The 123510-nt window shown below is 41.9% G+C and overlaps 2 protein-coding genes across 6 annotated transcripts; one reads left to right on the top strand and one right to left on the bottom strand.

Annotated features, from left to right (window-relative positions):
* CCDC15 (coiled-coil domain containing 15) lies at window positions 23008-74368 on the bottom strand. Of its 4 annotated transcripts, none has more exons than XM_013975865.2 (16): window positions 74090-74368; window positions 73535-73723; window positions 71192-71341; window positions 70443-70634; window positions 64708-64821; window positions 61121-61240; window positions 58939-59055; window positions 58168-58671; window positions 57121-57240; window positions 54226-54300; window positions 53205-53327; window positions 46528-46620; window positions 46269-46372; window positions 25858-26034; window positions 25207-25355; window positions 23008-23911 (listed from the first exon to the last, which is right to left on the bottom strand). In XM_013975865.2, exons 2-16 carry the CDS (start codon window positions 73712-73714, stop codon window positions 23790-23792), a joined length of 2340 nt encoding a protein of 779 aa, XP_013831319.1. In that variant the 5' UTR covers window positions 73715-73723; window positions 74090-74368; the 3' UTR covers window positions 23008-23789. The 4 variants fall into 4 exon arrangements, with proteins under 4 accessions (XP_013831319.1, XP_013831317.1, XP_013831320.1 ...); XM_013975863.2 differs by having other exon boundaries at window positions 57121-57243; window positions 74090-74367; XM_013975866.2 differs by lacking the exon at window positions 53205-53327 and having other exon boundaries at window positions 57121-57243; window positions 74090-74367.
* On the top strand, window positions 94066-112852 carry HEPACAM (hepatic and glial cell adhesion molecule). Of its 2 annotated transcripts, none has more exons than XM_018043578.1 (7): window positions 94066-94526; window positions 105987-106328; window positions 107254-107535; window positions 107830-107929; window positions 109004-109077; window positions 109376-109446; window positions 110643-112852. In XM_018043578.1, the coding sequence occupies exons 1-7, from the start codon at window positions 94442-94444 to the stop codon at window positions 110943-110945; spliced, it is 1257 nt and encodes a 418-aa protein (XP_017899067.1). In that variant the 5' UTR covers window positions 94066-94441; the 3' UTR covers window positions 110946-112852. The 2 variants fall into 2 exon arrangements, with proteins under 2 accessions (XP_017899067.1, XP_017899066.1); XM_018043577.1 differs by having other exon boundaries at window positions 109004-109233.

The raw sequence follows: 123510 nt of genomic DNA, 5'->3' as shown, positions 1-123510 counted from the left end.
TTGGGGGCAGGAGGAGAAGGGGATGACAGAGGATGAGATGGCTGGATGGCATCACAGACTCGATGGACGTGTGAGTGAACTCCGGGAGATGGTGATGGACAGGGAGGCCTGGTGTGCTGCGATTCATGGGGTCGCAAAGAGTTGGACACGACTGAGCTACTGAACTGAACTGATTTCCTTTAGGATTGACTGCTTTGGTCTCCTTGCTGTCTAAGGGACTCTCAAGAGTCTCCTCCAACACCATAGTTTGAAAACATCAATTCTTCAGTGCTCGGTCTTCTTTAGGGTCCTACTCTCACATCCGTACATGACTACTGGAAAAACCACAGCTTTGACTATACAGACCTTCATTGGCAAAGTAACGTCTCTGCTTTTTTAACATACTGTCTACCTTTGTCATAGCTTTTCTCCCAAGGAACAAGGGTCTTTTAATTTCATGGCTGTAATCACCATCTGCAGTGATTTTGAAGACCAAGAAAATAAAGTTTGTCACTGTTACCACTTTTTCTGCATTTATTTGCCATAAAGTGATTGGACCAGATATTATGATCTCAGTTTTTTGAATGCTGACTTTTAAGCCAGCTTTTTCACTCTCCTCTTTCACTTTCATCAAGAAGCTCTTTAGTTCCTCTTTGCTTTCTGCCATCTAGGGTGGCGTCATCTGTATATCTAAGGTTATTGATATTTCTCCTGGCAATCTTGATTCCAGCTTGTGATTCATCCAGCCTGACATTTCACATGACGTACTCTGCACAGAAATTAAATAAGCAGGGTGACAATATACAGCCTTGACATACTCCTTTCCCAATTTTGAACCACTCCATTGTTCCATGTATGGTTACAATTGTTGTTTCTTGACCTGCATACAGATTTCTCAGAAGGCAGGTAAGGTGATCTGGTATTCCCATCTCTTTTAAGAATTTCCCACAATTTGTTGTGATCCACACAAAGGCTTTGGCATAGTCAATGAAGCAGATGTTTTTCTAGAACTCTCTTGTTTTTTCTATGATCCAACAGATGTTAGCAATTTGACCTCTGGTGTCTCTGCCTTTTCTTAATCTAACTTGTACATCTAGCAGTTCTCAGTTCATGTACTGTTGAAGCGTAGCTTGAAGGGTTTTGAGTATTGCCTTGCTAGCATATGAAATGAGGGCAACTGTGCAATAGTCTGAACATCCTTTGACATTGTCCTTCTTAGGGACTGAAACAAAAACTGACCTTTTCCATTCCTGTGACCAACCACTGCTGAGTTTTCCAAATTTGCTTTCATATTGAGTACAGCACTTTAACAGCATCATCTTTTAGGATCTGAAATAACTCAGCTGGAATTCCCTCACCTCCATTAGCTTTGTTTGTAGTGATGCTTCATATTCCAAGATATCTGGCTCTAGGTGAGAGATCACACCATCGTGGTTATCCAGGTCATTAAGATGTCTTTTGCTTTGTTCATAGTGATGCTTCCTAAAGCCCACTTTGCACTTCAGGATGTCTGGCTCTAGGTGAGTGATCACACCATCGTGGTTATCCAGGTCATTAAGATCTTTTTTGTATAGTTCAATCCCACTACTGGGCATATGCTCTGAGGAAACCATAAGTGAAAAAGACACATGCACCCCAATGTTCATTGTAGCACTATATTGCTAAGACATGGATGTCCATTGACAGATGAATGGATAAAGAAGTTGTGGTAATATACATAATGGAATATTACTCAGCCATAAAAAGGAACACATTGAGTCAGTTCTAATGGGGTAGATGAACCTAGAACCTGTTATACAGGGTGAAGTAAGTCAGAAAGAGATAAATATCATATATTAATGCATATATGAGCTTCCCAGGTGGCCCCAGTGGGGAAGAACCCACCTGCCAATTGCAAGAGATACAGACAGGTTTGATCCCTGGGTCAGGAAGATCCCCTAGAGAAGGGCATGGCAACCTAGTCCAAGATTCTTGCCTAGAGAATCCCAAGGACAGAGGAGCCTAGTGGGCTAGAGTCCATAGGGTCACAAAGAGTTGGACACAACTGAAGCAACTTAGCACACATGGAATCTAGAAAGACGGTACTGATGGAACGATCTGCAGGGCAGCAAGGGAGACACAGCCACAGAGCACACACTTGCAGACACGGTGGGGAAGTGGGACAAATTGAGAGAACAGCACCGAAACATCACATTACCATATATAAGATTAGATAGCCAGTGCGAATTTGCTGCATGACACAGGGAGCTCAAATCTGGTGCTCTATGACAACCTAGAGCGGTGGGAGGGAGGTTCAAGAGGGAGGGGACATACGCATACCTATGGCTGATTCATGTTGATATATGGCAGAAAGCAATGCAATATTATAAAGCAATTATTCCCCAATTAAAAATAAATTTACATTAAAAAATTAAAAGAAATAAATCCAAAACATTAACAAATAAAAGACAATAGTTTGGAAGCTCTTGGCAAAGAAAGCCCCAGCACTGATAAAACTGATCAAAGGGGGGGGGAAGCTTCAGTCTACTCAAGACTCAATGGCCTTAAGAATGGGCTTTTGAGACCACTAAGAGTCAAACAAGGGGGAAGCCCTGCTCTCAAACCATCAACCAGTGGCAGCAGATATATATAAGGAGACAGACTGCAGGAGGGAGGGAGCAGATTGGGGAAGTGGTTAAATTATTATGGTCTCCCAGGACTTCCCTGGTGGTCCAGCAGATAAGGATCTGCCTGCCAACTCAGGGAACACGGGTTCGATCCCTAGTCCCGGAAGATTCCACGTGCCTCGAATCAACTAAAGCTGTGTACCACGATTACTGAGCCCATGTTCTGGAGCCTGTGCTCCGCAACAAGAGACTCCAACACAATGAGAAGGCCGTGCACCATGACGAAAAGCAGCTTCCGTTTGATGCAGCTAGAGAAAGCCTGTGTGCAGCAATGAAGATCCTGCGCAGCAAAAAATAACTAACTAAATAAATTATTTAAAAAGTATCATGGTCTCCAAAATTCACTTTGTTCAAGGGAGAAAATAAAAAAGGAATATATAAAAGGCAGCCTCCCGTAGTCTGCTCACACAAGCTGAGGACAACTTTCAGTTGCTCTAGTATCTGAAAGGAACAATTCATCCCTTTATTCACTTAATCAACACTTTTTGAGCAGCAGGTATGCACCAGGCGTGGGGCCCTGTGCTGAGGATATACTGATGGGCAAGAGAGGCATGGCCCTAATCTCAAAGTCACAGTTGAATGGGACAGAGATGTGTAGAGATATAATTCCCCCTCAGAGTCCTAGGAGAAGTTGTTGTTTAGTTGCTAAGTTAAGTCCAACTTGTTTGCGACCCATGGACTGTAACCTGCCAGGCTCCTCTATCCATGGAAATGTCCAGGCAAGAATACTAGAGTGGGTTGCCATTTCCTCCTCCAGGAAATCTGCCCCACCCAGGGATGGAAGCCAGGTCTCCTGCGATGGCAGGCAGATTCTTTGCCACTGAGCCACGAGGGAAGCTCTAGGAGAAGAGCTACGGCTTATACAGGTATAATAAGGTGGCACTGACAAAGGATCAATAACTCTGGAAGAGCTGAGAGCGTTCACCGTACCTCGTATGAGAAGCAGATGTGAACTATAGCTGGGTGTGGGCCAAGTGGAGAACAAAAAAAACCTGGGACCTGCAGAGTGCCTGGACACCAGTGTGTGCAAAATGACAAAGCAGGAAAAAACGTGGTCTGGTCAAAAAATGGTGCATAAACAATTCTGTTAGCTGGAGAGCACGCCTGTACAGTGAGGTGTTCCAGAGGATACAACCACAGCCCCTTGTGGTGAAATAACCTTAAATGTCAGTGTTAAGGGGTTGGGATCTTGTTCTTTGGACAGCTGGATGTAAAGAAAAGGTTTTCGAAAAGGATTGAGAGGTGATCAGATTTATGTTCTTAGAGGAGAAATGGCCATTTTAAAGGCATGGGGGGCATCTGGTTTTTGGATCAGATGGAACAGACCCACTGCTCCTTATTCTACTTGGTGGTGGTGGTGGTTTAGTCACTAAGTCGTGTCAGACTCTTGCGACCCCATGGACTATAAGCCTGCCAGGCTCCTCTGTCCTTGGGATTCTCTAGGCAAGAATACTAGAGTGGGTTGCCATTTCTTTCTCCAGGGGATCTTCCCAACCCAGGAATCGAACCCAGGTCTCTTGCATTGCAGGCAGATTCTTTACAGACTGAACTACCAGGAGGAAGCCACGCCTATTGCTAAGTGCTAAAAACCCTGGGCATTAAACACACAGTACCATAAGAAAACTCCGAAAAAGTAGAGAGAAGGAAGATTAGCTAGGAACCTCAAGATCTGGGAGAAGACAGCAGTGATTTGTCCAGGTTTCCTTTTATCCTGGACTGGGTACTGGAGAAGGCTATAGTCCAGAAGCACAGCAGCACAGACAGAAAAGAGAAGGAAAGGAAAAAGCAAAAACACCAAGAAAAGCTGGCTATTTAAGTAAAGGATCAAGAAAAGGGTAGCCTATGCAAACCGAGTGAAAGTGGTAGTTGCTCAGTCGTGTCCAAGTCTTTGAGACCCTGTGGACTGTAGACCACCAGGCGCCTCTGTCCATGAAATTCTCCGGGCAAGAATACTGGAGTGGGTTGCCATTCCCTTCTCCAAGGGAACTTCCCCACCCAGAGACTGAACCCAGGTCTCCCGTATTAAAGGTGGATTCTTTACTGTCTGAACCACCAGGAAAGCCCCCACATACTGTATGGTTCCATTTAAATAACATTCTCGAAATGACAAAATTATAGAGATAGCGAGGAAATGAATTAGTGACCAGGGGTTAGGGATCGTGTAGTGGGGTAGGAAGGTGACTCTCTAGGAGTAACATGAGAGGGAGGTCTCTATGGTGATGGAAGAGTTTTGTGTCTTGACGATGGTGGTATTTACATGAATCAGCACATGTGGAAATGGCAACATAGAACCGTACCCACTGGGTTGGCCCAAAAGTTTGTTTGGGTTTATCTATATCATCTGACAATACATACTGTACTAATGCCAGGTTTCTGCTTTTGATATTGAGCTATAGTTATATTAAAAGGAACCATTGGGGGAAACTGGGTAAATTTCCTCCCTGAACTATTTTTGCAATTTCCTGTATATATACATGAAAGTGAAGGTTGCTCAGTCGTGTCCGACTCTTTGCAACCCCTTGGACTATAAAGTCCTTGGAATTCTCCAGGCCATAATACTGGAGTGGGGAGCCTTTCCCTTCTCCAGGGGATCTTCCCAACCCAGGAATCGAACCCAGGTCTCCAGCACTGCAGATGGATTCTTTACCAACCCCACAAGGGAAGTCCATATATAATTACTTTATAGAAAGTTTTGTAAAACATGAAAAAAAAGCAACTCTGTCAACTTTTAAATTCTTTCTAGTAGTCCTCAGTTTGCTAATTCTGGAAATGGGATGGTATGACTACCTTTTTAAAAAACTATATATATATGTATTTGGCTATGTTAGGTCTTAGTTGTAAGCACACAGGATCTTTAGTTGTAGCATGGGGGATCTCAGTTCCCTGGCCAGGGGTTGAACCTGGGCCCCCTGCACTGGGAGTGTGGAGTCTTAGCCACTGGATCACCAGGGAAGTCCCATGAATTTACCTTTTAATATAAATGTTTTCTTTTGAGAATATGCTGTGGAGTGTCAAGGTCAGCTGTCCATGCTAATTTAAGTTAACATTTAACTTTCCTTATTCATGATTTCAGCATTATTCCTTTGATTCCAAATGGTTCCAGCTCTGTTTTTATCTAACACTTTTGTCTGTACCACTTCACGGCTAGGAGATTATACCCCTCCCCATTCCAAAGACAAGAAAATTTAAGCTTATAGAAGGAAAAAAGCATGTACTGAATCACATGATGATGGTGGTGGCAAGAGAAGATATCAACTGTTCCCCAGGGCCACTCCGAATATATGGAGATCAGATTCCTTTGTTCTCAGCCCCTGGGGTGACTGTGGGATGCCTTCCTGCCTTCCGCCGCTACTCTCTTAAATCTATACTTGGGAATACAGTTTTACTGCATCGTTGTGAAACTAGAGGAATGAAACAGGGAGAACAGGTTGGACAAAGGAAAACTGGAAGTTGGATTTAGAAATCAGAAGCATGTGACTTCAAAGAACTATGATGCTTTTTGCAGACAAGAATTGGAAGGTCTTTTAGGGAAAAGTTTACTAGTAAGATTAAAGGAAGCCTGGATAAACAAACTAGTCTCATACAATAAGAACTGGAGATGTTCTTGCTACTCTTAGGTGCCCATGGCAGCAAAGGCAGGCCCCACATTTGGACAAACTCTCTTATATCTCCTTTGGCCCAGAAATACCTTCATCCTACAGTTTCCCCACAAAAGTCTTTCCTACGGGTGTCAGATCCCTAGTTCCTAGCACACGGTTGGCATTCCTTGTAAAATATGTAAAGGACAGGCAGGAATTGTGTTTGAGATTGAAATTCCTGGGACAGCCCTAATCCTCGTGCTTCTGAGAAGCTCTTAGGTTATTTTCATCTTTTGGCTGCACCTTGTGGCATGTGGAATCTTCTTGCTCCAGCCAGGGTTTGAATCCACAGCCTGTGTATTGGAATCTCGAAATCTTAAGCACTGGACCACCAGGGAAATCCCAGAGAAACTCTTATTTTAAACCCCAAAACTGGGTTTGATTCTTCCCCTTTTCAGAATCAAATATCATCTGAATGCTCACCATATGCTAAAATGTGCTCTAGCAGCTTCTATTGATTGAGCCCTGTTTCTAAACGTTTTCCCCCACTTTCCTACTAATGACTTTGTGTAGGTCTTTCTAGTTTAGAATGACAGAGCTTCAGCTGGTTGTAGGGGTGGGTATGCCCAGACATCTCTGGGAAAAAGAAAAAAGTAAAACAGACAATTCATCGGTTTCTTTCAAAGTCTTTGTGTTACCTTGTCAAGTCCATCAAGTCAGGCTTCTCTGGTGGCTCAGCTGATAAAAGTCACATGGGAAGCCCAAAAAGACGCACAGACACAGAAGCCTCAAAATTAAAAAGTACAATCAGGATGAAAACAGATGAACTATGAATGAATATTCAGTGTGGTTAATTAACAAAAATTTTAAAAAGTCAAATATGAAATTCCTTATAAAAACTACCAACAAAGCAATCTTAAGGATACCTGGATCATGAATTAACACTCTTACTGTACCTATATAAATAACTAGACATAATCCAATGAAACCAACTTTAGGTTATGATCAAGAATAGTCCTTCTTTAGGGCTATTTTTGATCAAAGCATAGGAGGCTGTAGAAAAAAATGTTATGCTTCAGTGGAAAATTATATATTGTTTAGAGGACTTCCAGGTTATCTGATTTTAGCCTACAGTTAATTTAATTTACAGTTCCGTAAATTTTAAATAACTATTTAGAAAGAAATCAGGTTTGTCTCCATTTGAAATTTCACAACATTCTTTTATTCATATAAATTTTTTTTTTTCATTTACTTTTTCTTGGAACTAGCTATAACATCTGCTTATTTCCCTTGGATTTTCAGTCTGTAACACATGCTCATTTTAATATCAACATGCTCATTTTATTATCTGTATAAGAGGCATAAGTTTACTTTTTCCTGAAAATTGCCTTTTAATGTATATAAACAATTACTATATAAGGCAGAACAATATGTCCTACATAAAATTACAGGTAGTATACTACGATTGGGCTTCCCAGGTGGTACCAGTGGTTAAGGACACGCTTCCTATGCAGGGGACGTAAGTGACATGGGTTCAATCCCTGGGTTGGGAAGATCCCCTGGAGGAGGGCATGGTAACCCACTCTAGTATTCTTGCCTGGAGAAACCCATGGAAAGAGGAGACTGGAAGGCTACAGTCCATAGGGCCGCAAAGAATAGGATACGACTGAAGTGACTTAGCAGGCACACATCCATAATTGGACAGGAGGAATATTTGCTTCTGATTATAGAGGAAAACAATAGAATGGGAAAGACTAGAGATCTCTTCAAGAAAATTAGAAATACCAAGGGAACATTTCATGCAAAGATGGGAACAATAAAGGACAGAAATAAAAGACCTAACAGAAACAGAAGAGATTAAGAAGAGGTGGCAAGAATACAGAGGAACTGTACAAAAGAGATCTTCACGACCCAGTAATCACGACGGTGTGATCACTCACCTAGAGCCAGACATCCTGTAATGTGAAGTCAAGTGGGCCTTAGGAAGCATCACTAAGAACAAAGCTAGTGCAGGTGATGGAAATTCCAGCTGAGCTATCTCAAATCCTAAAACATGATGCTGTTAATGTGTTGCACTTAATATGTCAGCAAATTTGGAAAACTCAGCAGTGGCCACAGGACTGGAAAAGGTCAGTTTTCATTCCAATCCCTAAGAAAGGCAATGCCAAAGAATGCTGAAACTACCACATAATTATAATCATCTGATACGCTAGCAAAGTAATGCTCAAAATTCTTCACGCCAGGCTTCAGCAGTACATGGACTGTGAACTTCCAGATCTTTAAGTTGGATTTAGAAAAGGTAGAGGAACCAGAGATCAAATTGCCAACATCTGCTGGATCATCAAAAAAGCAAGAGAGTTCCAGAAAAACATCTACTTCGGCTTTATTGACTATGCCAAACCCTTTGACTGTGTGGATCACAATAAACTGTGAAAAATTCTTAAAGAGATGGGAATACCAGTTCACCTGACCTGCCTCCTGAGAAATCTGTATGTAGATCAAGAAGCAACAGTTAAAACTGGACATGGAACAACAGACTGGTTCCAAATTGGGAAAGGAGTATGTCAAAGTTGTATATTGTCACCCTGCTTATTTAACTTATATGCAGAGTACATCATGAGAAATGCTGAACTGGATGAAGCGCAAGCTGGAATCAAGATTTCCTGGAGAAATATCAATAACCTCAGATATGCAGATGACACAACAATTATGTCAGAAAGCGAAGAAGAACTGAAGAGCCTCTTGAAGACAGCTAAAGAAGAGAGTGAAAAAGTTGGCTTAAATATTCAGAAAACTAAGATCATGGCATCTGGTCCCATCACTTCATGCAAATAGATGGGGAAACCATGGAAACAGTGACAGACTATTTTCTGGGGCTCCAAAATCACTGCAGATGGTGACTGCAGCCATGAAATTAAAAGGCGCTTGTTCCTTGAAAGGAAAGTTATGACCAACCTAGACAGCATATTAAAAAGCAGAGACATTACTTTGCCAACAAAGGTCCATCTAGTCAAATCTATGGTTTTTCCAGTAGTCATGTATGGATGTGAGAGTTGGGCTATAAAGAAAGCTGAGCACTGAAGAATTGATGCTTTTGAACTGTGGGGTTGGAGAAGACTCTTGAGAGTCCCTTGAACTGCAAGGAGATCCAACCAATCCATCCTAAAGGAAATCAATCCTGAGTGTTCATGGAAGGACTGATGCTGAAACTCTAATACTTTGGCCACCTGATGCGAAGAACTGACTCATTGGAAAAGACCCTGATGCTGGGAAAGATTGAAGGTGGGAGAAGGGGACTGCTGAGGATGAGATGGTTTCATGGCATCACTGACTCGATGGACATGAGTTTGAGCAAGCTCCAGGAGTTGGTGATGGACAGGGAAGCCTGGCATGCTGCAGTCCATGGGGTCACAAAGAGTCAGATACAACTGAGTGACTGAAATGAACTGAATTGAGAGAAAAGAGGTATGTCTTCATAGAGCAGGTGGTAGTAATAGGCTTCCCTGACGGCTCAGCAGGTAAAGAATCAACTGGCAATGCAGGAGACAGGGATTCAATCTCTGGGTAAGGAAGATCCCCTGGAGAAAGAAATGGCGACCCACTCCAGTATTCTTACCTGAACTATCCCATGGAAAGAGAAGCCTGGCAGGCTATAGTCCATTGGGTCTCAAAAAGTCGTATGAAATTAAGCATGCCCGTGGAGGTAATACTTGGCTTTAAGGGTGAGTAAAATTTTAAGACTGAGAACTGGAAGAATAAACAAAATGACTAGTAATCCTAAGGGACTCTCCTGACCCAAATGTTATGAGTCAGGACCCAGCACCCTTGTGTCCCAAGGAAAGGCCAGACTCAATCCTGTGAGATTCATGTAGGAGCAATTCCCAATTTGGAAACAATATCAGGGAATCTCCCTGTATATCTGACCTGGCAAGGCTTACAGTCCCACTGCTCAGCTGATGAAAGACTCCTGGCAAGACCAGGAGTGTGAGGCATGATGTAACTGGGATCCGTAGGCCAGGGATGTAGTTGTATGGATGGATCTAATTGCAGCTTACTCCTGGAGTCAAATTAGTTTCATTAATGACTTTTAACCCATACATTTCCGTTTTGACAATGGTAAAGAGGAAGAGGTAGGTAAGGAGTTCAGAAAATATAATAGGACTTAAGGTAAGTTTCAGTTCAGTTCAGTCGCTCAGTCATGTGCGACTCTTTGTGACCCTATGAATCACAGCACGCCAGGCCTCCCTGTCCATCACCAACTCCCAGAGTCCACCCAAACTCATGTCCATTGAGTCGGTGATGCCATCCAACCCTCATCCTCTGTCGTCCCCTTCTCCTCCTGCCTCCAATCCCTCCCAGCATCAGAGTCTTTTCCAGTGAGTCAACTCTTTGCATGAGGTGGCCAAAATATTGGAGTTTCACCTTTAGCATCATTCCTTCCAAAGAACACCCAGGACTGATCTCCTTTAGAATGGACTGGATGGATCTCCTTGCAGTCCAAGGGACTCTCAAGAGTCTTCTCCAACACCACAGTTCAAAAGCATCAATTCTTCAGTGCTCAGCCTTCTTTAGGAGCTTAATGCAGGCCAACTCCGATACTTCAGTCTCATGTCTCCTGCAGCAGGAGTGTTCTTTTCCACTAGCGCCACCTGGGAAGTCCCTAAATAGAGTACATCTGTCATTTAAATTTCTTTTGTTTTAGAAAATTTTTCTAGTTGTATTGCCATTGTTTTCTTCCTTTAAAAAATTTTTTTAATTTTATATTGGAGTATAGCCGATTAACAATGTTGTGATAGTTTCAGGTGGACAGCAAAGGGTCTCAGCCATACATATACACGTATCCATTCTCCCCCAAACTCCTTTCCCATGTTTTTTGTTTTTTTACAGAGCAGGGGTCACAGGCAGAAAGGCCCTTGTCTACCATCCCTGACCCAAGTTACTGGTATGAAAAGAACAAAGAGTTAACTTATGTGAAAAAAGACTCATGAGGCTGAATGCTTCAAGACTGAGCTGTGTGACAGTCAGGTTTTATGTGTAGGCTATAAAGTCTCAATACTGACAGGAAGAGATGTGTTGTTAGTCAGCTCATTGGCAATTGCTTTGAACTCCTTAGAGGAAACACACAATCCATCTGGGTAAACAGGGTAAGACATGTTCTTCTCCAGCTGAACTGCAACTCAGTGTTGCCAGTGTGATAAGGCGGCCAAATCCTGTGAGAGGAGGTACCTGCAGTTCTAAGCTAGGAAGGATTTCAAGGTAGGCATCATCTCATCTTGGGTTGAGCAATAAACAAGGCGTGCTAATTTACAACTTAAATGGCACACCCATCCATTTGGCAACTGGGCAAACTCTCTTCCCTTGATTCTCTACCTCAAAAAAAAAAAATTGGCTTCAGTGGTAAGCAGGCTCACAGGAGGATGGAATAATGAATACAATCAAATACCCAAAAGCTTCCCTGGTGGCTCAGCTGGTAGAGAATCCACCTGCAGTACAGGGGACTTGGGTTCCGTCCCTGGAGTGGGAAGAGCCCTTGGAGAAGGGAACAGCTACCTACTCCAGTATTCTGGCCTGGAGAATGCCATGGACTGTATATCCATGGGGTCGCGAAGAGTTGGACATGACTGAGCGACTTTCACTTCACTTCAAATGAAGGTAAATGTCATCACAACCATGGGACTTAGAAAATCTTTTCACTTAGGCATTAATATGAAAAGTCAAATGAAATGTCTGAACCATCCCATTGAATTCTCACAACTCTATGAAGTAAGTACTATTATTATTCCCATTTTGCAGGTGATGAAATGGAGGCCCAGACAACTCAAGTAACTTGCTTAAGGTCACACAGCTGATACGTGGTACCATAAGAATTGAACCTGTGACTGTGACCTTAACCACAGCCCAAACTATCCCATAGAAGTAGGGCCTATGAAGACAGAGCAAGAAAGATATCTGACTACAAAAAAACAGTGTGACAATCTCTAGCAGATCCTATCCAGAGGCAGGATAGAAATCTAAACGACTTGTCCCATCTCTGATTTACAGCACATAAATATTCTTAGTCCCATTTTACCCTAAGATTTCAAAGCTTCTTTTACTAAATTACCATTTTGTTCTTTTTGTTATTTATACCGTATTTCCTTTTGTAATTTTTAAAATTTCTACCCTATTTTCACTCGGCTGACAAAGGTCCGTCTAGTCAAAGCCATGGTTTTCCAAGTAGTCATGTAGAGACGTGACAGTTGGACCATAAAGAAGACTGAACACTGAAGAATTGATGCTTTTGAACTGTGGTGTTGGAGAAGGCTCTTGAGAATTCCTTGGACTGCAAGGAGATCCAACCAGTCCATCCTAAAGGAAATCAGTCCTGAATATTCATTGGAAGGACTGATGCTGAAGCTGAAACGCTAATACTTTGGTCACCTGATGTGAAGAGCTGATTCACTGGAAAAGACCCTAATGCTGGGAAAGATTGAGGGCAGAAGGAGAAGGGTTTCATCAGAGGATGAGATGGTTAGATAGCATCACTGACTCAATGGACATGAATTTGAGCAAATTCTGGGAGATGGTGGAGGACAGAGGAACCCGGAGTGCCACAGTCCACGGGGTCATAAAGAGTGAGACACGACTTATTGACTGAACAACAACTCTATTTTCCATGGTCTTACATCCCTGATTTTCCCAACTTTTATATGCCTGGGAATTTACCAAAAATAAAACCAAGTGACTGACTGCCCAGTCTTTCTTATAGAAAGACCACAAAATGGGAATTCCCTGGCAGTCCTGTGGTTAAGATTTTGCCTTCCAATCCAGGGGGTTCAATCCCTGGTCAGGAAGCTAAGATCCCACATATCTTGCGGCCAAGAAACCAAAACATAAAACAGAAGCACTATTGTAACAAATTTAATAGACTTAAAAATGGTCCACATCAAAAAAAGAAAAAAATCTTAAATAAAAGACCACAAAATGCTGCAGCCTCTAGGTTCTAATCACCACCTGAAAATAATGATCACGTCAGAAGTCACACAACTATAAAAATTAATTTTTAAAAAGTCACACAACTAAGGGATATTACTTCCCTACCTAAACTTCCTATTATTGGGGAGGGCCGTGGAAGGGGAAGGGGAAAGGGAAGGACATTTTATAAGGCTAAGAAGTTTATTTTAGTCTCAAGGTTTTTTTTAAATTATTTTAAAAATTATAAAAAAATAGAGTGAATAGCATAATAAAAACTCAATATACCTGCCCCTTAGATTCACTATTATCAAAGTGTTGCTGCACTTTATCTGTATCTTTTGTCCCATTTTGCTGAATTATTCCAAAGCAAATCTCAAACATAATTTTATTTCATCCCTGTATACTTCAGTATCCATTCCTGTATAGGTATTTTCTTATACTACTACTGTTATCTTAACAAAATGAATAGCTTAGACTATTCAAAATTGCTTCATACACACCTTTTTAAGACTCTTTTGTTTTGTTTTACATCAGGATCTAAGCAAGGTCCATACATTATATTTGAGGGTTGTACTCTCTATGAATCTGTCTTAATGTAGAGCTACCTTCCCATTTTTCAAATTCAAGCCATTAACTTGTTGAAGAAATTGGGTGAATTTTCCTAGAGTGGTCTCTCCTCTAGATATCCGCTTTCTCATGGTAGAATTCATTTCCCTCTCTCTCCCTATCTCCTATAAAGGGAATTCTCACTGTTTCCCTCTTTACGTATTCATCTAAACTAGAAAACACAGAAAATGATTTGCGACTGTTTTCTCAATTCTCCCAAGGAGGGTACACGGAGCGTGCCATTCTAAGTGTGTAACTAAAGTGAACTTGGGTCTTATTTGCCCACCAGGGAGCAGAGCCCATTCACTAACACCGGGGTGTCATGAAGGAAATGACAACATTTATTTGTAAGGTACCAAGCAAAGAGTGCAGGGTAGCTGGTACTCAAAAGACCTGAATTCCCCAGTGGATTTCAGGGAATGATTTTCAAGACAACCTTAGGGGCAGAGGTTGCAGGGAGCGTGATCAGCTCATGGACTTTCTTCTGATTGGTTGGTGATGAGGTGGTAACAGGGTGATGTTTCAGGAATCTTTATCATCAATCGTCTGGTTCCAACCAGTCTGGGGTCTGTGTGCTTATGTTCAGCATTTAGTTACCACCCTCCACCTGGGTGGGTGGGGGGTTCTAAGCCCCAGCAGAACAACTCAAAAATACATGTCAGGATTCCTGGAGGAGGAACTAGGACTCTGTTTTATTGCTGAACTGGTTGACTGCTTTTCCTTTGATTCTGCGCTCCCTCACTTCCCTAATTAGCAACTGATTGAGTCTGCTCATTAGAACTCAAGGAAGTTTTAGTAGATGAAAACCTTTTTCTACAAGAAAGGGGGGGACACAGAGGGACTTTTGTGCCTGGGAGGGCCCCACTGTCCACAGTTTCAATCCCCTTTTCTTTGATACTCTTCAGTTGTATCCAGTTCCCCTAGGGGACTAGAGGCAGGACAAGAAAGGGAATAACGTTTTAGATAAAGAGGTTAATCATAAACTCAGCCAGAGAACTCAGTTTGAGGGGCACTTTGTTTCAACTGAAGGATTCCCTGGTGGCTCAGCTGGTGAAGAATCCGTCTGCAGTGCAGGAGACCTGGGTTCGATCCCAGGGTTGGGAAGATTCCCTGGAGAAGGGAAAGGCTACCCACTCCAGTATTCTGGCCTAGAGAATTCCATGGACTGTATAGTCCATGGGGTCGCAAAGAGTTGGACACGACTGATCAACTTACACACACACTGGTGGCTCAGACGGTAAAGCATCTGCCTGCAATGTGGGAGACCCGGGTTCGATCCGTAGGTCGGGAAGATTCCCCTGGAGAAGGAAATGGCAACCCACTCCGTACCCCTGCCTGGAAAATCCCATGGACGGAGGAGCCTGGTAGGCTACAGTCCAAGAGGTCGCAAACAGTCAGACACAACTGAGCAATTTCACTTTTCCTAGAGAAGGGAATGGCTACCCATTCCAGTCTTCTTGCCTGAAGAATTCCATGAACAGAGCGAAGAGAAGTTAATTTATTATACATAGTGGATTCCTTAGGGCAGTAGAACTTAAATTTCAAAACCAAAATGAAAAAGGTTTAAAGTCTTGATTATATTGTTTCAACTATTTTTTTTTGGCAGAAATACTTTATTGAAGGCACTGAATGCTTCGTATTGAAGGTTATCAGGAGGTACAATGTCTATTCTCGCTTTTAGTGACAGAAAGATGAATTAATGGGTTCAGATGATGACAGTGAGTAATAGTTTCATCCATTAATGATTGCCATAGATATTTTGAGGGAGGGGGAGGAACCTAAGACAAGAATTGAGTGAAACATTTACCAAAGGTGATCTCATCTTAGGGCCTGGACAGGATGATGACTCATGCAGCATATACACCACCAAACTGTCTTCATCAATCTTAATCGAAAGAAATCAATTTGACTTCTCCCCATCAGCACACCCAATAACAGTGGTCAGTAATACTGAGAGACAAGACTAGACACAAACCATTCATTTATACCCCAAGAGAGCTTTAAAAATAAAAATCAACACATTCAAAGTCTTTTGCCCAGCAGAACAGGCACAGCCGGCCAGGAGAACATTTGCCTTTATCTTCCTCTATGGTATTTTCCAGGCTTCCCGGGTAGCTCAGCTGGTAACAAATCCACCTGCAATGAAGGAGACCCTGGTTCAATTCCTGGGTCAGGAAGTTCCCCTGGAGAAGGGATAGGCTACCCACTCCAGTATTCTTGGGCTTCCCTAATGGCTGACAGTAAAGAATCTGCTCGCAATGTGGGAGAACTAGGTTCAATCCCTGGGTTGGGGAGATCCCCTGGAGGAAGGCATGGCAACCCAGTACAGCATTCTTGCCTGAAGAATTCCATGGACAGAGGTGCCTGGCGGGCTACTGTCCAAAGAGGTCGCAAAGAGTCAGTCATGAGTGAGTGACTAAGCTCTGCACAGTATTTCCCTGGTGGCTCAGATGGTAAAGAATCCGCTTGCAATGTAGGAGACCCAGATTTGATCCCTGGGTGGGGAAGATCCGCTGGAGAAGGAAATGGCAACCCACTCCAGTACTCTTGCCTAGAGGATTCCATGGACAGAGGAGTCTGGCATACAAACAGTTGGACCCAACAGAGCGACTAACACGCGCGCGCGTGCGCGCGCACACACACACACACACGTGTGCTTTCCTGAGAAGCAGGGGAGAATGCCCAAGATGGGACACACAGTAGACTACGATCACTACACTTAAAGGGACACTAAAGGAAATATTTTGCTTCCAGAAACCAGAATCTAAGTAAGTTAACACAGAAAAGGCATACCTGCTAACTATCATACCGTAAATTGTTGGAAGATATGAAAGAAAGCAGCAGTTTCTAGCCTCTGCACTGAGTGGGTAGTCAATAAAATTGTTGACAATCTTATTCCTGCCCATCATAAAAGGGCTGAAAAAATAAGGGTAAGTGATACTGGACAACTTCCAGTAATACACTGGAGCAATGCCAGGGAGAGGACACAGCGTTCATTAAATCAGAGCAATTTGAGAAAGCTGTTTTAGGTTGAACTGCCTAGGAAAATATGTCACGCATCAGCTTTTTGATCATTATTGCATGAAAACGAGTACATGAATATCCTCTGCAACTACTATAATCCTGGAATTGCCTCTATCACATACATATTCCATCTCTTGGCCCAAATTCTCTAGTTGATACAGGTCTCTCTGGGGAACAGCACAGCTGAGCCTGGGGTACGGAACCCCCCCTGCCGGACACACCTATAGTGTCCTACACCCTCCTGTCCTAGTCCACTATGACCCTACTGAACATGTATTTACTCTGACAAGATTAATATCGGAGTCAGAGTTGAAGGGAGTGAACTTGTCTAACACTATCGTGCTATCTACAAATAAAATGTACGAGTTCACGACTCTTCATGAAGAGCAAATGAAATGGAGAGTCAGTGAGGTCAAAGGTGTAAAACATAATTAATGAATTTGTAGAATGTTAGAGCTACAGGGGAGATTGAAGTTCACTTAGTATAACCCTCTTTACAGAAAACTGTAGCCCAGAGAAATTCAATTACTTGCCCTGAATTAGTCTTAATTACAGAATGAAAAACAAAGTAACATGATGTCTGTAAGGACATCAAAAACATTAGGTAAGACTACTAATCATGCAGAAGCATTTGGAATTTAAAAAATTCAAGTCTGTGTATTTATTTAACATTTACTGAGAGCTTGTTACGTGCCAGATACAGCATTGAACAAAAATCCCTGTGTCCATGGAGTATACAATCTAGTTAAGAAACTAAACATTAAGTAAACCATACAGTATGCCACACAGCTGTGGAGGAGGAAGTGGCAACCCACTCCAGCATTCTTGCCTGGAGAATCCCATGGGCAGAGAAGCCTGGCTAGCTACAGCCCATGGGGTCACAAGAGTCGGATACAACTTAGTGACTAAACCATACAGCTGTAAATATCATGAAGAAAAATAAAGCAGGGGAAGGGGAGGGGGGACCTAAGGGGAGCAGGTGGATAGGAGGGTCACATTTTAAAACAAGTGGTCAGGGGCTGCCCAGGTGGCGCAGGGGTAAAGAATCTGCCTGCCAATGCAGGAGATGCAGGAGACACAGGTTCGATCCCTGGGTCAGGATGATCCTCTGGAGAAGAAAATGACAACCCACTCCAATATTCTTGCCTAGACAATTCCATGGACAGAGGAGCTTGGCAGGCTACAGTCCATGGACTCGTAAGAGTCAGACACAACTGGATGACTGAGCATACACACACACACAGACACACACACACAGAATGTCCTCTAATTAAAATATACTTGATAAGGTAATAAAGTGATCCAAAAATTATGAGAAGTGTCTCCAGACAGAGAAAGAGCTAATAAAGAAGACTTAAAGAAAGAGTCCCTGGAATGTCCATCCAAATACCAGGTCAACGAAGCTCAGCAGAACAAGCAAGGAGGAAAGCAGTGGGAGATAAATGTTTGAGAAGTTAAGTGGGACCAGATTTTGTCTGTGTGTGTGTTGTGTGTAGAGAGTGGGGATCATGAGATTTGGTTTTGGATGTGTTAAGCTTGGCTGCTGTATTTAGAAAGTACACAGACACAAATAGAGATTATTTTGTTGTTGTTTAGTTGTTAAGTCATGTTTGACTCTTTTGTAACCCTTTGGACTGTAACCCACCAGGCTCCTCTGTGCATAGGATTTTTCAGGCAAGTATACTGGAGTCGGTTGCCATTTCCTTCTCCAGGGGATCTTAACAGCCAGAGACTGAACTTGCATCTCTTTCATTGTAGGCAGATTTTTTTTACCACTGAGCCACCTGGGAAGAGATTACTTAGGAACTCTTAAGATAATCTATGAGATAGACGATGATGGTATGGACCAGGCATCTCACAGCAGAAGTAATGTGAACTGGAAATGTATTTTTCAGGTAAAGCTGACACAATTTGCTGATGAAGTGAAGGATGAAAGAGACAGAGTGGGGAAATTCAACGATTTCTTCAAGGTTCTTGGTCTCAATAACTAGACACATGGAATTGCTAATTAACCAATATGGGGAAGACTATAGGAAGAGCAAATTGAGGGGAACCAATTTGGAGAAGGCAATGGCACCCTACTCCAGTACTCTTGCCTGGAAAATCCCATGGACGGAGGAGCCTGGTAGGCTGAAGTCCATGAGGTCGCAAAGAGTCAGACACGGCTGAGCGACTCCACTTTGACTTTTCACTTTCATGCATTGGAGAAGGAAATGGCAACCCACTCCAGTATTCTTGCCTGGAAAATCCCAGGGATGGGGAAGCCTGATGAGCTGCTGTCTATGGAGTCACACAGAGTCGGACACGACTGAAGCGACTTAGCAATGATGAGGAAATGTTAAGTGGCAGTTAAGGTTAAAAATTTGGATTTTTAGAGAGAAATCTATGCCAGATATATAAATGTAGGAGTTATCAGTATATAGATAAGAGACCCATGAGACTAAAACAGATGACCAGAAGAGCAAGTGTAGACAGTAAAGGTGTCCAGGGACTGAGACCCGGGATACTCTTAAAAGCTTTGGGGTTGTGGAAGCCAGGTGTAAGATATTTCAATAAAAAATGGAGTGATCAATTGTGTTTAAGTCTGATGGCAGGTCAAGATAAACTTTAAGAATGACCATTGAATTTAGCAATGTGGAAGTCACTGATGGCTTTGAAAAGCCACTTCACCAGAGAGGTAAAGGCAGATAAGTCTTACTACAATGTATTCAAGAGATAATGTGATGAGAAGAACAGGAACAATAGACATTAAAAAATCAGTTCAGAAAGGTTACAAGATACAAGACTGAAAAATGAAAGTGAAAGTTCTCAGTCATGTCTGACTCTTTGTGACCCCATGAACTACAGATTCCATGGAATTCTCTAGGCCAGAATACTGGAGTGGGTAGCCTTTCCCTTCTCCAGGGGATCTTCCCAACCAACCCAGGGATCCAACCCAGGTCTCTGACAATGGAGGTGGATTCTTTACCAGCTTAGCCACAAGGGAAGCCCAAGAGTACTGGAGTGGGTAGCCTATTCCTTCTCCAGCAGATCTTCCCGACCAGGGATTAAAACGCTGTCTCCTGCACTGCAGGTGGATTCTTTACCAACTGAGCTATCATAATATACAAAATTCAACTGTATTTCTACACACTTATGATGCACAATGAGAAAATAAAATTAAGAAGACAGTTCCATTTAAAAAGTATCAAAAAGAACAAAATACTTTGAAATAAATTTAACAGAAAAGTACACATTGTATGCTCTGAAAATTATAAAACATTGTTCCAAGAAATGAATGGAAAGACATCCCACATTCATGAATCAGATGACAACTCCCAAACTGATTTATAGATTCAATGTGACCCTTATCAAAATCTCAACTAGCTTTTTTTGCAGGAAGGTGATCTTAAAATTTCATATAAAAATGCAAGGGACTCAGTATAGCAAAACAATCTTTAAAAAGAAGAACAAAGAAGCCTCATGCTTCTCAATTTCGTAACTTGCTACAGTAATTAAAACAGACTACTTTGGTTTAAGTATAAATACATAGATTAATGGAATAGAAAAGAGATTTCAGAAATAAACCCTAATATTAATGGTCCATTGATTTTTGACAACAGTGTCATATCAATTCAGTGGGGTGAATAATAGTTTTTTGAACAAATGATGCTGGGACAACTAGATATCCTCATACAAAAGAATGAGGTTGGATGCCTATCTAGCTCTATACATAAATATTAACTCAAACCAGATCATAGACCCCAGTGTAAGAGCTGAAACTAAAAAACTCTTAAAAGAACACACAGGAGTAAATCTTTGTGAACTTGGACTGTGTGCACACATGCTCAGTCACTTCAGTCGTGTCTGATTTTGCAGCCATATGGACTGTAGCTCGCCAGGCTCCTGTCCATGGGATACTCGAGGCAAGAATACTGGAGCGGGGTGTCAGTCCCTCCTCCAAGAGATCATCCTGACTCAGGGATTGAATCCATGTCTCCAGCACTGCAGGCAGCTTCTTTACCCACTGAGCTACTGGGGAAGCCCTGAACTTGGATTAGGTAATGACCAAAGCAACAAGAGAAAAAATAGATGAATTGGACTTCCTCAAAATTAAAAAATTCTGTCCTGCAAAGGAAACCATCAAAAAAGTGAAAAAAAAATCCCCAGAACAAGAAATATTTGCAAACCGTAAGTCTAATAAGGGACCTTATGCAGAATATATTAACAACTCTCAGAACTCAATAATCAAAAGATAAATAACCCAATTACAAAATGGCAAAGGATTTGAAAAGACAGTTCTCCAAAACAGATATACAAGGGGCTAATAAGCATGTGAAATGATGCTCACCATCGCTAGCCATCAGAAAAATAAAGATGCTCACCATTGTTAGTCATCAGGAAAATCAAAATCACCATGAGATACCACTTCATACGCTTTAGGATGACTATAATCAGAGAGATAGATAAGGATAAGAGTTGGAGGATGTGAAGAAAATCTGAACCCTTATACACAATTGGTGTGAATGTAAAATGATGCAGACGCTTTGTAGAAGTTTTCAGTTCCTTAAAATGTTCAACATTAGGCTACCATATGACCCAGCAAATCCCCTCCTGGGTATATAGCCAAGAGAAATAAAAACACAGCAAAGCTTGTAAACAAATGTTCATAGCAGCATTATTCACAGTAGCTAATTAATAGAAACAGCCCAAATGTTCATCAACTGGGTAAATAAAATAGAGTATATCCAGAGTGGAATATTATTCAGCAATAAAAAGCAATGAATTACTGATACAAGCTACAACATAGAGAAATCTTTAAAACATGATACCACATGAAAGACTCTAGGCACAAACGACTATTTCTTACATGACTCCATTTATATGGCAAATCCAAAATAGGCAGATCTATAGAGACAGAAAGCGGGCTGGTGATTGGCTGAGAGAATGAGAAACAACTGCTAGTGGGTATGGGATTTTTCTTTTCTATACTAAAAAAATTGGATTACTGTTAGAAAAAAACTATATAAAATTTACAGCTGTAACCAATCTTAAGTATACTTTTCAGTAGTGTATCTTAAGTGTATTTATATTCACACTGTTGAGAAAGAGACCTCTGGAACTTCTTCATCTTGCAAAACTGAAACTCTACTCATTACTCACTTCCCATTTCCTCCTGACCCCAGATCCTGGCAAGCACTACTCTGCTTTCCTTTTTTTAATTTTGGCCGTGCTGGGTCTTTATAGCAGCACACGGGCTTTTTCTCTAGTTGCGGATGGGATGCACACTTCTCTTGTTGCGGAGCACAGGTTCTAGAATGCGAGGGCTCAGCAGGTGCAGCCCACAGGCTTGGCTGCCCTACAGCATGTGGGATCTTAGTTTCCCAACCAGGGATCGAAGCCGTGTTTCAAGCATTGGAAGGTGGATTCCTATCCACTGGACCACCGAGGAAGTCTCCATCACTACTTTCTGTCTGCATGAATTTGATTATTCTAGGTTCCTAGTGTGAGTGGAATCACACAGTATTTGTCTTTTTGTTCCTAGCTTACTTCACTTAGCACAATGTCCTTAAGGCTAATACAGGTTACACTACATGACAGGATTTCTTTCCTTTTTAGGGCTGAAGAGTATTCCATTGTATGTATCCACCACATTTTGTTTAACACCCATCTGTTGATGGAAATTTAGGTTGCTTCCACCTCTTGCCACTATGAACATATCTGTTGAAGATTCTGCTTTCAATTATTTAGGATATATACCCACAGTGGGATTGCTGGATCACCTGGGCATCTCCTTAGAGTGACAAGTGTTCTAAACTTTGATAGTGGTAATAGTTGTACAACCATAGAGTATAATAAAAACCACTGAATTGTACATTTCAAGTCGGTGAATCAAATGATATATGAATTATATCTCAACAAAGGTGTTAAAAAACACAACTCAGAAAGGCTAAAGCAAGGATTTAGTTGCATAAGGATTTTGACTGAATTGGATAATTAATCTGATTAAATAACCAGTCAATCTTGTCACACAAGTAATTCTGACACTTATTTTCAATGACCTGGCTAGCTGTTTAGGTGTTTTCTGAGACATAACTTCAGTGCTTTTTCAACACTGACCATTAGAAGTAGGAAAAAGAAAATCTCAGTACCTCTCCTTAATTCACAATATTAAAACTTTTCATATTTTGTGTCAAGAAACACCGTAAAGAAATAACAAATTCATACTAACTATAGCAATTTTTATTTCACCTGCTCTGTAAGTATGGCATTCACCAGATTTTTTAGAGATAGAAAAATAAAGTAGGACTTTACTCTCTTTGACTTCAGATTCACTTTTTGAAATGTCACTCACAATTATTTCACATAAAACATGCTCAAAAGGCAGAGGGCTTATTTGCCTTTTTTTCTATAAAAATTATAAAATTAAAAAGTCCTGTGTTCATCATCACTGAATGGGGAAAGAGGTAATAAAAACACGAGCGAAAAAAATTTGAGGAAAAAACATACATCAAATTCAGATTGTTCTCATCTCTAACTGCTGTACACAACTAGAAAAGCTAACAGCAATACAGATGGCCACTGGTGCTCAGAAATTCATTTCTTCATCTTCTCTTCTTCATCCAAACATTTTCAATTTTGTAAGATTCAAGTGGTACAGTTATATAAAGATAATAAATCAGATAATCTCAAAGATTTCTAATAATATCTTCTGAGCAGAGCAGAGCAAAGTGAGAGAAACCTCACCAGCCTGAGTGATCATTTTTAAAACAATAGGTACCAGATGGTTTACAGTAATGAGACAAGTCTGGAAGCCAATTTTCAATCTTGGTCCCAAGCAGAGAGTGAAATAATGGTCATGATTTAATTAAAAAGACACCAATTGTGTGGGACAGTCTTTCCAAATTACACATCTTATACACTTGGACAGCTTTTCCTAAAATAATCTCTTGGGGTAGATTTTAAGTAGGTTGAAATACTAATGGTTGATTTCAGATTCTTATTACAGGTTTTTCAAAGTCCGTCTATGTGCAGAAGCAAAATTATGAATGGCAACTCGAAGATCTGAGTTCCCCTCAGGGATGTCACAGGAATTGATGACTGAATGTAGTGCCCGGGTATACGCTGCAAATAAAGATTAACATAGTGATGAATGAAGTAGGATTCTAAAAGTTCTCCCAACCTCTTCCTAATAGTACTGCTTCTCTGCCCAGTCTTATAGGCATTAACTTTAACAATCCATTGGATAAGTATTGAGCATTTACCACATGCCAAGTACTCTGTGATTACAGAAAAGATCATGAGGATGGACACAAAAATTAAATTACAGTGTACTATTTTCAAACCAGAGGCATATACAAAATGTCATCACAGCATGAAGTTCAAAATGAAAAAAAACTAGGAGAGGATGAAAAAGATTCCCAGAAGTGGCAACATTCCAAAAAAAAAAAGAATCGGTAACATTTAAGATGGTCTTGAAGGATTAATAGAAGTAAAGGAAAGAAGACCTTCTAGGCAAAGAAATGAGTGTGTGGGGGTACAAGGACATCTATATTTTTTAATGTGGTGTGTACCGACAACAGCAGGTTCGATATGGCCGGAGTATGGCCTGGAGCCAGAGGGAAACATGCCGGTTATACACTCTGTTTTGTATCGCAGTGGGAAGTCCTACAGGGTAAGTCCTACAGGGTAAGTCCTACAGGTCTGATGATAAGGGGACGGCACAACCAGATGTGTGTTTTTAAAACATAATTCACAGGACTGATAAGAAACTCCTATCATAGATGGAACATTAGGGATACAAACACCACCACCATATTCGGTGTTTGTATGAAGCCTCCATAATCTCTACACTATGTAAATCAGTACATTTAAGAATGGACAGGAAACAGAAATATGAGTGACAACAGGAAATGACTCCATTTCTTCTAGCTGGCATTCTTAACAGAGTTTACATTGGTCCTCATGTTTCTCAGTGACCCCTCGCAGAACTGGCAGTCTAATGTGGATATACACACATTATAAATAATATACAGATGATAAGTCTATGTTAGATAACATTTAAGAATTTGGATAACAGGGTATTCAACTGGACAGAGGCCTAACTTAGATAGCTATAAACCTCTAATCTTCTTCATTGATAGGAGGACCTGCAACCCTAGTCTCATTACTGTACAATGGGCTAGGACTATTTCCCTAGCATAAGTGAAGACAAGAAGATAACATATCTCAAAGAGAAATATAACTCATTATAGTTATTTTTATGCCTCAGAGTTGTTATATAAAGGGGGGGTGTAACAGTCTTTGATATATAATAAGCACTTAGTCAATAAATGCTAAATTTCTACCACAATCACTACTTTTACTCTTGTTATTTTTTATCTGCCACCAGGCCCCAACCATTCCTTGAAGACACTTACCTTTGTGGTTTTTATAGAAAATACAATTATTGGCACAGGTATCAGGATGAGCATCCCAAAAATCAGGACCACAGCAGCAGAGTGGAGGTAAAGTAATATTATATAGTTGCATTTTCTCCTGGATCTGGGCTCTTAAAGCTTCTACATATCTGTAAAAATACAGTATGACCAAGCAAAGTGAACCACTAGGAAGAGAATAAGCATGAGCCCTTACTTTACTCCTAGCTCAAACTATGAAACTATTTCGTATCACTGTGCTTCAGTCCTTCCTCTGTGTACAAAGAAGCAGTACAAGGGAAATGCAGTGCTATTCCAGAGAGGTATTAGGCAATCAAGAAATCTGTTCACCTTCGGAGGCACAGGGTGAGGGTTTGATCCCTGGTCGGCAAGCTAGGATCCCACATGCCTCATGGCCAAAAACAGCCAAAGAACATAAAACAGAAACAATATTGTAACAAATTCAATAATGACTTTAAAAAACAGTCCACATCAAAAAAAAAAAAAGTCTTAAAAAAAAAGAAACGTGATGAAGTTCTGTACCTCCTGAAGCATAAGAAGACACAGTCAATTCATTTTAGGGAAAATGAGAACACCGACTTCCTAACAGGTTTCCTCTAGGGCCAAAATTTCATGCAGAACTTTCCAAAGTACCTTTGGTATTCTTTTTCTTTCTGCTGTTGTTTTTCTCTGGCTCCTTTCATTTCCTCAAGCTGTAGTTGGGCTAACATCTCACTTATCTTCTCCCCTGAACATGGCTCTTCATGGGAGTTCATTCTTAATATTCTTTGTTCTTCAGCATAACGTTGCTGCTCTTTCTTTTTCTTAATTCTGAGAATAAAATCAACATGGTTAGGAATTTCATCAAGTCATTATTTAGAATTAGCTTTTAGATCCAAATACCTCAAGAAATTCCCAGAAAGAGGGGAGTCAGGAAATCAGTTTAACAACCCTAGAAAAGCCTCAAAACTCCCTGCTGGCTGATTTAAGTTTATCTCATTGCTCATGTGTACACATAGTCTCTTGAATGGAAATGACTAATAGTTACTACTAAAAGAGTGTTCCTGGAAGAATTCTAACACAAGAACTTTCTGAGGTTAAAATTACAAGTAGATAGGACTTCTCCTTTTAGCTAAAATGGATTACCGGGGACTGGATTTGCCCTACCACCTTAACCAACCAAATAAATAAAACAACAAATCAACCCAGAAACCACAAACAAACAAACAAAAACCAATGGTTTTCTAGACACTGGATATTCATCAATGAAAGACAGTGACCCTTGACAGATGGAAAACAAGTGAAGTGAGTCCTACAAGTGCCCAAGTTCACTGCCTTCAAAGTTTCCAGGCAGCAGCAGCACAGGGCAGGAGAGTTGAGGTGGAGCCTGACAGACTTTCTGAGTTGGGGAGAAGACACTCAAAGTACAGGGACACAAAAGCAACTAGAGTACTTAAGACAGGAAACCCAGGGGAGAGAGCTGCTCAGAGAGAACCCCAGAGACCTAGGGGGTCTCCTTGTAATACCCAGCAGTATGTGAGGACACAATCTGAGACCAAGGACAGGGCCATCCTAAAGAGTAACAGGGAACAGTGTCCTGCGCTCACACAGCACAGAATGGAGACTGTTCCCACCACGTAAGCCTTGAAACACTCATAATGTACGGGCACTGGGTAGAGTTTTCAGGAAGACTTTACCTCAGTAGTGGGGAATAACAATTGTTCCAGACACAGCCAACACTGTAAAAGCAAAGCCCCAAAGTAACTTAAATAAAAGTGCTAGTTGTTCAGTTGCGTCTGACTCTTTGTGACCCCAAGGACTGTAGCCCTCAAAGCTCCTCTGTCCATGGGATTTTCCCGGCAAGAATCCTGGAGTGGGTTACCATTTCCTTCTGCATCCCTAAACAAAGCTCAAAAAAATATTATAAAAATACAAAAATAACCAGTAACCAACCAATGAGGTAAATTCAACGTTGGACGTCTAATCAAAGATTACCAGGCATGCAGAGGCAGGCAAATACAATTCATAATGGAGAGAGTTATCAACCACCCAAAATCAACCTAGAATAGACAGTGATTAGAATTAGCATAGAAGGACATTAAAACAAGATAGTACAATTATTAATAGATCCTATATGTTCAAAAAGTTTAGACATAAAGAAGACTGAAATCAACTTATCAAGATGAAAACTACAATTTCTGAAATAAAAAATACATTGGAGAATAAGTCTATAAGTTAAAGAAATAGAATTAATAATTAGTAACCTTCCAAAACAGAAAGCACCAGACCCAGATGGGCTCACCAAACAATTAAGGAAGAAATTACACCAGATGTCTTCAATCTCTTTCAGTGGACAGAAACAGAAAGCACGCTTCTTAACTCATTCTGTGAGCATTACTCTAAAATCATTCTCAGCATTACTCTAAAATCAAATCCAGACAAAGATATCAGAAAGTATTACCAATATCTCTCATGAACAAGAGGCAAAAATCCTCAAAAATATTAGCAAGTCGAATCTAACAATGTACATATATATCACGATCAAAAGGAATTTAGGCCAAGAATGAAAGGCTGGTTCAACATGAAAAAAATCAATTAATGTAATAGAGCACTTCAAAAGCTATATAAGAAAAATCACAATTCTATAAAAAGATGTAGAGGAAGCATTTGACAAAATCAAACACCACACAATCCAGCAGTGCCCCTTGGTATTTACACAACTTACACCCACACAAAACCTGCGCATGGATGTTTGCAATAGTTTATTTGCCAAATGCTAGAAGAAACCACAATGTCCTTCAGTAGATGAACGGATAAATAAACTGTTGTACTTTCAAACAGCAAAATAATATTCAGTACTAAAAAGAAATGAGCTATCAAGCCATGAAGAGATGTTCGATGTAAATGCCTATTACTAAGTCAAAGAACCCAATCTCTAAAGGCTACATACTGTATGATTCCAACCGTATGACATCCTGGAAAGAGTAAAACAATGAAGACAGTGAAAGATCAGTGGTTGCCAGAAGCTGGGGTTGGAGAGAGGGAAAGGTGAACAGGCAGAGCATAAAGGAGTTCTAGAGTAGTAAAACTCTTCTATATGATACTTAATGATGGATACAAGTCATTACACATTTGCCCAAACCCATAAATGTGCAACACCAAGAGTGAACCCTAGTGCAAATTATAAACTTTGGTTGATAATGATGTACCAATATAGGCTTATCATGTGTTAACAGTTGTACCACACTGGTAGGGGATGTTGATAATGGAGGAGGCTCTGAATGTCAAGGGATAGTACATATGAACAATTGCTCTACCTTCCTCTCAATTTTGCCATGAACCTAAACTGCTCTACAAAAATAAATTCTTTATTTAAAAAAATACACTGGATGGGATTACTAGCACGTTAAACATTGCAAAACTAAATCTGAAAGCATAATAATAGAAATTATCCAAAATAAACCACAGGGAGAAAATCCAAAAATTTTAAAGGAACACAAAAAAGCAATGAATCCAATTAAAAATGGGTAAAGGACTGGAATAGATATTTCTCCAAAGATGATCTATAAATGACCAACAAACATAAGAAAAGCTGCTCAACATCATGAATCTCCATTCAAATACAAATCAAAATTTCAATGAGATTGTCACCTCATACTATATTCACAACAATATAGGTATGTTTATTTGTTTATTAACATTACTGAACTGTACACTTACACATGGTTACAATGGTAAATTATACATTATATGTTTTTTACCATCAAAAGAAAAAAACCATGTCACATAAATAAATGAATAAATGAAGGGAAAAAAATGAAATCAAGTTGTTTTTAGATGTACAAAACCTGAAAGAATTCATCCCCAGTATGGGCATAATCCAGAGACAGTATAGGCTTGGTTCTAGACCACTGTAATAAAGGGAAGATTGAGATAAAGCAAGTCACATAAAGTTTTTGGTTTCCCAGTGCATATAAAATTCTGTTTACACTGTAGTCTTTTAAGTGTGCGATAACACAGTGTACATGCCTTAATTTAAAACTAATTGGCATCAGCAGACTAGCTCAACACAAGGTTGCCACATACCTTTAATTTGTAAAAAAATGCAGTATCTACAAAGTACAATGAGGCGCAGCACAGTAAAACAAGGTATGCCTGTACACCACAATTGCAGGAAATGTTAAACGTTATCTTTCAGACAAGAACAAAATTATATTTTCGATAATATATATGAGATTCTTATTAGTTAAATCTCTTTTAAATAATAACAGACTTCTTTAACAAAAATAACAGTGTATTTTATATGTAAAAGTAAAATGTATAACAATAGTATAAAGGTTGGATGAGAGAAATGGAAGTACACTACTCTAAGATTCTATTAAAATTTTTATATTATATGTGAAGTAGTATAATATCATTTAAAGGTTGAGTGTGAAAAGTTAAGAAATATACAACTATAAATCCTGCGTGTGCATGTGCAGTCTCTTCAGTTGTGTCCAGCTCTTTGCAACCCCATGGGTTACAGCCTGCCAGGCTCCTCTATCCATGCAATTTCCCAGGCAAGATGGAGTGAGTTGCCGCTTCCTACTCCATGGGATTGACTCTGCGTCTCATGCACTAGCAGGTGGATTCTTTACCACTGAGCCACGTGGGAAGCCCTATAAATCCTAGAACAACCAATAAAATAACAAAAATGTCATAGCTTACAGGCCAACAAAGGAGATGCACTAGAATCATAAAGATATAAAAGTAATTCAAAACAAGTATAAAAAGAGAAAAAAGAGAACTAAGAAGAAATGCAACAAACAGCAAGATAATATATCAAACCCTACCAATAATCATGTTAAAAGTAAATAGTGTAAATACCCAATTAAAAGGAAGAGATTGTCAGATTTGATAAAAATTGTAGGATTTGACTCAAGTACACACTGCTGACAAGAAATTCACTTTAAATGCAAAGAAACATTAAAAATGCAAGAAATGCAGAATATATGCTGCTGCTGCTAAGTCGCTTCAGTTGTGTCCGACTCTGTGCGACCCCATGGACTGCAGCCTACCAGGTTCCTCCGTCCATGGGATTTTCCAGGCAAGAGTACTGGAGTGGGGTGCCATTGTAGCACTAGTTAAAAGAAGGTTGGAATAGCTATATTATTATCAGAAAATGTAGATTTCAGAGCAAATAAACTATCAGAGATAAAGGTCATTTCATAATTACAGAGTCAATTAACTGAGAAGACGTAACAATCCCAAACATGTATGTATCTAATAAAAGAGCTTCAAAACACATGAAGCAAAGGCATACGGAACTGCAAAGAAGATACAATAAATCCACAGTTAAGGCAGAGTTTTTTTTTTTTGTAAGTACTAGTTATTTTATTATGGCATAAAGGTCTATTTGTATACATTAACTCAGTTTTACAGTAAAAACACTTTATGTACAACTGTAAAGAAACTGCTGCACAGATAGTTCCAACATAAAAACTGGTTGCTTTTTAAAAGGTCATTGAGTTGTCTGATATATAAGTTGGAAAATACTTTCTCTGTAGAAAATGGTAAAAATGGTATTATTTCCCAGGCTAGCTCAACAAGCCCATTTAAACCGTACAGTAGTTGAATTATATATTTATAAATATGGTTTGAATTCTGGGATCCAGGAGAAAGTTTAGCTTCATTTACTGAGTCATGTTGTCCTAAGCGGTGTAAAATGAAATTCCCATTCATCTTCTCCCTTACACTCCTGAGTATTTCCTCCTAAAGGACAAGTACATTGTCCTACTTGATAAACCAACCCATTCCTATCCAAACTTAAATGTTTGGGTTGTTATTTAAGTATGTCCAGTATCTCAGCAAAAGCAGAGTTTAATAAAACGTGATCCACAAGGCAGGAGTAGTTGGTCATCAACTACCTAACTTCCTCTGGTTTGAATGGGAAACCACGAGGAGGTCAAGTGATAAAACTGACAAGTGGCTCAAAGAAGAAAAGCCAAGAGAATGTGAGAGCAGAGACATCTAGTTAGGATTCAAAAACAGAGCTAAAATCTTAATAGAAAAAGAATGCTGTCTCAAGAACCAAGGAGTTTGAGTTGGTAATCTGAGGGTCCCTTACTGAAAATGTGACTGAGTAAGCAGCAGTTGGCTATAAAGACCCAGTCAGAGAAACCAGTGTCTAACAAGATTTCAATTGTTCAAAATAATTAAATGAAAGTAAGATAGGCCATGTGTTTGAATTCCTCATGTCATAGTTTATTTGCTGAAATTCCCAGTACAGAAATTAAAGCAAGAAGACAATGCTACTCTTAAACTCCTATACCATGTACAAAGTTTCTTAGAGAAATAACACTCGAGACCTCAGAGCAATACTGGCCAGGGGCTATTTTAGGTTCTTTGGTTCCCTCAAAGCAACTTAAAAATAACCATAGTTTGTTCTTAAAAAGAACTCTAGGTAGCTGCAACCTTTCAATGAGGTAGCAGTCTAATAGGAAGAGATCCTATACTGTGGCTATATCAGCTAGGCTTTAAGAAATGAAACTGGATCGTTGTACCTAAAATCCCCAGCTTGCCTGTTACTAGAAAGACTAACATCATTTAAAAAAAAGCTTTATCATGCACCTTCACTTGTTCTTCTCTTTGCTCTCAATATACATGTTTCCTTCTTGCTGTAGAAAATATTTTCAATGGTTTTTTTTGACTCTTCAGCAATGCAAGTCTCAAGGCAGAGATTTTTAATATCCTCTCTCAATTACTGATAGAAAAACCAGGCATAAACATGGCAAAGAAATAGACTTGATCAACATCCTCATGAAATTAAAAGATGCTTGCTCCTTTTAAGAAAAGCAATGACAAACCTAGACTGTTAAAAGGCAGAGACATTACTTTGCCTACAAAGATTCATATAGCCAACGCTATGGTTTTTCCAGTAGTCATGTATGGATGTAAGAGCTGGACAATAAAAAAAGCTCAGCACAGAAGAATTGATGCCTTCGAACTGTGTGCTGGAGAAGACTCTTGAGAGTCCCTTGGACAGCAAGGAGATCAAATCAATCAGTCCTGAAGGAAATCACCCTGAATATTCATTAGAAACACTGATGCTGTTGAGTGTATTTTCAAGTGCTTATTAGCCATTTATATATTATTTCCTTAGGAGAAACGTCTATTTAAATCCTTTGTCTACTTTTTAATTGGGTTATCTTTTTATTACTGAGTTATGAGTCCCTTTATATATTCTGACTACAAGTTTCTCATCAGATATATGATTTGCAAATAATTTCTCCCATCTTTAGTTGTTTTTTTCACCTTCTTTATAATTTTTAATTTTGATGAAGTCCAACTTATCAATCTTCTCTTTTACTATTCGTTGGACAATTGATTTCTGACAAATGCACCAAAGTATGCAGTGGAGAAAGAATAACTTCAGCAAGAGGATATCCTTATACAAAAAACCACTTCACACTACATGTGAAATGAACTCAAACTGGATCACAGACTTAAATGTAAAACCCACAATGAAAATCTTTCTAGAAGAAAACATCAACAAATTTTTGTGACCTTTAGTTAGGCAGTGATTTCTTAACCATGACACCAAAAGTACAATCTCTTTAGTCATTTAAGAAATGTAAACTAAAACCACAATGAGGTACCACTACATACCTATTCAAATGGCTAAAATGAAAAAGACTGATCACACTAAGCGTTGGCAATGATGTAAGGGAACTTGAACTCTCTTACACTGCTGGTGGCAACATAAAGTGGTACAACTACTTTAGAAAACCATACTGAAATATATACCTACCATGATGATCCAGTCCACTCTCAGGTATTCACCCAAGAGAAAAGGTAACAGATTTCCAAAGACTTGCTCATGAATGTTCACTGCAGCTTTATCTGTATTAGCCCCAAACTGGAAGCAACCCAAATGTCCATCAACCTTTGAAACAGATTGTGGTATATCCAAACAATGGAATACTATCTATAAGAAAAAGGAATAAACGCTTGATACCACCACAACAAAGACAAATCTTCAAAATAATTACTCTGAATAAAAGGAGGTAGGCCAGGACTTCCCTGGTGGTACAGTGGATAGGAGTCTGCCTGCCAATGCAGGGGACAGGGGTTCAATCCCTGGTCCAGGAAGAGTCCAACGGCAGCAGAGCAACTAAACCCATGAGGCTATGCTCTAGAGCCTGTGAGATGCAACTACTGAGCCCGTGTGCTGCAGCTACTGAGCCCTCGCACTGACAGCCTGCGCTCCACAGCAAGAGACGCCACTACAATGAGAAGTCCTCACACGGCAACTAGAGTAGTCCCCACTCTCTGCAACTAGAGAAAGCCCATGCACAGCAACGATGACCCAGTGCAACCTCCACAAAGTAAAATTAATTAATTTTTTAAAAAAGGAACTGGGCCAATCCCACTCCTAGGTATATATCCAGAGACAATCACAATTTGAAAGGATGCATGTACTCTTGATGTTTATTGCAGCACTATTTAAAATAGTCAGGACATGGAAGCAATCCAGATGTCCATTGACAGAGGAATGGATAAAGAAGATGTGATATATATATATACAATGAAATATTACTCAATCATAAAAGGAACAGAATAGTGCCATTTGCAGAGATGTAGATGGATCTAGAGATTGTCATACAAAGTGAAGTCAGTCAGAAAGAAAAAAACAAATATTGCATAATATTGCTTATATGTGGAATCTAGAAAAATGACAGAGATGAACTTATGTGCAAAGCAGAAATACAGTCACAGATATAGAGAACAAACTCACGGCTACCAAGGGGGATGGGATGAATTGGGAGACTGGCACTGACACACATACACTACTAGGTGTAGGATAGATAACTAATGAGAACCTATCGTATAGCACAGGGAACTCTACTCAGTGCTCTGTGGCGACCTAAATGGGAAGGAAATCCATAAAAGAGGGGATATATGTATATGTATGACTGATTCACTTTGCTATACAGCAAGAAACACAACACTGTAAAGCAACTACACTCCAATAAAATTTATTTAAAATAAAAGGAGCTGGGTACAAGAGTACATGCTGCAGAACTCCAGAAAATGCAAACTAATCTACAGTGACACCAAGCAAACAAGTAGCTGCCTGAGGAAGAGGGGGCTGTGCAGGTAAGAGGTACTACCAAGGGCAGGAGGAAACTTTTGAGGATGACAGGTATGTTCACTGTCTTGACTATGATAGTCATTTCATGTGTGTGTCTATGTATGTGTGAAATTTTATATGTGTAGTTTACTGAACATCAATTATACTTCTTTTCAAAAAAAACACCTTCTAGTAGAGAGCAAAAAACACCTTCTAGTAGAGAGCAAAAAACACTTTCTAGTTGCACAATGAGAAAATTGTCAGAAAACCTAATGTAAGAGCTTTTGTTAAGAAATATAACTATTCGGGACTTCCCTCATGGTTCAGTGGTAAAGAATCCACCTTGCAATGCAGAGAACACAGATTCAACGCCTGGCTAGCAAACTAAGATCCCACATGCCACCAAGCAACTAAGCCTGTGCACTGCAACTACCGAGTGTGTGCCACAATGAGAGAACCTGTGCACCTCAACGAAAGACCCTGAATGCCACAACCATGGTCTGACATAGCCAAATAAGTAAATATTTTTTAAAAAGCAATATAATTCAAGACTAGAACTTACAGATGTATGCTGATAATGTCAGTTGCTAAAAATGACTTTGAAACAAATGAGCTGCTATTTTCTGAACAGTAGTATGAGGTCAATTCATACACCTCTTCAATAAAGCATGGTCTGCTGAAAATTCTGGGCTTCCATCCATTTGTAGCAGGCTGTTTACTCCAGGGGAATTCTGGGCTTCCTTTGTTAGATTAATACAGGTATATACTAAAAACCAGGAAGCTGTCCTACAAAGGCTCAAAGATCAGGCACTGGAAAAGTACAAGAAACTTGACGTGCGACTAAGTTCATCCAGATTCTGTCACCTCCAGTAGAGGTGACAAGTCCACTCTAAACAAGGATTTTCTTATAACTGTTCAGCACACTTGCCATTCTTTCTTGAGCTATAAGTCTACTACGAGTATTCCTCAAACAGTCTAGAACATAAAAATAGCTTTTATGGTATGTTGCTGTTGTTTAGTTGCTAAGTCATGTCTGACTCTTTGGGACCCCATGAACTGCAGCATGCCAGGCTCCCCTGTCCTTCACTGTCTCCCACTGAGTTGGTGATGCTATCTAACCACTTCATCCTCTGCCGTCCCCTTCTCCTCCTGCTCTCAATATTTCCCAGCATCGGGGTCTTTTCCAGTGAGTCAGCTTTGTGCATAAGGTGGTCAAAGTTTTGGAGCTTTAGCTTCAGCATCAGTCCTTCCAATGAATATTCAGGGTTGATTTCCTTTAGATGGACTTAGGTTTGGACTTTAGATTTGATCTCCTTGCTGTTCAATGGACACTACTCAAGAGTTTTCTTCACACCAGAGTTCAAAAGCATCAACTCTTCAGCGCTCAGCCTTCTTTATGGTCCAACTCTCACATCTGTACATGACTGCTGGAAAAAGCATAGTTTTGACTATACGGACCTTTGTTGACAAAGTGATATCTCTGCTTTTTAATACACTGCCTAAGTTTGTTGTAGCTTTCCTTTCAAAGAGCAAGTGCCTTTTAATTTCATGGCTTCAGTCACTGTCTGCAGTGATTTTGGAGCACAAGAAAATAAAATCTGTCACCGCTTCCACTTTTTCCCCATCTATCTGCCATAAAGTGATAGGACTGAATGTCATGTTAGGTTTTCAAATGATGCATGTTAAGCCAGCTTTTTGACTTTCCTCTTTCACCCTCATCAAGAAGCTCTAAAGAGCTTCCTTCACTGTCTGGAAAGAGGAAAGAAGTTTCTTGTCACTTTCTGCCATTAGAGTGGTATCATCTCTATATCTGATTGTTGATATTTCTCCTGGCAATCTGGATTCCAGCTTGTGATTCATCCAGCCTGGCATTTCACATGATGTACTCTGCACAGAAGTTAAATAAGCAGAGTGATGATATATAGTTTTGATATATATTCCTTTCTCAGTTTTGAACCAGTCAGTCGCTTCATGTCCAGTTCTAACTGCTACCTTTTGACTCACGTACAGGTTTCTCAGGAGACAGGTAAGGTGGTCTGGTATTCCCATCTCTTTAAGAATTTTCCACAGTATGTTGTGATCCACACAGTTAAAGGCTTTAGTGTAGCCTATAAAGCAACAGTACAAATTCCTCTGGAATTCTCTTGCCTTCTCCAACGAATGTTGGCAATTTGATCTCTGATTCCTCTGCTTTTTCTAAATCAGCTTATATCTGGAAGTTCTCAGTTCACCTATCGCTGAAGCCTAGCTTAAAGGATTTTGACCATAACCTTGCTAGCATGTAACATGACCACAATTGTACAGTAATTTGAACATTCTTTGGCACTGCCCTTCTTTGGGATTGGAATGAAAACTGATCTCTTCCAGTCCTGTGGCCACTAATGTGTTTTCCAAAGTTGCTGATATACTGAGTACAGCACTTTAACAGCATCATCGTCTAGGATTTTCCATAGCTCAGCTGGAATTCTATCACCTCCGCTAGCTTTGTTCATAGTAATGCTTCCTAAGGCCCACTTGACTTCACATTATAGGATGTCTGGCTCTAGGTGAGTGACTACACCATCATGGTTTTCAGGTCAATAAGACCTTTTTCGTACAGTTCTTCGTATAGTTCTTCTGTGTATTCTTGCCACCGCTTCTTAATCTCTTCTGCTTCTGTTAGGTTGCTTCTGTCCTCGCTATCGTGCCCATCCTTACATAAAGTTTTCTCCTGATACCTCCAATTTTCTGGAAGAGATCTCTAGTTTTTCCAATTCTATTGTTTTCTTCTATTTCTCTGCATTGTTTGTTTAAGGAGGACTTCTTATCTCTCCTTGCTCTTCTCTGGAATTCTGCATTCAGTTGGGTATATCTTTTCCTTTCTCCCCTGCCTTTCGTGTTCCTTCTTTCCTCGGCTATTTGTAAAGCCTCTTCAGACAACCGCTTTGTCTTCGTCCATTTCTTTTTTTTGGTAATGGTTTTGGTCACTGTCTCCTGTACAATGTTATGAACCTTCATCGATAGTTCCTCAGGCACTGTACCAGATCTTATCCCTAGAATCTATTCGATCCTCCACTGTACAATCATAAGGGATTGGTTTAGGTCATACCTGAATGGCCTTGTGGTTTTTCCTACTTTCTTCAATCTAAGCCTGAATTTTGCAATAAGAAACTGATGATCTGAGTCACAGTCTGCTCCAGGGCTTCTTTTTGCTAACTGTATAGAGTATCTCCATCTTCGGCTGCAAAGAATATAATCAATTTGATTTTGATATTGACAATCTGGGATAGCAACCCCTGGTGGCTCAGATGGTAAAGAATCTGCCTACAATGCAGGAGGCTCAGGTACGATCCCTAGGTTGGGAAGATTTCCCTGGAGAAGAGCATGGCAACCCACTCCAGTATTCTTGCCTGGACAATTCCATGGACGGAGGAACCTGGTGGGATACAGTCCATGGGGTCCCACAGAGTCAAACATGACTGCACGGAGACCATCTAGTGATGTCTATGTGCAGAGTCATCTCTTATGTTGTTGGAAAAGGGTGTTTGCTATGACCAGTGTGTTCTCTTGACAAAACTGTTAGGCTTTGTCCTGCTTCATTTTGTACTCCAAGGCCAAACTTGCCTGTTACTCCAGGTTTATCTCTTGACTTCTTACTTTTGCATTCCAATCTCCTATGATGAAAAGGACATCTTTGTTTGGTATTAGTTCTAGAAGGTGGTGTAGGTCTTCACAGAACCGGTCAACTAGCTTCTTTGGCATTAGTGGTTGGGGCATAGACTTGGACTACTGTGGTTACTGAATGGTTTACTCTAAATGAACCAAGGTCATTCTGGGGTTTTTGAGACTGCACTCAAGTCCTGCATTGCATACTCTTTTGTTGACTATGAGGGCCACTCCATTTCTTCTAATGGATTTTTGCCCACAGCGGTAGATATAATGGTCGTCTGAACTAAATTCGCCCTTTCCTCTCCATTTTAGTTAACTGATTCCCAAGATGTCGATGTTCACTCTTGCCATCTCCTGCTTGACTACGTCCACTTTACCTTGATTGATGGTCCTAACATGCCAGGTCCTTATGCAATACCATTCTTTACAACACTGGGTTTTACTGCCACCAACAAACACCTCTGCAAACTGAGCATTGTTTCTGCTTTGGCCCAGTGGCTCCATTCTTTCTGCAGCTATTAGTAATTGTCCTTGGCTCTTCTCCAGCAGCATACTGGACACCTTCTGGCCTTGGGGGGCTCATCTTCCAGTGTCATATCTTGTTGCCTTTTCATACTGTTCATGGGGTTCTTGCAGCAAGAATACTAGCCATTCCCTCCTCCAGTGGACCACATTTTGTCAGAACTCTTCACTATGACCCGTCTGTCTTGGGTGGCCTTGTATGGCATGGCTCATAGCTTCACTGTGTTACATAGCCCCTTCACCACGATAAGGCTGTGATCCATGAAGTGGATCACAATCAAACTCAAATGCAATATAAAGTTGGAACAAGGCAGAAGTAAGAAATCTCAATACTCCAACTTGTGTAGAGAGATGTTTTATTCCTAGCAAGGATCAAGATACAAAGGCACATCAGGCAGTGTACTAGGAACATGAGAAAGGTAATGTGGAGAAGAGCCACAGCACACATACTTATTCACACCTGAATTTTCTTCTTTTGGCCACGCTGGACAGCATGCAAGATCTTACTTCCCTGACCAGGGATTGAACCCATGCTCATTACAGTAGATGTGCAGAGTCCTACCCACTAGACTGCCAGGGAATTCCCCACAATTAACTTCAAAATATACATCAATTTGCTCTCTTAAAATATAATGCATGATATAAGTAAGAGAATAAAAGGAGGAGATTAAAAAAGTATAAAAGTTTAAATATGAGCCTAGGATCATAGATGCCCTTCACCAAGGATCTATTTACATAAAGATCTTTTCCCAAAGAGAGCCAGTTTTAAAAAGTAAATGTTTTGAGGACATTCATATTTGATTAGTTCAATAACTCCTGAGCTGGTGAAAAATGCAAATGTGAAAAGATTTTTTACAGATGAGAAATCGAACTGAGGTTTTCAATTATTGCTGTTGTTTAGTTGTGTCTGACTGTTTTACAACCCCATGGACTATAGCCCACCAGGCTCCTCTGTCCATGGGATTTCTCAGGCAAGAATACTGGAGTGGGTTGCCATCTCCTTCTCCAGGGCATCTTCCCCACCCAGGGATCAAATCCGCGTTTCCTGTATTGGCAGGCGAATTCTTAACCACTGAGCCACCAGGGAAGCCTCAGGTTTTCAACAGTGAAACTTAAATGGAGCCAAGTGAATAATAACAGAATGGTTTAGTTACTGGTATAATTCTCCATAGGCTTCCCAGGTGGCAGTAGTGGTAAAGAACCCGACTGCCAACGCAGGAGACATGAGATGCTGGTTCGATCCCTGGGTCAGGAAGATCCCTTAGAAGAGGGCATGGCAACCCACTCCAGTATTCTTGCCTGGAGAATCTCATGGACAGAGGAGCCTGGCGGGCTACAATCCATAGGGTCACAAAGAAATCAGACATGACTCAAGTGACTTAGCGCACACACACATAATTCTCTATACCATTTATTCTCTATACCTATAAACTAAGAGCTAAGGAAACATGTCAGCATTGCTTCTCAAACGTGGGTAACAGGAAAATTACTCGAAATTGTTGGTAACAGGACAATTACTAGCAGTGATGTAATCAGCCCTTTCCCCTTCTTCCCCCCTAGTCAGTCCTCTCCTCATAGTCAAATATCTTAAGAGTCTAGCTTTTTCCTCTCTGATCTCCTCTCCCCTCCAATATGGCTTTTAAGACCCATCAATCACTCCACAAAACAACTCTCTCTAAGGTCATTGGTGGCCTACAGGTTAATCCATCTGGCATTTACATTCTCAACAGGGGCGACATTATACCCACGGCAGCAAAAACTGATTCTAGGGAGCAAAATATCTTAGATGTTAAAATAGTTTGTGGCCCTTGAAAAGGTCATAATACATAAGCAGAAATATACCATGTCTATTTCTTCCTCTAGAAGAAGGCATTGTCCATTTCTTATTCTATGCCTTCTCCCTAGGTGACTTTCTGCATACCATCTGCTTCTGTGACCACCCCTATCATCTGTAACTCATTAAGCTCCTGCTCCGGCACAGACCATTCCTCTGAGATTTAAACCTATTTAACTGCCTGCCAGTTTGACATTCCACTTGAGTGTCTCAAAGGTATTTATCTGGGAAAAGGATCCACACCTTTGGTTAGATTCTCAAGTTAAGAACTACTGCCACACAGTAGTTTCAGAAAGGATCATAACAATAAAAAATGGCAAAACCAACTTAAAAAGTTGAGGAAAACAATTACTTTATAAACCTCTCAAATGTCTTTAAAGCTTCTTGCATAAATATACTTTTTAGTTGATACACAATAGAAATTTAACTAGGCTGGAAATCAAGATGTCAACACACAGGTTTTTACCAGGGCACTGACGTGAATACAATTACAGTGGTTCTCGGGTCATGCTAAACCCAATGTCAAACTTTCAGTAAAAGAGAGTAAGAATATAAAACTCTGCAAATTGATTTGTCAACTTGCTACACTGAGTGTGTGCACAACAAGGAGATGGCAATATTTACATTTGGAAAGAATCCTGAAGAGAAAGCGGTATCATAGGCAAAGTACGCTAAAAATACATTCTTATAACTACAACAACTCAAAAACTCTTGTTAGTCATCCTTCATATAAGGTCACGCCACTAATCCTTTACAAAGTTAAACTTTGTAATAGATAGAGATCTAGAACTAAAATTGAAGGCTTTTTGGCTCTGTGAATTCATACTTCTTGAGCAATAGCAGAAATCTGCCAACACTAACACTGTCAAATACAGGGAACTCTGCATTCAAGAATAAGAAGTAGCTTTATTTCAGGAGTATAAAGAGGTGTCTGCTAGAAAAATAACTTCTTAAGGAGATGAAAGAAATCTTCCTCTTCGGTACAACAGGATTAAGGTCTAATCTAGCACAGTCTAAATCTCTGCTTGCCAATCCTGTTTTCCTGTTCAACCTTTTTCTCTCATTCTTGATTCTGACAGTATTCTTCCTTAGTGATTTCTGAAATCATTACTAAAAATAACCTAATATTTCCTACTGGATGCTCTACTTGAATTTCCTTTAAGGCACTTCAAATCCAATTTTCCCCAAACTAAACTTATCTTCTCCACCTCTACCTCCTTGCTGGAAAATCTGTTTCAAAGCAGCTCATTAGGTAAAAGGGCTAAGGGTGGCCTAAGCCATAAACCTGGAACTTATCTTTGAATTCTCCTCTAGCAGTATCTTATCAATTCTATGTCTTCTGCTCTTAAAACTGCCTCCTCGTCACTGCCTCCCTGGCCCTGGCTTATAACTTATTGAAGTTACAGACTTCAAAGCAGTTAGGTGATGGAACTAAATAAATCTGGGATTGAATCCCAGTTCTGCCACTGTTAAGTACGATCTTTATCTTAGGCAACTTAGTTAATCTCTCTGGGGTTCATTTTCTCATCTGTAAAATAAAAAGAATAATAATCTCCTAACATCTAGTTTTAGCCATTTTACCCATTCCTCACAATGTATCTAAGTGGCTCCTGTTTTCAGGATAAAATCCAAATTCCTTCTTATACAAAATTCTTTATAATCTTTCCTCATTTTATAAAGCTTACTTCTTGCCATTCTATTAGCTCCGACCACATCCAGCTCAGAAGTGTCATATTCTTCGTGTTACTGCTTTTACAGTGTTAGTCTTTCTGCCTGGAATCCCTATCTACTCTTGGTCCACCCGGTTCCAGTTGTGTCTCATACACTTCTGACCCTTAATACCTCAGCCCAGGAAGTCTTCCCTGTACTGCTATATCAGGACCCCAATTTTGGGTTCAAAACAGTTTCTGTGCTCTCATACCTTCTTGTAATTTTTTCCTTCTACTGACATTAGAAGAAAGATTTTACTTTACTAATATTTTACTTGATATTTTTACATTTATGTTGATTAAAGAAATTAGTCTGTAATATTGCTATCTTTTAATATCCAAGACAGGTTGATTTTAAGGTTATACTGGCTTCTATAATTATTTGGCAAGTATTCCTGTTTCCCATTCTCCGGAATATTTTATGTAAAACTTAGTGCTATTTTTTCCCTTAAATATTTGGTAACCAACATTTATTGAGCATGTATCACATGCCAGATTCTACACTAAGTTCATTTGCCATGTTACCTCATTTAATCCTCACAGTAACTTTCTGAGGTGTATATTCCTCTTACACCTGTTTTATAGAGAAGAAACAAGGGCTAAAAGAAAGTAACTTTCCCAAAGTCAAGAAGCTGGTGGGCAGCAGAGCTAGGACTTGAACATGTATCTCCCCAGGTTCTTAATCACATGCTATACTGTCTTGTAATACTTAACATATCACACTATAATTATTCATTTATTTGCCTCCCCATTAGTCAGTGGAATCTATCTACTAAGATCCTTGAAGGATGGGATCATCCATATTTTATATGCTTTAAATCTAGCATCATGTCTACCAATTAATAGATGCTCAATAAATAGCTGCTAAATGAATAAATGAAGACATATCATTCGATTCTCATAACAACTGGGTGAGGTAAAGTGGTTACTATCAATTCCTATGTAGAAAGTAGGTATATGTTTATTTTAGAATGCTGCTAAAGTGGTTTTTGTCTTCAAGTTAAAACAAATAATCCCCATGCAAAGAAGGGCATACATTTCGCTTCTTCAACAAGTAAAAAGCAAAAAATAATTTTATATTATTTGCAAACTGTCATTGACAACAGATTTAATGTTCTGATACCATCTGTAAGACAGAGACCTTCATATTTCTTCTGGGGTCAAGAGTATAAATCCAAGAAGAAAAAGATTATCCAGTGAAAAATGGCAATAAAACAAAAGCCTTAAGCAGAAAAGCTTTCAAAGAAGGTCAGCAGAATAGTAAAGAAGAATTCCCCACTGACTACACCATGTGGTAGGCATGTCATAAGAAGATTTAAGGTAGACATAAAATACCCACAGCAGAGATGTCTTGGCTTCAATTAGATGAACTAAAATTTCTATTCTGTGTTTTGCCTGATGAGTCTGTAAAAATGCTTATATATGGGCACCACAGAATTCAGATTTTTTTATTTTTGATGGAGATCAGATCATAATTATGGCAAAAGAGAGCTAATGTCCTTAGATTCTGAAACTATTATCCAGGGAATTACATAATTACAGTCCCAAAGAACATTAAGAAGAGAAAATGTCCTTGAACTATTTAGACAGAATTCTGCCTAAAGGCTACCCTGGCTAACTTCACAAGGATTTTTCCAAGCCTCTCTCTTTTAATCCCAGTCCAAAACATACATACACATACACTTTTTTACTGCAGCAGTTTTTGCCAAGTCGCTTTTAGGAGAACAGTATTATAACATGTCTCAAAGGGGAAAAAAATGTGAGAGTAAAACCATACCAAAGGAACTACTAAACACCTCACAGGAAAACCATTCTCACCAGTGGACTGCCACATAAAAATTTCAGAAGTCATTGTAGTCTTTATAGCAAAAAAACAAGACATCAATCTAGAGGGCCCTTACTGCTTAGGCTCCCAGAGTCAAATATATAAACAATAAAAAATTGAAGTGCAGAAAGAATAGAAAAAAAATTATTTATTTCCCCCAGTGAAAGACAATTCTTAAACATCTTGGAATGCTTAATCATTGTGTTCATCATCATTGTTCTTGCAAAAAGCTCTGCTTCCATTGGGTCCATGGCTTGGGAGAAGTTCAGGGGTAGTTAAGAAGCTGTCCTGGGGAAGAAGGCAGACGCTTGGGCAGAAGCCCTAAGGTCAGGGGCTAATAGGTGAAGCAGTGCCCCTAATAGGCCACTAGGTCTTCTTATTTTAATTTCAAGTAAAATTTATATTCATGAGAGAAATTAAGTTTATAAATGTTGCTTTCTTACAAAGTCCTTGTCAGGTTGGTACTAAGATTATGCTGGCCTCTACAATTATTTGGAAAGTATTCACTATTTTCCATCCTCTAGAATAGCTTATATAAACCCTGGTGTTATTTTTTCCCTTAAATATTTGGGGTCCCCTAATGCAGACATCAACCTAGATAGCATATTAAAAAGCAGAGACATTACTTTGCCAACAAAGGTCCATCTAGTCAAGGCTATGGTTTTTCCAGTGGTCATGTATGGATGTGAGAGTTGGACTGTGAAGAAAGCTGAGCACTGAAGAATTGATGCTTTTGAACTGTGGTGTTGGAGAAGACTCTTCTTTTTTTTGGAGAAGACTCTTGAGAGTCCCTTGAACAGCAAGGACATCCAACTAGTCCATCCTAAAGGAGATCAGTCCTGGGTGTTCATTGGAAGGACTGATGCCAAAGCTGCAACTCCAATACTTCAGCCACCTCATGGGAAGAGTTGACTCATCAGAAAAGACCCTGATTCTGGGAGGGATTTGGGGCAGGAGGAGAAGGGGACAACAGAGGATGAGATGGCTGGATGGCATTACTGACTCGATGGACATGAGTTTGAGTTAACTCCCGGAGTTGGTGATGGAGAGGGAGGCCTGGTGTGCTATGATTCATGGGTTGAAAAGAGCTGGACGTGACTGAGCGACTAAACTGAACTGAACGCAGACATCTGAGCCTGTATCTAAATGTGAGTTTTTCTTTTTGGTAAGATTTTTTTCAAAAAGTGATTTAATTTGTTTACATTCCATACGTGATTTTTTTTGTTTGTGGGGTTAGTCAGATTTCTATTTCTTCTTGCATTCATTTTGTTCTTTTTACGAGTTTGTCTATCTCATCAAAGTGTTCAAATTTTCTGTCTTCTTATTAACAATTAATGTTTGTAGGCTCTGTAGTAATGGCTTCTTTTTCATTCCTAATATTGGTAAGTCATGCCTTCTTTCTTTTCAAGTAACAGTTTTAATTCTTCCTTTCTAATTTAATGTCTTTTATTTATTTCTCTTGCCTAACTTCTCAGGCTAGGATTTCCTATACTATGTTGAATAGAAGTGGCAAGAATAGGTATTCTTGTCTTGTTTCTGATACTAAAGGAAAAGCTTTCAGCTTTTCACCATGGAGTATGATGTCAGCTATGGACTTGTCACATATGGCCTTTATTATGTCAAGGTACATGTCCTCCATATTCACTTTGTTGAGAGCTTTTATCATGAATGAAAGCTGAATTTTGCCAAGTGCTTTTTCTCCATCTATTGAGACAATCACATGATCTTAATCATTCATTATGTTAATTTGGTGTATCATGTTGATTGATTTGTGGATCTGAACCACCCTTGCATCTCCAGAATAAATTCCACTTGATCCTGGTGTGCAGTAGTTTCTTAGAAAAATGAACATCCTCTTACCATATAATCTAGCAAATGTACTCCTCATTATTTACCTGAAGGAGCTGAAAATGTATGCCCACACAAAACCTACACATGGATATTTAAAGCAGCTTTATTATAACTGCCAAATCTTGGGGAAAAAAATAAGATATCCTTCAGGAAGTGAATGGACAAACAAACTGTAGTATTTCCAGATATTAGAGTATTATTTGCCCATATGTAAAATAGGATTATGGTGTGTCAATGTAGGTTTATGAGTGGTAACAAATTCACCACTATGGTACAGGATATTGACAGTGGAGGAGGCAGTCCATGTGCAGGGGTAAGAAGTAAATGGGAACTTTCTGGACTTTTTGTTTAATTGTGCTATGAATCTAAAACTATTTCAAAAAAATAAGTCTATTAAAAAAATATAACTCAACCATCTTTTAATATTGCAACCGAGATAAAAAATAGTTGTTTCTACTATGGATAAGAAGGTGAAACCACTGCCTGACTCTTTCTAAAATCTAGCTTCCAAAATAATCTTATAACTGGTAATTTACAGCTCACAATGAGGATCAAAGCACTTACTTTTCAATTTTCTTCTTATGTTCTTTTTGCCTTTGTTGTTCTTTCACTTGTTCTCTTTCAATATCCATGAAAAGTCGTCTATACCTCAGGTATTGCTTTTGACGCTAAAGAAAAGAAGTAAAAATTTTTAAGACTCTGCTCTCAGAGACTTTCCAAGAAAGGAAAATATCCTTAAACTACTAGCTCAGTATGTTAGGACACAACAAATTGCTTCCAATCTCACATATACTGATGTCCAAAAGCCATTACCACTACATACCTCTTTCTTGTCTTCCTCTTGACTTACTCCAGACTGAAGTGCCAGGGGAGTTTGAAATTCAGTGTTCAATCTTGACTGATACTGATCACCAACCTGTTAGGAAGTCCAGTCGTGCAAAGTGACAAAACTGCCAAAAGCTAGACCTATGCACGCTTTTGATAATTTTATCTACTAATTCTTTCCTCCTGCAATCTTGAGCTCAACTAGATTTTAAAAGTTAAAAAAAAAAAAAAATATATATATATATAAAAGAATAAAACTTTAAGAAAGAATAAAAGGAATTAATCAAACAAAAACAAAAGACTCAGGTCAAAGACATGGATGAATTCACGACAAATCAAAATGTTCAGAAGACTTCTAAAATGGTCACTTGAAATCATTCTATTATGACTGTGTGCTTGGGATCAAATATAGGATATAAAATTAGATCTCTTACTATCTCATATCTATAATAATTTTCAATTTGTACACATTCTTGATGGTGTGAATTTAGAGACTAAAAGCTTGAAAGAAAATATTATAGCAATCAGCTGTCATGGCAGGGAAGAAACTAGAACTTATTTTCTCCCAAAATACTAGGAAAGCCTGTTGACATAACTTAATATACTTATTTTGACATTACATGGCTCAAATTATGATCTCTAACTTTTAGAAATACAAGTTTTAAATTACTTTGATCTTTTTAACTTAAAAGTTATTTATCAAAAAGAAGTTATTTATCTGTCAGCAAAGTTGCAAGATACAAGATCAGTATGCAAAAATCAATTAAATTTTTATGTACTTGCAACGAACAATTTGAAAATGAAATGAAAGGTAAAATCCATATAATACACCATCAAAACACACCTTATGAATAAATTTAATAAAAGAAATATAAATTGCATACACTGAAACCTACAAAACCATGTTAAAAGAAATAAAAGATCTAATTGAGTGAAAAGACATCTCTTGTTCATGAATCAGAAGACTTAATACTGTTAAGATGGCAAATGAGTCAACAGATTTAATGCAGTCTGCATCAACATTTAAGTTGATGGGACTTCCCTGCTGGTCCAGTGGTTAAGACTCCACCTGCCAAAGCGGGGTACATGAATTTGATCCTTGGTCTAGGAATATTCCACATGCCACAGGCAACTAAGCCCATGCGCCACAACTACTCAGCCCATGCTCTAGAGCCTGTGTGCCACAACTACCAAAGCCTGCACTCCCTAGAGCTTGGGCTCTGCAACAAGAGAAGCCACGGCAATGAAAAGCCTGTACACCACAACTAGACAAAGCCTTCCTGCAGCACTGAAGATTCACCTTCCAATGCAGGAGATGGGGGTTCGGTCCCTGTTCAGGGAGCTAAGATCTCACAGGCCTTGCAGTACAAAAACAAAAGCATAAGACAGAAGCAATATTGAAAAAAAAACACAACTCAATAAGGACTTCAAAAATGGTCCACATAAAAAAAAAATTCAAAAAAAATTCAGTTTACTTCTCTGTAGAAGTTGACAAGGTAATCCTTAAATTCATATGAGTGAAAGTCACTCAGTCGTGTCCGACTCTTTGCAACTCTGTAGACTATACAGTCCATGGAATTCTCCAGGCCAGGATACTGGAGTGGGTAGCCTTTCCCTTCTCCAGGGGATCTTCCCAACCCAGAGATTGAACCCAGGTCTCCCGTATTGCAGGCAGATTCTTTACCAGCTGGGCTTTACCCAGAATAGCTGAGATGATCTTGAAACAAAGTTGGAAAACTCACTTTTTTCAATTCAAAACTTATTACAAAGCTACACTAATCAACACAGTATGGAACTAGCATAAGGACAGACTCATAGATCAGTAGAACAGAACTGGTAGTTCAGAAATAAACTCATATTTACAATCAACTGATTTTTGACAACAGTGATGAGAATTCAGTAAGAAGAGTCTTTTCAACAAATGATGTTGGGTCACCCTGGATACCCACATGCAGAAAAGAGTGAAACTGGACCCCTACCCAACACCATATATGAAGATTAATGCAAAGTGGATCACAGGCCTGAATGCAAGAGATACAAGATTCTTAGAGAAATATTAGGTGATGGTTTCTTAGATATCACATCAAAAGCACAGGCCACAAAAAAGTAGATAATATGGACTTCATCAAAATTAAAAATTTCTGTGCTGCAAAAGAAACCACTGACAAAGTGAAAAGACAACCCAAAGGATAGGAGAAAACATTTTCAAATCACAAAATAAATAAGGGTACTACGTGTAGAATATATTAAGAACTCACACAAGTTAATAATCAAAAGACAAATAATCCAATTAGAAATTGGGCAGAGGATTTAATAGTTTTCTAAAGAAAATACACATATGGCCAATAAGCACATGAAAAGATGCTCATCAAGAAAATGTAAACCAAAACCACAATGAGATATCACTGCACACCCATTAAGAGAGCTATAATTAAAAAGACAAAAGACAATAAATAACAAGTGTTCGTGAGGACGTGGAAAAACAGAAACCTCGTAATACTGCTGGTAAGAACGAACAGCACTGTGCCACTTTGGAAACCAGTTTGGCAGTTCCTCCCCAAAGGTTAAGCATATGGATGGATACCATAAGTCTCAGCAATTTCCTCCTACTTATACACCCAAGGAAAATGGAAACACATATCACAGAGAAACATATAAACAGATGTTCACAGCAGCACTATTCACTATTAATAGTCAAGAAGTAGAAACAATCCAAACGCCTATCAACTGATGAATGGATAAATAAAATATGCTACATGCATACAATGGAATATTATCCAATGAATAGGAATCAAGCATTGCTACATGCTACAAGGTCTATGAACTTGGAAAACATTATGCTAAGTTAAAGAACTCAGTGATAAAAGGCCATTCTATGATCCCTTTTATATAAAATGTCCAGAATAGGCAAATCTAGAGAGATTTAAAAGTAGACTAGTGGTTACCTAGGACTGGGGTTGGAGGTAAGGGGCAAAAGGGAATGAGTGGTTGCTAAAGGGTATATGACTTCCGGGCAGTGATTAAATATTCTAGAAGTGACTATGGCAAAGTCTGTACAACATTCTGAATATAGTAAAAACACTGAACTGTAAATTTTCAATGGGCTGTATACCTGTATGGTATACAAAGCAGCTAGGCTTCATTATTTGACTACTCCTTATTTGTGAATTTGCCTATTCACCAAGACGTATTTGTTATCGTAGAATTAATGCTTGCAGTGCTTGTGGTCACCTCCAGACGTGAGCAGTGCTGGGAAAAATGTGAGTCATCAGATGGACATGTTGTCAGCTAAGGTCAAACACTGTGATGCTCTGCCTTCTTGTTTCAGCCTTCATGCTGTAAACAAGTATCCTTTCAAATGTACATTGAGTCCAAAACTTTTTGCATTTTTGTGCTTTTTTTGTTGACTGTGCTATTTAAAACACCTCTCAAGCACAGTGCTCAAGAACTACCTAGTGTTTTTAGCATAAGAAGGTTGTGATGCGCCTTATGGAGAAAACACATCTATTAGATAAGCTTCATTCAGGTGTGAGCTATAGTGCCGTTGGCCCTGAGTCCAATGTTAATGAATCAACAATATATTTTAATAAGGTGTCTAAACAGAAATTCATGCAAAACAGTTAAGCAATGGTTCAGTATTGACTAAAATTCAGTTGCAGTATTTATGGCAAGTTTATAGAACATAACTATTATGAATAAAGAGAATTGACTATACACCTCAATAAAGTTTGTTTGTTACAGATAAAATCTAAAAACAATATGTAGCAAAAGGTTAATGGTGGCTATCTCTGTAATATGGGGTCTTTTTTCCTTTTTATTTGTATTTACTTTTTGCTGTAATAAAAATGAAATTATTTTTTCTGCTTTCATAAAAGTAAAAAAGGACTGCCCCAGTGGTCCAGTGGTTAAGAATCCGCCTGCCAATGCAGGAGACACAGGCTTGACCCCTGGTCCAGGAAGATTCCACACGCTATGGAGCAGCTAAGCCCGTGCATCTCAACCACTGAAGCCCACGCCCCTAGAGCCTGTGCGCCACAACAGAAGCCACCGTAATGAGAAGCCGGCAGGCCACAGCTCCAGGGAGCCTGCATGCAGCAATGAAGACCCAGTACAGCCAAAAGTAAGTACAGGAAAAAACACTGTTATAAAGTAAGAAAAATCGGACTTCCAGCACTGGCCAAGGAGTAAGCCCACTCCGAGCCTCTAGCTCTCTCTCACTGATTCTAAGTAAAAATTGTAGGAAATGTGGCTCTAAGTATCTGGAGAGTATATGGGTGTAGTACCCTGAAGAGGGGTGAGTATGGAATGCTACTCAACACTCCGTAATAACCTAAATGGGAAAAAGAATCCAAAAAAGAATGCAGATATGGGTATGCATGACTGAGTCACTTTGCTGTACACCTGAAACTAATACAACATTGTAAATCAACTATAATCCAATAAAAATTAATTTTAAAAAAAGAGCAGTGAGTTAGAAAAGTGGATTCCTTAATTCTGTGTATGAAATGGCATACACTCCAGAATCACCCCTGAGCTGTGCTGCCTGGGATGGACTTAACGGAGTATAAAGGCTCTGAGAACTGAAGTAACATTGGAGCTGCTGTTCACAGAAGATGAGAGAGAACTTGGAGCCTAAACTTAACCAGGTCAACTGCCTGCTAGAACAAAAAAAGGAACGTTCTTCAGAGGATTTTAACAAGAAGTCAGTCTCTCAATATAATGTTCAAAACTGGACCCAGAAGAAAACATGGAAAGTGAATCCAGAATATGGGTCCAAAGAAAAACAGCTCTGGGATGGGACATTCCTGGTGGAACAGTGGATAAGACTTCACACTCCCAATGCAGGGGGCCTGGGTTCGATACCTGGTCAGGGAAGTAAGATCTCATGTGCCATACAATCCAAAAGGAAAAAGGACAATTCTTCCTCTGAGATTAGTAGAAACAGGGAAGAATGGCAAAAGAGTAAATGGTCAAGGGAGTTATTGAATGATGGCCCCCTTTTTAATGAAAGTCAAAGAGTATAGGGTTGCAGAAAGAACTTTATGGAGTATTTAAGGTTTAGAATTATCAGTGTGGGCCATGTGTGAGGGAGCTAACAAGTAGCAACTAAGAAAAATGGTAAGCAGCACTGGGGATCTATTTGTGACTGTAAAACCCCAAGTATGGATGTGTATAATTATATCTATACCACTAAATAGGTGTTTTTTGTGTTTTTTTTACAATAAACCTGGATTGTCTGGGAGTCTGAAAGGTGAAAGGACTGATCTAGGGTTTTCAGGGCTGGTGTGACAGAAGGACAGGCAGAAGAGATTCTGACTATTAAAGTGGCACCCTGAATCAGACAGTCAGGACTAGGTGCCCCTCTTCTTGCTCAGTTAATGGCCTATCCATTCTCTACCACTAATTACGTTGCTTCATAATTACCGCTTATTTGTCAGTCTCTCTTCTTCAGAAAGTCTGAAACTTGAGTGCTAAGTCTTATTCACAGCTGTATCTTTAATATTTAAAACCTAAACAATGGCTAACATCAAACTGGTGCTCAATAAACATTTGATTGACTGACCAATTCTTTCTAAACAAATTTAGCAAGAGACAAGCAGGTACTAGGCACCATGCTAAAGGCTGTCCACACTCCACTAAACAAAACAGGTATGCTCTCTCTCTTCATAAAGCTTACAGACTACTGGAAAACATGGAAATAAGTAATTACCAACTGTCTTGTGTATGGAGAAGGAAACAAACAGAATGCAGGGACAGAGGAAAACCACAAAAGGGGAGGAGGCCTACTCTTGATAAGGTGGTCAGAGCAGAAGTTGAAGTTGAAATTCTAAAGGATGAGAAGAGACCAGCTTCGCAAAGAAAAAAAAAGAAGACTCTCAAAAAGAGGAAAAAATAGGCAAAGGACTGCAAGTAGAAAGGGCTTGCAGAATATAGAAATGGTGATGCAGAATAAAACACAACAGCCTTCCCTTAGACCAACCTTAGAGACCTAAACCAAAAATAATAAAGCTGCAGTTTAGTCTGAAAAGTTCAGCCCAAGTCCTTCTTTTTGCCTTTCTTCCTTTTTTTCTGCTCTTTTAAAAGGACCAAGGGAAAATTTCTCTTTATCTTTTTCATATATTCTAACAATGCTGGTTGCCTGAAGGCTCTGTTTCTAAAATAACAAAACACCACGAGTTAGAAATTATGCAGACAGTGTAAAATTCTGATGGGAATAAACTAGACTTCAGTCATAGGGAAATCTCAGTAGGCCAGAGTCCTGTGACATTTTCTTGGAAAACATAACCCTAACAAGTTCCAGCCTAAATGTCTTAGTGATCCTGCCTCATGCTCTACCAGGTTCCTGATGGGGATCTAGTCCTGGCTGTTGGGTGCAAGATCCTCCTGACACCGACCCTTCAGAAACCACTTCTTTCCTTCTCATAAAAGAAGAGACACCAAAAACACACCTTTTATAAGAGAATACACATGTAGAAAATACAATTTTTTCCAATAGGCAACAAGTGTTTCTGACAATACCCTAGCCTTCAGGGAGTAATCTTAGGTCAGGATAGGTTTCACACACCATGAAATAAACCAAGAATCTGCTTTTTGCTCAGCCTTACTGTTCCCAACTCAGTAGGTACCTATGACCCTATCTAAATCCCACTGCTCACACTCCACAGTCTGCTCTACCTGTTTTCTGCTGGAAGCCTCTCTCTGCTGCTTAGATGCAAGATGCTGATGCCCATCCAGAAGCAAATCTTCCTGCCATTTTTCAGCTGTTCCAACACATGGTTGCTGTATGGAGCATAAGCTCTAAAAGATACAAAAGTGTTCACCAAATGCATGAGCAGTGACATGATGTTGGTGAAAATACTTTAGGCTGCAGTGATAGCCCTGATGTAATCTAAACATGTCAGAAGAGTCTGATGCATTAGGGCATGAAAGTAGACACTACACTTCTTGCCACTACTATGGATTTTTAACTGTATCTGCGAAGCAATCCTAAGTTTCTCTATTGGTAAAACAAGGAATAATGGCATCGATCTCCCAGGGTTATTTCAAGAGTTTAATGAGACAATGGATACAAAGTTCTAGAACCATTGTGGCTATGGTAAATGTTTAATGAATTTAAGCTGTTATTCATAATGATACTAATAACATTACTAATACTGTTAATAAGAGATAACACTATCATCATTGCTTGCTGGCAGCATAGCTCTGGCAAGCCCGTATCAAACTCTCACTAATTGACTTTCTACTGCTTACTCCTCACTATACTAAGCTCTGCCTTCTCTCTGGCAGAGACTGGATCCTGGATTTCATGAATGACACATTCACAGTGCTCCAGAAATAGCTCCTCTCTCCATCTCTCATCTGTCACATTATGCGAGGCCTGCCCATAGTTCCTGTGCTAAAAGAAAAGAAACCTTGAACAACTGTCCAAGAAGTAGCATCAGGCCGGGGCCCTGGCGAAAGCTTCAGTGAAGAGGCCAGAACCAGTCTCAACAGGGCGGAACAGTCACAGAACAAGAGGACGTTATACCTTTGCCCATTGTTATTGACCTTAACACTAAACCCTTGAAGCAGTTATGACTTTGCCCTGCCAATCTGGAATTCAAACCTAAGGAATCTGTCGTCACTTACTCCCCACTATATTCTGTTCTACTTGCTCTCTGGGAAGGGCTAGGTCTTGAACACTGGTGAGACATACCAACCACACTCCAGAAGCAACTCCTCTTCCAAGCTCCGATTTCTTGAAACATGAGGGTTGCATAACACACTTGCTCTAAAGGAACAACAAAATACAAAACTAATTGAGCAAAAATAATAGGTTATTATTTAATAACCTATTAAATAATAATAGTAGTTTAATAATAGTACTGTACACTTCAGTGACAACCCACAATAATGATACTAGGGAAGGATAATTTAACAGGTGTGTGCATGTATGTATTTAATATAAAATTTCCAAACATACATCAAAGTAGGAAAAAAATAGTATAAGGAATCCAAAGATACCCATCACCCAGTGTCAGCAATTAGCAATATCATGTTTTTTCATATATCTTTTCTCCCACATTTTTCCTAGGGTATTTGAAAGCAAATCCTAGATTATTCTGTTTTTTTTCTTTTTCTTTTCTTGCATGGGTTAACTATTTATTCAACAACACATTTAGAATAAAATAAGGCAACAAGAAAATATCTTTACAAAGTTGCCAACATATTCTCAGGTAATGCCAGGAAACAAGCTTGTGTCACTTCCCTTAAGGACACCTACTCAGTGTCCCCGATAATTCTGTGCACAAACAACAGAAGTGGTGAAGTCTGGGAAGCTGTGAGTGGCAAACAGCTTGTTTTGTTCTTCATCATAATTGGTCTGTAAACTGGATGTCTGGCTTTGGTGTACTGCTTCAGCTGCCCAAGAGTAGAATTCCTTCACTGTATAGAAGACTAAATGTTCAAAGCCAAATTTACTGAAGGACTTGAGTTTACTAAGAACTATTTACTGACAACCAATCAATATTATACAAGTAAAATCTATCTCTTATTTGGCCCAAATGACAGACATAGGCTTCGTTACCTGGACTCTCTTTAGATTTGACACATTTTGAAATAACTGAAGACATCATACTCTTAGTCTAATGCCAGAAGCTTTAATTCTATGCAACCTACATACAAGCTAGCTTGACAAGCTCTAGCCCAAATCTTAAGTAATCTCAGTTCAGTTCAGTTCAGTCGCTCAGTCATGTCCGACTCTGCGACCCCATGGAATGCAACACACCAGGTCTCCTTGTCCATCGCCAACTCCCGGAGTTTATTCAAACTCATGTCCATTAAGTCAGTGATGCCATTCAACCATCTCATCCTCTATTGTCCCCTTCTCCTCCTGCCTTCAATCTTGCCCAGCATCAGGGTCTTTTCAAATGAGTCAGCTCTTCGAATCAGGTGGCCAAAGTACTGGAGTTTCAGCTTCAGCATCAGTTCTTCCAATGAATATTCAGTACTGATTTCCTTTAGGATTGACTGGTTGGATCTCCTTGCAGTCCAAGGGACTCTCAAGAGTCTTCTCCAACACCACAGTTCAAAAGCATCAATTCTTCAGTGCTCAGCTTTCTTTATAGTCCAACTCTCACATCCATACATGGCTACTGGAAAAACCATAGCTTTGACAAGACGGACCTTTGTTGGTAAAGTAATACGTCTGCTCTTTAATACGCTGTCCAGGTTGGTCATAACTTTCCTTCCAAGGAGCAAGCGTCTTTTGATTTCATGGCTGCAGTCACCACCTGCAGCGACTTTTTTAGAAAGTAGACAGCTTGCCCACTGTCTTCTGCTCTACCTGCCCTCTGCAGGGAGGGAGGTGGTCTTACATTTTAGGTTGAATGTACTGATGACACTCCAGAGTCAATTCATCTTTCCTCTCGCATTAGAGATGACAGTTGCTTCAGAAATACGTTTAAAAGAAACGACAAACACAGAAAACAAATCGTCTAACCAGGGCAACATGCTAACCTTAACACTCTGGGCTTCAGTGAGAACGCGAGGGAAATGGTACCACATGAGGGTATTCTGATACATTTTAGTTTGAACAGGGATGTTAAACTTTTAACCCAACTCTATAGATCTTACTTTTTAATCCCGAAACATTCACAGAACAGTCTGACAACCCCCTCAAATTTTAAGTAATTTAGAATCTGCTAATTCCCCTACACTGTTCATGTAAGAGCAGTATACCTGTGGGAATAATGCCTCACCAAAAGTTATAGCATAATGTTAATAAATTAAAATAGTCTGATTCCACAATAAGAATACAAGTGTGATTTATCAGCCTTCTGAATGACAGAACTGCTTTGACTGATACAGTTCACTAAACAAGGGTCTGATTCTATATTTCACATTACCAGTTGTTGGAAATGTATAAAATCCAGTTACTTTATTTTCCATCTATGTCTCTTCTTTTTTTGCAGGGTGGGGAGGAGGGGCACACCTCGGAGTATGTGAGATCTTAGTTCCCCAATCAAGGACTGAATTGCACCCCTGCAGTGGAAGTGCAGAGTCTTAACCACTGGAATAGTGTTGTCACTCAGTTGTGTCCGACTCTGCGACCTCATGGACTGTAGCCCGCCAGGCTCCTCTGTGCATGGGCTTCTCCAGGCAAGAATACTGGGGTGGGTTGCTATTTCCTCTGCCAGGGGATCTTCCCAAACCAGGGAAAGAACCCAGATCTCTCGCATTGCAGGCAGACTCTTTACAGTCTGAGCCACAACGGAAGCCCACTGGACCGCCAGGGAAGTCCCCCGTCTATATCTTTTTGATTGAGCTCTACCTGATCTCTGATGGAGGCCTGGTCCTGAAGTTTGCTGCTACTGCTAAGTCGCTTCAGTCGTGTCCGACTCTGTGCGACCCCACAGACAGCAGCCCACTAGGCTCCTCTGTCCCTGGGATTCTCCCGGCAAGAATGCTGGAGTGGGTTGCCATTTCTTTCTCCAATGCATGAAAGTCAAAAGTGAAAGTGAAGTCATTCAGTCGTGCCCAACTCTTAGTGACCCCATGGACTGGAGCCTACCAGGCTCCTTCGTCCATGGGATTTTTGACTGAGCTCTACCTGATCTCTGATGGAGGCCTGGTCCTGAAGTTTAGGAGGCAGATATGGATAACTTTCCAGAGAAAACTCTTTTCTTCCTTTCTCATTCATCATATCACAATATGTCTTCTTGAAGCATACCTTCTAAAAGACAAAAAAAAACATATATTGTCAATTGTTCAATGGGAGCAACATGAAATAATAGAAATAATAGTCCAGGCTTTACTAGGAACCTTACAATAATTTTTTCAACTCCAGATAATGTGAAACAATATGTAATAAAACACAAACCACACTTCTTGAAATCTATCTGAGAACAATCTTGAAAAGTTCCAAACTAAGCCCAAATAATGCAATTCCTCATGTTCTCTCCTTTTTCTGCTCTACCTTGCCACTGATGAAGGCCTCATCTTCACGCCTGTGTAAAAGATCCTGATGGATATCCACAGGAAACACCTCTCCCTGACTCCTACCTATCAACATTGATAATGCTGGCTTCAAATCTGCTCTCTAAAAAAGAACAAATATAAAATAGCAGTTGTTCAGTTAAGAAACACAAGGTAATCAATAATACTTTAGTTTGCAGTGAGAATTCAGAAGTTAACTGAGGCCATCATCTTAGAGAATAAGTTAATACACTATGCCACATAAGCCTAGCCACAGCCCTAAGTAATTTACTTCCTGTTGATCCCTTTCTTTTCCTCTTAGTCTAATCAATCTCTGCTGGAGGGCTGGCCTTGGGACCTGGGTTAAAAATACTGTTGGACACTAGCGGTCTACTTTTTTTTCCCATCTTTCAGCTCTCAAAACAGACGACAGCTGTGAGAAATATTTTACCTAACAAAGAAAGTTTTTTTAAAAAGTAAATTGTCCAGACAGGGGTAATATGCTGCTGCTAAGAATTTTAACATTAATAAGAATGCTGGACATGTGAGAAATCAATCAGGCAAGTTATCTTTTCCCCAACTATGACTCTCTAAATCAGCTGCAATAGTTCTTGCAAATCGCACTACAAGCCTTAACATGCTTATTTCTTTTTGTTGTTATCTTCTTTCCACTTTATTTTACCTGATTGCTGGGTAGAAAATCCTGGTCCTGACATTTGGGTTGAATATTCTGGTCTTTGGGGAGAACACATTGGTCTTCGGGTAAAACACACTCGTCTTTGGGTAGAAAATCCTGGTCCTGACATTTGGGTAGAACATTCTGGTCTTTGGGGAGAATGTGCTCATCTGTGGGTAGAAAAGTCTGATTTTGGAGTGGAAAATCTTGCACTTCCAAGGCAATATCCCCATCTTCTAGTCCAACAGTCGTGTCTTTCAGCATACCACTCTTAGTTTTTGTCTTAATGGCCTGGGCTTTGGGCTCAACAGTGTGGCCTTCCAGGTCGATACGCTGGGTACTGAGTCTCGGCTCACAGCGCTGGGCTTCCCACTCAACATCGAGGACACTTGTCAAATCCCCCTGGGCTTCTGGAAGATAATCCTGGGTTTCTGGCAAAACATCCTGATGTAATTGCTTTACTTCTTCCTCTTCCATCACATCAAATAGTGGGGTTTTGAATTGTACTTTCTAAAAGTGAACAGAAACATTGAATATAGAATGCCAAGTAGCAGTAACACTCAGGTTTTCTGTGAGATTCCTAAAATAATCTTTAAAGGATATGGTAGTCAAACCAAATCGAACATTACTAAGATAAAACACAAAATTACAGTCTTTGCTCAACTCAACAGAACCTGAATCTATAATCCCAAACCAGGCACAAGAATACCAACAGCTCAAGTCCAAATCATAATTACTTTCATTTCTATTATACCATCTCCCTTCCCTCTGCTTTACCTGAACTCTGCTGAAAGGCATATCTTTGTCTTCAGGAAAGAGAGTCTCCTGGTCCCCCCAAGACAAATGCTTTTTCCCTTTCTTATCTATCATAACAGATGAAGATTCCTCAGGTTCCTAAAGAACATACAAACAAAAATGGAAAAACAAACAAATGTTACAGGTAGAAACAAGAATGCATGTAAAAGAATTAAGTTAGAATTCTTCTTCACACTATATATAAAAAGAACTCCATATGGATTATAAGAGCTAAAACTATAAAATTCTTAGAAGAACACGTAGAATTAAGTGATGGTTTAATAGATACTACACCATAGCACAAGTAGCAAAAATTAGACGACACCAAACCTAAAAATTTTGCGCTAAAAAATGATAGCATTAAGAAAGTGAAATGAATATTTACATTGATGGCAATGTTGATGCAATTTCATTCTTATGTCGATGGAATGTCAGTCTTGTAAATACGGTTTTGGAAACAGAAATTTTTTATTGTTTTAAAAAGATTTGTATTTTGGTAATTTTCTTTTGATGAATTGGTGGAGAGTCATTTGAGGGCCTTTAAACTGCTTACAAAATGGTGGGATTTTTGTGTAGTGGATAAAATGAGTAATTGAAAATGTGTCCATAGAAATCAAAGGTAAGTGGGGTCTTTGTGAGTTGAGGAGTAGTTTTAATGTAGAAAGATATATTTACAAATGAGTCTAAAATTTCAAAAGAATTGGAGAAAAAAAAGCTATTATGAGAATAAAGCAGTGACATGGTTAATTTGGAACTTTTGTTCTTACACCAATAAAGGAAGGTACCCCAATAAAGAGGCTTCTCACACACATAAACACAAAAAAATGAAATAACAACCCAGAGAATGGGAGAAAATACCTGCAAATCATGTAACTTTAGGGATTTGCATTCAGAATATATAAAGAATTCTTGTTTTTGTTTATTCACTAAGTAGAGTCCAACTCTTTTTGCAACCCCCTGGACTGTAGCCCGCCAGGCTCCTCTGTCCATGGGATTTCCCAGGCAAGAATACTGGAGTGGGTTGCCATTTCCTTCTCCAGGGGATCTTCCCAACTCAGAGATCAAAGCTGTGTCTCCTGCACTGCAGGTGGATCCCTTATCGCCGAGCCACAGGGAAGCCCAAAGAATTCTTACAACTTGATAATAAAAAGACAACCCAACTTAAAAATGGCACTGCATCTGAACACAGATTTTTCTTCATGAGAGATAAATAAATGGGCAATAAGCAAATGAAAAGATACTCAAGATCACTAGTCATCAGGAAAATACAAATTGAAAGTATGGTGAGATACCACTCTAAACCTACTTAGGAGGCTATAAAAAGATGGGCAACAACAAGGATTGAAGAGGATATGGAGAAACTGGAAACCTCATATATTGCTAATGGAAAGCAGCTTGACAGTTCCTCAAAATAATAGGCATAGAGTTATCATGTGATCCAGAAATTCCATAACTAGATAAATGAATGTTCACACAAATACATCTAGCTGCTTATAGCACAATTATGCATAAAAGCTAAGTGGAAACAATCCAAATGTCTATTAACTGATGAATGGATATACCAAGTGTAATATACTGATGTACTGATACATGCTACAAGGTGGATAAACTCTGAATACATTAAGCAAAGTAAAAGAAGTCAGTCACAAAAGCCCCATTTTATACTATTCCATTTATATGAAACACACATTTACATGAAATGCCCAGAATATGCAAATCTACAGAGACAGAATGTAGTTTAGTGGTTGTTTAGTTCTAGGGATAGAAACAGGAAGGGACTACGGAGTGACAGTTAATGGGTACAGTGTTTCTTTTAGGGATAATGAGAATCTTCTAAATTAGATTGTGGTGATGGCTGCACATGGCACCCCATTCCAGTACTCTTGCCTGGAAAATCCCATGGACAGAGAAGCCTGTTAGGTTACAGTCCATGGGATCGCAAAGCATCAGACATGACGATGGTTGCACAATCCTGTGAATACACCAAAAAACACTGAAGGGTACACTTTAAAGTAGGTGACTTGTGTGGTATGTGAATTATAGCTCAATAAAACTGTTAGAAAAAAAAACTATTGGATATTATAATCCCAATACTTAAGTCCATCTTGTATGGTTAGTTCTAACAGGGCATCTTTTTTCCCCTCTACTCTTTATATTTACCTACCTGATCATCCATAAATTTCTGGTAATCTGCAGGAGTTAAAAGACCTTGATGGACATCCAAGGGCAGTTCTCTTACGCCTATATTTATCCTGGTAAATGATGGCTTCCTACAGAGTGCTTTCTGCAAAAAAGAAAAATACAAACGGTCTAGAGAAGCAATATGCTCATAACACTAAGTTGAGTTTTTGTGAACTATCTGATACAATCTTAGCAGTTTATGGTAATCTAATACAGAATCACAGAATCAGTTCAGTTCAGTTCAGTTGCTCAGTCGTGTTCGACTCTTTGCAACCCCATGAACTGCAGCATGCCAGGCCTCCCTGTCCATCACCAACTCCCGGAGTTCACTCAGACTCACATGCATCGACTCGGTGATGCCATCCAGCCATCTCATCCTCTGTTATCCCCTTTTCCTCCTGCCCCTAATCCCTCCCAGCATCAGAGTCTTTTCCAATGAGTCAACTCTTCACATGAGGTGGCCAAAGTACTGGAGCTTCAGCTTTAGCATCAGTCCTTCCAAAGAACACCCAGGGCTGATCTCCTTCAGAATGGAATGGCTGGATCTCCTTGCAGTCCAAGGGACTCTCAAGAGTCTTCTCCAACACCACAGTTCAAAAGCATCAATTCTTCAGCGCTCAGCTTTCTTCACAGTCTAACTCTCACATCCATACACGACCACAGGAAAAACCATAGCCTTGACTAGACGGACCTTTGTTGGCAAAGTAATATCTCTGCTTTTCAATATGCTATCTAGGTTGGTAACTAGATAACTTTCCTTCCAAAGAGTAAGCGTCTTTTAATTTCATGGCTGCAGTCACCATCTGCAGTGATTTTGGAGCCCCAAAAAATAAAGTCTGATACTGTTTCCACTGTTTCCCCATCTATTTCCCATGAAGTGATGGGACCAGATGCCATGATCTTTGTTTTCTGAATGTTGAGCTTTAAGCCAACTTTTTCACTCTCTTCTTTCACTTTCATCAGGAGGATTTTTAGCTCCTCTTCACTTTCTGCCATAAGGGTGGTGTCATCTACATATCTGAGGTTATTGATAATACAGAATAGAGAGTTCTATTTCAAGTATACAAACAAATAATTTACCTAACAAACATAAGGAGTGATATAACATAGTAGAATACTTTAACTTTCTTTGCAATTTGCCCCTATCCTAGCCAGTAACAACTTCAGAATGCTTATAATTTTGTCTTGGTGACCTAACAGCGGGCAAACAAACCTATCTTCTACGTGTATCTCTAAATCTAGAACAACAGTGACAACCAGACAGATTCTAATGTCAGTAAAAATAAGTCTAATAAGCAAATGAAACCAGAGCTCAACTGGGTTATAGGCTGTTCTTTCTGACCAGCAGATTTCTCCTGCTCACAACTGAGTGGGTAGAACTGTTCAGATTTAAAGCAAAGACTACATACTCGATAAGAAAAATTTCACTGTCAATTATATGGCATAGATTTGTTTGTGGTACTTTATCTGAAACAGCACATGCATTATTTGAAAGCAAGCAGCTAGACCAGTCATCATTATCATAATGAACTACACTTAAATGGCACCTTTGACGTATAAAACTGGTTTATACAAGGATGTTATATCAGACTTAACCTCCTCTCTTCTACTGGATAATTATTTCAGTCAGACCTAGGAACAGTACTCTTTCTGGAAAAACATCAAATGAAAGGTTGGAACATGTTCTGCACAATATAAAGTATCAGTCTCTAGGATCTGGTCATCCTTCTTTTTCTGGTTTAAATAAACTGGGTCCAACCATCTCCTTTTAGCAGTTCCGGGAAGTTAGTCTTACGGACCAAAACTACAGTACTGCCAAATCTGTGGAAGAGGTATGAAAATTGTCAAGAAACCAAGTCAAGAATTTAGTTATAAATGAAACTGTGTCTTGAGTCACAACAATGCAATCCTAGAGGTAACCACACTTAATGCATCTAAGATGGAATGCAATATTAGGCACACCCATGCCTACTTGCTTTTTATATTTAACTATGTGTGCCAGTCACTTAGCTGTGTCCAACTGTTTGCGACCACATGGACTGTAGCCCACCAGGCTCCTCTGTCCACGGGATTCTCCAGGCAAGAATACTGCAGTGGATTGCTACTTTCCTTCTCCAGGGATCTTCCTGATCCAGTGATCAAACCCAGGTATCTTGCATTACACGCAGATTCTTTACCATCTGAGCTACAGGGAAGTCCATATTTAACTACAAGTTTCTTAATTATCACTATAGAGGAAGTATTCTACTAACGACAAACATAGAGGTGTGTCTTTGATGGTTGCTGGTTGCACTGAGATACTTAAGGGAAAAATACAAAAATAAAATATAAACATATATGTAATCTAGGAAAATGTTAAAAAAAAAACTAATTAGATAGGAAAACTGAGAGAGAACTAAACAAGAGACAGCTGATAAAGGTACCAAAAAAAGAGTAAAAAAAGACTGATTAATAATCCATTTTATCGATGCTGCCTATCAAAACTTGAAACTAATGAGAAAATTAAGTAAACACAGGGAAATATACGGGTTTAGGACCCAAATCTGTGAACATGGAAATAAGGAGACACCAAAACAATGTAATTTTATAAGCATAGCTTTAAATATTCTTTTAAATCTAACTTAATATTTAGGTTCCAATTCGATCTAGCTTTACTCTACAGCTTTTCTCACTGCAATCCCAGTCTTTATTTTCACTTTGGTAAAATATATACCAGGGACGTCCACAAAGTTATTCTATATTTTGAAACAAAAGAATTTCTTTCTGGACTTCCCTGGTGGTCTAGTGGTTAAGACTCCATGCTTCTCCTGCAGAAGGCACAGGTTCAATTCCTGGTCAGCGACGTTCCTCATGCTGTTTGGTATGGCGAAAAAAAAAAAAAAATCCAAAAAACCCAAGAGAATTTCTTTCTTTTTAAAAAATGCCATTGACCTCTTCCTTCCTGATTAAAATTTAAAATATATACATTATGGAAGATTTCTATGATTAAAAAAAAGAAAAAAAAAATCACTTGTAATAACACTACCCAGAAATAATCAGCATGAACCTCTTGGGTCATTTCTTTTCAGGCCTTTGTCTATGCACATAGCGTTCTCTCCCCATCTCAATATTGTGCTTTACACTTATCATTGGAAATAATATTCTGTATTTACGTGCTTGTTTAAGAATATGCTTCCCTACTAGCACAGGAGCTCCTTGAGGATCTTTTTATCATTGTTAAGTTCTGCTTCTAGAACAATGCCTGGCAACTACAGATAGTCCATAAATATTTATTGGATGAATTTTTAAAATTGAGCTTATACTATATCTAATTTTATATCCTACTTTTTCCACTTACCTTTATATCACAAACACTTTCCCTAGGCTTCAAATATCCTTTGAAAGTATGATATTTTTGATAACAGCTATATACGGATATATCATGTTTGTAGACCACTCCCTACTATTGGAAAATTAAGGTCGTTTCACACCCAATTATTTTTCAGTTCTAAATAATGCTGAGGTATAAATTAATCTTTATCCAATTTTTTACCTGTATTTTTAGAAACAACTCATGAGAACTTAAGTTACCTCCTGGGTGGGAAAGCTTTTCTTTCTAGCATCTGGAAACTCTGGTGCATCTTTCTGATTCACAGTTTTAAACGATGCCAGCCGGTGACGTGCTTGTTTCATGCTTTGACTAAGCTGCCAAGGAAAAGGGGAAAAAAGAAAACAAAAACAGGCTAAAGTCTTAATACCAGATTCACTAAGTGTTCCAACAGGAAAACAGGCCCCTATTATTAAAAAATGCCAGACCTGAGACCAGAGGATTACCTGCAAAGACGACTTTCTGATGTGCTGATAAGCTTTTACAACACTGTTTTATTATTCTAAGAGACTGCATTTCATAACTTGATTTAAGTGCTGTTACTCAAAATCATTTTTTAATAATGAATGCTTTATATTAAGTAAGTTGGAGAAGGCAATGGCACCCCACTCCAGTACTCTTGCCTGGGAAATCCCATGGACGGAGGAGCCTGGTAGGCTGCAGTCCATGGGGTCGCGAAGAGTCGGACACGACTGAGCGACTTCACTTCTTTCACCTTTCACTTTCATGCACTGGAGAAGGAAATGGCAACTCACTCCAGTGTTCTTGCCTGGAGAATCCCAGTGATGGGGGAGCCTGATGGGCTGCCGTCTATGGGGTCACACAGAGTCGGACACGACCGAAGTGACTTAGCAGTATATTAAGTAAGTACACAAAAATATTAGAACCTAAAGATCTGAATTTGGAAATGATTCAGCAGATATATTCTTTACCTTTTATCTATCTTCTTAATAAAGAGTTATTTCTTCAACCGGTCCTTGCATGCCTGATCACTTTTATCATTCCTAGTTCCCTAAAATTGCTTTTTCTTACTTACATGGGTTCCTTCTTCACCTGTAACATTTGAAGACTGTACTTACTTGTCTTTTCTCAAATGTCTTCTTCCAGGAAGCCTTCCTACATTAATTTTAAACACAAATTCAAACATCTCAACAGAACCAATTTGTTTCAAGTACTCTAGACAACAATTAGTAATAAGTATTAATATCAAATATGTTAATTTTGTGCTTATTCCTTATTTCTACCTAGCAATTTCAGCAAGCACCTACTTTGATTTCTTTTTCAGAGAAGCACTGCCTATTTTATATTCACATATTTGCACAGAATGTTCCTTTAAGGAAAATCCAGCAAAGTGGATCCCTATACAATTCAGTAAAATTATGGCAATTTCAACCCATCCAGTGAAAGTTTAATGACATCATTTCTTCCTTAAAGGGAAATAATGATTATGGTTTACAGATATGAATAACAAATATTTTATGGTATTTACTAATAGTGACTAGAGATGAAAATTCTCTCTTGTTACCAGTCCAGTTTCCTTACAGCATATTACCTCTGTTTTGACCTTGCTTCTAAGAAGGTCTATATCTCTAGCCAGAGAAACCAGCTTGAAACATTATACTTTATTCTATTAAAAGGAGGACTTTTAAATTTAGTTAGAGTAGAGTAGCTGGGCTTCCCTGGTGGCTCAGACGGTAAAGCATCTGCCTGCAGTGCGGGAGACCAGGGTTCAATCCCCGGGTTGGGAAGATCCCCTGGAGAAGGAAATGGCAACCCACTGCAGTATTCTTGCCTGGAAAATTCCATGGACTGAGAAGCCTGGTGGGCTACAGTCCATGGGGTCTCAGAGTCAGACACGACTGAGCGACTTTACCATAGAGTAGCTAAATTTAGTTAGTAGAGTAGCTAAAGGGGTCAGTTCAGTTCAGTCGCTCAGTTGTGTCCGACTCTTTGTGACCCCATGAATTGCAGCACGCCAGGCCTCCTGTCCATCACCAACTCCCCAAGATAGAGTTAATTACAACGCCAAAAGACACAGTATATTTGCAGTTGAAGTTACGAAAAAGTACAGAGCCACAAACGCCTGCTTTAACTCATTGTCAGGTATGGCAGACATCACTGCCCTGTATAATGGGACCAAGGATGCAAAATATTTGGTGTGACAGATTTAAAATAAGAGTTACGTATTCTTCTTTTTCCATCAAGTCCAACCTCTATTAGAATTGCAGATTGCTTTTAGTCCCTTAAGCAGGATATTTCAACTGGTCCAGCAATTGCACTACACCTAACATTCAGTATCTCTGTCATTAAATCAACCCAAAAGCCCCTTCAATGACCTGCTATTAGGATGTAGTATGCTGAGTAACAGTCACCCAAAGATATCAAGGGGCTTCTCAGGTGGCATCAATGGTAAAGAACCCATCTGCTAATGCAGGATGTACAAGAGATGTAGGTTTGATTCCTCGATCAGGAAGACCCCCTGGAGAAGAGTGTGGCAACCCACCCAGTATTTTTGCCTGGAAAATCCCACAGACAGAGGAGCCTGGCAGGCTATAGTCCATGGTGTCCCAAAGAGTTGGACATAACTGAAGCAACTTAGCATGCACACAAAGGTATCAGGTCTTAATTCCTTAGACTTGTAATTGTTACTTTACAGGGAGAAAGGGCCTTTGCACATGTGATTAAGTTGAGGATCTTGAGAAGACATAATCTTGGATTATTTAGACCAGCACTAAAAGCCATCACAAGTGGTTTTTATAAAACAGATGGAGGAAAACCAGACATACAGAAAAGGTGATGTTTGAAGATGGAGCCAAAGATTGGTTTGATGTGGCCACAAGCTAAGGAATGCCAGCAGACACCAAAAGCTTGAAAAGTCAAAGAACAAATTTTCCCTAGAATCTGTAGAAAGGAGCATATCCCTGCAGACACTTTGATTTTGGCTCAGTGAAACTGATTTTGGACTTCTGGTGTCCACAACTGTGAGAGAAAAAGTTTTTGTCATTTTAAGCCACTAAGTTTGTGGGCTTACAAATCCTCCTATTTGTTAAATGTTCATTTTACATAATTTGTAAAAGTTTTGGAGCTGTGATGATGAGAATACCAGTTAGTAGTAGAAAAGTAAGTAAAGAAGCATGAACACATGTAGAGACAGGGTGACCAGCTGTCCCAGTTTGCCTGGAACTGTCCCAAAGGAGTTAGTGCTTTGGACACTGTCTCACTGTCTAGTTCTTAGTGACATCTAGTGGATAGAAAGTGCAACAGAAACAGTAAGATTTTAAAAAAAAAAAATTGAGCTTCTATTGTCACAGATTGAATAAGCAAAAGTTTATAGGCTTAGAGTAGTTTAAGTCACTGAATATTCCTCAGTAGCTCATCTTCTTTTAAGAAAAAAACAGGGTCGGGACTTCCCTGGTGGTCTAATGGTTAGGACTCCTTGCTTCTACAGCAAGCAGCATGGATTTGATCCCTGGTCGGGGAACAAGAAGACCCTACAAGCTCCAAGGTCCAGCACCCCCCCCACCCCAAAAAGCAGGGTATAAAAACTTTTATATTCTAGACTTTTTACTGTTCCTATCTTAAAATTCTTTTGAATTTACCAATTCAACTCAGTTTACCAGTTCAAAATATACAGCTCAATTCCACCTCCTCCAAGAATTCTTCCCCAACTATTTCTTTAGAATTAAAACATTTTTGAACTTCCACTGCACAAATTTATCACCAAATGCAGCATATATTTCCAAATTATTAACCAACAGATTAGGAGTCTGTTAGCTTTGTATCTCTACTTGGAAATGTAAACCCATGAAAGGTCCTATTTCACATATCATTAGTATCACTACAATGCTTAACAAACACAGTATATTCAAATATCTGTGGACTGATGTGTCCTGAAGGCTGAGTGCCGAAGAATTGATGCTTTTGAACTGTGGTGTTGGGAGAAGACTCTTGAGAGTTCCTTGGACTGCAAGGAGATCCAACCAGTCCATTCTGAAGGAGATCAGCCCTGGGATTTCTTTGGAAAGAATGATGCTAAAGCTGAAACTCCAGTACTTTGGCCACCTCATGTGAAAAGTTGACTCATTGGAAAAGACTTTGATGTTGGAAGGGATTGGGGGCAGGTGGAGAAGGGGACGACAGAGGATGAGATGGCTGGATGGCATCACTGACTCGATGGACGTGAGTCTGAGTGAACTCCGGGAGTTGGTGATGGACAGGGAGGCCTGGCGTGCTGTGATTCATGGGGTTGCAAACAGTCAGACATGACTGAGCAACTGAACTGAACTGAACTGAACTGAACAGATGAAGTACAAGCCTCACTCTAATGGGATTTATAGCTACAAGCACCATGAAAGCAAAGGCTGTGTCTGTCTTGGTCAATGCTTTATCCTTTGTACTTTATGCAGTGTCTGGCTCAAGAAATACTGGCTCGGTAAATTGTTCATAATGTTTAAAAGAAAATAAAAAATGATCACTATAAGCCAAACAATAACAAGAAAAAGTCATAGCCTGGGAAAGAGAAAAAAATCTTTTAAAAAAGTATTTCAACACACATGTACTTATAAAACTTTCTCTATTTATTCTAACAGCACAAAAAGATTTGCTTCATATTTATGACCAAGCTTGTTAGCATCACACAACTTTTATTTTCATATAATCGTAACTTTCCACATTTTTTTTCTCCTCTTACTAACCCTCTGGATTACATTTTAAAAGGATAAGATAGGAGAAGGAAATGCCAACCCACTCCAGTATTCTTGCCTGGAAAAGTCAGTGGACAGAGGAGTCTGGCGGGCTGCAGTCCATGGGGTTCCATGACTGAGCACACGCGTGAGGAGGGTGGAGGGAGATTAGTTGGTAGCAATAAACTTGTAGAACTAAATAAAATGAAATAAAATAAAATGATAAGACGAAGGATTATTCCCACAACCAAGCTGAAGAACGTGATCAACTGAACAGAAACCAAGGTACACTAAGCAGGGTGGGGGTGCTGATTAGATGGTGTCAAGTGACCTGAGTGGCTGGAGCTACGCATGGTGGTTAATTTTTAAATATTAGGTATTCAAAGTCAATCACTGAAAAGTTACATTAAAAATTTGTGAGTATGTCAATTTAGAGTTTACTTATTATTATTTGACTTACAGATCAATTCACTGTGATAATCAGACTGAGCGACAGAAAAAAGAAACAAAAACAGTCATGGGAATTCCCATATACGTACTGAACCTTTGTGGAATAGAGGTTAGGAATCACTTTTGTCCATATGCTATAAACTGAGAGTCAGTTACCCATAACAACTTAAGTATAATTGGAAAATCTACATTCTCTGACTTAAAGCTTTTCTCGTGAGTTTTGAACTCTAATACTTTAGTATCATAAGTGTCTAATCAATAAATATAAATTGTTGTTGCTATTGTTCAGTCACTAAGTCATGTCCAACTCTTTGCAACTCCACGGACTATAGCACACAGGCTTCCCTGTCCTTCACAATCTCCTGGAGTTTGCTCAAACTCATATCCATTGACTCAGTGATGCTATCCAACCATCTCATCCTCTGTCTCCCCCTTCTCTTCCTGTCCTCAACCTTTCTCAGCCATCAGGGTCTTTTCTAGTGAGTTGGCTCTTCACATCAGGTGGCCAAAGTAGTGGAGCTTCAGCTTCAGCTTCAGTCCTTCCACTGAATATTCAGGGTTGATTTCCTTTAGGATTGTCCGATTTGATCCTCTTGCTGTCCAAAGGACTCTCATATAATTTTAAATATATACTAAAAATAAACATCGTCCCATTAATCTTCACTTTACAAAGGTAAAAAAAGGGGGGGGAGGTGATAAAAATCGAAGTTGATGTGACTCCTAATCTCTTCATCATAGGCCAGGTATGTTATATATCTAAAAAGAAGAAAAAACCAGAAACATAAATAAAATGAATATGTACTTACAGCCTGGGCTTGTTGTTGGAACAGTTCATTCTGATTCTCTCTGTCTTCTATTCCACCCTCAAGCATGTGGGGAGGAGGCAATCTGGCCCTTCCAATAGCAGCATTCAAATTGCTTGGAAAAACGCTCGTTCTTTTAGGAGTTAAGTGTGCTAGATCTGAAGAGTACATGGCTATTGAGCCTTCTTTCTCTGCCTACATGAAGGAAGAAAGAGTGAGATTCCTCTTGTGAGAGTGATTCCCCCCAGCCCAGTATAATCAACTAATATCTATAAGCAGCCCGAAGTCTTAAAACCGGAGTTGGGGAGAGGGATGGGAAATTTTAGTTGGCAAAGAAACTAACACTTACCAGGCACCTACTGGGTGCTAATAATCTACATTATCTAATTTTCAAAACAACACTGTGAGACAAGTATTATATCCCCACTTCACAGATAAAGAAACCATAGCTGAGAGAATTTAAGCACTTGGCCCAAGGTCACATAGCTAGTAAGGAGCAAAGCCAGAATTCAAACCCCAACCCAAACTCTGACATTATTTATAACTATTTGGTGAAAGCAAAAGAGGTAGTCAGACAACACAGGAAAACAGAAACAACAGGTTCTCTGCCTACAAATCTACTGCCCTCACTAGTTAATCAGACTATACAAAGCCTGGGCTCAAAAAAGGTGATTCTGTTATTGCCTAACAGCATTTCCCATAACAAACATATGTTCCATCCAATCTTTATTCAGGCTCACTTTTGAACTTACAGCTTCATAAGACCGCTGAAGTTGTTGCTTTTTTCTCAGCCTAATTTGCTGATTTACTCGGCTTTTGACTTGTCTCTGAAAACGCTTCAGAGCTTCCTGCTTCTTTCTTAGCTGCTCCTTCAGTTCTTCTTCAATTATATATGCTGAAGTCTTTAAAGATGAAAAATAGAAAATAAATGTACTGTCCCACTAGTTGCCTACTGTAAACACAAAGTGGTCAGGATACAATCCCGAAAAAATACTTCAGTTCTATAATCCAAAATTCCCTGTACAGTAAAGAAGTCACAGTAGTTCAGAGCTGATAATCTAGACATAGCTGTGCTGCACTTAGTCGCTATGTCATGTCTGACTCTTTGCGAGCCCAGGGACTATAGCCCATCAAGGTCCTTTGTCCATGGGGATTCTCCAGGCAAGAACACTGGAGTGGGTTGTTATGCCCTCCTCCAGGGCATCTTCCCAAACCAGGGATTGAACCCAGATCTCCTGCATTGCAGGCGGATTCTTTACCATGTGAGTCACCAGGGAAGCTCAAGTGAGTACCAAGAACTTAAACCAAATCACAAACTAAAACTCAGAATCTGTTAGCACAAAAATCAAATCTTAATTTTTCATGTACTGAGAACTAAAAGTATCTTCATTAATTCTTAATGAACCAATTCAAACCTATCTTATGTTTCAGTTTCTAAAGTGAGTAAAATAGTCCACATATATCAGATTGCTCGACTTCCCTGGTGGCTCAGATGGTAAAGAATCCGCCTGCAATGCAGGAGACCTGGGTTCAATCCCTGGATAGGGAAGATTCCCTGAAGAAGTGAGTGGCTACCCACTCCAACATTCTTGCCTGGAGAATTCTATGGACAGAGCCTGGTGGGCTAACAGTCCATGGGGTCACAAAGAGTCTGGCACGACTGTGAAACTAACACCAACATATCAGATGGCTCACCACTCACCCACTATGTGCTATTATAAAATGAGTATTATGCTGCATTTTTAACCAAGCATGCCCTTCCTGTCATTTCTACCTAGAAAAGGCCTACTCAATCTTCAAGAACATCCAATACCCATCTCCTCTCATTCTTGGAGAAGGAAATGGCAACCCACTCCAAATCCCATAGACGGAGGAGCCTGGCAGGCTACAGTCCATGGGGTCCCAAGAGTCAGACACAACTGAGCGACTACACCACCACCACCACCCACCACCTCTCTTTCTTACTAACATTGAGTACAATAATTCTTAACTCCCTATTAGACTATGAATCCCTTGAGGGCAGGAAATGTATTTCATTCTCCTTTGTTTCCCCTACTGTAATGGAGCCCAGAATACAAAGGTACTCAATATTTATATAATGCTTAATTCCAAAACAATCTGGAACATTTTATTACATTTGAGTCCTTGATCATTGTTCACTTCCTCTCAGTGCTCTGAATAGCAAAGAATGAAAATAATAGTAGTCACCATGAGTAAAGATCTATTAGCATAAACACTTTAACTCATATCACTGAATCCTCAAAACTAGCTCCAATACTAGGTATTCTCATCTCTTACACGAAAGATAAGGAAACAGGCTCAGAGACATTCATCTTTAGTAGCAGCCAAAGATCCTACAGCTGGCAAGGAGCAAAGCTAGAATATTCTCTGACTTCAACACTTGTGTCCTATACTGTATTGCTCTTCTCTTGACTATGTCTCTCTTCCATAATGAATCTCCAAATTAAATAAACCCATCATACCTCCTGTCTATCCCTTCTTCTAACACGGTGATACCAAATTCTAATTCTGAGGGGTGCCTCAAATTATTTCACAGTCTCTAAATTCTCAAAATCAAGTGAAATTAAATTCTAATTAAAATTATGAGTTCCAAAAAATCTGTCCCATAAACTATTCCAGAACATATGTACCAGAGAGCAGAATGTACAAGTATCAATGAATAATTAGGTAACACAGTTCCAAAGGAGAGATATGTATATCAAGTCTGGACAAGTGACTCAGGTTAACTCAAGACCAGACAAACTGAAGCCACCGGTGCCTCTTTCCTTCACTCCCATTGTCTGTCTGCCCTCTTTTGCCCTCACCTTGAGATTACCAAACATTTTCCTGAAGTGCATGACTGGTTCCAAATTGCGGCTTTCAAGTGTAAACCAAAGATTAAGAGTGTACCACATTTTAGAAACAACTAAACATCTTTGTATGATAATTAACAACTACATATTTGTTCAATAACCCTAAAGCAAAAACATAACTATTTATGACGGAATACAAACGGCATCCCCAGACTGCTTTTTCGAGCACAAGGAATTAGGGAAAGAAAGATGCCACCACATTGGCATCAAACTGACACTCACAGCTGCCGGGACTTCTGAACTATCTGGTGGGGCAGGCTCCACCCAGGCCCCAACGGGTACTATAGCCTGGTTCCTCTCAGCCAGCACTGCCAACACGTCCTTGCTCTTCAAGGGGTTTAAAGCCAGGGGTAACTTCGTGGTATTTCGAGGCTTCTTGAGGGGGGCCATACTTCTTGGCATCTATGACTCCTGGTTAGGAGAGAGGAAAAGCTCAAAATCTTAAAACGACCACCTTAAAAACTCAATTCCCTAACACCTGTGCCACAGACTTCTGGAAATGAGTGAAGCCTTGCAGGAGGCCGTACTCTGACAAAGATTCTGGCGAAGGAAGGAAGGGGGAAAAGAAGGGAAAAGGGAAGATACAAAATAAGTGTTATAAAGGAAGGAAGTTTCAAGATAGCCCTCGAAAAGCAATACGGAGGAGAGCGGGGGTCAAACAAAAGAACCTGACTGAGAGGAGGAAACTGTGCCATTGGTGGCGCAGCGACATGGGAAAGGGAGGAAAGAGCGTAGCAGCGGGAGCGCGATGGGACTGGGAGGGTGCGGGGTGGGAACCTGGGTCTGAAGACGAAAGTTCAAATAATTGGTATCCGGTTATGGGGGCAACGCTGATCGCCAGGGAGTTCCGGACCAGAGAAAATCCTGTTTCTCAGGCCTCGGGGTGACACTCTGGCTGAGACTGCACCGGCCTAGTAGAATCGATCGCAGCCGGCCACAACTCAAGCTAACGTGGATACTAAGGTAACTACCGCCAGTAAACCGCCGCTTTGGGGAAGGCCGCGCAGCGATGCCCCACCCCGCTCCTCGGCGGCCTTGTACCCGCCTCTACCGGGCTTCCGTCATCTCTCGGGGACTGGGAAAGCGTGAGGGGCGGGGTTTAGCGCTCCCGATGTGCGTCACCTCCGCTTCGTCTCGCTGAGGGGGCGGGGCTTGTGAATGCTGGTGGAATGGGTGCGGCCTGGGTGGGTCCACACGGCGGCTGGGAAACCGGCCAGCAGAAATGTGGGTCTGCAGGCGGTGGCTCGAATATCCCAGCACCGGGGACGTCCGGCATCTTCAGGAAAAGGAGTATTTTGGGCTGAAAAGCTGGTTGACTGAACGTGTTGTTGCTAAGTCGTGTCTGACTCTTCTGCGATCTCACTGACTGTAGCCCGCTAGGCTCCTCTGTCTGTGGGATTTCCTAGGCAAGAGTCCTGGAGTGGGTTGACATTTCCTTCTCCAGGGAATCTTCCCAACAGGGGGGATCGGACCGGGTGTCCTTGGCAGGCGGCTTCTTTACCACTGAGCCATCAGAGAAGCCCATAACTGAGCTGGCCAGGGGCCTAATTGAAGGAAGCACAGGAAAAGGATGGGCGAAGGCGGGCCTGGCAGGGCTTCCTTCAGGAATGAACTAAGCCAGCAGCTCAGACCATGAAGAATCTGCCTGTAGTGCAAGAGACCAAGGTTCAGTCCCTTCGGGAAGATCCCCTGGAGAAGGAAATGGCACCCACTCCAGTATTCTTGCCTGGAAAGTCCCATGGACAGAGGAACCTGGCGGCCTACAGTCCATGAGGTCCTAAAGAGTTGGACAGGACTCAGCAACTAACACTTTTCAAGCCAGTTGTAAATCATGCTCATCCTTTATACACCTCCTTACATTAGTAGTGCTATTTCATACATGCTCTTATGAGTAAATATGGTAGCCTCCTGAGTGGTCTCCCTGTCTGCTCCAAGCTTTAGTATAACCCAGGGACACTTCATTATCCCTTTGAGATACCCATTCCTTCTTTCGTGTAACTTATCATAATTGAGAGATTTTTATATACCAGTACTGTTTTAGGCACTGGGAATGTACAGTAGTGAACAAAACAGATAAATATCCCTTGTTCATGGAAGTGATGATGAGAAATAACAACATAGACTCATGAATAAGTAAACCAATGTGTCTGGGTGATGAGTATTGTAGATTAAAAGTTGAGGATGAGGATAAAAAGTGTGTCAGAGGATAGGGGAGATGAAATTTTAGATAGGATGACCAGAGAAGGCTTCACTGAGGTAATTTTGAGCAAAGCCTCCAATGCAAATTTCCATGGACTAGCGGAACAAGCCGATTTTCACTGGAGAGCTTTCTAAAAGTTCCAAGCAAAGTGAACAGCAAGTACAATCGCTCCAGAGTGGGTGCCTGCCTGGCTGAGAACCTGAGCCCTGGGGCTTCCTCACATTAAACAGGCTGGGAAGAAGAGGGGAATGCAAAGAGATTGGAAGGATCAGCCAGTAAGCCTAGGAAGAAAACCAGGAGCGTGTAATACCTTGAAGAAAATGTTTTATTGAAGAGGAATTTAACCTGTGTTAAATTCTGATAGGTCAAATAAAATGATGACTGAAATTTAACTATTGGATTGAACCACATGGAGGTCATAGATAACTTTTATAAGAGCAGTGTTTTGGGGGTAGCTTGAGATCAAAAGGCTGTTGGGTAGACATAGAGAGGGAGGAAGAATTGGAGACAGCCATTTTAGACAACTCTTACTATGAGTTGAATTGTAAAGTGATGCACAGAAAATGTGTATCTGAAAGATAGGATCATGGGATTCTTTTCTTTAATGTTGCAGTCCACGTGCTCTGCTGATGCTAACTATCCAGTAAACAAAAGAAAACTGACAATGCAGGAGAGAGATGGGGGAATTTTTGTATCTGTGTCCTTAAGTGGGTAAGAGGAAACAGGAGGTAATGAACAAGAGGGAATGGATCTAGTGAACAGTTGGAGGGACTGGCCTTAGATAGCAGGAGAGAGAGTTCATTATACCACTAGCAGTGAAATAGAACATATACTGGTAATTGGCTAATATGGCAGTGGGAGCTTGTGGAAGTTCTTTTCTGATTGCTCTGTTTTCTCTGTAAAATAGTATTTTTGTTGGCTGACTTTAATGATCCCCGCCTCCTGGTATTCACACCCTGTGTAGTCCCCTTTCACACTGTACACACTGTGTTGAATTGTTCTGTGTGACCAACAGTATATGACATGTCACTAGAAATTAGGTTATTAAAAAAATGCTGTGTTTCTCTCTCTCCACCATGTACTCTCATTCTCTCCATCTCTCACTCTTGCTGTGATTCTCACTCGTTCCCAACGCTTGCTCTGGGGGAAGCCATTTATGTCATGAGAAGTCATACAAAAAGGACCACATGGCAGTGAACTGAAGGCTCTTGCCAACAGCCTGGTGAATGATCTTGGAAGTGGATCCTCCAGCCCCAGTCAAGTCTTCAGAGACTGCAGTCTTGGCCAACAACTTGACTGCAATCTCATAAAAGACCCCGAGCCAGAGTATCCAACCAGAAACTTTGTGAGATAATATTTGTTGTTTCAAGATGCTAGATACTGAGGTAACTGGCTACACAGAAAGACATAACTATTACCAATAGAAAGCAAATTAATCAATGAATAAAAAAGAAAAAAAGAGATGCTGGACCTTTGAAAAGGTATAAAATAGTTGTCCAGAAGAGAAGTATGAACTAGAAACATGTACAGTTGCCAGACAGCCTTAAGGACCCATGTGAGGTTCATGATTATGAATTTAAAGTAAGACTAGTCAGCATGTTTGAGGCTTTTCATTCAGTTGCGTGGTTACAGGCATAATCATAGGTGGAGGTTTTAACTATTACAAGCAAGAAAGGTGCAAGAGAGTTAAAGATGAGTGCAAGGGAGTGATTAATGACTGACCATGGAATTGAAACTTCCCTCGTGGCTCAGATGGTAAAGAATCCGCTTGCAATGCCGAAGACCTAGGTTCAATCCCTGGGTAGGGAAGATCCCCTGAAGGAGTGCAGGGTGAACCACTCCAGTATTCTTGCCTGAGAATCCCCATGGACAGAGGAGCCTAGAAGGCTACAGTCCATGGGACTGCAAAGAGTCGGACATGACTGAGTGATTAAAAATCATCTTACCTACTTGTCACCCTTTCCCATATCTGTTTGTGTGCTTAGTCACTCAGTCATGTCCGACTCTTTGCGATCCCATTGGCTGTAGCCCGTCAGGCTCCTCTGTCCATAGAATTCTCTAGGCAAGAATACTAGAGTGGATCGCCATTCCCTTCTCCAGGGGAATTTCCCAATCCAGAGTTCGAACTCGGGTCTCTTGCACTGCAAGAAAATTCTTTACCATATGAGCCACCAGGGAAGCTACTAAGTAGATAAGGGACCTCGTAAAGTTGGCAGGATCAAGACCTTGTAGGGTCCAGTTAGGGGGTCTAAGGTTTATTAGAGTGAGATGCACTGAAAAAATAAGAGGTGGTTGAGGGACTTCCTAGGTGGTCCAGTGGCTAAGATTCCCAGCTCCCAATGTAGGGGGCCCAGGTTCCATCCCTGATCAGGGAACTAGGTCCCACATGCCACAACTAAGAGTTCGTGGGTCTCAACTAAAGATCTCACATGCCACAACAAAGACCTGATGCAGCCAAATAAATAAATAAATACCTATTTTTAAAAATAGGTGGTGATCTCAAGATTCTTGAAACCGCAATATCGGTACTGTCAAAGTCTATGGTGTGACCAAGGGAGAGAGTGCTGAAGTAGAAGAACAAAATTGCTGCAGAAGAGGTCAGAGAAATGAGGGTAAGGGCACTGAATGGATTATCCCTGAGGTTATTGAAATCACCAAGATCCATGACCAGAATAGTGTTGGTGAGAGCCAGAAGCAAGTCTTCAGGGAATTCCAGGAAAAGACCTGGAGGCTGGTGAATGAGTGTAGCTAGCAAATTAGTTCATGGCATAGCCTATGAGTCAAAGCGAAGGGTGAAGCAGAGAAAAAGGAGCTCCCTTTTTATAAATAATAGAATTAAAAAACAAATGGTTTCTAGATAGCACTGAGCAATCAAGCAACAAGAAGGAAACCCAACATTGTAGGGCAATTATCCTCCAATTTTAAAAAGTAGTGTAAATTTTTTATAATTGATTTTAAAAAAAGAAAGTAAGGGGAAAAAAAGAAGAAAACACACCCCACATCCACCCAGGGTGGTGAGAAACAGAAAACAGCTACAGCTGGAGAGGGCCAGAGGGAGATGGATTTGTGCACCTACACACACACATGCACACTCACACACACACACCCAACACTAGGAAGAAGTGTTACCTGCTCACTCAGGTCTGTGCCTCCCACTAGCTGCTGTGCCAGTGGCTTCTTACAAATCTACATTCTTGCATTTCCAGAGAGATCTCATCTTGAGCCCAGCTCCCATTTGCTGACGTTTTCACAAGGCTTCTCTTTCATGGCCAGAGTTAGTTTCTCAGCAAGGGAACTGTTTGCTTAGAAATGTCTGTCTTCAGGAACTTAAAAGAACAGGTGTTGCTGGCACCGGAGTGTTGCGGCCCTGCTTCAATCACTCCTCCTCGGGGGAGTGCTCTCTGATGCGTGTGGCTGGGGGATCCACACAGAACTATGAAACGTGCTGCTTGGTTGCCACTAATCTGTTTGTGGCTGACTGACCCTTCCCACAACCTGTAACACACTGGAAAACGTGGTCACCTGTTCGTCCCAAGGGTCTGTCCTGAGGAGAAGCTTTCCTTAAGTGGGAAAATGGCCTGTTCCCCCCTCTAGGGACCTGGGTGCTCGACTGCTGTGTCGTCACCCATTTCCACTCTCTTCCCTGCACTTGAGCAGGATTCCCTAGGGTTAGCATCCGATGTTCTGGGCTGTTTCCTCCAAGTCTTCTCTGTTCCTCCTCCTCTTTGGCTACCTCTTGATGCCAAAAACTCAACTCCTCTGTACACTGGTGCTGAATTAAATCTTGGACAGAGTTTTGGAGGAAGCAGAAAAGAGTAGCTTTATTGTTTTGCCAGGCAAAGGGGGCCACAGTGGGCTAATGCCCTCAAAACCATGTGTCCCCACTTGGGGAAGACAGTGACAAGTTTAATAGTAAATGTCAGCTCCTGACTTTCTTCTGATGGGTTGGTGGGGAGCTAAGTAGGTGTCAACATCGTCAGCCTTCAGGTCCAACTGGTCTGGGGTCAACATGCTTACAGGAAGCATACCATAACTTCTCCCACCTGGAAGGGATTTCCATATCTACAAAATACCTAAAAGATATAGTTGTGTGTACCCTTTGATGGGGAAACAGGACCTTGGCCCATGACTGTTTCTACGTGGTCTTGCGTCCCCTCCCTTCCCTAATTAACAACTGTTTGAATTTGCCCATTGGAACTCAGGGAAGGTCATGAAGGTTGAATGAGGGCTGTTTCCTGTGATCAAGGAAATGGGAGACACAGAAGGGCTCTGTGCCCAGGAGCCCCACAAGGCCCTGCTTGGTATCAATCTCAAAATAACCTTTCTAACTGAAATCATTGGCAAGGCTCCTTTTGCTTGTTTGTGCCAACCAAGTTTTTTACAAGCAGCGTTTCCTTGTAAATGGCATCAATAACAGATTGTTCCGATTAAGCCCGCTTTTCTCAAGAGCATCTGCTGTACTCATCTTTGCAAAAAATTCTCTAAATTTATCAAAGATGAAGAAGCATTTTCCCCTTTATCTTCGTGGGTGATTAAAAAAAAATATTAGCACAAGAACTTCATTGTCCTCCGTATTACCAAATATTCATCTCATATGGACATAGAGATGAGCTTCCCAGATCCCGAATCAGGGAAGGACTTGATGGCCCAGCTTCTGAGAGCGTTGTAGTCCCTTGAGCTGTCGGCTCCTTAAGGGACATCAGCTTCAGAGAGCAGCCTTGCTCTCTCTCTGAGGAGGAGACTCATCCCAAGATTGATGGGTCTGGGAATGTAAAGACAAGATATTTTTTTATTATTATTATTATTTAAACTTTTATCTTGTATTGTGGTATAGCTGATTACCAATGTTGTAATGGTTTCAGGCAAACAGCGAAGGGACTCAGCCATACATATGCATGTATACACTCTCCCCAGAACTCCCCTCCCATCCAGGCTGCCACATGACATTGAGCTGAGTTCCCTGTGCTATGTGGTAGGTCCATACTGGTTGTCCATTTTAAATATAGCAGTGTGTGCATGTCCATCCCAGACTTCCTTACTATCCCTTCCTGGCAGCAGCCCTAAATTTGTTTTCTAAGTCTGTGAGTATCTTTTTGTTTTGTAGGTTCATTTGTATCATTTCTGTTTCGATTCCACATATAAGTGATGTCATAGGATATTTTCCTCTCTGACTTGCTTCCCTCGGTATGACACTCTCTAGGTCCATCCATGTTGCTGCAGATGGCATTAATCTCATTCTGTTTAATGGCTGAGTAATATGCCGTTGTATATATATGCACCACGTCTTCTTTACCCATTCCTCTGTCAATGGACACTTAGATTGCTTCCATGTCTTGGCTATTGTAAACACTACTGAAATGAATATTGGGACGCATATATCCTTTTCGATCATGTTTTTCTCTGGATACATAAGGCGTGGGTGTTTCTGCCTAACTTGGAGCAATTCTGATGAGCCATCATTTCAGCTTCAGAGCTCCCCATGGACTTGGCTGAGGCTGTCCAGCCTGAATCACAGCTCAATCGATCCCTCTGCCTCCTCCTATTTCCTCCTCCTCCCTTCAACAGGTGTCAATATCCAGCACAGTCCCTGATAAAATCCTGAACTTGAAACTTCATTTCAGAGTCTGCTTTCTGGTGAAACCAACTATAACCCCCTCTGAGTGTTGTTACACCTCAGGGACCAAGGCATGAACAGCTTTCAGTCCATGTTACTCCCACTGTAAAATCCATAGATAGTCCTTGTGTGTATGTGCTAAGTTGCTTCAGTCTTGTCCAACTCTTTGCAACCCTATGGACTGTAGCCCCGCCAGGCTCCTCAGGCCATGGGATTCTCCAGGCTAGAATACTAGAGTGGGTTGCCTCCTCCAGGGGATCTTCCCAACCCAGGGATCGAACTCCCATCTCTTATGCCTCCTGCATCAACAAACATGTTCTTTATCACTAGCATCATCTTTATGCTTTTCTTATTCATCAAAGAGGCTGGCAACATTTCAAAGAGATGGTCTAACCACAATTTAAAGTCCTTCCTATTAGCTGTTGCCACTTTTGAGCCTGTGGATTAAGCTAACTCTCAAGGTTACCCCACCTCTAGACTGTGAGCAAATGTGAGCCAATAAAGTCCCTTACCATGAATGCCAGTTTGCGTTAGGTTTTATGTTGTTTGTAACATAGACAGCCCCTAGGTGAGCAAAATAGAGGGAGGCTATTGGTAAGGGTAAGAGAATGTAGCCGATAAGCAAAAAGATTCAGAGCTGCCTACAAAAATTGGTTCCAGTGTATTAGCGCTGCGATTCTAGACCCATGTGGCATGCTTTGCCTCTGATGGTAACTTCCCTGGGATGGCTGTTTGTAGTCAAAGAAGCTTTGCTAAGATGAGAGACTTCACCTTAACACAAAGCCAGTTTGGGTCAGAATGATTTTGCTGCTGCTGCTGCTAAGTCGCTTCAGTCGTGTCCGACTCTGTGCGACCCCATAGACGGCAGCCCACCAGGCTCCTCTGTCCCTGGGATTCTCCAGGCAAGACCACTGGAGTGGGTTGCCATTTCCTTCTCTAATGCATGAAAGTGAAGTCGCTCAGTTGTGTCCGACTCTTTGCGACCCCATGAACTGCAGCCTATCAGGCTCCTCCGTCCATAGGATTTTCCAGGCAAGAATACTAGAGTGGGTTGCCATTGCCTTCTCTGCAAAATGATTTTATCTGTCAATAAATTGTCCTCTATATTATTCACCATATTTTGACATTTTTAGAAAATGTACTCCTAAATACTAGTGGTAAAGAACCCACCTGCCAATGCAGGAGACATAAAAGACACAGGTTAGATCCCTGGGTCGGGAAGATCCCCTGGAGGAGGGCATGGCAATCCACTCTAGTATTCCGGTCTGGAAAATCCCATGGACAGAGGAGCCTGGCAAGCTACAGTCCATAGAGTTTCAAAGAGTCGGACATGACTGAAGTGACTTAGCACCAAAATAAAAAAAATTGCAATCTTAAAAGATACTTTAAAAAGTATATTGAAGGGTCTAAAAACAATTTCAAAAGAGGAATTTCAAGAATGTTTTATAGGGAACTTCCCTGGCTGTCAAGTGGTTAAGACTCCAAGCTTCCAATGCAGGGGGCCTGGGTTCTATGCCTGGTCAAGGAACTAGATCCTACAACTAAACTAAAAAATTCTGCATACTGTAACAAAGATTGAAGATCCTGAGTGCCTCAACTAAGATCAGTTCAGTTCAGTTCAGTTCATTTCAGTCGCTCAGTCGTGTCTGACTCTTTGCGACCCCATGAATCGCAGCACGCCAGGCCTCCCTGTCCATCACCAACTCCCGGAGATTACTCAGGCTCACGTCCATCAAGTCAGTGATGCCATCCAGCCATCTCGTCCTCTGTCATCCCCTTCTCCTCCTGCCCCCAATCCCTCCCAGAATCAGAGTCTTTTCCAATGAGTCAACTCTTTGCATGAGGTGGCCAAAGTATTGGAGTTTCAGCTTTAGCATCATTCCTTCCAAATAAATCCCAGGGCTGATCTCCTTTAGGATGGACTGGTTGGATCTCCTTGCAGTCCAAGGGACTCTCAAGAGTCTTCTCCAACACCATACTTCAAAAGCATCAATTCTTTGGGGCTCAGCTTTCTTCACAGTCCAACTCTCACATCCATACATGACCACTGGAAAAACCATAGCCTGGACTAGACAGACCTTAGTTGGCAAAGTAATGTCTCTGCTTTTCAATATGCTATCTAGTTTGGTAATAACTTTTCTTCCAAGGAGTAAGCGTCTTTTAATTTCATGGCTGCAATCACAACTAAGATCAGGCACAGTCAAATAAATAAATATACTTATATAAAGAAAAGAAACCTTGTCTCTCCCTACGTTGAATCCCATGTATCATAAATTCATTATCTTAAATGTCCTCAGAGTCACCACGGGGGACTCAATCATTCTCTTGCTAAATCTTTTTTTTTTTTTTTAAGTTCCTGTTGGTTGCCTTTATCCTTCCTTGTCTCATACCTTGTCTCAGAGATATCCTTTTTTCTACCCACTTTTTACTTCTGGGCTTGACTGAAAGTGTTCTCTTTCAGGAGTGTAGGGTGTGAACACTAGAGCAAGAAGCATGGGCTAAGTGTACACTATGTTGACATAACTGTGTGACTTTGAGCCGGTTTCTTAACTTCTCTGAGCTTCATGTCCCTCCTTGGGAAAAAAAAATTCTTGCCACACAGAGTTGTTAGAATAAGACAGTATTCTAAAAGACAGTTTGGCAGAGGAATGGAAACAATCATTAGTTTTTAAGCTAGGGAAAGTTGGGGATCCTTTAATCTTTTTAAAGAAGCAGTGCTATTCTAGAGAAACAAATGTGTAATCCCCCTTTGTTTGGGATGTTTTTTTTTAAAGTTTTAATTAGCCCAAGGAAAGGAACATATCAATGGTAAACTATTTTCCCCTCAAATCCTCGGTTTATGCTGCATGCTTCAGTTTCTTCGTCCCTTTTTGTAGTAAAGAACCTTAAAGTCACTGCCATCTTCCTGTAGGTATTTAGGCTTTTAGATAAACGGTACCTTTAAGAAGCAGTGCGGGACAAGGCTTCCAAATGTTCCCTTGTCCCACTGTCAATTTGTGTGTCTTTATCACTGTTCTAATTTTGCACAAGTAACCCATGTAAAAAATGTACCTTTTTCCAAACTTGTAAACAAAAATAACCTTAAAAAAATAAGAAAAGACACACTGTAAGAGCAGTAGAGCTGTATTATCAACGGCATTGTAGATTTATTAATAGATGCAGCTTTCCCAGGTAGGGTTAAATGCCTCCACAAGGATTGTGTTTTCTGTTACTTTCAAACAGGTCCCCTTCCCCACATCCCACTCCTCTTACTAAAGTCTGGAACAAGGAGTGCCTTTCACACTGTAGGCAGTTGACTTCCATTTCCGAGCCTCCCTCTCTGGGAGGAGGGCAGGGAAGGGAGGGTGGGAGCAAACACTTTCCGGGATACCATTGGTGGGAGGACACCATCTGAGCATCTAGAAGAGAAACAATGAAGCCTTTGAAGAATTGAGGGTAATCTGTGGCTTCCCCGATTTTTAAACCTCCTTTTGTTTGAGCACTGAAACTTTGTTGTTGTTGATTAGTCCACTCAGTCATATCTGACTCATGACTGCATGGACTGCAGCCCACCAGGCTCTTCTGTCCATGGGATTTCTCAAGCAAAAATGCTTGAGTGGGTTGCTGTTTCCTTCTCCAGGGGATCTTCCTGAAGCTTTACATGAACAGAAATCCAGAGATGTTTTCTAGAACATCCTCCCCGCATCTTAAATAGGTCAGTGAAAGCTGGATCTCTCCATGCTGTAATGCCAGTGAATTGCTCCTCTTTGTTCCTCTGGAGAGTTGCTGAATAGGGCACGTTCATCAACTGTGGACACAAGCCTGAGTTCCTCTCAGCTTCTGAGGGGGCAGGAATTCTATTCAGAAATCAAATATTGACTCTCAGCATAAAAACACTTGGATGCTTTTCAGTATTCCAGTTTGAAACTGGGAGCTCCTCCTCCTAGCCTTATGGAAATCTACCCCAGGACCCCATGCTCTCCCAGAATCACACATTTCTCCTAACAAGCCCCACGTCTTTTTGAGACACCCCATCTCTGCAGAGGGCTCCCCTGGGAGCACAGATGGTAAAGAATCTGCCCACAACGCAGGAGAACTGGGTTCAATCCCTGGGTTGGGAAGATCCCCTGGAGAAGGAAATGGCAACCCCTACTCCAGTATTCTTGCCTGGAGAATCCTGTGGACAGAGAAGCCTGGCGGGCTATAGTCCATAGAGTCACAAAGAGTCAAGCACGACTGAGCGACTAACACACACACACATCTCTATAGGATGCTTTTCTTGTGGGTTAATCCCCACAGTTACAGACATCAGCAGGCAGCAAAACCAACCTGCAGGATGCAGACCCCAGGAAGGGCAAGGGAGTTTTTGACACCCACCCTCCCTATCTCCATTTCTTTTTGATGTTTCTCAGAAGCAAGCCAGAGTTGGAGAGCTTTAAAAAGAAAAAGGAGAAGGAAAAAAAGTACTTGGGGAGGGCCGTTCCTCTGTCCAGGCCCACAGAAAGCTTGTTTTGTTCCAGAGAGAGCTGGCCAGCTAATCTGTCTCTTGTTCCGTGGTTGCTGGAGCAGCGGGGCGCTGCCTCCTCCCCACACAAAGCCTCACACAAATTCTTCGTTTCCCAGGCAACGTGCCTCAGCTTCACAGACTCTCTGGTCCTCCCACTACCCCCACTCTGGCAAATTGAACTGATGGTAGGGACAACCCTGGCACCATTCACATACAGGTTTATGGAAGCAGGAATCAAAAATCGCTTCAGCCAGAAGAGAGGGCACCAGGAGTGGGCAGAGAGGTCCATTTTACATCCTGGAGCTTACTCAGAGGGTAGGTCCTGGGAGCAAAGGTTAGACCAGGAAGTAGACTTCCGACTGATGACTCAGAGAGGTGGTCGGAAGCCTGAACTTCATTGGTGACCAACTTGCGTTTCTAATCCAGGTTCTTTTTTTCTTCTAATTGGATGATTATTGCTTTACAATGCTATGGTCTCTGCCATACATCAATATGTATCAGTCATAGTTATATACATATCTCCTTCCTCTCGAGCCTCCCTCCACCATTCCACCCTTCTAGGTCATCATAGGGTACCAGGCTAGGTTCCCCATGTTATACAGCAGCTTCCCACTAGCTTTCTATTTTACACATGACAGTGTATATATGGCAATGCTACTTTCTCAATTTGTCTTCCCCTAAGGAATTGGCAACCCACTCCAGTATTCTTGCCTGGGAAATCGCATGAACAGAGGAGCCTGGTCAAGGGGCTGGGGGGTAACACGCTATAGTCCATGGGGTTGCAAAAGGGACTGAGCAACTAAACGAAACAACTGCCACTTGGTAACAACTGCCACTATATGACCTTGGCAAGTTGCCGACTTCTTGAAGTTTTAGTCTTTCTTGTCTGTAAAATGGGGTGATGATATCTGCTGAGAAGAAGATACTGGGAAGATTAACTGAACAAATAGATTTAAAGTGCCTGACAGGAGGAGGAGCTTACGCACACCCATTGAGAGCAGTTCGAGAAAGGGAGAAGCTTTGGACAGTATGCCTCTCTGAGAGGGTCACCCAGAAGTCTGGGGAATTAATTTCTCCTTACCCATCAGAAGCAGCCCTCAGCCCAGATCTGATGGCAGTTGGTGGATAAACATTACAGTGGATGAATGCTCCTTGGGTGTGATAACTCTGGGGCTTGTTCTTCATTATTTCCCACAGGATTAGGCTCTAGCTGCCCATAGCAATCTGCTTGATGTTCAGCCTTCCCTGGCTTCCTTCACTTTGCCTGACTCATTCCCCCAATATCCTACCTAGTTTTCTGGGATCAATTTGCAAATGAAATATCCATACTTAACTTTAAAAAAAAGAATTAACTTGGCTGTGCTGGGTCTTAGTTGTGGCATGTGGGATCTAGTTCCCTGACCAGGGATCAAACCTGGGCCACCCTGCATTGGGCATGCAGAGTCTTAGCCACTGGACCACCAAGGAAGGCCCTTAAAATTTAACTTCTTGACTCAATGTTTGCCTGTGGAGGAGGCTAAGATACCGATATTTCTCTACATTTCTGAAGGCTACGTTCGCAGGACCATTGCTGACTCAGGACTTCTGCTTCAGCTGATTTAATCAGTTCAGAGATCATCTCACTGTTCTACACGTGCCGCTTCCTGCCCATAGTGGTGATCCGGACCAGGAACTCAGTCCTTGGTCTCAGTATATAAACACACACACACACACACACCTGTATTAGTTTTCTATGCTGCATAACAAATTGCCACAAATTTAGCAGCTTAAAATAACATACATTAATTATTTTAGTTTCTGTGGGTCAGGTACAGCTTAGCTGGGGTTTCTGCTCAAGGTTTTATCAGATTTCAATTAAGATGTCAGCTGGTCTGCATTCCCTTCTGAAGCTCAAGGTCCTCTCTCAAGCTCATATAGTCATTTGAATAATTTGGTTACTTGCAGCTGTGGGACTGAGGTTCCTATTTTCTTGCCAGCTATTAGCTGAGGGTAGCTCTTGGCTACTAGAGGCCCCTAGCCTTCCCTTGCCATTAGGCTGTTTCACAACAGGGAAGTTGACTTCTTCAAAGTCAGCAAAACCATCTGGCTCTAATGTGCTAAGTCAGAGTCTTAGATAACATAACCTGATCAAGGGAGTGGCTATTCTATCACCTTTGCCATACTTATTAGCTAGAGGTACACACACATACTCCAATTGTGTATAGTAAACTTTTCTGAGGGTTTTGATGAAGACAGAGGAGAAAGAGTTTTATAGTATAACAATGTAAGCTTTTCTTTTTTAAGTGTATTTTATTTTGTTATTGTATTGTATTGGATCTTAGTTGTCTCCTGTAGGATGTTTCTCATGTAGGATGTTTGGAGAAGGCAATGGCACCCCACTCCAGTACTCTTGCCTGGAAAATCCCATGGACAGAGGAGCCTGGTAGACTGCAGTCCATGGGGTCTCAAAGAGTCGGACACGACTGAGCGACTCCACTTTCACTTTTCACTTTCCTGCATTGGAGAAGGAAATGGCAACCCACTCCAGTGTCCTTGCCTGGAGAATCCCAGGGACAGGGGAGCCTGCTGGGCAGCCATCTATGTGGTCGGACACAGAGTCGGACACGACTGAAGCGACTTGGCAGCGGCAGGATGTTTAGTTGCAGCATGCAAACTCTTAGTTGCAGCATGTGGAATCTAGTTCCCTGACCAGAGAGTGAACCTGGGCCCCTTTCATTAGGAACATGAAGTCTCAGCCACAGGGCCACCAGGAAGGTCCCCAAACTGTTCTTCAGTTTTATTCAGCTCCTCATCCCTTGTTGCTCACTGCCCCCGAACTCATTCCTTGATTCTCCCTCTCTGCTCTTTCCCCATCCCCAAATTATTCTCTGTTTCTGTTACATAGCAGTTTATCTTTTTATGTCTTGACTCCCTAGGCTTAAGACCTTGCATTCCATTCCATGTGGCATATTCAGATATTTTTCTTGCTAAAGACAGAAGTGTCTTCTCTGCAAGAAGAATTTAGGTGCCATTTGTTAAAGTTTTTTTTTTTTATTCTGCTATGAAAGATTAATTACAATTTAGTGGAGGAGACAGAAATGACTCAATTAATAGCAGGAAGTGAATGAGGGAAGGAGGGGGAAGACACTAACTATAAAATCACCACTGATGTTACAGTATTAGTAAGGACTGAATCCACTAGCAATAACAGTGTCAGAGCATTCTTCCTGGAGCCTGGAGAAAAAAAATAAATAAATAAAACAGGCCAAGGAGGTCGGGACATTCCTAAATCCAACGGTAGGGTTATTAAAATTGGTGCTTATTTATACATGATTTGTGTGTGTGTGTTTTACCTCTTCTTGCCTGTACTGCTAAGTAACTTTCGGAGTCCCACATCTGTTGTTAAATAGCAGGTTAACTCTGGGAAAATTCCTTAATGTCTCTGTCCCTTAATCCCTCATCTGAGAAATGAAGAAGTGAGACAAGGTCATCCTAAGTGTCTCTCGCAGTGTGGTGAGTCTGTCGCTCTGATTGTTCTGGCACTCCTGCTAGACCTTCAGTTCTCTAGGACAGAGATCATTTTATAAATTCCCCAGTCAGCTTGATTTTTTTCTCCGCAGTTCACAGAGGTCTGTATAAGGTGGTGACTCAGTCGAAAACAGTGCCTCCCATTCTGGAGAATGGAACACTTCTGAGTTTAAGCCAGCAGGGAGGGGTGTGTGTGTGTGTGTGTGTGTGTGTGTTGGGGCAAGGTTTCCATTCCAAGCTGCAGGACCACTGGTTGTTCAGGACAGGGCCTGAGAACAGCAGGCCAGGGCCGCCGTGAGTGCGGGGTGGAGGGTGGCGGGGCCGGGTCAGAATCCCAGAGTGGGTGCCGAATAAGAGCGGCCTAAAGACACCATGGGCAACAGAAGGGCCAGAGGACTGGGTTGAGCAGCTCAGGAGAGGAAGATGCCCATGGAAATGCATCTGCTCAAGTGCTCAGAGGAGGAAGGGGCATGGGCCTTGGCTGCCATCGGTCAAGAGGTGTGTCTCCACCATTGTTTAACAGCCACATTATGCAGCTCTCAGAACTGGGTCCTGGGAGGAGACCCATAAAAATAAAGAGCTACAGCCTGGGCCCGGAAGAGGTCTCCCAGGCTAATGAGGAGATGGCCACAGTAACCATATTTTCTGATCCCAAAGAGGGACATGCCGATTGACCAGTACAAATATACTTTCAAAGTTAAAGACATGTAATATTTATAATCAGGATATCCCTACCGATAAAACACAAAACCTTAGCCTGACTCATCAACAATTAGCTGGAACAGACACACCCGCAGGGAAAAACCCAGGGGATGCCCGGGAGGTTAAAACAGGGTCAGCCAGGGCAGGTGGGAGGTTAAAACAGGATCAACCAGGGCAAGTGAGATCGCCGTCACGTGTCGTGTACGAGACCAAGTTGACTGGGCTGTTACCTATGTCTTTGTGACCCAGTTGCCTAGTAGATCAGTGGCCACCCTCAAAGTACGTTCCAGTTATTTCTGGGAATTCACCAAGGAATTCCTCCTGTGTGTTCACACCCTGCTCTGTTCTCTGCAGTTGCTATTTGGTGCCCTCCTCACTGTCCCTCCTCTGGTCCAGCCCCCTCACACACAGCTGCCCCTTATCCACCCAGCTGCTTGAGAAGTCCCCCCACCCCCACAGGTTCTCTCCCATTCAGTGTTCAGCAACTGTCTGCTGAGTACCTACTATGTGCCCCACCCTGTATAACACAGTAGGGCTTCAGAGGCCGATGACACTGTCCTTCTCTGTCCTTGAGGAGAGAAGAGCCCAGAAGCAGATGATATGAGGTTCTGTAGGGCTGTGTGTGTGCGCGTGTCAGTCATTCAGTCATGTCTGGCTCTTTGTGACCCTACCAACTGTAGCCTGCCAGGCTCCTCTGTCCGCAGGATTTCCCAGGCAAGAATACTGGAGTGGGTTGCCATTTTTTCCTCCAGGTATCTTCCCTACTCAGTGATCAAACTCGTGTCTCCGTAGCTTAGCCTCTGCTTGGGTCAATCTTTTCAGTTTCCACCCCTAACCCAGCTCCTCTCTGAGAAGGTTTAGGGTGAGCGTAGCTGTGATCTTGGCGAAGCAACAGTGAGTGGTTTCGTGAAGTGAGATCTTAATTCCTTGCCCAGGAATTGACCCTGGGTAGCTTAGATGAGAACCAGGAATCCTAGCCACCAGACCAGCAAGGGCTACAGGCTAGAAGCTATTTTTTCCTGGATCTTTGCCCCCACTGAAAAATGTATTTATCACAGAGGCAGGTACAAAGTTTATTATTAGAGACACAGCACAATAACAAGTTGGAGAGCACACAGAGAAATGGTTTGATTAGTTAAGACAGAAACAAGATGGAGATGCACACCCAGAGAGGAAGGGTGTGGGCATCCCCTCTAGTGAGGTGGGGTGAAGTCAAGAGGTGGGCGGTTAAGTCATTTATATCAGGCAGGTCTTCCAGGTCTTTGTCTTCCTTCAGGCCAGTTATCTGGTTTCTTTTTCTGCACCTGACCTACCCTGGAACACTCCCCTGGGTGTGCACACCCCCCTCAGCCAAGATGGATCTCCAAGTGAAGGCTTCTGGGAGGAGCATTGTCAATTGGCATTGTCTCTTGACTTTTGACCCACAAGGAGCCTTTTGGTGCATGTGTAATGTCTCCCTTGTCCCAAAAGAGGGGGACACGGAGATCCCTTAATCATTTATTAAAACAGGGCTTTGCTTCTCTTTGTCCTTGCCATGACTATTACCTTGACTATTGCTGTGATTATTACCTTAAGGTGTTTATAAAAGACAAACATTGGCTATTTACCCTGTTTCTTTTGTTGCTTCCACTTCGGAGGGCAAACAGGAGGCTGACTGTAAATGCCTTAACTGGAGCCCACATATCTCTTGTCTCAAGAAATGCTAAAGAGCTATAAGTATCCAGCCTGAAGCCCACTTCTTTGTGCCCCACGAAATGCAGATAGGAGGCCAGTTGTCAATGTCTAGCCTGGAGCCCATCTGTCTCCCACAGCACCTGTGTGGCCTAGGACTCCTTGTGACAGCAGAGGAGACAGTGCCTGGGGACCTGTGCGGCCTTCAGGACTCCCACTCAAGTCTCTGCTCAAGTCTTGGTTGCTCCCTGGTCTGAGGGGCAGTTGGTGGCCTGGCCTCACCTACCCAGTGCAGCCCCTTCCCTCCCTGTTCTGCCTTATGCTGGTTCTTTCTCTCCAGCACCTCTGGGTCCCCTCAGGAAGTGTGCAGCTCTTTGGGGGCACTCGTGTATTCTGTGTGGGGGTAAGGAGTCTGAGGTTCATCCCTGGGATGAGGGTGGCAGGGGAGAACTTATTTCCTGCTTCTGCCTTCTGTCACAGTTCTCTTCCCATAATCCTTCAGGCTGAAAATGGCAGACTTCAGGCTTTCTATTTCCTGAAGGTCATATCCTTTTGTGCTAAGTTGCTTCAATCATGTCCAACTGTTCGCAACCCCTTGGACCCCATGTAGTTTGCCAGGCTTCTCTGTCCATGGGATTCTTCAGGCAAGAATACTGGAGTGAGTTGCCATGCCTTCCTCCAGGGAAACTTCCCGACCCAGGGATGGAGCCTGCATGCATCTCTTATGTCTCCTGCATTGGCAGGAGAGTTCTTTACCACTGAGCCACCTGGGAGCCCCTCATATCCTTTCACCTCAGACAATAAGCCTTCAGGTCTAATCGTCATAAGCAAAAGAGGCCATTTCTACGCTAAAGAACTATCTGGTCCATAGCCTGCTCTCCATGATATATCAAACGAACAGATAGAAAAAATTAAAATATCCTTTAGCTCCTTACAAAGACTGGCTTTCAAGCCTTTCATCTTGCTACTGACTCTAAACTACTATTTTAAATGTCAGAAGCTGAATATTGCCTTTCTCTTTTTCATTGTATTCCTGCTGAAACTCCACTAACTCTACCAGAGGCAGACAAGTGCCATAAGCTGTCTAGGAAGAAGTTGCAATCATAGAGATGCAAAAGGAAAAAAAAAACCTGATTTATGTATTTCAGAATATTTTTTGGAGTTCCTCTGTGACGTTCAAAACCAATGCTGTCCGCTTCTTTTCCCCCATTCTTTGGCTCAGATGGACCATGCTCTAAATCTTCAGTTCTAGAAACCTGACTTGATACTATGTATGAAATAGATAACTAATGAGAACCTACTGTATAGCACAAGGAACCCTACTCAATGCTCTGTGGTGACCTAGATGGGAAGGAAATCCCAAAAAGAGGAGATATATGTATACATGTCACTGATTCTCTCTGCTGTACAGTAAAAACTAACACAGCATTGTAAAGCAGCTATACTCTGATAAAAGTTTTTTAAAAATAGAAACCTGGCTTACACAGGCTTTCTCTAGTATGTAAAAGAATACTTTGAAAGATAACTTCCACACTTATAAAATTACGACCAGAGTTCCAGTGTTAGAGACAGCTAAGAGGAGGAGTTGTAAACTTTGGTCTCACCAAGACATAAAAATCCCTAAAGGAATTAGAAGAAGATTTTTCTTTCAAGTTTAAAATACCACCTCTCCAGGGCTTCTCAGGTGTTCTTGGTGGTAAAGAACCCGCCCGCCAATGCAGGAGACTCAAGAGATGCGGGTTCCATCCCTGAGTCTGGAAGATCCCCTGGAGGAAGGCACGGCAATCCACTCCAGTATTCTTGCCTGGAGAATCCCATGGACAGAGGAGCCTGGCAGGCGACAGTCCATAGCATCATGAAAAGTCAGACACGACTGAAGTGACTGAGATGCACACACACACAAACATTCGCATATCACCTCCTCAACAAAGAATTTTCTAGGCACTCCACTGTACTAAATCTTTATCAATCCTCTCAACAGTTTCTACAAGGAAGCTACTGCTCCCCAACCCCGTTTACAGATGTGAAATTGGAGAATTAACAAGGTTGAACGGCTGTCTGCCCCAGATCACACAGTGAGCAAGCAAGCGTTCCATTGGCGACCTGCAGGAGAAGCTGTGGAGGTGGTAACGGGGGGTCAGGGCAGGGCTAGGGTGCTTTTCTTCATCACACCTCAAGACTTGAGGGGACGGCTGGGCTGTAGCTGGTGGCCGAACCCCAGGCTTTTGGGGTATTACCATCATCTTTGCTCTGACATGTTCTAGAAAATGGACTGGAGGCTGGGGATTGAGCAGAGTAGTTACAGAAAAAGATCCCCAGCATCTACAAGATTCTATGATAGGAGGGAGAAGCCCAAACTTGACAGCTATGATAGTAATACAATTCAAGCCATTTTCCAATCTTCTTGTTTTGGGGTAGAAGAGGGGCAGATTATTCAGCTGTTTCTGGAATCTCTCATTCCAAGCTTTCAAAAGACTCCTCTCCCTGCCTTTTCAGAGTTTATTGGAGGTGTGTCCCTGGCGGGTACCCTCCCTCGCAGGAACGAGGAGCAAGAGGTGGAGACAGGACTTGCTGGGACACACAAGGTCCAGTTTAGTGTGGATCCCAGTTCCCTCCCTGGGCCCAGATTCTCATCTCCCCCTGGCAGTGGGGTTCAGCTCAGGCAGGTGAAGAACTGCTGGGACCCCTCCGACTGGAAGCTGTGCTGGAGATGGTCTTCCAAGCAGATACCCTCTTCCCAACCCTGGATGCAGGGCTTTGAAACTAGAAAATGCCAGGTCTGAAAGAGAGGAAAGAACAAGTCCAGCAACACACAGAGCTCTGTGTATTCAGAGAGAACTTGGCAGGGTTGTGTCCGGGCAGAGAAACTCCGAGTGGTACAAAGGGACGTGCCCAGAGTGGAGAAATCATGCTAATTGTCTGCACCAGAGCTGGAGAACGCCACCCAAAATGAAGAGAGAAAGGGAAGCCCCGTCCAGAGCCTTCAGTGCGCTGCGCCTCGCTCCTTTTGTCTACCTGCTTCTGATCCAGACAGGTAAGAGAACCAGAGGGCAGGACAGGGTCTGCAGAAGGGGCCCGGGGCTTTCAAAGGAGAGGGAGTGGGGAGCTGAGGGCCAGAAGGCCTCTGGGGCGGGAGGAGGGGAGAACGCCCAGCCACCGTGGGAAGCGGCTCAGTGAATTCAGGCATTCGTGTTGAATGTAGTTCTTCATTCTGCATGCCTCCTGCCTGGCCCCTGCCCCCCAGCCCCCAAAGCCTGCATGACTTTGGAGCTCCCACGGCATTCAGTACATTAGATGGAGGGCAACGAGCCATTGCTTATGGGACGTCTTGTTGGCGTGGGCCAGTCAGGCATTCTTTATAATCCCCAGTCAGTATTATGGTGGGGCTTGGAAGAGTGGGGAAATCTTGGTTTTGTGCCTCCTCAACCCCACACCCTGGCTTCTCTGGGTGTAAAACAGGCAAGGGAGATGAAAGAAGCTTTGGAGATAATGAGTCTCCTGGCTTGGGACAGTAACGCCAACCTATCTGTAACTCAGGCACGCCACAGACACACCTATCTTCTGTACTGCCCCCTACCAACTTCTTGCAGAAATGATGATTTTTAATACATATGTGCTTATGTGCACACACACACATGGGGTTCTCAGGTGGCTTAGTGATAAAGAATCCGCCTGCCAATGCAGGAGACACAAGAGACTTGGGTTTGATCCCTGGGTCAGAAAGAGCCCCTGGAGTAGGAAATGGCAACCCACTCCAGTATTCTTGCCTGGAAAATTCCATCGACAGAGGAAACCGGCGGGCTACAGTCCATGGGGTCACTAAGAGTCAGATACAACTGAGTGATTGAGCACACACGCGTGTGCACACACACAAGCTATTCCAGAGAGCCTAGGAATACACAGTTTCATTGGGCAAATAGATGAAGAAATCATTTTAATAAAATGCAGAGACTACTAGGAGTCAGAGAGACAGAGAGAGGTCACCTACACCATCAGGAAGCTGAGCTGGTGGTACAGGATACGAGTAGGGGAATATCAGGGGAAGTTACTTGGGAGTGTCTGCACTGAATTTTAAAGGATGAGAAAAACAGGTAGGTGTGGGAGTGAGCATTATAGTTAGGAAAATGGGCCAAGGTCAACAGCTTGAAATGGTATCGCGTGTTAGGAGCAGCCCAGTCAGTCACTCCTTCTGGAGAGGAAAGAGTGAACGGAGTTAGGTGAGACATGTAAACCTTGCTAAGGAAACTGGAAGATAATTTGCAAACAATGGGCGCTGGGGGAGGGCACAGAATGGTTTTCAGTCTGGGAACCTGCAGGGCCAGAGATCGCTCACTCTGCGCGGAGGCGTTGGAGCAAAACTGGAGGCAAGATAGGAAAGGAAGGCTGTATCCATTTGGTAGAACCACAAACTGGATGACTTCAATAACAGAAGTGTGTTGATTCACAGTTCCAGAGGGTAAAATGTCAAGATCAAGGTGGCGGGAAGCCTGTACACCCTCCTAAGGTGCTAGGCAGGGTTCTACCCTGGGCCTCTCTGCTGTCTTTGGGTAGTTCCTTGGCTGTGACAGGTTAACTTTAATCTTCACAGGGCGTTCTCCCTGTGCTTGTATGTATATTCATATTTCTTCTTTTTGTAAGGACACCAGTCATCTTGGATTGGGCTTCCCTGGTGGCTCAGACAGTAAAGAATCTGCCTGCAGTGCAGGAGACCTGGGTTCAGTCCCTGGATCGGGAAGATCCCTTAGAGAAGGAAATGGCCATCCACTCCAGTATTCTTGCCTGGAAAATTCCATTGACAGAGGAGCCTGATGGACTACAGTCCATGGTGTAGCAAAGAGTCAGACACAGCTTCAACTTTCATCTTAGATTGGGGGTCCACTCCCTCCAGTATTAGCTTGTTACCTTGACAATGACCTGAATGCCAAATAAGGTCACATTCTGAGATACTTGGGGCTTCCCAAGTGGCTCAGTGGTAAAGAATCCACTTGCCAATGCAGGAGACATAAGAGATGTGGGTTTGATCCCTGAGTCGGGAAGATCCCCTGGAGCAGAAAATGGCAACCCACTCCAGTATTCTTGCCTGAAGAATTCCATGGACAGAGGAGCCTGGTGGGGTATAATCCACAGGGTCACAAAGAGTCAGACACTTTTGAAGTGTTAGGAGCAGCCCAGTTAGTCACTCCTTCTGGAGAGGAAAGAGTGAATGGAGTTAGGTGAGATACGTAAACCTTGCTAAGGAAACTGACTGAGGACACACACACTGAAATACTTGGGATTAGGACTTCAAGACATAAATTATAGGGGGCACAAGCCAACCCATAACGAGGCTACTGCAATAGTTCAAGAGAGAAATGAACCAGGCTGGAGTTAGAATAAAGAGGGAGGGAGAGAAGGATAATGAGATAATATTTTGGAGGGAAAATCAGGACCTAGTGATTGATAAGAAGTTAAAGAATCTAGGGAAGGAGGTAGGGTTTCTGTGTGAAACATTAAATTTAAAAATGGGGCAAGATTGGGAGATATAATGATTAGTGTTACTCATGTTGAGGTTGAAATGGCTGTGAGACATTTGTGGGGAAATGTTGAACAACCTAAAACTGGAGGGTTGGGAAGTGGTATTTGGAAGCTGTCAGCTAAGAGGTGAGATTTAAAACAGTGAGAATAAATAAATAAATGAGCTGAAAATGGAACACTGAGGAACCCTAAGACTTTTTTTTAATAAAACCAATGCAAACTTTTTTGTTTTTTTGCCTTTTTGTGTTGGAGTATAGCCAGTTAACAATGTTGTGATAGCTTCAGTGAAGGGATTCAGCCATACATATATATGTATCCATTCTCCCACAAACTCCCCTTCCATCCAGGCTACCACATATCATTGAGCAGAGTTTCCTGAGCTATACAGTAGATCCTTGTTGGTTACCCATTTTGAATATAGCAGTGTGTATATGTCGATCAAACTCCCTAACTATCCCTTCCCCCAAGCAAGCATAAGTTTGTTCTCTAAGTTTGTGTGAATCTGAGGAATCCCAAGATTTGCAGAGGAAAACAGAGAACAAAAGCCCATTGAGGAGGCGCATAACAATCAGAGAGACAGAGGGACATCTTGAAGACTGTGATGTCCAGAAAGTGAAGGGAGTCGGGATAATCTCAGAGAGTCGACATCAAATGTATCACGGAACCTGGTGTAATAAGGACCTGAAAGAGCCCATCTGATGTGGCCATGAAGAGGTTACCATTAGCCTTAGTGAGAGCAGTGTCAGTGGAAATTACAACGAATGGAGGAAATGAGAGCTAACGGTAGGAGGCAGTGTACCGGGAATAGGAAATGTACAATGATATGTACAAAGCAGAGGTGTCCCTAAGCTCTTTCAGGGCATCATATGGTAAAGAAAAAATTATGGAAGGATCTTGTCAGTCACTGTGATTAGGCAGAAACAAAAGGAACTTCTGTGAGAGACAATGGAACTGAGTATTATTTAACAAGGGGCTTCTCTGGTGGTTCAATGGTTAAGACTCCGTGCTTCTGCTGCAGGGGCACAGGTTCAATCCCCGGTCCAGGAACTTAAAATCCCACGTGCTGCATGGTCCAAAAAAAAAAAAAGTATAACAAAAAATTCTAAATATAAACTATGCTAATAAGATATTAGTTACAAACTAAGATAGGTAAGAGGTAAGTGTAGGGTCAGGCCATTGTACTGCTGTGGATTCAAAAGCAATAAAGGCTGAGATTCTATGAGGAGTTTCTGCCATCCTCAATCTATTAGGAAAATGTCAGCTTCTGCGACAAATAAATTCCAACATTTAAGTTCTCCTGGCATTAACCCTGGAGTAGTCAGTACCATTTCAAGCAAGGCCGAGTATGAACAAAGACTGTTCCATGAGGTTTTCCAGAGACCAAGCTCATGGAGCTCTATCAACTTTCACATATGTTTCCAATGGTCAGTCTGAGATTTATCTCTATTTCTTTTAGGTAGAGGATTAAGGAGCGAAAAAAAAAAGGAAGGAGTACACCAGCCTATAAGTGGGATCTACCACTTTTACTAGTACTGTTGGGTAGAAATCAGTAGTGACACAGCCATACTTAACTGCAAGGGAGGCTGGGAGATATATCTTTAAGGCTGGCACTAAAAGGGTGGCCTGGACCATATGACTCTGGCTCCCAGAGATCTGCCTTAATCCCTTGCCATTAAGGAAATCAACCCTAAATATTCATAGGAAGGACTGATGCTGAAGTTGAAACTCCAGTACTTTGACTGCCTGATGCAAAGAGCCGACTCATTGGAAAAGACCCTGATGCTGGGAAAAATCGAGAGCAAGAGGAAAAGGGGGGCAACAGAGGATGGGATGGTTGGACAGCATCATCGACTCAGTGGACATGAGTTTGAGCAAGCTCCAAGAGTTGGTGATGGACAGGGAAGCCTGGCCTGCTGCAGACCATGGGGTCGCAGAGAGTCGGACAAGACTGAGCGACTGAACAGCAACAATACTCCCTTCTGGCAGCAACCACTTTACTTGCCTCAGGCAAGTAGCACTTAGTCCTTGGTGCTCTGAACCTAATACGAACTAAGGAGGCTTCCCTAAATTCATCACAGCCCTATTCCTGGAACATTCCAACACAGCTTTTCTAGAGGCTAGGATACTAATTTACAATCATAAACACAACATATCATATATCTAGATAATCTGATTTGCAAGATGTTACTCTCTGGGATCCTAGAGCCAGTCCATCCTCTAAGCTCCCATTAGAAAGAAGTCCCTCGCCTAGGTTCCACCCTCTGCGTTCTAAGATCACCTTCCATATTGTAGGTGCTGTATTTTTTTTAATTGCGATTAAAGATTATATACAGGAACATGCAATTTTGCCTAAGGATATAGTTTTATGAACCTTTAAAAAGTGAATAAGTCCATTTAATTAGCCCCCAAGGTCATGGAAAAGAATATTTCAGTACCTGAGAAGCACCTCCATACTATATCGTTACTATTGCCTGCCCCCCAGGGTCACAGTGGTGTACTAATTTCTAATACAGATTAATTTTGTGTGTCTTTGAACTTCATGAAAGTGTAATTATATCTATGCATTCTTTTAAGCCTGGTTTCTTTCACTGAACACCAAATTTGTAAGATTCATGCATGTTGTTGAAATTGTAACTTGTTTGATCTCAGTGCTATATAGTATTCCATTGTATAAATATACCAAAATTTGTTTACCTATTCAATTTTGATAGACACTTTGGTTGTTAACAGTTTGGGCCTTTATGAACAAAGTTGTTAAAAACATTCTAGTAGATGACTTTTGGTGAACAGATATACCCAGGAGTAGAATTTGCCGAGTTGTGTATATGCACTTAGGCTTAGTAGACATAGCCAGAGTTTTTAGAAATGGTTGTATCAAGCCACATTCCCACCGCCCCTGACTGAGAGTCCCAGATGTTTGTTCCATATATTCACCAATAACTGAATCTTCTCTTTTTCATTTTAGCTTTCCTAGTATGAGGTGGCATTAAATTATGGTTTTAAATTGCAAATCTATAATGATGAATGCAGTTGTGTCTTTTTCATGTACTTATCAGCTATTTGAAAATCCTTTTATGGGAAATACCTGATCCAAGTCTTTTGTCTATTTTCTTTTGAGTTTCCTAGATTTTTTTAAAAGTGGTAATTTGTAGGAGTTTAAAGTATATATATTGGATATGAGTCATTTATAGGATATATGTATTACAACTATCTCCCACTGTGCGTGTGTGTGTGCTAAATCGCTTCAGTCATGTCAACTCTGTGTGATCCTGTGGACTGTAGCCTGCCAGTCTCCTCTGTCCATGGGATTCTCCAGGCAAGAACACTGAATTGGGTTGCTATACCCTCCTCCAGGGGATCTTCCCAACCCAGGGATCAAACCCATATCTCTTCTGTCTCTTGCATTGACAGGCAGATTCTTTACAGCTAGTGCCACCTGGAAAGTGGGAGTGATCTCCCACTGTACAGCTTGCCTTTCACTTTCTAAATGGTGTCTCTTGATGACCAGAAGCTCTTAATTTTATTGTCCACTGTATCATTTTCATCTTTTACGGGTACCACCTTTGTGTCCTGTCGAAAAATCTATGTCTGTCCTCAAGTCACAAAGATATTCTCCTATGTTTTCTTTTTAAAACATTGTTTTACCTTTCACATTTAGATCTACAATCCACCTAGAATTGGTATTTGTGTGAGATGTGAGGTAAGGACCAAAATTCATTTTTATTCCAACGTGGCCCAGCACTATTTATTTTAAAAAATCCTTTCTGCACTTCACTGCATGTCACGTGTGGTTCAGTGGTTAGGACTCCAGGTTTCCACTGCAGGTATCAAGGGTTCAGTCTCTGGTTGGGGAACTAAGATCCCACAACCCTCACACCAAAAATAAAAAGTCAAGCTATCATGTTTAAGTCTGTTTTCGGACTCTTCATTCTGTTCTGTTGATATACTTGTCTATTGTGCCAAGGATAAATCTCTTGGGATTTTGATCAGTATTGTATTAAATTTATAAGCCAGCTTTGGAGAATTGACAGCTTAACATTAATGATTACTCCTATCCAAAGCACGCTGTATCTCTGTGTGCTGTCTTTATACTTATTAGCTAGGTACATGTTACTGAACATTTGCTTTCTTTACAGTATAGGAAAAAAGCTACCCCTCTCTTCCTGGATCCCAAGGGCCTTCTTCACAATTTCTGTATCCTGATTTTCCCTTATATTCATGAGTGATTGACACTTAAAATGAGTTCACACTCTTGTAGGCCTCAACGTAGTAACAAGAGAAAACTCTAACACAGTCACCCCAACAGTGAAGCTCCTCTACAACAGGGGCAGAGGAGGGGTGTTGTTTTCCTAGAGCATTTAATATTCATTATTATTAATTCCTTCAGAATAATAAAAATAAAAATGAAGAGCAAAAAGTAATATTTTTTGCTTTTAGAAAACTATGGCATATGGGACTTTCCCCAGCAGTCCAGTGGTTAAGACTCTGCCTTCCAATGCAGGGGATGTGGATTCAATTCCTGGTTGGGGAACTAAGGCCCCATACACTGTGGAGTGCAGCCAAAAAGAAAAAGAAAACCATGCTGTGTGCTGCCTTTGGGTTATTGTATGCAGTTCTGGTCACCACACCTCAAAAAAGAAATAATAGAGTTGCAGAAAGCCCAAATAAGGGTATCTATGCTAGCCCAAGGGAAGGAGGGACTTCCTATAGAGACAGATCCAAGCAAAACAAAAAGCCTTTCAGTTAAAAAGGGACATACCTGCAGTCCAGAGTGTCAGAGTGTGTGGATTAGGTATAACATGTTTCACAGTATCTCATGAATGCTTTTGAGATGGTTAGACAGCATCACTGACTCAATGGACATGAGTCTGAGTACACTCTGGGAGATAGTGAAGGGCAGGGAAGGACACGGACTGGCTTGCAGCAGTCCATGGGGTCACAAAGAGTCGGACACAGCTCGGTGACTGAGCAACATTTGGCTGCACCGGGTCTTAGCTGCAGCACATGGAATCTTTAGTTGTCACATGCAGACTCTTAGCGGTGACACGTGAACTCTTATTTGCATGTGGACTCTTAGTTGTGGCATGTGGGATCTAGTTCCCTGTGCTGTGGCTGTGCTGTGCTTGGTCGTTAAGTCATGTCTGACTCTTTGCAACACCAGGGACTAGAGCCCGCCAGACTCCTTTGTCCATGGGATTCTCCAGGCAAGAATACTGGAGTGGGTTACCATGCCTTCCTCCAGGGGATCTTCCTGACCCAAGGATCAAAGCCAGGCCCCCTGTATTGGGAGAGAGGAGTCTTAGCCACTGGACCACCAGGGAAACCCCGCTCACTGATATGTTTAAAAGGTAAATTTTAGGCAAATACTGGTAATAGAAAACCTTTGCCTACCAAAAAGGGCACATAGAAATGAACAGATGATGGTTTAAGAAAGTGGCTATTAAGGGTCCCTAAGGCTATTGGCAGGTACATTCTTCTATGTTAAAGCTTGACATTCTTTGATGTCATAGTAGCTTTAAATCCTAGTTGACGAGGGCCACATCCCTGATCCGTGTGGCCATTTAAGTTGGCAGGGACATCTTGCAGCGAGGTCAATTTCCTTCTGTTCGGCCTCCAGCGGGAACGGAGACTTTTCTACCTAACGATGCTTTTGAGACTTGAGGACAATGATTAAGTTAATCGTTTCTCAAGGTTGAAGAGTTTTAGTTCCTTTTATTTGCACCATTAGCCATTTCCTCGCTTCTGTGTCCTTCCTTGGCACCTGTCCTAGTTCTCTGTGTCCCTTGAAAGTTGTGGGACCCTGACCTTAAAACCAACTCCAGTTTTGGCTAGATTTTGGGAAACAGTGTTTGCTCTGCAGAAAATGCTCTTTGTCAGCTTCTGGGAAAGACTGCGCCCTCCACTTCTGAACATGCCTACATACACCCCTATGACTCAGGGGCACGACTCATTCACAGACACGGGGAAGGCACCCACCAAGAGGAGGGTGAGGCCCAAGGTGATCCATATGCAGTAACTTCTCCAATAGTTTTATCCAAAAGAATCAAGTTTATTTTTTGTTTTTTAAATATTTATTTATTTGACTGCACCAGGTCTTAGTTGGCAGGCAGGATCTAGTTCCTCGACCAGGGATGGAACCCAGGCCTCCTGCATTGGGAGTGGGAGATCTTAGCCACTGGACCACCAGGGAAGTCCCCAGAAGGATCAAATTTACACTGGGAGAAAGAGGGACTTCCCTGGCAGTTCTGGGTTGGGACTCCGTGCTTTCACTGCAGGGGACCCTGGTTCGATCCCTGGTCAGGGAACTAAGATCCCACATGTTGCATCATGCAGCAAAAATAAATAAACAAATTGGCAGAAAGAGCAAACTTGAAGAGGGCAAGACATCCCAAAAGCACTCAGTTCAGTTCAGTTCGGTCGCTCAGTCGTGTCTGACTCTTTGCGACCCCATGAATTGCAGCAAGCCAGGCCTCCCTGTCCATCACCATCTCCCAGAGTTCACTCAGACTCACGTCCATCGAGTCCGTGATGCCATCCAGCCAGCTCATCCTCGGTCGTCCCTTTCTCTTCCTGCCCCCAATCTCTCCCAGCATCAGAGTCTTTTCCAATGAGTCAGCTCTTCACATGAAGTGTCCAAAGTACTGGAGCTTCAGCTTTAGCATCATTCCTTCCAAAGAAATCCCAGGGTTGATCTCCTTCAGAATGGACTGGTTGGATCTCCTTGCAGTCAAAGGGACCCTGAAGAGTCTTCTCCAACACCACAGTTCAAACTCATCAATTCTTCGGCTCTCAGCCTTCTTCACAGTCCAACTCTCACATCCATACATGACCACAGGAAAAACCTTAGCCTTGACTAGACGGACCTTAGTCGGCAAAGTAATGTCTCTGCTTTTGAATATACTATCCAGGTTGGTCATAACTTTTCTTCCAAGGAGGAAGTGTCTTTTAATTTCATGGCTGCAGTCACCATCTGCAGTGATTTGGGAGCCCAAAAAAATAAAGTCTGACACTGTTTCTACTGTTTCCCCATCTATTTCCTATGAAGTGATGGGACCAGATGCCATGATCTTTGTTTTCTGAATGTTGAGCTTTAAGCCAACTTTTTCACTCTCCTCTTTCACTTTCATCAAGAGGCTTTTTAGCTCCTCTTCACTTTCTGCCATAAGGGTGGTGTCATCTGCATATCTGAGGTTATTGATATTTCTCCTGGCAATCTTGATTCCAGCTTGTGTTTCTTCCAGTCCAGCATTTCTCATGATGTACTCTACATAGAAGTTAAATAAGCAGGGTGACAATATACAGCCTTGACGTACTCCTTTTCCTATTTGGAACCAGTCTGTTGTTCCATGTCCAGTTCTAACTGTTGCTTCCTGACCTGCATACAGATTTCTCAAGAGGCAGGTTAGATGGTCTGGTATTCCCATCTCTTTCAGAATTTTCCACAGTTTATTGTGATCCACACAGTCAAAGGCTTTGGCATAGTCAATAAAGCAGAAATAGATGTTTTTCTGGAACTCTCTTGCTTTTTCCATGATCCAGCGGATGTTGGCAATTTGATCTCCGGTTCCTCTGCCTTTTCTAAAACCAGCTTGAACATCAGGGAGTTCACGGTTCACATATTGCTGAAGTCTGGCTTGGAGAATTTTGAGCATTACTTTACTTGCATGTGAGATGAGTGCAATTGTGTGGTAGTTTGAGCATTCTTTTGCATTGCTTTTCTTTGGAATTGGAATGAAAACTGACCTTTTCCAGTCCTGTGGCCACTGCTGAGCTTTCCAAATTTGCTGGCATATTGAGTGCAGCACTTTCACAGCATCATCTTTCAGGATTTGAAACAGCTCAACTGAAATTCCATCACCTCCACTAGCTTGAGGGGAATCCATTCCACTTTTCCTTGAGGCTGGGAGTGTCATAGCCCAGCGTCCTGGAAAGAAATGAGAACCAAGGAGCTTGGAGTTGCTAAACCCCAGGGTGGCTCTGCATACATCACCCTCATGTGCTGACCCCACTGCTTCAGATTGGGTCCTGAGAACGAGGGTAGATGTTCCCATCCTGGCCCTTAATGAAGTTCACTGATTATTTTCAGAGCCACTTCAAGTCACCTACACCAAACCCTATTTGCCTGTTCAGGGAAGTTTGAAAGCTTGTGTTTCTAAGTCAAACCAAGCCTGGGACCTAGCACCTGCTAGGCAGGAAATCCCATCTATATAATCCCAGAAACCAAGAGCTGGAGAAATCTTAAGTATCATGAGGTCAATCAGATTTCAGTCTGATGCATGGAGCCATAGAATATTCCCTAGCAGTGCCCCGAGATCCTGGGAAAGACTGGACTCAGGTCTTCACCATCTCTTTGATTAAATCAAGTGAGCTAGAACTAAGTTTCATTTCTTTTCAATTTATATAGGGTTTTGGGGAACAAAAATACCTTTAATAAGAAAATTTGAAAACACTTGGTTTTCTCCATTCTAACTCCCCCCACAATTGAGACTCCCCTCAATGACAAGTATATAATATTCATCAATATGGTGGCTTTCATCATTGCAGTAGTGTCTTCCAAACCTAAAGGTTTTTTTTAATTAAAACATTCTTGACACATGATGATAGAAAGTCAGGATTGGAACGTCACGTTGCAGATTATCTGGTCCTACTACCTCATTATTCAGAGGAGAAAATGAAAGCACAGAGAGGGGAATGAACATTCAATTGGCCTTTCCTTGTGCTTCTAAAGATGAGGAGCTCACTACCTAACAAAGTACTTGTTCCCAAAATGGGTTGGATATGTTTATTAAATTTAATTTGCTTTGATCTGCACAACTAACCTTTTAGTTTCACTGCCTTTTGGCTTGGAAAAAGGAAGAACTGTTAGGAAGTGAAGAGCCCAGCATGGTGAGGCATGGAGAGACCAGAGGAATCAGAAATGAGAATGGGGTAAGGAGCCAGGGCCTGACATTGCCCTCTCTCTGTGGGCTTCTGTTCACAGAGCCCCTGGAAGGCGTGAACATCACCAGCCCGGTGCGCCTGATCCATGGCACGGTGGGGAAGGCCGCCCTGCTCTCTGTGCAGTATAGCAGCACCAGCAGTGACAAGCCCGTGGTCAAGTGGCAGCTCAAACGGGACAAGCCAGTGACTGTGGTTCAGTCCATCGGCACAGAGGTCATTGGCACCCTGCGGCCTGATTATCGAGACCGCATCCGCCTCTTCGAAAACGGCTCCCTGCTTCTCAGTGACCTGCAACTGGCCGACGAGGGCACCTACGAGGTCGAGATCTCCATCACTGATGACACTTTCACCGGGGAGAAGACCATCAACCTCACTGTAGATGGTAAAGTCTCGGGCAGGGAAGGAGCGGGGGCACCAGCAGCTTGGGTGGGGGGCAGGGTCCACCCAGTACCCTAGCTAGACCCCAGGAAAACCCACACAAGAGCCACTGGCGAGCAGAGAGTGAGCCAGCTGGACCTAAGAGACTGGCCAATAGACCATAGCTAACATGTATAGGGTGCTTACTATGAGCCAGAAATGATTGTTAGGTTTTGCCTATATTGACTCATTTAATGCTTATAGTAATCTAGGGATAGTTAATACCACTGGCCTTGCTTCAAGATGAGAAAACTGAGGCACAAGGAGGTTGAATAATTTGACCAACTCTACTCAACTAGTGAGAGTCAATATCTGAACCTATTTGGGGCTTCCCCTGTGTCTCAGCTGTAAAAGAATCCACCTGCAATGCAGGAGCCTCAGGAGACCTAGGTTCAATCCCTGGGTCAGGACGATCTTCTGGAGAAGGAAATGGCAACCCACTCCAGTACTCTTGCCTGGAGAATCCCATGGACAGAGGAGCCTGGCAGGCTACAATCCATGGGGTTACAAGGAGTCGGACACAACTTAGCAACTGAGAACGTACAGACCTGAACTTAGCCCACTGAAAATATTTTCCAGGCTGGTCAGCTTAAGACATCTCGGAAAGGTATTTGGGAAGAAAGGAAGGGAAAGTCCAGAAGGGCAGGGACCGTGGCTGTCTTGTTCTGCATTGTACCCCCTGCGCTCAGTTAGGCCCTCAATAAATAGTAGGTAAATAAATAAATGTATGGATGGATGGATGTATAGGTGGATGGGTGGGTGGGTGGTGGTAAAGAGCTATACTGAGACCTCTGAAGACCACAGATCGAGCTGGAAGGTGGGTAGTTAAGAAGGGGAAGGGAGATGCTCTTTGGCCCCTGGCTCACAGGCTCCCCCAACCCCGGGCTCAGTGCCCATTTCAAGGCCACAGGTGTTAGTAGCATCAACCACGGTGCTGGAGCTCAGCGAGGCCTTCACCCTGAACTGCTCGCACGAGAACGGCACCAAACCCAGCTACACCTGGCTGAAGGATGGCAAGCCCCTCCTCAACGACTCTCGGATGCTCCTGTCTCCAGACCAAAAGGTGCTCACCATCACGCGCGTGCTCATGGAGGATGACGACCTGTACAGCTGTGTGGTGGAAAACCCCATCAGCCAGGGCCGCAGCCCGCCCGTCAAGATCACCGTGTACCGTGAGTCTCCCGCTGCCCTCCCCTGGGACTCACAACCCTGAGAGGCAGGTGCCCACGAGAGGCTGAGGACACCCCAGACAGACTGCCACCGGAGTGGGAGAGAGGCGGACATGGGCCAGGTCTCCCTGGAGGACAGCCATCGGTGGGAGTGAGCTCCAGGGAAATTCCACCACTGGCCAGCCCTGCTGCCTGGGGCTCCTTTTCTCTTCTTTCAGCCCCAGGGAGCTCTCTCCTCCCCACACCCCCTGCTCACCTTGAAGTCTCTCCAACCTCTCTGCCTCCCTCTCTCCCTAGGAAGGAGCTCCCTCTACATCATCTTGTCCACAGGAGGCATCTTCCTCCTTGTGACCTTGGTGACTGTCTGCGCCTGCTGGAAACCCTCCAAAAAGTCTGGGTAACTCTCCAAGTTCCCCTCCCTAATCCTTCTACACACCCCAGCCCTGAGCTCCATTCTTTCCTTAGTCTCTCTCTCTCTTTTAAAATTATTTATTTATTTGTATTTATTTTTGGCTGTGCTGAGTCTTAATTACCGCACATCGGCTTTCCCATGTTGCAGTGAGTGGGGGGATACTCTCTAGTGTCAGTGGGTGGGCTTCTGTTTGTGGTGGCTTCTCTTGATGCAGAACGTGGGCTCCAGGGTGCAGGGGCTTCGGTAGTTGCAGCACATTGAGTCAGTAGTCGTGGCACACGGGCTTAGTTGCCCCAAGGCATGTGGGATCTTCCCAGACCAGGGTTCGAAATTGTGTCCCCAGAATTGCAAGGTGGATTCTTAACCATTCACTGGACCACCACTAAGCTCCTCTTGGTCTCTTTATTTATTTTTTAAAACAAACACCTTTTTTTTAAGTGGACCATTTTCAAAGTCTTTATTGAACTTGTTACAATATTGCTTCTGTTTCATGTTTTGTTTTTTTTTTTTTTGGCTGTAAGGCATGTGTGATCTTAGCTGTCCAACCAGGGATCGAACCTACACCCTCTGCACTGGAAGGCAAAGTCTTAACCACTGGACCACCAAGGAAGTCCCCATCTTCTTAGTCTCTTTAAATGCCTTTCCTCCCAGGGCCCAAAGCTCTTCCCAGGAGATCCATCTTACCAGTGCATGCATTGTATATGGAATTACATCCTGTGCTCACAACCCCAACAATCCCAGCATTGTTAATAATGGTTTCACTTGCACATCACCTTCTGTGAGTCAGGCCCTGTGTGGTTAGCGCACTACCTTTCAGTGTGATTATCTCAGTGTGATTCTCTGCAGGTTACAGATACTCAGATGAGTTAAATGACTTGCCAGGGCCAGACTCAGGCTGCAAACCTAGATGGGATTTACCCCATCCCACCACACCCAGCCCATCTTCCTATTACACCGCCTCATTTATGGTCATCAGATACTGCCCCACTGTGTCCCCACGCCCAGAACTTCTGCTCACACTCAGCAGCTGTGTTCACCAGGTGCTGGGTTGATTTGCAGGAAGAAGAGGAAGCTGGAGAAGCAAAACTCCATGGAGTATATGGATCAGAGTGATGACCGCCTGAAACCTGAAGGTGAGCTCCCAGCCGCCCACTCACCCATCCCATCGTCACTCAGAGCAGTGGGCTGCTGGGAAAAGGCAGATCTGGGCGACAAGGAAGCCAGCTCTGCAGGGCCCCTTCCTCCACCAACTGCACGAAGACTGCAGAGCAGGGAGAGGAGCAGCCAAGGTAGGACCCCGGGGATGGCGGATCCTTCGGTGGAGGCTGTGGCGGGACCCCGACTGCCCGCTGGGAAGCAAGGAGTACAGGTGCTGGCTGGTGGAAAGGGTTCTGGACCTGCGCCAGCTGCCCCCTTCTTTGCCCTGTGCAGCAGACACCCTCCCACGAAGTGGAGAACAGGAACGGAAGAACCCCGTGGCACTCTATGTCCTGAAAGACAAGGTAAGCAGCTCCGGGCTAAGTGACCCACGAACACCCCATCAGTCCCTGCCATGTTCTGGTGCTACTGTAGCCCTGCTATGTTGACATCCCTTTCTAGGACTCAGAATAACCCTGAGAAATATTTCTGTCATCCCCACTTTAGAGATGAGAAAAATAGGGTAAAAATCATTTTACCCTATTTTATTATCTTTGTATAATAAAATAGGGTAAATGACTTGTTGAGAATCAAACAAGTAAATCGGTGGCAGTGTGTGTCTGTGGGTTAGTTGCTCAGTTGTGTTCTTGGCAACCTTATGGACTGTAGCCTGCCAGGCTCCTCTGTCCATGAAATTCTCCAGGCAAGAATACTGGAGTGGGTTACCATTTCCTTCTCCAATTGGTGGCAGTACTAGCCTTCAAACCCAGATCTCTGGACACGGGCTTTGGGTGACTTCCCAGCTGTTCCACAACCAACTCTGTCCCATGCTGTCCAAGGCAGGTGGAAAGCGGAGAATAAGTGGTCAAAGCACTCAGTTTAATGCATTTCAACATTTAATGGGCACCTATTATGTGCCAGGCACCATGCTAAGTGTCCTTCAGTTCAGTTCAGTCACTCAATTGTGTCCGACTCTTTGCAACCCCATGGACTGCAGCATGCCAGACTTCCCTGTCCATCACCAACTCCCCTGAGCTTGCTCAAACTCATGTCCATTGAGTTGATGATGCCATCCAACCATCTCATCCTCTGGCATCCCCTTCTCCTCCTGCCTTCAATCTTTCCCGGCATCAGGGTCTTTTCCAATGAGTCAATTCTTTGCATCAGGTGGCCAAAGTATTGGAGTTTCAGCTTCAGCATCAGTTCTTCCAATGAATATTCAGGACTGATTTCCTTTAGGATAGACTGGTTGTCTCTCCTTGCAGTCCAAGTGACTCTCTAGAGTCTTCTCCAACACCAGGGTTCAAAAGCATCAATTCTTCAGCGCTCGGCTTTCTTTATAGTCCAACTCTCGCAACCATACATGACTACTGGGAAAACCACAGCTTTGTGTCCTAAGTTGCAAGAGAAATCAGACCTAGGTCTGCAGCCTTCCAGGAGATCAGAGTGTGACGGGGACTGTGTCTCTTTCACCTCGGTATTCCCAGGGCCCTGGAACACTAGGCGTGCTCCCAGCCCTGGCCAGCTGTCCGCTGAGCCCTCCTGGCAACTATCCTTGCAGGACTCCCCGGAGCCTGAGGAGAACCCCGCCCCGGAGCCTCGGAGCGCGGCGGAGCCCGGCCCGCCGGGCTACTCCGTGTCTGCGGCCGTGCCGGGCCGGTCTCCCGGGCTACCCATCCGCTCCGCCCGCCGCTACCCGCGCTCCCCAGCGCGCTCCCCCGCCACCGGCCGGACGCACTCGTCGCCGCCCCGGGCCCCGGGCTCGCCTGGCCGCTCGCGCAGCGCCTCTCGCACACTGCGGACTGCGGGCGTGCACCTGATCCGCGAGCAAGACGAGGCCGGGCCGGTGGAGATCAGCGCTTGAGCCTCCTGGCGTCCTCCGGAGGCGCCCGCACACCGAGGCCCACGTCCAGGGGAGGGCGGGGCAGCGGGGCTGCGGCCCGCGAGGGGCGAGGGATTAGGCGAGGTCCCGCCGGGCAAGAGGATAGGGCGTGGGGACCACTGTGAGCCTGCGGAGTCCGGGGACGAGGCGGGAATGGCGGAGGGTGGACCAGATTGTGAAATCGGGGTGCGTTTGCTCCCTGATCACTGGCTGTGTTCTCAGTGGGTGTGGGTTATGCCCTCTTAGGACCATATAGATTATTAAATTTACGGCCCAATCCCCAGAGAGGCTTATGGAAACTAACATCAGTAACCTAACCCCGATGACTATCCTGTGTCCTTCCTAGGACGCATTTATGCTTCCCACCCACCCTCTCCCCTTGCTCTCCAGGAACGAACTCCTGGTTCCTAGGGAACTTTCTCAGCAAGTCCAGATTAGAGAGGCCACTTGCCTCAAAGGTACAACTGTCCTGACCTAAGGGGGAGCCCAGGAAATCACCGTGAAGACAGGACCTTGGGGCACCCTTCTCAGGCATCTGGGACCTGGGTACCTACCAGTTGGCCAGGGAGGGGTTCAAGGGCATTTCTTTGCCGCCTGTCCCCCCAGCCCGCCCACAACCCGGGTCTAGCCAGAGCAAAGGATTCAAGCCTCCTAGGCTTGGCCTCCTCCCAAAGCCCCCTTCAGCAGCGTGCCCAGCATTCTTTTCATCTCTAGTCCCTAGAGAAGGGGCTCCTCACTCATTCCCAGATCCAGAAAGCTAAATCAAGTGAGGATCTGTCTTTTGACCCCTCCTATCTACTGGTTCTCCCTGGCTTTGCACAAAATAAGCCTTTCAAACAATCATTGTCCCCAGGAAAGGTTGTCGAGCTTCCTGAAGGTTTAAGAAGATGAAGTTCGACTCTCCCCAGAAATAATGGAAGGAGAAAGATGCTCATTGCTCTTCCCGCCCACCACTGCGTCTTAGAGGCCGGATGGAATCTTTGGTCTCAGGCCTCTCACCTGCCTTGCTCCCCGGTGTGCAGGGCCCAGGAGACAGGCCAGGGCAGGCTCCCTAATTACACAAACCGGCAGAATATGGAGAGATTGGTCCACTGTCTAGCTAGGCCATGCCCATGCCGCCACCACTTCCTGCACAGTTTGGAGGAAAGACAGTCATCTACCTTGTGAAGATAGAAGGCGATTAAAATGATGCAGAAGAAGCCCTCTGTGTGTGCTGACCTCTCTTCCCTGATACTTCTAGCGCATCTCTGGTCCCTCCTCAGCTTCCTGAGCTCCAGCTCGGACCCTGCACCATCCCACAGAAGACCTCCCGAGGTCCCAGTTCCCCACCACTCCACGTAGGACAAGTTTTGTCCCAGCCCAAGGGCAGCAACATTTCTAGTTGACTCCCTCCCCACCTCATAACCTGCAGGTCGTGGTCCTCCCAGCTCCCTGCCCCTATGCACTTCTCCGGGCTCATCTGTGCAGGTATGCCTTTGCAGCTCTGCTTCCTCACCCCAGAACTGCTCCGCTTACTTTCCCAGGTGCCTGATCTAGGAGACAATGTATGCGGGGGTGGGGGTGGAGGGGAACACCCCCCCACAAGTTGCTCAGGCAGGTGGGAGATGCACGATGTAGTCTCAGACAGGTACATCCCAGTCAACCTGGAGAGGCAAGGGTGACGATTAAGGCGAGATGAGGGCAAGCTGTACTCTAATCCCCAGTGCTGCATCCCTGAGGGGCCGGCTTCCCAGGCTCAAGTCAAATCTGCCTTAAAAGGGGGGAGGGGGTGGAGCAAGGCAGTGGTTTTGTTTTTGTTTTGTTTTGATCTTCATCTTTGTATTACTGGCATCTAGCAGAGTGCCTAGCACATTCTGGATGCTCAATAAACTTTTGATGAAATGAAGTGATAACTTTGTTTCACTTAATCAAGGAGAACAAACAAATCACCTAAAAATACCAGTTGTTTCCCTTTTCTCTTTTCTTCTCATCTTCCTTCGTCATCCTTCACCCTCTCTGGAAATCCCAAATTGTTGATTCCAAAATCATCACACACTCGCTCATTCATTCTGATGTTCTTTCTTTTATTCATGGACCATGAAGTGTGCTAGACGCTGGGGAGACAGTGTGACTATGCCATGACATACCGAAGAGACAGTCTCATGGAGGAACACAGATAATAAACAGGTTAGCATAACACAGCGTGGAAAACGCAATGACAGAAGTAGATACAAGGTGCTCTGGAAGCATGTAAAAGCAGCATCTAACCCAGATTAGGGGTTTTCAGCAAAGGTATCTTGGAGGAGAACAAGCCTGAACTTAGTCTTAGCCGAAAGATCAGTTAATCGGGTGGAGGAAAGAAAAGGATGAAAGGACACATATTCCAGACAGAAGCAGCATATAAAAAATGCTTAGTAAGTAGAATCCTTACTTCTTAGCACTCATAAAATGTGGATCAACCAGGGGCAAATGTTTCAACTGGGCTTCCCTGGTGGCTCAGATGGTAAAGAATCCACCTACAATGCGGGAGACGTGGGTTCAATCCCTGGGTTGGGAAGATCCTCAGAGGAGGGCACAGCAACCCACTCCAGTATTCTTGCCTGGAGAATTCCGTGGACAGAGGAGCCTGGCAGGCTACAGTCCATGTGGTCACAAAGAGTCAGACACAACTGAGCAACTAAGCACAGCACGAATGTTTATATTAGCACGGACAAAGACCAGACTTGTGCCAGTGGCAAAGTGCGGGAGCTGAACCTGAGACTCCCGGATTAGGTTGGTATTGGCCTCCAGTTGGTAGCATCCTAAGCTCCCAAAATAAAAATGTAAATCCTCTCTGAAGAAAACCATCTCCTTAAATTTTCAGAGACTAAGGCTAATTAAAGATGAGTTGACAAGGAAAGGACATCAAACACAGAAGGGAACAAATCACCAAGAATGAAAGTCAGCAAATGTAAGAAGCAATATATTTAGACCACCAAGGTCTTCGAATATTGAAATTATCATGCATAAAACATAAAATAATTATGAAATGCTTGAAGAAATAAAAGACACTGTTATAAAAAATGAGCAAGCGATAAGACACTATCAAAAGTGATTAAGTTTGAAAAGGAACAAATAGAACTTTTATAAACAGAAATATGACCTATTGAAATAAAAATATAAATGAAAGAGGTTAAATACAGCTGAAGAGAGTTAGTTTATCTGAAAAAACTATCCAGAATAGGATACAGACAGACAAAGAAGTGAAATACATGAGAAAAAGAGATTAAGGCTCAGGTCATGTGGAATGAGTGTTTCCCTGGTGGCTCAGACAGTAAAGCATCTGCCTGCAGTGCAGGAGACCCAGGTTCAATCCCTGGGTTGGGAAGATCTCCCGGAGAAAGAAATGGCAACCCACTCCAGTACTGTTGTCTGGAAAATTCCATGGATGGAGGAACCTGGTAGGCTACAGTCCATGGGGTCACAAAGAGTCAGACCCGACTGAACGACTTCACTTTCGCTTTTCTTTCATGTGAAATGAAAAGGTCTAACATTTCATCAAGAGCTCAAAGGGGAGAATAGAGAGATGGAGGAGAGGCAGTATTTTGGGAGTTCAGTTCAGTTCAGTTTAGTCGCTCAGTTGTGTCCAACTCTGCAATCCCATGGACTTCAGCATGCCAGGCCTCCCTGTCCATCACCAACTGCCGGACTCTACCCAAACCCATGTCCATTGAGTCGGTGATGCCATCCAAGTATCTCATCCTCTGTCGTCCCCTTCTCCTCTTGCCCTCAATCTTTCCCAGCATCAGGGTCTTTTCAAATGAGTCAGGTAATGACTGCAATTTTTTTAGAACTCATGACAAACATAAATATACACGTTCAAACATGAATATACATACAAGGTGCTTGTGAAGGTTTCCACACCTACCTAAAATGTAGTAAAACTGGAGCATACCAAAGGAAAAGAGACAGTCTTGTTGACTGAAAAAATGCACAGCATGAGAGTTGTGAGTTAAGTTTTATTTGGGGCAAAATGAGGACTATAGCCTAGGAGACAGCATTTCAGATAACCCTGAGAAACTGCTGCAGAGGCAATGGGGAAGGTGAGTGTAATATGATTTTAGTGAAGGGGGGATACCTGCAGTCAGGCATACATTTTGGCGGAGGCTTGCTGCTAGTCATGAAGAGCAGATGCCCCTGTTAATGATTTTAATGCTTTTCTAGAAGATACGAGAAGATGCCAGAATTGGGCTCATAGGAACTTCCCTAGTGGTCCAGTGGTTAAAAATCCACGTTGCAAAGCAGGGGACGCAGGTTCAATCTCTGGTCTGGGATCCAAGATCCCACATGCAGTGAAGCAACTAGAGCCACAACTACCAAATCCTGGACACTCTAGAGCCCGCATGCCGCAGCTAGAGAGCTGTCTTTCCATGAGTTGCAAAGACCTCTGTGCCACAACGAAGACCCAACACAGCCAAATAAATAAATAAGTCTTTTTTAAGATAAAGAATTAGGCTCATAAAATCTTCTCCTGAAAATATCTATTGGAAGACTTGTTCTGCCAAATTTTTCCCAGAACACAGAGTGCCTCATTCCTGATCTTCACCCTGAACTCCTCTCAGAGGAGTGTTGGTTTAGTACCTGCAGTGACTCAAGACTGCCTCCTTGTAGAGGTAGACGGCAAGTGCCAGTTTATAGTCTGCAATCTTAAAGGCTGTCAGAGGGAAAAAGGTCTTACACATTTAGACAATAATAAAAGAAATCGTTAGAAAGTGAACAATATCTTCAAAATGATGGGTAAAAATAGCTATTAACCTAGAATACTGTACCTACCAATGCAGTCTTCCAAATATGAGGGTAAAATATATTATCAGATGGACAAAAACTACAGTTTACCGTCAACACTAAAAGAACTCCTAAAGACACATCTTAGGAAGAAGGAAAATTATTCCAAAAGACAGGTTTGAGATGAAGAAAGAGTAGTGTCCAAAGAATTAGTAAAAATGTTGACAAATTAAATAGTATCTTATAAAATGAAAATAATATTCATTTGTGGCTTTCAAAACCTTATAAATAATATACAGGAAAATAATAGGATGTAAATCAGGGAGAGAGTTATCAGAATTAAATTATTCCTAAGTCTTTAACTTATTTTGAGAGGAGAAGGTGGTTAAAATATTAATTTTATTGAGTATTCAAGGGAACATTATCAGAGTAACTGCAAAAAGAAGAAAATAAGAGAATTGGTATAAGTTCCATACTGATAGATTAGGAAACAAACACAAACTCAATCAATTTCTTTTAAAGCCAAGAGAAGAAAAAAAAAAAGTATAGAAAAATGGGAGAATAGAGAGTGAAAAAAAAAGATGATAGAAACACAGCTAAATTATAGATTATAAATAAATTATAAATGGCCTGAATTAGTTAAAATGCAACTTGATGGACAGGATTTTTTAATCCAGCTATAATGTTGTTTAAATGATACACATTCCAAACAAAGACTTGGAAAAGTTTAAAGTGCAGTGCTGCAAAAAGATGTGCCAGGCAGATAGTAAGCCACAGGAAGCAGGGATAGCTAGTAATAAAAGATAAATGGACTTAGGACCAAAAGTCTCATTACAGTAGGATGTTCCCACATAATGTTTGCTGAGACAGTCCTGGCTAACTCCTGTTAAACAGATGTCTCCTTTGTTATTAGGAATAAATGGGGTATTTTGAATTTGGGTGCAAATAGTTTACTTCAGGAGACATCAGTAGAGGAGTAAAGAAATGGATCGGCAAAGAGATCAAAACCAATAAGGGATATGTTATCAAACCAGCTAATACTGTGGAGCTCAGTGCTGCTGGGAGCCCTGGGAGACGGCGTTAAACAGATTTGAGGATAATCCCCACTGAGAGGCAAGGAAACTGCGGTGTCGATCCAGCGAATCCCCATCCATCATTAGTTTAGGGCTTCTTTTATTACCTTAATTCCTGGTACTCCCAACCTGACTTTCATGTATCCCAGTATGCTCCCCAAACAGAATTGCAGGTATGCACACAGAATAGCTTTCAGTGTAGAGGGAAACTCTGGGGAATTATAAGTGAAGCCTCAATAGTGTCTGTAGCTACATAAAATCAAAAGATTTGTTTTCACCCAAAACAAACACTAAAACTGAATTATGTGCATCTAATTAATTAATTTCAAACCATATGAAATAAGAGACATCCCTGGTGGTCCAGTGGTTAAGACTCTGTTCTTCCAGTGCAAGGGGCCTGGCTTTGATCTCTGGTAAGGGATCCCACATGCTGCATGGCCAAATATATATATATATATATATATATATATATACACACACACATATACATATACATGTATATATATGAAGTAAAAATTGATACTGTTACAGAGAGAAATTTAGCAATCTATTTTTGCAGTGGAAGATCTCAAAGCATCTTTTCGATTAGCAATTGGTAAAACGGACTTGAAAAGATAGTAAAGATTTGCAAGATTTCAGTAGTTTAATACGCAATGTTTGTTTTGAAAATATACAAAGATCTATGCCAATTAAAGAATATATAGTCTTCTGAAGAATAAACAAAATGTTCTCCAAATATTGACCATGTGCATTGACTAAGGCATAAATCTCAATAAATTTAGGAGGGTTGTTATCACATAGATAACAAAAGAACACTTCTTAATAACTCATGTGTTAAAGAAGAAATTATGATAGAAATTTTAAAACTTAAATCTGCATCAAACTTTGAAACTCCTAGAAGGGGCCTCTTTGGCAGTCCAATGACTGTGACTTCTCAATTCCACTGCAAGTTTCAGTTCCTGGTCGAGGAACTAAGATCCTGCATGCTGGATGGAGTGGCCTAAAAAAAAAAAAAAAAATCACAACCTCTTAGAAGATAACAGAGCACCTTGATGACTCTGGATACAGCAATGCTTAAGATACAACACCAAAGGCACAATCCATGGAAGACGTTATTATAAGTTGGAATTCACTAAATGAAAAACTCCTGCTTTCTGAAAGATAATGTCAACCGAACAAGAAAATAAGCCACAGACTGGAAGAAAATATTTGCAAAAGACATATCTGATGAAATATGAAAAACAAAATGCTGTTACCCAGTATATACAAAGTTAATATACACAATAATATACCCAATATATACAAAATTAAAATTCAACAAAAAGAAAACAGACAACCTGATTAAAAAATAGACAAAAGATCTGAACAGATACCTCACCAAAGAAGATACACAGATAGCTAGTAAAGACATGAAAAGATGCTCCGTGTCATATGTCGTCAGGGAAATGCAATTTAAAACAACAATTATTTTAAAAACAACAACAACAACACTGCACAACTATTAGAGTGGCCAAAATCCAAACCACTGACAACACCAAATGTGATAAGGACAGAGAATAATAATTCTGATTTATTGGTGGTGGGAATACAAAGTGGTACCCACACTTTGAAAAAAGTATGGCAGTTTTAAACAAAAGTAAATCTATTCTTACATGTGCTTCACTCAATTGTGTCCAACTCTTTGTGACCCCATGGACTGTAGCCCTCCAGGCTCCTCTGTCCATGGGATTTCCCAAGCAAGAATACTGGAGTGGGTTGCCATTTCCTTCTCCAGGAGATCTTTCCAACACAGGGCTCAAACTAGTGTCTCTGGTGCCTCCTGCATTGCAGGCGAATTCCTTACCCACTGAGCCACCAGGAAAGCACCACTCTTACCATATGATTAAGCAACTGCACTCCTTGGTATTTACCCAAATGAGCTGAAAACATGTCCACACAAAAACCCGCACACAGATGCTTATAACAGCTGTATTCATTTGATATTTCAAATGAATTTGAAAGTTGCTAAGACTTGGAAGCAACCAAGATGTCCTTTAGTAGGTGACTAGAGAAAGAAACTGTGCTACTCAATTCAGTTTTAAAATATTAAATCAAAACAAAACAAAACAACAGCAAAACACTGGCAAGCTTAAGAAACCATCACAGGCAAGAAGAACCAAAAGAGACAGATGACTAAATGTAACGTGGTATCTTAGATAGGATCCTGGAATACAAAAGGGACATTAGGTAAAAACTAAGGAAATCCGAATAAAGTATGGATTTAGTTAATAAAAAAAAAAAGAAAGAAGCTATGGTACTAATCATCCAGGAAATGCAAATCAAAACCACAATGAGATATCACCTCATATCAATGAGAAGGACTACCAGCAAAAGAAAAAAAAAAAAAAAAAGACATAAGTGTTGATGAGAGACTGGAGAAAAAGGGGAACCCCAGGGCACCATTGATGGGAATGCAAACTGGCACAACCACTCTGAAAATAAGTGTGGAACTTCTTTTAAAAATTAAAAATAGAATTATCATATGATCTAGCAATCCCACTTCTGTGTATATATCCAAAAGAATTGAAATCTAGATGTCTAGAGATATCTGCACCTCCATGTTCATTTCAGTCTTCTTCACAATAGCCAAGATACAGAAACACCTAGGTTTCCATATTCATGCATCAGGGGATAAATGCATAAAGAAAATGTGGTATACACATGCCCTGGAATATTATCTAGCGATGAAAAAGAAGGAAATTTTCCTGTTTGTGACAACTTGGATGGACCTTGAGGGCATTATGCTAAGTGAAATACATCAGACGTAGAAAGATTAACATCGTACAGTATTACTTATAGAGAGAACTTTTAAAAGACAAACTCAGAGAAACAGAAAGTAGAGTGGTATTTACCAGGGGTTGAGGGGTAGGGGAATGGGAAATATTGGTCAAAGAGTACAAACTTCCATGTGTAAGATCAACAAGTCTGGGGATCCTATATACAACAGAATTTGAATCAGAAAAAAAGAAATTAATCTGGAATCAAGATTGCAGGGAGAAATATCAATAACCTCAGATACGCAGATGACACCACGCTTATGGCAGAAAGTGAAGAGGAACTAAAAAGCCTCTTGATGAAAGTGAAAGTGGAGAGTGAAAAAGTTGGCTTAAAGCTCAACATTCAGAACACGAAGATCATGGCATCCGGTCCCATCACTTCATGGGAAATAGACGGGGAAACAGTGGAAACAGTGTCAGACTTTATTTTGGGGGGGCTCCAAAATCACTGCAGATGGTGACTGCAGCCATGAAATTAAAAGACGCTTCCTCCTCAGAAGAAAAGTTATGACCAACCTAGATAGCACATTCAAAAGCAGAGACATTACTTTGCTGACTAAGGTCTGTCTAGTCAAGGCTATGGTTTTTCCTGTGGTCATGTATGGATGTGAGAGTTGGACTGTGAAGAAGGCTGAGCACTGAAGAATTGATGGCTTTTGAACTGTGGTGTTGGAGAAGACTCTTGAGAGTCCCTTGGACTGCAAGGAGATCCAACCAGTCCATTCTAAAGATCAGTCCTGGGATTTCTTTGGAGAGAATAATGTTAAAACTGAAACTCCAATACTTTGGCCACCTCATGCGAAGAGTTGACTCATTGGAAAAGACTCTGATGCTGGGAGGGATTGGGGGCAGGGGGAGAAGGGGATGACCAAGGATGAGATGGCTGGATGGCATCACTGACTCGATGGACGCGAGTTTGTATGAACTCCGGGAGTTGGTGATGGACAGGGAGGCCTGGCATGCTGTGATTCATGGGGTCTCAAAGAGTCGGACACGACTGAGCGACTGAACTGAACTGAACAAAGCAAACATTAGCTCAAATGCTCTTATAAGTAGGTCCTCCTATTTGTTCAAGGAACAGATAATTTCTACGTTATACAAACTCTTCCAGAAAATAAACACAGAGTGAATACTCTTTAACTCATTACATGATACTGGTGAAACCCTGATAACAAAATGAGACAAGGAAAGTATGAGAGAAAAAATTATGAGCCAGTCTCGTAAACATACATACAAAATACCCTAAACAAATGTAAGCAAAGGAATCTAGGAATGTGTTAAAAAGGGATGTATATATCATGACCAAACTATATTTATGCCAGGAATGCAAGAATAATTTAAAATTAGAAAGTTCCTAAATGATACCCACAACATTAATAGATTAAAGGAGACAAACTAGACACCTGAAAAAACATTTGGAGAACTTAATAATGATAAAAGCATTATCAAACTAGAAATAAAAAACTTCTAAAACCTGATAAATAATACCTAAAAAATACCAACAGCAAACCTCCTTCCTAATTGTGAAACATTAGATCTATTCCTTTTAAAATGAAGACGTTAAACAAAGATACTCATATTCACTCCTGGTTTCAACATTGTACTGGTAAAACAAGAAAAAGAAACCAAAATGCATCAAGATGAGAAATTTAAAAGCCACAAATTCATTTAGATTACAAAATTTTCTATATAGAAACTTGAAAGGAATCTACGAACTACTAGGCATAATGTCACAATGTCTCGTTTCTTTATTGCTCTGTAGCAAGCCACTCCAACATTAAATGACCTAAAAGAATAACCATTTTATTCTATCACAATTCTTTGTGTCAATGGGTAGGGCTGGACCCAGCGAGGCAATTCACTTGCAGGTGCCGCATGAGGTCATTTATGTGACTGTATCCTCTGGCCTCTTGAACTGCAGCTGGAGTCTAAGGTGGCCTCACTCACAAGCCTGCTGCTGCTGCTAAGTCACTTCAATCGTGTCCGACTCTGCACGACCCCATAGATGGCAGCCCACCAGGCTCCTCCATCCCTGGGATTCTCCAGGCAAGAGTACTGGAGTGGGTTGCCATTTCCTTCTCCAATGCAGGAAAGTGAAAAGTGAAAATGAAGTCGCTCAGTCATGTCCAACTCTTCGTGACCCCATGGACTGCAGCCTACCAGGCTCCTCTGCCCATGGGGTTTTCCAGGCAAGAGTACTGGAGTGGGTTGCCACTAAGTCTAGTGACTGGTATTTACAGTTGGCTAGCAGGTTTAGGCATCAGCTAGAATAGCTCATTTTTACTCTGTGGGGGTAAATTGAGGGTCTTCATATAATAGTCTCAGGGCAATGTTTCAAGAACAGAAGCTGCAAGACCTTTTGAGGCTTAGAGCTAGAAGTTCCACATATCACTTCCACTATATTCTGTTGGTCAAAGTGACTCACAAGGTCAGTCTAACTTCAAGGTGTCTGGGAAAAGATTCTGCTTCCTTATGGGAGGGACAGCTAGTATTGCAAAGGGACAAGCATACAGGTTGGTAGAGATTCTTGCATCTATCTTTGCTAATAATCTCAACAGGAGGTCTAACAATTTGGCTAAAAAGACTTTGAACAAAATATGTGCAGTACCTATATAGAGCAAATTATGAAGCTTTATTAAACATTAAAGAAAAGCCAAGTAGGGACTTTCCTGATGATCCAGTGGTTAAGAATCTGCCCTCAATGCAGGGGATGCAGGTTCAATCCCTGGTCAGGGAACCAAGATCCCACAGGCATGGAGCCACTAAGCCAGCTCCACAACTAGAGGGTGTGAGGGCCACAACTAGAGAGTGTGAGGGCCACAACTAGAGAGAGTGAGGGCCACAACTAGAGAGGGTGAGGGCCACAACTAGAGAGGGTGAGGGCCACAACTAGAGAGGGTGTGAGGGCCACAACTAGAGAGGGTGAGGGCCACAACTAGAGAGAGTGAGGGCCACAACTAGAGAGGGTGAGGGCCACAACTAGAGAGGGTGTGAGGGCCACAACTAGAGAGGGTGAGGGCCACAACCAGGTGTGAGAGCCACAACTAGAGGGTGTGAGGACCACAACTAGAGGGTGTGAGGGCCACAACTAGAGAGTGTGAGGGCCACAACTAGAGAGTGTGAGGGCCACAACTAGAGGGTCTGAGGGCCACAACCAGGTGTGAGAGCCACAACTAGAGGGTGTGAGGGCCACAACTAGAGAGTGTGAGGGCCACAACTAGTGGGCCTGACGGCCACAACTAAAGAGTGTGAGGGCTACAACTAGAGGGTGTGAAGGCCACAACTAGAGAGTGTGAGGGCCACAACTAGAGAGTGTGAGGGCCACAACTAGAGAGTGTGAGGGCCACAACTAGAGAATGTGAGGGCCACAATTAGAGAGTGTGAGGGCCACAACTAGAGGGTGTGAGGGCCGCAACTAGAGGGTGTGAGGGCCATAACAGAAGATCCATGTGTCACAACTAAGACCTGATGCAGCAAAATAAATAAAGAAATATTTTTTTTAAATAATTTAAATAAATAAAGAAGAACCAAATAAATTAACAGGTGTACACGTTCATGAATAGGAAGACTTAATGTTATGAGATGTCAGTTTTTCCTATGCATTCAATTTCAATTCCACAAAGTTTTCAAGGACTTGATAAGCTAAAGGTGCAAAGATAGGCAAGACAGCTTTGGAAAGTAACCGAGGAGCATTCACTCTGCTGCTGCTGCTGCTGCTGCTGCTGCTAAGTCATTTCAGTTTTGTCTGACTCTGTGTGATCCCATAGACGGCAGCCCACCAGGCTCCTCTGTCCCTGGGAGTCTCCAGGCAAGAATACTAGAGTGGGTTGCCATTTCCTTCTCCAATGCATGAAAGTGAAAAGTGAAAGTGAAGCCTACCAGATAGCAAAACATTATACACCTCTAGTAACTGAG

Source organism: Capra hircus, chromosome 29, assembly GCF_001704415.2.
Source record: "Capra hircus breed San Clemente chromosome 29, ASM170441v1, whole genome shotgun sequence".
Lineage (NCBI taxonomy): Eukaryota > Metazoa > Chordata > Mammalia > Artiodactyla > Bovidae > Capra > Capra hircus.
The sequence above is the reverse complement of the archived record's forward strand: the minus strand, read 5'-3'. Positions and strand labels throughout refer to the sequence as shown.

Bases quoted from the DNA above. Each gene is read 5' to 3' on its own strand.
- CCDC15 (XM_013975863.2), bottom strand. From the start codon at position 73,714: ATGCCAAGAAGTATGGCCCCCCTCAAGAAGCCTCGAAATACCACGAAG. The intron at 25,356-25,857 runs GTACTTTGGAAA...GTATTTTTACAG, and splicing joins AAAGAAAAAGAATACCAAAG to ATATGTAGAAGCTTTAAGAG. The intron at 23,912-25,206 runs GTAAGTGTCTTC...CTTTATTTGCAG, and splicing joins TTTCTATAAAAACCACAAAG to CGTATACCCGGGCACTACAT.
- HEPACAM (XM_018043577.1), top strand. From the start codon at position 94,442: ATGAAGAGAGAAAGGGAAGCCCCGTCCAGAGCCTTCAGTGCGCTGCGC. The intron at 107,536-107,829 runs GTGAGTCTCCCG...CTCTCTCCCTAG, and splicing joins CGTCAAGATCACCGTGTACC to GAAGGAGCTCCCTCTACATC. The intron at 107,930-109,003 runs GTAACTCTCCAA...GTTGATTTGCAG, and splicing joins AAACCCTCCAAAAAGTCTGG to GAAGAAGAGGAAGCTGGAGA.